General features: G+C 37.2%; 5 protein-coding genes and 1 long non-coding RNA gene across 9 annotated transcripts; all 6 read right to left on the reverse strand.

Annotated features, from left to right (window-relative positions):
- Nucleotides 1-1631: 1631 nt before the first annotated feature.
- On the reverse strand, nt 1632-93472 carry grik1a (glutamate receptor, ionotropic, kainate 1a). Of its 4 annotated transcripts, XM_088639594.1 has the most exons (18): nt 92555-93472; nt 58291-58458; nt 55077-55334; nt 42664-42845; nt 41711-41764; nt 41294-41467; nt 38261-38404; nt 34197-34304; nt 32957-33001; nt 26682-26795; nt 24673-24876; nt 23084-23307; nt 17466-17584; nt 13101-13318; nt 10147-10372; nt 8580-8830; nt 6868-7032; nt 2008-2111 (listed from the first exon to the last, which is right to left on the reverse strand). In XM_088639594.1, the coding sequence occupies exons 1-17, from the start codon at nt 92676-92678 to the stop codon at nt 6883-6885; spliced, it is 2763 nt and encodes a 920-aa protein (XP_088495720.1). In that variant the 5' UTR covers nt 92679-93472; the 3' UTR covers nt 2008-2111; nt 6868-6882. The 4 variants fall into 4 exon arrangements, with proteins under 4 accessions (XP_088495717.1, XP_088495721.1, XP_088495720.1 ...); XM_088639591.1 differs by lacking the exon at nt 6868-7032 and having other exon boundaries at nt 1632-2111; nt 92555-93468; XM_088639593.1 differs by lacking the exon at nt 2008-2111 and having other exon boundaries at nt 5996-7032.
- A 3206-nt stretch (nt 93473-96678) lies between these two features.
- LOC148658429 (uncharacterized) lies at nt 96679-101276 on the reverse strand. The gene is made up of 3 exons (XR_015940071.1): nt 101082-101276; nt 100776-100876; nt 96679-98902 (listed from the first exon to the last, which is right to left on the reverse strand). It is a non-coding gene; the product is annotated as an uncharacterized LOC148658429 (long non-coding RNA).
- A 3484-nt stretch (nt 101277-104760) lies between these two features.
- LOC148658430 (claudin-8-like) lies at nt 104761-108178 on the reverse strand. Its single transcript, XM_088639597.1, has one exon. The coding sequence runs from the start codon at nt 107979-107981 to the stop codon at nt 107322-107324; it is 660 nt and encodes a 219-aa protein (XP_088495723.1). The 5' UTR covers nt 107982-108178; the 3' UTR covers nt 104761-107321.
- Nucleotides 108179-110533: 2355 nt separating this feature from the next.
- On the reverse strand, nt 110534-112235 carry LOC148658431 (claudin-8-like). The gene has a single exon (XM_088639596.1). The coding sequence runs from the start codon at nt 112072-112074 to the stop codon at nt 111394-111396; it is 681 nt and encodes a 226-aa protein (XP_088495722.1). The 5' UTR covers nt 112075-112235; the 3' UTR covers nt 110534-111393.
- A 5184-nt stretch (nt 112236-117419) lies between these two features.
- On the reverse strand, nt 117420-119313 carry LOC148658432 (claudin-4-like). The gene has a single exon (XM_088639598.1). The coding sequence runs from the start codon at nt 119231-119233 to the stop codon at nt 118475-118477; it is 759 nt and encodes a 252-aa protein (XP_088495724.1). The 5' UTR covers nt 119234-119313; the 3' UTR covers nt 117420-118474.
- A 3296-nt stretch (nt 119314-122609) lies between these two features.
- Nucleotides 122610-124249, reverse strand: LOC148658433 (claudin-8-like). Its single transcript, XM_088639599.1, has one exon. The coding sequence runs from the start codon at nt 124138-124140 to the stop codon at nt 123463-123465; it is 678 nt and encodes a 225-aa protein (XP_088495725.1). The 5' UTR covers nt 124141-124249; the 3' UTR covers nt 122610-123462.
- Between the last annotated feature and the right edge of the window lie 7182 nt (nt 124250-131431).

The following is a 131431-nucleotide window of genomic DNA, read 5'->3' on the forward strand; positions in this document are numbered from 1 at the left end:
TTTTCCCTGTAATATATCACCATGGTTTTAGTGTATGCACTTACTCGCTGTGAACATAAACACATTCTCATCAAGATTAAACAATATTGAGCACCAGTAAATAGTTGTCTTTAAAAGTAGAAAGGAGTGGCAGTGAAGGATAAAGCCTGGGTAGAAATTTACTGAAGTGTTTTGGCCGTCACTAGGGGATTTCTACACTCTACTCTAGTATTTTTGCAAAGCTGAAACAGCATAATAGTGTGATGGTTAGTGTTGCTGACCTAAGGGTCTTGAGTGCAGAGTTTGATTCTGGAGTGAGACTGTAGGTTTGCGTGATTTCCCCACTTATGTTTTGAAAAGGAGCTAAAGTATTATCTCCTTCCCCAATTTCACACAGGTTAGGTTATCAGTGTCTAAATTGTCCTTGCGTGTGTGCCTGGCAATGGACTGGAGTCTTCTTCAAGTTGTAGTATGTCCTTTTACCCTGTGAGCCACTTTCTGATCATAGTTGATTGTGTGACAAGGAGGCAATGAAGGAAATTCCATTTTTCTCTTAGGCTTAAACCATGTCCAGTCTAAAAGCACATTCTTTTTCCTACTTTATCAAGTCTATATTCTAGTAGCGACTAACACTAGAGCTTATTCATTAGACATTATCTGGGCCTCCTATGTTTGTAGTGTAATGTAATTTAATTTATGTCATAAAGTACTCTATCTAAAAGTGCATTCTTCAAGAAACCAAAAACACACTTCTTGCCAATACAAATAAAACCCCATAACACTGATGCACGATTCCTCACAACAAAATTGATGGTACTTGAAGGAGTCTGTGCCGACTTCGAAAGAGAATCTGAAAACTTCTGCTGTAGCAGTCAGTTCTGGTGGGTCTGATGTGTCGGAGATGTAGGAACTGGTAGTGAGTTACCACTTGAGGATGTTCATTAGAGAATTGTGGGTTGGACAGAATGGATGAGATAAGCAAAGGAAATGTTAAGAATAACAGACTCATTAGGTTCATAATTGAATCGAGAGTGAAGTAATGAATGTCAGGTCCTGTCAGGTCCTTTTGTGTCATTTGAATGAATGAGAATGATTTTTTTGGGGTTCCAAGCAGAACCCTTCTATATAGCGATGGTGTTTTGAGGTCACATAGGAGTCCAGTACATTTGAGAGGGTGTCCACAGGCGCCACAGGTGGAAAAGCACAGGATGGGAAGAGAGAGTCAGGGACTGAAACTGCACCCGGTTGGGGGAGGGAACCCATTACCATTGCTGTCTGAACTACAACTGGGTTGGTGTTGGCGTCGAGTGCTAAAAATTGCTATAAATTTAGCAAGACAGATTTCCTTTTATTAATTTCAAATATTAAAACTATTAGCTTTTACTGGATATAAAGCAAACCTTTTATTTTTTTTAAAGAAAACACTACCAATTTCTACAAATTGGTAGAAAACAATGTAATATTTAAATGGCCTACATGAACTTTATGCAATGTTCAAAGCTTTAACATGCTATGGTGTTCTTAAAAACACTTGGGAGATAATATGGTGATATTTGTCTTTCAATGCCTTTCATAAATATTTTTCTAAGTTCTCAAAACAGGCTACATATGCACCTAAAAGTTGCTTTTTGAAAAAAAAGGAAAGAGAGCTGTGAAAAAAATGTAAACATCTTTATTTGAAAAGCAGGTACAGCACTGGAAAATGCAGGATTTATACATAATGAGATGATCAGGGTGTTATTCAAAACATTGTATTTTTCAGTTAATGTCACTCAAAACAAAAAACTTTTCTTTGTTGTTGTTAGAAGGTTAAAATGATGTATAATGTATCATCATAAAACCTGGATACTCATAGGCAGCATTATTTTTTTTAAAAAAGCATTAACAAGTTCATACAAAGATTATCTGAAGAACAAGAATGAAGTCCATGTCTTACAGTGCATCCTACATGACAGGAAACTGAGGGAGTCCATTGTCTATGTCATGGTTTCTTTCCTCAGAATACGTTTGGGATGGCACATTAGAATGCTCGAGATTCCTGCTCTTCCTTTGATCCTTGACCTTTTCTTTACACTTTTGTGACACTTAAGAGAGATGCCAAGTTCTTCCATTACAGCACTAAACGAAATACACTGTCAAAAAGGAACAGAAGGACTTCAATGAGAATCACCTTAGGGAAAGCCTTGTCTCATGTTAAGCTTCATGGCTAATGAAAACAGAATTTGGGAGGAAACAAAACAAGTTCTTCGGAAAAAAAAAACAAAAAAATATGGTGCAGCAGAGTACAAGTCTTTTGTTGTTGGTGGTATATTTTATCGTTCCTTCTCCTTGTTGCATTAAGTCCTGTTGATAGCCTTTAGAAAGCAGATATTTCTAGAAGAAGGTAGAACAGTCTAAGCCTCATGCTATTTTTATTCCTTGTTATCTGAAGTTACTCCTACAGATTTCTTAAAATTCTGTAATAAGCACATACAAAAGGCACTAGACAGAGTAATACAGTTCACTAGTTTTCCAAAAGAATAAAACCATTCATTAGTCCCTGTGCGTTAATTAGGGGAGAAAGCTAACATGCTAGTTACAAAGTGAGCTGAGCAACAAAGTTCTCAATTTGGAACAGACATGCAGTTGACTTTCTATAGGTCAGTAACATCCAATGCCTCATACATACAGTTTAACATAGGATATTGATTTAGAATTACTGCTCTAAAGTAGAGTTGTGAAGTATTTCGGCTCTCTGAAAATTTTGATACCATTTTTAAGTGATGGTGATATTGAATCATTACATCCTTATCTCAATTATTCTTTCATAGGCTTCTAAATTTTAACATCAAGCTGTGTAGGTATGCAGAATAGCTAACAATTCAGCTATCTATAACTTTTGTGTTTCCATTTAACAGAATTTTTGTAGTCCATGTACTGGAACATCTATTAACATTTTAAAGCTGCATGTTAAAAGGTGACAGATCCCTGTTTTATTTCCTATTTACCTTAAATTAAAATGAACCTGGTCAAAAACAGACCTCATATACAGTATATTGATTTTCATATTAATATATAATTTGGATATTGAATGTATATGATTATATATTACACATACATATTACAAAACATGTCCTATCGTGTAAATCAGAATCTACCTACATTCATATTGTTATAACTCCCTGTATCCACCGAAATGTTTAAATAAATGTGGTACAATAAAAGTTTTTGTAAATAGTACAATCACTAGAAAGGGGTTATTCAGTATCTGCAATTTCACACTTTTTCACTTATCAAGATAAATAATGTTGATTCCTTGAGAAAGAATGCAGTCTTTAATATATTTTTGAACTACAAAACATCATTTGTAGGATATTCAATTGATCAAAATAATCCAAATAATTTAAATCAGCAGGGGGTAGAAAATTAGTCAATTGGTTGCAGTTGAGAAGAAAAGGTTTATGAAGAGTTCATGGTTTTCTCACTATCTCAGATATCTATATCCAATAGATCTTATTGATAAAAAAATACAACTTTTGGTGACAGTTAAATTTTTCTTTTGCATTGCTATAGCACAATGATTCTCCTTAAATGCAATCCTTAAAAGCATGTTTAGACACAAAATTCAAATAAATACAATTTTTTGAAGAGTGTGTACTGTAATAAAGTTGTGTATTACTTTCAAAATCAAATTTAACTTTTTAAAATTTAAATATAAACATATTGTATCTCCTTATAATATGTTTAGGGCAGAAAAGTCGCACAGTGTGAAATCACACTGGGCTCTGGGTTCAATTCTTGGATTTAAAGGCAAACCGCCATTCAAGTTTCTCAGACCGGTTATTATATCTTGGTAACAAAATGAATTCATTGACAGTATAGAAAATTCCTACAAATTAAGCAAAAAATCATGAACTTTGTGAAAGTACTATAAGTCACCATCTTGTCACAAACCCCTGGTCTCACGACGGACAAGAGCGAGAGTCCACAAATTGTGATGTGACACTGCCCTTCCTGCTCACTAGTTACTGTAATGACTAATGTAATGTGATGTACAGTATGAATGAATGAATTAAGTACAGATTGTGCAGCAGACATTTCACTGCAGAAATGTTCCAACATGATCTACAGTACATGCAGGGTTAACAAGTAGTGTTTTTCTGCAAAACCATCTCATAGTCAAATATTTCTATTGGATTAAAAATGATGTATTCTCTAAAACAAGCCTGCTTGTTTTCAATGCAATAAGGCTGCATCACGTCACCAAAGTTTTGTTACTTCATTTTGAATCTGAGAATATTGAGCTGTGCATATCTGGAAATTTTGCCTAATTTACTATGTAAATTGGAGGTTTTAAGTTATGTTGTACATTTTACTTTGATTGGGGTTTGAATGCACTCATCAATGCTGACCATTTCTAACCCCAAAATATAAATTAGCATTGCAGTTCCCCTTTCATTTGTGCTATGAGGGTTTGAATGTTCTCCCCATGTTTGTGTGGGTTTTCTCGAGTGGATTAGATTTCCTCAGTCCAAAGACATATTGTCTGTGTTTGTGTCTGTGAGTGCTTCATATCCAAGGCGTATCCAGCCTTATGCCCATTGCTTGCCGGAATAGACTGGCTCCCCCATAACCCTATTAGATAAAGTGGTTAGAAAATTAATAGACAGTTAATGTGTTTATTACTTGCCACCATTTCACCATCTAAGTCCATTAAAGAGCTACCAACTCCCATACCTGTGAAGCTGAAGCAGTCAGTTTGATAGCTCTCTATTTCTCAAATTTATTAGCTAAGGGGCTGTAGGCCATCCTCAACTATGAAAACATACAGATGGAACAAAAAGACAGAACAGTAAGTCTTAGAGCTAAAACAAGGGTCATCAATAGATGAATGGGAGCCAGAGATACACAGTGATACAAATTACTCTGATCACAGCAAGGTCCTGTTATAATTTGATAGCTAAAGTAGGAAATAGGACTGAAGAAATTGCTGGACAGAAACAGTCCATTTCTGTTATCATGTTTGGAGTATGAAAATGTTAAAAACTGAATATAAGGTTAAATAACATATAGAGGTTTTATATTAGTTTAAGCACCTTGAGCAAAGTAACTAGCATGCATATGTACTGTACCTTTTTGTTCATTCTAATTGTTACAATTTATGGCTGAAATCTACCAGTAAGGGACAAATTTCCACAGTGATACAATTCTCAACAGCCAAACAACCTTGGTGTTTCCTGGATAGAGACATCTTTCAATCCTTAAGCCATGCACCATAAGCCAATTACACCCAATGCCAGTGATAGCACCAAAAAGTAATGAGTTAATGAGATTTACTTGAATCTCGGTAGGCAGGAAGTTATTATTTTTAGTAGGTTAAGCCAAAAACAAAACTGTCACTGAAGAAAGATTTATCATCTGCCTGGTGTTTTTTATTACTCCATCTCATTTAGTGAGGAGGACAGCAAACATCTGCTTCCTTTGAAGAGTGCACTAGGTCTGTCACATCTCTCCACCCTTCAGTTCACTGGAAACGAGGACTGTAAGTTTTTCTCACTAACCTTGTGCCTAATACTTATCAAAAGGTGCCCAATGACTTGCAGATGATGGAGAAGAGGCCTGTCTTATAAACACTTTGTCTGATTGACAGATGAAATGTTATATTGCCACACCTAACAGTGAGAGATGCAGTTTTTCATTTAATAAAAAAATAATCAAAAGAAAGATTTCAAATGATTGGTAGAAAAATTATATCTTGACTTATCCAAGTCTGGGACTGATTGTTAACACAACAGTAGATTTGGAAAACCGAGAGAAGACTGCAAGTCTGCCCTGTAATCTTATTGATAAAATATCGGAAAACACTTTACCATTAAAAACATTCGGTTTTGTACCCTTGAAGATGTCAGACCAAAAATTCTACAATTTAAGGTGCTTTGCGAAGTCCCTTAAGTTCAGCTGAATGTATAAATTCTATTTTAAAAATCCATTTTATAAAAAAAAATTACATCTGTTAAAAAACCTAGATAAATGATTGTGTAAAAAATGCACAGTTTAAACTATTGAAATGCTTCTGTGAAACAAAGAAAGATTCCAGTTTTTACAAGAGCCTTTCTTTTCTATATTAGAAAATATTACTAAAGAACGCAGCATTAAAAGCACTGAGCACTATTCTCAAATATTTAAGCTCCAGTCTTTTTCAGTTTCTGGAAAGGACAAAGAAAATGCTCTTTATAACCTGATTTCTATTTACATCTATTCTTTTTAGATTTTTGGGGCAATTTTCCATACCTGTAGCTGTTTCAAGGACAAGGACATTTATCAGACCAGCCTGGTTCCTGAGGCTATATGTTACTACACCCACCGTTGTACCAGTGCTTGACAAAAGGAATCCAGTTGTTTTCTATGAAGTTAAACCTTAGGGAACACAAAAGCTTTGCAGGGACAGCCATATCAACCAATCACAACCATCTTCAACATAGCTTACATTAGAACAGCTTTTAAAAATACAGCTTCTACCAGGAGAGGGACAAAACAATTTAAAAAAAACAACCAGACTGGAGCAAACTGGGTGAGAATAGACCCCAATGTGATGGATTGTATGAGCTCAGCATCTACAGTGTAGGTGCCATGACCCAAATAGTGGCCATATGATCTAATGGGATTCTAGGAGAAATCAAAATAATAGGTACAGTATCTCAGTCTGGGCAGAGACAGGCTTTGGTAACCAATCAGTGCCAATAGCAAATATTAGTGATAATGATTTTGTTTTTTTATCTCTTAAATTTACATTCTTCTTTTCAACGTATTTTAGGAATTCCACAATCTGAGCAGCTACAGTGCAGGTGTGCTCATTCCCATCTTTTTCCTTGACATAAGGAGTTACCCATCTGCAGCTGGCAGACACACCTCACACCACAACGACTAGACAGTGCGAATAGAGTGCTGAGGTCGCATCCCCAATTCTTCCCGGAGAAGCTTCCTGCACTCTAACTCCGTGGATAACGTGGTTCCAGAAGTGGAATTGGAGGGATGCGTTTGCTTGCATTGCATTCCATAAAAGAAACAAAAGGCCTTGCATGCAGAATAAACAACAGAAAAGGAGTCATAGCAAAATCACAGGAGGAAAAAAAAAATCAAAAAAGCATCGCATTCAATCGCATTATTATCACATCAGTCACAAATGTTCAAGCCGAAACAAAACGTGCATTTCTCATGAACAAAAGCATTGGAGATAATACAAAAGCAAAGGATACACATGCAAAATGACTCTGTGTAAAAGCTCAATGTCAAACTGAGTTTCTTTTCAAGCTCAGCCTTCTGCTTATTTCCCATGTGGTGTCTTTAGTCAACAGAGCAGACTGAGAAATTAAGGGAAAGTTGTTTTTTTCTCTTTTATCACTTCAAAATATGATCCAAGCTTCTGAAAATATTTGTGTAACTTCTCCTCATGTCTTTGTTGAAGAGGTATGCAGAGAACATTTGCATTTATTTCAATAGCATATTGAACTTGAGTTTGAAATATATACTGTATAGCTGGGGCTGACAGCTGCTGGTTTTCATTTCTGCTCTCTCTACCTGTCTTTGAAGTTCTAATTCACTTTTTTTATCATGCTTCAGCTCCCTAATTAATTAACGCATGTCTCACAATGACAAAATGAGACCAGATATTTTTGTTACATTGTCCTTAAAAATATGAAATGTAAAAAGGATATAGTCATTATAGTTCAAATGAGCAAATAATAAATAATTAATACTGTTCCAGAAAAAGAGTGCAGTTCACAGGACATAGAGCAATTAACCATTTTGAGCAAGGACCTTGTCTGTCAATGTACCACATGTTTGCTGTGCAGTGAGTTTGAGTTTTAAGTTTATCTCACTAATTTACTCACTCTGGAGGCACAAAAGACAAGCAAGTAATATTCATAGGAAATAAACACCAAAAGCTGGCAATCCTAAAGATGCTGACACAAGTTAAATATCTAAACACTATCTGATCCCAGGGAATCATTTCTTTAGAATCAAATTATCAATCTTAGCATGAAAATAAATGAGAACTTGACATTTACTGTACATGTCCTTGTCCATCCATAATATCAGTTACTCACCATACAGTACATCTGTGTTGACTTAACAACACAGACAAATGTACACTTTGCACATTTGTGTAAATGTTTATTAAAAAATCGTCAAAGTGGAAAACAGCATGCGTAAGACAGGCTACAAATGCTTGCATCTCATAATTTCAATAAAAGTGTCGTTGCAACATAGTTATAGAAGCCTAAAGTACTAGTATGTTATACTTTTAAAAGAAAACTATAAAATGGAGGTAATATGGTCAAAACTGAGGGGTCTGCCATCGGGGATGCAGTTTTTCACATCAGTGAAGTGAAAAAAAAAATGGTTTTGCTGGCCTAATAAAACAGTCTTAATTAAAAAGAAATAACATTCATAACAAAAATGTAATTGTGCTCTCCTGACTGTATATTATCATGCATACTCTGTGCAGCTTCAACAACTAGCTCTTTTTTTTTAGGTTTCATAAAGCCATCGGAAGCTGCACTTGCCACAGGCTGTGCACATCAATATCTGTTGTGCCATGCGCACTGCCCCACACTCACCTGTTCAATATCCGTGTTTTGCCTGGATTTATATATAAATTCTCCAATGGCTACAAAGACAGAAAGCACAAGTCCAGCTGCCAGCACAATAAAAATGCCTCCGATATTCTCCACCCCTAAAGCACTGGCTTCCTTGCTATCTTCCTCTGGGCAGCCATTGCCTCGCCACCACTTCTCCTTCATCATGTGCAGTTTGCCCTCCTCTTGCAGTTGAAGGATAGCAATAGTGACCTTGTCTCTGTAAGGGGAACCTAAGTATACAAGAGCACACAAAACAAAAAGCAAGTTAGGACCTATTCATAAACAGCAGCTTACACATAAGGGTGATCACACAAGGTTTCCAAATTTTGTAAAGAAAACTTGTCAATTATGTTTATAACTATGTGTCCGCACAATCGGGAACCGCCATTTGTGTCTGTACACGCCTACTCTCAGCAAAGACACCTGTACTGACACAGGAAGAAGGAGATAGCAGAAACAGGCTATTCATAGGGCAATTCACCTTTCCACACTCGACAACCTCTACAGTGACTTTTAGATGCCTACAGGAGACTTGGCCCCAGTTGGATGAGTGGCAGTTATTACTGTCACTACAAGCCTGCAGGTGCCCAAGACAATACAAGACTGGGAGCTGAGAGAGCCATTGCAAACAAATTCCCAGCCTAGGCATTAGGTCAGGTGTGTGCACTCACAGACCACAATGCCCTGACCCACACTTGAACTCATGACATATTGATCATGGAAACTGAAGAACATGCTTACACAGGACTAAAGGAAGAGGTGACCAGCAGGAACTTAAAATCAACCCAGTTGATTTTATTATTTGTATTGGAAACAGTGTACAAATGCTTACATGCTGATGCCATCAGCCAGCATCTAGAGTGCAGCAGCTCAAAATGAAACAAGTACACTTTAAAAGGGGTCCCGGAAAGTCACCGTCTATCCAATGTAGTCATTTACAATCATTACAGTTTACTATTGTTAGTAAGCTGATAGCTAACACAGCTGACATTTTTCATGTCCACCAAGTCATTTTACACATATACACTGGAAGTAAAATCAGGCCTTTGAGCCACTAAAAATTTGGATATAGATATATTATGAGAATCGTTGTCATGTTTTATACAGAATGACCAGTGATATTATTAGATGCATATTTTGAGCTTCTTGACACAAATGAAAAACACCACAGTGAAAGAGTAATTAAATCCAGTCCTTTGATTTAGTAACCACACAGGTGCACCTCAGCATTTCCCTTTATCCACTGCACAACTGCAAAGAACAGCTTTCTACTTTTAAGTCTTAATGATGAAACAGGCTAAGGCTGTCCAATTCACATCATTGTTCAATTCATTGGGACTGAAACCCAGGGTTACAGAGATGAAAGAATTAGTATAGAAATACAAGAGATTTTGCAAAACAAAAGCAGCTGTTGTTCAATTTGTTTTACAGGACAAAAGAAAGAAAAAGAAACAAGAGACAAAAAATGAGTGAAGACATCCATAATTAATTGAAACCCTTAAGGCCCAGAGGATTCTCTGAGTTTTTTTATTGTGCTGAGTCTTACCAATGGGAGTCCCCACACCATAGCCCTTGGAGTCAATCAAGCCCCCAATCTGTGTGAGGTTGCAGTTTCTCTGTGTGACATATTCAATGCTGGTAGACTCCATCAATAGTGCATAATCAGTGGTTAGGACTCTTTGAATGCCCTCATCATTGTTTTTTATCAGCGCTGTCTGCTTCCTGCTGCTCATGAATGCCCACATTTTTTCGTATGTGGAAATTTTAGATTTCTAAAGGGAAAAAAAAGAAAATATGGTTATCCCATGGTTGAAGTGCCTCCACAATTCATTTTCACAGAAAGACCACAACAAAGAAAACAGTTTCAAGTATTGTATTCAGAGAAGTGCAAACGCCATTGTAGAGATTTCGAGATTTTCTGGTTTATTTTAAATAGAAATCTGCCTTTTTAATAATGTATTATATTCAGTATAACCATACAGTGACATACAATATACTGTATATAAATATAATATATACATATATATTTCTCTACAATAAGGTTTTTCACGCACTGAATCTGAGTTCAGTAGAAGCAGAAGCATAAGGACAGTATTTGGACGTGTGAATGTGTGATGACCAGTTAAATATGTGCTGAATTTCTTATAAAAACATTAGAATCCAGACCCACTGTGTGCCTGCTTTGCCCGTAGCAAAATAGAAATCACATCACATATACTTTGTGGTACTCAATCAAAGTAAGATTGACAGCTGCACACAAGTCTCCTCCAGCTGATTCAATTTGTCATATACATCTGCAGCCTGTATATAGAGACGGGGGGGGGGGTAATCTTTGGCATGGTTCTTTAGCTATAAATCCCCTACAGCTTTCAACTTCGATTGCCTATAAACACAAAACGTTTAACAGGCCTACTGCAGAATCATCACACTGTGAGATAACTGACAAGATGTATGGCTGTTGTAACATTGCATCGACAAATTTCAGAAGAGTATTGCTTATGTCCGAGAAAAAATATTCAAACTGAGAGAAATTATAGCCCTTTTTACCATTAAGTTGTTAAAATCAACCAAAACACCTCCTAATTTTGAAATTGCTAGATTACTAGCTAAAAAATACAACTTTGCTACCTCTGCAAGGTTTAAAAAAATGCACACTGTGGGGAAAAAAGTTTATTGTGCATTGTAGTGTAAGTGGCAGTACAGTAACTGTACAAATAAACAACTGGCTGTTAGTACTAAAACAGAACATGTAGGAGGTACTGTATCGTGGATGCTCATTGTATGCGTTTTTTTTAATTTGAATATATAATTCATCCCCTTGTGTCTGCGAGTTTCTTTATGATGAAAGGTTTCTTTCTTCTTAGATTACTCACATAAGTTAATAATCACATTTGTACACACTGGTGGTGAAACCTTCCTGAACTATAACCAAGGAAAAAAGGAACAGTAAAAATTATTGATTTATCGATCCTCTAGGGAAATGCACCTGCAAACATGTTTTGCTATAATTTGGTACAAACCATCCATCCTTTTTCGAAACATTTCATCCAATTCAGGGTCACGGGGGAGCCGAAGCTTATAATGGCAACCAGGCGCAAAGCGGGATACATCTTGGATGGACGCCAATCCATCAAAGTGGTACAAACCACACTCATCAAAATATTCATGCTTCTGTAGCTATCACAGCTTCATGTGCTATGGGCATTCTGTCACCAATTAATATCAAGAATGTCCTAACAATTTCCAGGGAACTGTCATGTTTGCTCTCTTTCATAGCCTGCTTCAAACCTACTTCAAAAGCCATTGCTAAACATTGAATGTGTGTTAAAAACCCTTTCCCAAACACCATATTGTATATGACTCTTAACAACTGAATCTTTGCCATACAGTACCTTTACAAATCTACTTATTCTGTTTTCTATTCATTCAGTAGCATGCAGTAGAAACTTAACACTTCAGCATCCATGTTGAACTATAGGCACTAGCCTAAGGTAAAGTAAGTGGGAAATGTGATATCCGAGCAAGAAGACAAAACTATATGTTCAGTGTCCAATATTTACTATTTCCTAATCAGTGATCCTTATTTCACAACAGATCTCTCCTTGTCAAAGGAAAAAAAATCAATGTGGATTGTGATGTGAGAGTTGTCGCTCAAAGAGCTTTGAGAGGCCTAGAATATGTGTTCAAAACGATATGCGAATAGTTTTCACATCCAAAAGTAATTAATGTCTAGGAAGACAAAGAGGGAAGGCCTTGTCAAGATGTTTTGTAGTGTCTGCAACAAAGTATGAAGTTGTTTAAGGTCTCAGTTTGAGACTCAGATTGTTCTGCAGACATAGATAACTACTGTACATTATCATTACACTTGTCTCTTGTGGCTTTCCTGGGATCATGACTTGTGCCTGAAAGATTTGTTTTCACCATGATAATGGCCCTAAACACAAGGCCTCATTAAAACCAAATGACTTAAATGAGAAAGACAAACAACGGGCTTTAAAACCGGAGTGCTAGTCTCACCAGAATTTAAATTCATTGAACTGCTGTTGACAGAAACAGTAAAAAAACTGACTGCAACCCACATAATACAATTACAACTGCTTAAAAGATTGTGCCTTAGTGCTGAAAAAAAGAATAGCAACATAGAAGTATTTTTACGAGAAAGGTGTGTAGTCTAATGGTAGCAAAATAAGCCTTCTACTGCATTTTGTTCTGATAAGGTAAATAAAGATTCCTGTAAATCAATATTTCATGCTGATTCATTGTATTTCAACATGAGAGGCCAGTGAGTGTGTAGGTTTATAATTAAAGATAACATTAAGAAAATCACATTTATTGCATCGCTCTCACACAGTTTGTACATGGGATGTGGGGGTCTAACCACCCTATGCGTTACAATTCACCTTATATTATTTCGGTGTAAGATCTATTCATTGGTTCAATAGATCTCATGAATACTGAAACAAGACTGGAAAACTGGATGCAGCAGAATGTTACACCTACCTTAAAGAAGGTCATGGTTGATCCATCTCTTACAGCCCCATATTCAATTTTAGTTTGCTTTGCTAAATCATCAGCAGAATCAATGGGCGAGTCCATTCTTTCGACAGTCAGGAAGGCAGCCAAGTTAGCAGTATAGGATGATATTATTATTAAAGTAAAAAACCACCAGATTCCTCCAACTATTCTGGTGGAAAGAGCTTTGGGCATCAGTTCTGATCCTGTTACAACAGCATCAATAATATATTGTTAGGTATGGACAGCTTTGCTACAGTAAACACAACAAGGCACATTAAGCAAGCTAAAACAAGGCAGGTTCAGGTCTTTTCATTAAATCGAGTAAACAGAGGACTATTTATGAAGACATGTTTGAGACATGCGTGGAGGTGAATGAAATGAATGAAGATGTACATGATAATTGTGGCCGTACAATGTGGTTAACACTGAATTCACATTAAAACAAAGCATCTCTAAATTCTTCAGCGAGACCAGTGTTGAACTCCAATGTTAAATCCAAGATGTTTTTTTTTATTACCAACCAGAGAACTGCTCGTAGCAATTGAAAAAACTAAACAGTTTGTGCTGACTATTCCTTAGACTCTTAGTTTCATGTACTGCAGCTCTTGAAATGAAGCTGTCACATCAGCTACAGCTAGAGTTTTTTTACTGTTTAATGGGGTCAGCAGCAGTACTGAGTAATGCTTGTTTAGCAGACACAGGTGCTTAAAGTAGAGATTTGTCTTCACACACTGTTCAAACAGATTATTTATTCTAGTCAGCAGAAAGTGAACTTTATCACCTGTTATTTTGTTATGTTAAAACTTTTTTTTTTTAATAATGCTATTTGTACACTGTCTAGCATACTCAGCATTATTGCATCTTCCAGGAAGCTGAAATTCTGGGATGGGATAATGCTGATATTTGTGAGGCAAGATTCAGAAGTTGTTTAAACTTCTGCAACAATCATTTTCAACTGAATGGGAATCTTTATCAATACCTATTCTTGTGTGTTTAAATTTTTTTTGTGAGCCACCCCTCTAGCATCTCCCTTAACTTAACATTTAAAACCTCAAATTAATTTATCATTTGGGAATCTCCTAAAAACAAGTAGTGTTAATAACAATCAAATGTCTCGGCGATTCCCTTAAATTTAGGCTCAAGATAATTGTTTAAATACAGAGAGTACAATATTTGCCTTCTCAAATGCCCTGTCTATGTTAATACAAGAAAGTTGGGTAAACAAGTTGAAATCTAGGTCATGAATCCTAATCCAACATAATTAGAGAACCTGCTGTAGACTGCTTTTAACATTGCACTGCAACATTATACTGGAAATCCTTACTAACATATACAGTATATACATTATATATATTATGCATTACAATACATAGGATCAGGTAATGGGTTTATTCCTTGCTGAAAAGAAAAGAAAGGAAACAATGTTTCGGCTGTGGAGCCTTCTTCAGGTTTGAGAAAGAAAGGGTAGATGGCAAAGATTAAATAGCACAGGAGAACAAAAGCTGGAAAAGTGGAGGAGGAGGGAGAGGGGGGAGGTAGAGAGGCCACTCAGGAAGTGCAAAGTGGAGAGGGGTGGAGAAAGGTGTGAAGTCAAAACTTGCATGAGAATAGAGAAGATTACACGAAAATAAATCTATCATTGAGAGAAGGGGGAGGTGTGAACCTAGTTTCAGGATGAGTTTCGTTTCTGTTGTCTTTCTGCTGTGGAAGTTGAGAAACCCTTCTTTGAGAACAGAGACAGAGAGATCAGTGTGATCATGGCCATCTGAGGTGAAATGAGAAACTATGGGCTTGGAGAAATCTTTAATCTTCACAGCCCTAACATATTCTCTGAAGCAATCTCCTAGTCTCCTTCCGGTTTCCCCAACATATAGTAGATAGCTGGGCATTTTTTGCAAGAGATACAGTAAATGAGGTTGCTTTACTGTATGTATGATATTAGCTCTATTTATGAATTCATCTGTTACATACTGTAGGTGTAAAAATACCTAGTCTTTGGTCACATATCAAGCATCATTTTAGGAAGTTAAAATGCTGGCAGAATTATAGGAAGCTACCTTAAAGGTTGTATTCCAGGAATTTATTCCAGAAGGGAAATGTTACTGTAGTATAATAATATAGGTTAATTATTATAACAAAGAAGGCCTGCAAGTACATTGGAAATTGTCCAAAGAAATTTCTAAAAAATAAAATTCATTTAGAAAAACCCAGTATTTAAATTTGCTTTAAAGCTGTCAGATTGATAGCTTTTGATTTTAAAGAACCAAAATGCAGAGAACCCTAAAATTGTACTCACACTTTCAACATACACTTTCTTTCTTTAATTAGCAAAAATCTAAAACAGTATAATAATTATAACAAGGCCTGCAAGTAAATTGGAAATGGTCCAAATAAATTTCTAAAAACTAAATAAATTTACTAAAACATAGTATTTAAATTTGCTTTAAAGCTGTCAGACATATGAAAACAGGAGAAGCAGATTTCAGCTTTAACACAGAATTTACAGATCCAATAGTTCTAAAGGGTGGTGACTTAATTATTCGTGATTTGCACGTTTTTTTTGGTTCTATCCAGTATTTGTTAAGGGTGCGAAGTAATGTAGGAGGAATATGTTGACAAGAAACAGAGTAATTTATGAAGGTTTTGGTATGGATGAGGATGATTGAATTACAAAGTAATACTGAAATGAGGCATGAAATGAAAGACACTGTTGTACTTCTCTGCCTCGGCTAAGCTGCTTCTGATATATTCCCTATGGAGTCATATGGCTCCTATGGGCACCGTTGATGGCTGTACTTTTAATGTCACACTTTTAAGTAAAGTGTGCAGAATGGTACGTGCTAAAGGGACTAATCGCAGGCGGTGCACATTATACCTACAGTACATTACAAACCCAAGCTATACCATTCAAATCAAAATGTGTTCGCTAGCAACACTCTGGGTGAGAGACAGTACTTGCTGAAGCCTCCTAAGTGCCTTATGGCAGACATGACAGCCAATCCTGATCCAGACTTTGCTCACGGTCTGTAGAAGAGAGAAAGTCTGATCATCACATTTAATTTCCAACAAAAAAGGCTCCAAATTCAACACAAACAGAACAACTGCTAACACAAAGAAAAATGATATGAACAACACAGCTACAGTTGCATGGGTTAGCATTTTCTAGCTTTTCTAGTTTTTTTCCTCCTCTCCTTAATTAGTTTCTAAATAGATAAGACAGAGCACTTACGTTCACAATTACCATGACTTTGTACAGAGTTAAACATTTGTCAGCTCACAAATGTTTATCGTGCTTTGCAAAGACAAGCAGAATCTGGTTGGGGCTGACTGTCATGTACCCAAGGTAGTGGTAACTAGCAGACACTGCATCCCACAGAATGCTGTGGATGACGGTAAACTCCATGCGGTAGGACATTTACCAGAAACTATGGTTCACAATCAGCTCTCATCACTCACTCACACCTGGGGCAGCCACACGGACACACCTAGCAAATACTGTAAGACCTGATCCAGTCGGCTGGCAGTTGGCTACAATTGGATTTTGATTGAGGTTTCCGTTTATAATGCAAGCATGAGCCCACATTATAAAAATGGTGAATTGCATACATACCAAAGTGACCTAGAGAAGTGATTTTCAAAGCTTATGTGGTCTAGTTACAACAGTAGTGATGTCACTTGCATGCTTGTTACAGCACATCCTTTCGCAGAAAAGAAAAACTGTGCAGGGGTAGCTCTAATTCTCCTCCTTCGGTCTCAGCACATTTTATTTCTCGACATGCGTATTTGAAATTGTTTAATTTGACTGGGTGTCGGCTTGCTTTTCACATGCTCAGTTTCCCATAGCGCCTGCAGGTCACAAGAATGTCTTTGCAAAAGTCATAGCCATGGAGACGACGTCCCCCATGCTGCCTGAGAAGCAAGGGCGTCCAGTCGCATATCCCTGTGTCTGTGTTGCATTTATAACTGACAGCGAGAAAAGAAAAAGGAGGAGGGGGAAATTCAGTGTATGGATGATGTGTGTGTCATGTCTTTTCAACAGCCCTGTAATGCAATCACTCCTGACGATGGCTACAAGCGAACATCTATTACAGTACATCGCAGATCAGCTAATTGTGCATGCACCTGTGTTTCTGTTTTTTAGAGGTTTTCTTCTCACATTTTTTAAAAAGGGTCTTAACTAGGCATTGGAATAACTGGGTGCAGTGACCGCATGCTGATGCAGGTTAGGCATGTAAGAAGCATTGATCAGGTTTTACAGTAAGCAGTAAATTCACTGAAAATGGAGTTTACCAGCACAGAGGCCCCAGCAGACTATGGGATGTGTGCAATATTGACATGTGACCTATGTACCTTGCTGCATGAGAGCTCCAACTCCAAACCAGAAACTATTTAGTAATGTAAAATTGTTTTCCACCACGTCAGAGTCAGGGTTGCATGGGTGGGGGTTATACCACTCATAAGGTGTAAACCTGTGGTAGTGGACAAAAACAAGTCCAGAAATCATTACATCAAAAAGAAACAGTGCTTCCAGCAAAATTTCATGATAAAACCAACTGAAATCATGTATGAGTACAATGCATCAAAATAAGTCTGAGTTGGTAGCTATAACAGTATTTTGTAAAACAAAATGTTGCCTAAATAATGGACATCTTATTAAACCTTTGCTTTCTACCTTTGCTAGCTGTATTGTGGTGACTGAGGAAATATTCTGAAGCAATCAGTACTGACGTTTCATCGAAGCTGACTGTGTCATTTTAAATCCTTGAAATACTGTGCTGATCATTGCTTATAATCCTTTCTGGTATTCATTCTCAACACGTTTCTGATGTAAATATGAGAGGCCACATTTACTACCGCTTTGGAGAACAGCATATTTCACTTAGCAATCAAGATTCCTAAAAAGTAGGCCTATTTTGAAGCCATCTTAGGCTAGACAGATTTTGGACTGGAATAATATTATGTCCAACAATACAACAAACAACAACACTCACAAGCAATATGCAACTTACCTCCAGTTTCCCTATATCAGCTGTGCTTTAACAAAACTTAAAACTGAAGAAGTAGCTGTCACGGATGTATTTCACAAAGATTAATTTTAAAGTTTGCTGAACAGAGGAAGAGCTCCCACATGCTACATTTACAAATCTAATTTTTTTGTAACAATGTATTTAAAAAGTCCATTTTTTTATCAAGATGTCCTTCTTGTTTGAAAAACTCTTTTTATGATCCATCCATCTATTGTCTAAACATTTGTATGCATTACAGGGTCACGGGAGAGCCGCAGTGCTCACAGGAGCAATTATGGGTTCACCCTGGACCATATGCCAGTTCACCATAGGGCACACATAGACATACACCAGGGCAATTTTCCCAGAAAACAATTAACCTACCAGTATGTCTTTGGACTGTGGGAGGAAGCCGCAGCACCCGAAGGAAACCCACACAAACACAGGGAGAATGTACAAACGCCACACAGATAGCACCCCAGGTCCAGAATTGAGCCCCAGGACTGCGAGGCAGCAATGCTAACCACTGTACCTCTGTACTGTCTTCTCTGTTATTCAGAAACAGTTTAATTTCTAAAACTTTTACAATTCATTAGTATTTGATTTAAAAAAAACTAAAACAATGTAGATATAAAAGTAATGACTTTTGAAGTAAGAGTAAGGTTTTTATATTTTAATTAACTTTAATTATACACTGTATATCAAATATAAAGCAATCACCGTAAAAAAGTGCTTATTAAAAACACTCCACACTATTGAAGTCATTGTCAGTTTTACTGATGGCTCCATTTTCAATCACTGTCTAGCACTGGAAACTGAATTGTGATTATTCAATGCTGATTTGCCTGTAACACTAATTGAATGTTAACAATTAACATATGTGCAACTGGATGAACAAATGATCATTTGAAGAGTATTTGAATGTGGTCATTTTGACTGAAACATTGGTTTCTTAAGTAATTAAGTGATACTAAGTGCAAGTTATTAGGCTGATTAAATGGGTAGATGTTTTACAATCTTTAATGACCGTTTCTCATTTAAAAATATCAGACTAAATGAAAGTGTACACTAAATGTTTAGTTATTGTGCTGATTATATACATTGCTGAGATTCTTTGACTACATAGACATCACCAAATTTCATTATAGTATAGGTGTGAATTCGGTTCCTTACATATTATGCACAGTAAGGTAACTTTCAATATAAGAATGGACATTACACAACTACAATTACAGTACAGAAATAATGAATATTAATCAGTATTTTTTCTGTTCCAATCAAGAAAATGGGCTATGGTACCACTGCATAATTTCATCACTTTATATAGCATCTAAAGTAAGCCATATTTATCATCAATGATATTCTTTAAAAAAGATGATCATCACAAATGTGCAAGTCAGTACTGTACATACTATAGGTACTGTACCTCAAGTGTGGTTTACCACTAACAACTGTTCAGATACAGTATGAGGAAATAAGGTGTATTGATTGATCATCTTGGGCTTTTTAATGTTTTAAAATATTTAAGTAAATCAAATTGACCAGAGTGTAAAATGAGTGTAAAATGAACATGAATGTAACATCGCTTTTAGAAAATATATCAGCAATTCTGTCAATATTACTGTGAGGTTACTGCTAAACATTACAAATTCACATAGAGCACTTCTGTACTGTAATCCTAGAATAGCATCTAAATATAGATTAATATGCTTTTAAACCTACAATAGCTTTCAAAATGTTCAGCTGCTCACACTAAATAAGATTATACAGTACGTTTTAAATCAAGTTTGTGATTTTTTAAAATAGTGGATTTTCAGTTCTCCTTGCACATAATCAGCACTGAGATATTTAAATTCCTTAATCTAGCTTTTTTCCAGCTACATTTTTTTACAGTTTTTCTCTTAGGCACTGCTTTACCTGAAAATTTTCAGCTCTTTTCCAGAAATAATTGTATCATCTCAAACAAGCATGAAAACAATAATCGACACAAACGCACTATGGTGGTAGGTAATTGTGCCAATCATATCAACTAGCTGCATGAACTAGTTCAACTAAATGAAGAAAGCTTTACAGCAAGAAAAGAATCATTTCTCACATTGATTAATAACATGGGATTCTGGTTTTTGGATTTTTTAATGGCATAGTTCCCTTTAAATCTTAACTAATTCCTTCTGAGGATTTCCCTGCCCTAAGTGAAATGCATCCAGAACCATCAAAGTTGTAACTTGTTTGCCAGGAGAACTTTGTTGATCTAGTTGCAATAATCACAGTATCACCAAGGTAATTCATTGTGTCAGTAGAGGAATGAAGTGTGAGTTAAGGTTGACTGAGATCATCTTCATCTGCCAACCCTGAATTATCAGTGGAACAAACAGTGGCTTTATTGAGACATGATGTTAAGAGAACTAACACTGTTTTACGGTTAACAGATTTATGTGGTTTTAATTCTTCTTCTTCTTCTTTTTCACAGCCTTAGTCCCAGACTGTCCTGGGGTCAGCTGCTTTGGTTGCTCTTCTCCACTTGACTCTGTCGAGCACATCTTCCTCACTCACTTCACATACCTCCATATCTTTTCTCACACAATCTATCCATCTCTTTCTAGGCCTGCCTCTTCCTCTGTTACCTTCCACCTCAAATTCCATTACCCTCTTTGTTACTTCCTCAATGTCCCTCCTCATGATATGTCCATACCACCGTAATGTCCCTCCTCATGATATGTCCATACCACCGTAACCTCGCCTCTCGCATCTTCTCAACCACATCCACCACCCTACATCGTCTACGGATTTCTTCATTTCTGATCTTATCCTTCATTGAAATCTGCAGAATCCATCTCAACATCCTTATTTCAGTTCTTCTCATCAAGTTCTCTTCCCTCTTTCCAACTGCCAAGCATTCAGCTCTATATAGTAGTACAGGTCTAATCACAGTCTTGTACATTTTGCACTTTAACTTTCTAGGAATTTTCCTGTCACAGATTATTCCAGTTATTTCTCTCCACTTGTTCCATCCAGCTTTCACTCTTTGTTTTACTGCCTCCAGTGTTTCTCCTCCCTTTACCAGTTTTGATCCAAGGTATTTAAAGCCATCAACTTGTTTCAGTTTTCCTCCATTTGTCTCCTCAACATTGGTCATAGTATTATGTGGTTTTAGTTAATAAACAAAATTGTTTCAGGACAACATAAAAAGGAATTCAGTCAAAATAAATGCTCAAAACAGAAAATTCTACATCTAGAAATGTGCTACTGACAGCTGTTGATGGGATTATTTTAGTTTTGATAGCTGCAGACTGATTGTTATCACAGTTGTCTTATAATATCATAATTATACAGTACTTTCCATCTGAAGAATTTTCTTTCTGACAAATTTCTATGTAATATTTCTGTTTATTTAGATGACAGTCCATGATTTAAAGTATGTATATTTTTTTGTATTTTTCAAGACTAAAAATGGAAGGTAAAAATGGAAACCACACATTTACTGTACTGTATATGTGATCAATATTATTTGGAGTTAGACGACATGAGACAAAGCTTACAGTATATACAGTACTGTAGGTGCCTAGAAATGCTCTTGATTAGTCAGTGTTCTCTGTAGTGTCATGAATATGTGCTTTAGTCCAAAAATCTGTTGAAAGAAAAAAATACTTTGAAGAACTACTATGAACAGTGAAATATGAAAGGGTTTCAGAGGAAAAACTAAAGTTTTTTGCAGTTTTATGGAAACTTACACGATTTCCTCAGCCTAACAAATGGTATTATAGAATAAGTGGATACATGTATACTGTAGGAATGAATTTTGTATACCTTACTTGTATTGCAGTGGGGCATTTTATAAATAGGTAACTGGCCCAATAATAACATGTCACGGACGTCCAAAGGGACTAACCGTGGGGAGCAGGAGAGCGGAAAAAGACCCATATGTGTAGCGGCGAGATGGGAAAAAGGCCCGGGCTCATTAGTGCAAAGAGTTCAGGAATGCCGTCTAGAAACCTATGCCCTCAGGGAGCGGACGTGGGGCACCCTGGTGCTAGGCGGGTCTCAGGACATCCGAACGTCAATGCTGAGCGAGGACAGAGTGCAAGACCCGGAAATATATAGCCCAAGGGAAAGAGAGTGACCGGAAGGACAGCAGACCGGAAACTAGGGACAGGACAGAGAAGGAGCGCCCTCTGGCTGCGGAGGGCGTGACATAACAAAGCTGAAGAATGAGGAAACAAAGATAAATGCTCTCTATTTTTATAAATTGTCTACTTTATTTTATTTTGTTATTGTAAGAGGCAGATAAATAAGATTTGGTTCATAGTTTTTTCTTGTTGTGTTTTAATTATTTTTTGTGAATTTAAGAATTTGTTTTGACTAATAAGAAAAAAGAAAAAAAAGATTTGATTCACAGTATGATAGTGCTGAATGTGTCCTGTTCTTTCTCTCATTCCCTATACTCCCAGCAGTGCAGCATGAGACTGAAAATTGTTTAAATAAACGAGGGGCAACAAAAGCACTGAAAGTAACTCTCCTCCCTCAATATTCTTAAGGGTCTTTATTAATTTATTTGCTGTAAATAAAGTTAATTCCTTATAATAATCTGGGAGCTCATTAGACTATTAATACATATTAATAGTATTAATAGACTTTTGCATAAATATAATGTTATCTGAATATATATGAAGTTTGTCCTTATGTAGCAGTGCAGTTGGATAGAATGTTAATTCTCATTTCTGTAAACATTATGTTTCAGGTACAAATAAGATGTTGTGTTAGAAAGGGTTAACACATTAGGCACTACCCACAAATTGTTCCATTTAAGTCCAAGGGATTCAGTTGCCATTTGACTTCTCCAATGGTAATAACGAGGACTGGAAAGATTCAGGTAATGCAGGTGCTGATTCCTACCCATCCAGATGACCTGTCTCATCACAACAGAGGAAGACAGTAGAGCGCCCTCTGTTGGCTGTGCCATACCTTGCGATGACAAAGAGCACGCAGCTCACACCCAGGCAAGCCAGCAGGACGTACATCCAGATATCCGGGGACAGAGGGTTCAGGAAGGAGAAGACCCCTGGGTTGGTCCCGTTCGGCTTGCGATAGAGGATGCTGATGCCCAGTGTCATGAAGGGTTTCGAGAAATCAATCACCTTTTCCCTCACATAGGTTATGGTGAGAGGAGCCACTGCCAGATCTGCAATCTGTAGGAGCAAATAATTAATTGCTATGAAAATCAATGAATACAGGGATGTTAGTTCTCTGAACTGTCCTATATGAGTATTTCCACATACATTTACCCTAATTCTTTTAAAAACAATATCACACTCTTAGTCTTAGTTTCTTGCCAAGTCTTTACTTTTTAACTGTGTTTATTTACACTGAAGATGCAAAAGAAGCCCTGTATTGGACTCCTGATCAAGAGCTCCCATTGATTCAGTGTCACAGTGTTATTCCATTCAAGGTTTTAAAGGCTTTTTCTGTGTTCATTTAAAATATTAGATTACCATAATGACATCTCCGGCCATGGTTTCACTTACACAGTTACTGTACATACATTTAAGTGGGACAGAAACATAATTATCTGAAAAGCGATAATTATTTTAAAATGCCATAATGGGATAGCACGTTTTGCCTATTGAAGGCAAAACATAAACAAGTCCCACAAATTAAATTGAATCAAACCTGTTTAAATCCTACTCCCCCCAGTGAGAGATAAAAGTCATTTAGAATTAAATGGAGTATTAGACTATTAAACTGACAGTTTATCTTCACATTTCTTATTGTTTATGAGCTCTGCATAGAAATCCATATTCATAATCCTTCCAAAAATGTTTTACATTATTGTTGCTGATGTTTGTTGGCTTTTCTTTTCCCACTTGGCAATTTCATGTTAACTCCATCTTACCATGAAGAGGCCACTGCTAAAGCAAAGCCAAATATAATCTGGTTACTCTGTACTTTAAGTCTGTTTTCATTACCATCTCAATTGACATTACTTATCATAAAATGACGATTTTATTAGATAAGTACACACTACAAAGGCTCAATACCCCTTTTGTTGGCATGCAAAAATTGCATAATTTAAATTGCAGCTAATTAATTTCCTCCCTTTACTATGAAATTATAACCTGTTAAGAACTATCATTTATTATTAGGTGTTCTAAACCTTGATTTTACTGCAAAGTCATCACTGGGCATTGAAATAGGAAGAACAAGAGAAAACCTTATAACTAGGTGACTGAACTGGGTCTATGGGTTTAAAACTGTTAAAAACAATAATTAATTAATAAATAATTAATTAAAAACAAATGGATAGAAGCACAGAAGGATGATAAACGTGTGTTAGGGGAGAGATTGATTGGAGAGGCACATGAGCCGGATAAAGTACATGCAGGTGGTAGACATTTGAAAAGGAAGATGGACAATGCGATCAGTTTAAAAACAGTGCAAGAAACCTCTGTGGCTAATTTGGCTTCAGCTTCTGAACTCTCCGGTTGCTACTTATTTGTACAGCATTAAAAGCATGAGCATAAGAAATCAGTATGGTAAAAAATGGCACTACTTACATGGTCTATGAGTTCTCTGACCATTCCATTCCATTCGCCCTTGTCATTTTGTGCCCCATATTTGCCATCTGATACCAGTTTCACTTCGTAAGAAAAACCAAGAATATTTGACAGTTCCTTCAACAAGTCCAGGCAGTAACCTTCAAATCGGTCATTTCCATACAGAGGTTTATCAGACTTCTTATACATAACGTATGGGTCTTCCTGTAAAATAACCGGAAAAAAAAATAGAAAAGTCAGTGTAGTTGAAAGCCTTAATGTATTAGTGCTAAAATAATATACTGTATAGCCAAACTGTAACGAACAGTTCTTTCCGGACCCTATGCGGACGACACAATCCGAATAAGTGGGAAAAACTAGGTAAAGGTCATGCAGGGATACGGGGCTGAAAACAGGGGGGCGTGTCCAAAGTGCACTGGTGCATGGGGAAGGTGTGGCCGAGGCAAACAATCCAGAAGTAATCCATAGAGGGTATCCAAAAACACAAGAATAAGTCCATAGCCAGAAGATCCAGCCAAACAAGGAATTAAAACCATGAACCGGGTCGGAACCGGCGGACAGGGAACGGGAACAGAGATTAAAACCTTAACGGGACCAGGCGCTTCAAGGTCCCGGACTCGCACGGTGCAGAAACCAGATGCAGAGCCAGGATGAACGTCAGCGCCTGGCTTTTAAGGTAGGCTGGGAAAAGGGGTCAGGTGCACAGAATTAAGTCTAAAGTGAAAGGGCTGGAGCACCCTTAAGGAGGGGGGACTATAATCGTGACACAAACATCTTCACAACATCACAACACAACACAATAATGTCCTATTAAAAAGATCTTATTAACCCCTTTTCCCTCTTCCATAATGATACAAACATTAAAATATACTCACGTAGCCTCTCTAGTAAGAGACACATATAGTATTCTAAATATCACTTTCTCATCATTTCTACCAACAGCTTTTCTGCACATGCTGTAACTGACAAATACAGAAATCAAAGCTAATTAAAAATAGAACTGAACAGAATAGAACCTGTAATACAAAAATTTATTACATAACAAAGGTTACAAAGGAGAGCATGTCATTGTGCCCAATTTGCTTATTTAGTATTTAAGTGATCCAGGTTTCTCATCCAGTGTTTCCTGAAAGAAGCAAGGTTATTAGGTTCTATGACATACTGTAGTTGAGCAGCTTGATCCATGCTCCCACAACCCAATGTGTAAAATGTGCCTTCTATTCTCAGTTTTGCACCTCAACATCTTTTCCACGTTTGATCTCTGGTTTAAGGTCCCCTCATAATTGTCTCTGTTCAGTCCATGTAGAACGTTTCAATTTCCCATTTTATTTAAAGCAGAAATGTCTGTTTCTGATCATTTTGGGGTAAATCTATTAGTCACATTCTACAAAGGATCATATTTCCTCCACAAAGGGCCAGGTCTCTTTATCTCCTTTGTGTCACGATCGTCATCCCTCCTTTAGAGGGCACTCCCACCTTGTGTTATTTGTCATTACGCGCACCTGTCCCCTGTTCCCCTCTTATTATTTAAGTCTGGTGTCTCCATGGTTCTGGGCTCAGCTTTGGAAGACGGACAACCGGAAGCCCGCCTACCACCAGGTCCAGGAGTGGCCCTGGGGCATAGGCTTCAGCATGGCGTCCTGACCTCTGGGTTGTGGGCTCGAAGCGCCTAGCCCTGTTATGCTTTTAATCCTCCATGTTCCTGGTTCCAGTTCCCTCTTCCCTGGTTTTAAATTGTTGGTCTCAGATGGACCTCCTGGCTTTTTGGATTATGAACAGTGACCCCGCCACCCTCTTGGACCTCCTTTGGACTCGTTCAACTGCGCTCCCCCCATGCACCGGATCAATTCAGTCACCACCCCTGGTCTGTCATCCCTACCTTACCTCCCTGTGCCTTCCCTAACATCATTCTCCAGACACATCCGGATTATACAGTCTCGCATAGGGTCTTTAACACACTCCACGGGAGTCTGATTCGTCTCCCGTGATACGTTGGGAATGACACTTACCAGAATTGTAGTCACAATGAGCGTTCTGTTTGCCATGGAATCTGTAATATTAGTTGATTTCTCTTTATAGCTGTCCGTCATATTAAGGCCACTGTTTGAGTTCCAAACTCCAATCTGCAATGCAATACCAAGACTCAGCAGCTTAAAAGACTGGATGGGACTTGTTGCTTTTTCTATTTAAATCAACACATCAAATATAAAAATGAAAAGTCAGGCCGGTGGGGTTCACAGTGCAAATACAGTGCCTTGCGAAAGTATTCGGCCCCCTTGAACTTTTCAACCTTTTGCCACATTTCAGGCTTCAAACATAAAGATATAAATTTTTTATTTTATGTGAAGAATCACCAACAAGTGGGACACAATTGTGAAGTGGAACGAAATCTATTGGATTTTTGAAACTTTTTTAACTAATAAAAAAATGAAAAGTGGGGCGTGCAAAATTATTCGGCCCCTTTACTTTCAGTGCAGCAAACTCACTCCAGAAGTTCAGCGAGGATCTCTGAATGATCCAATGTTGTCCTAAATGACTGATGGTGATAAATAGAATCCACCTGTGTGTAATCAAGTCTCTGTATAAATGCACCTGCTCTGTGATAGTCTCAAGGTTCTGTTGAAAGCGCAGAGAGCATCATGAAGACCAAGGAACACACCAGGCAGGTCCGTAATACTGTTGTGGAGAAGTTTAAAGCCGTATTTGGATACAAAAAGATTTCCCAAGCTTCAAACATCCCAAGGAGCACTGTGCAAGCGATCATCTTGAAATGGAAGGAGTATCAGACCACTGCAAATCTACCAAGACCTGGCCGTCCCTCTAAACTTTCAGCTCAGACAAGGAGAAGACTGATCAGAGATGCAGCCAAGAGGCCCATGATCACTCTGGATGAACTGCAGAGAACTACAGCTGAGGTGGGAGAGTCTGTCCATAGGACAACAATCAGTCTTACACTGCACAAATCTGGCCTTTATGGAAGAGTGGCAAGAAGAAAGCCATTTCTCAAAGATATCCATAAAAAGTCTCGTCTAAAGTTTGCCACAAGCCACCTGGGAGACACCCCAAACATGTGGAAGAAGGTGCTCTGGTCAGATGAAACCAAAATCGAACTTTTTGGCCACAATGCAAAACGATATGTTTGGCGTAAAAGCAACACAGCTCATCACCCTCAACACACCATCCCCACTGTCAAACATGGTGGTGGCAGCATCATGGTTTGGGCCTGCTTTTCTTCAGCAGGGACAGGGAAGATGGTTAAAATTGAGGGGAAGATGGATGCAGCCAAATACAGGACCATTCTGGATGAAAACCTGTTGGAGTCTGCAAAAGACCTGAAACTGGGACGGAGATTTATCTTCCAACAAGACAATGATCCCAAACATACAGCAAAATCTACAAAGGAATGGTTCACAAATAAACGTATCCAGGTGTTTGAATGGCCAAGTCAAAGTCCAGACCTGAATCCAATCGAGAATCTGTGGAAAGAGCTGAAAACTGCTGTTCACAAACGCTCTCCATCCAACCTCACTGAGCTCGAGCTGTTTTGCAAGGAAGAATGGGCAAGAATTTCAGTCTCTCGATGTGCAAAACTGATAGAGACATACCCCAAGCGACTTGCAGCTGTAATCGCAGCAAAAGGTGGCTCTACAAAGTATTAACGCAAGGGGGCCGAATAATTTTGCACGCCCCACTTTTCATTTTTTTATTAGTTAAAAAAGTTTCAAAAATCCAATAGATTTCGTTCCACTTCACAATTGTGTCCCACTTGTTGGTGATTCTTCACATAAAATAAAAAATTTATATCTTTATGTTTGAAGCCTGAAATGTGGCAAAAGGCTGAAAAGTTCAAGGGGGCCGAATACTTTCGCAAGGCACTGTATGTATGCAAAATATATTATATATGTGGAATATATGTTTTCTCTCAGTGTTATGGAGAAGTGGTCCCCAAGACAATCCTGCAAGGTTTCACTCTAGCACCTCTCTTTATTGGTCTTAATTGGAACAGTTTAACAGCTCTTCAGATGCTAATAATTCAAAGAGACCTAAAATTATTCAAGAAAAGACTGGTGACGAGGGTCACTGAAGGACAGGAGAAATGCAAGGATGAAGGTCATTTCACTTACAAAGATGAAAAGCTGACAGAATATTTTCTGTAAAAACTGATGTTTTGGAAATGTGTCTGACACTTCTTTAGGAGAAAGAGAGATCGCTTAAAAGTTCAACTTGGGCACATGGCAGATTAGATGTGTTTGAAGTATCTACTTTTTTCTTTCCTTTCATTTTCTTAGAATTGGGAAACCCAGGCTGGATCTATCAGACGTCTGATTTAGTTTATGTATTTTCAATTGCTTCCATTTTATTTCAGGCAGAAGATTTGGCTGAGTGCACTGTGATAACTTGTAAATCAATGTATACAGTGATACAGTGTGCAATAAAGTGCAGATGTTTATTGATTGTCACCTTTCTAATATATTTCTTTTCTTAAAATTCAATATATTCATTAAAACCTATCAAACACATCTGAGTGACAACATACTACCCACAGATACTTAAATCACAGAGAGTAATACATAAAAAACCTATCACTTTTCACAGACAACATTTCCATTCTCTAGAGTCTAGACTAATAAAATAATTTAAAAGTGCCAAACTTAAAGTAAACAAGACAAACTCTAAAAAGGTCATTTATTTGCTATCGCATTGCTGTATATGCACATATAAAAACGATACGTTGAAAATGAACAACCCAACACAATGACACTCAAACTGCTTTACAGAATTTCTATTTTTTCCCCATTTCTTTTGTGTCAAAGTTTGAGTGTCAAAGGCTCAAAGAACAGAAAAAAGCAATCCTTTTATATTCTTTTCATACAAAAAAATTCCAAAAAGCTGTACATATTATTTATCCATCAATTAACTACTTTATCCAGTACAGGCTCACAGGGGAAACAAACATGCACACAATCACACCAGGGCCAATTTTCTCAGAAGCCAACTTTCATACCAGTATGTCTTTGGACTGTGGGAGGAAACCAGTACTGTACATCAAGGGGAAACCCACACAAACTTGGGGTGAACATACATACTCCACACAAACAACACTCCAGGAACTGAACAGTGCACCAATACTAACTACTGTGCCACTGTGCCACGCTGCTATAGATAAAAACCACTGAAGTGCACCATCCTAAGTGGCATACAGTAGCCATTGTGCATCAGCAGCAATGCTACAGAGCTGACTGTACAGAGCAGGGCATATTTCCTTAATCAACTGGATTAAGGTTTGTGCAAGTCAATTTAGAATTTAATTGGGACATGGGGGTTCACACCCCTACACTAAAGAACCAAGCAATAGGATCTTTAATAAGATGGAATTTCATAATTCATTCCAAAGGATGAAACCTCCTATAACTCTGTGTCACTAATTTGAAAATTCTGGTTCAGAGTGAAATGTGCCTCCTACTAGTCTAGTAATGTTATTTATGGTAGCAACCTGGTTTTCCTGAAAGGTCTCCCATTCCAGATTGACTAGCACATTTGCTGACCAAAAACCATAAAAAACAGTTTATGGTGAATTTACATTTAGGTAGCTTAAACAAACAAAGCAAACCAACCCTCATTTATAAATCTTCCTTTACGTGTTTAAAAGTAATGCTTCCTGTACTGACAATAAAAATTATAAGCCATTACTTGAGTGGAAACACCTTTATAGCTCCTTAATAAACAGTACACATGATATGATGAAATAACATGCATACAAAATATTTAGCAAAATACAAATTCCTGAAACATCCCAAGATTACTGTTACTGAGCTGCAGAAAGTCCTTCTCAGCACAGCTTTCAAGTCCTTATTGGTGTCTTCAATCATTTTCATCTGATTCTTCTCTAACGGGATTTCTGCTCTTAGCTTTAGACAGCAACTGTCTTGTTATAAACCATCCATTCTTCCACTTTTTAACTGTTTCTTCCATTTCAGGGATGCGTGGGAGCCAGAGCCTATCTTGGCAAGAAATACGCTGAAGGCAGGACTCACCCTGGACAGCAAGCCAGTCAATCACAGGGCAGATAAACTCAAACACTGACATGACACACATGCACAACAGGGCCAATCTTTTGACTGTGGGAGGAAACCCTTGTGAGCACAGGGATGTAATGTCATTTGGACAAACGGTTGTAAAAGAATTGTTGTTTCATTGTGCTGCGTAATATTTAAGAAGGCGTCACTGTAGAAAATGTTGAAGTATATGTTAAGTGTATAATTAAATATATTTAAAAAAAGCTTTATCACAGTACTAGAATACTAGAAATGCAATCAGAGCCAGGCTAAAAAGACATCAACACTAAATTCTAGCAATTACCCTAACAATAATTAAGCAACTTCACTAGCAGAATTGGAATGGCTGTTCCACAAGACAAAGCCATTACATGAGCCATTTAACGCACTGTCAATAGTTCACATCACATGATGTGATCTTTCATTTATTAACAAGGCTCTTAAAAAGAGATTCAGGTGGGTAGCTGCATCAGCGTAGGCTGCAAAGGAACAAGTAATAGGTTTATTACATGCTGAAAAGAGAAGAAAGAAAACACAATGCTTTGGCCGTGGAGGCTCCATGTCCGAAACGTTGTGTTTTCTTTCTTCTCTTTTCAGCATGGAACAAACCTATTACTTGTTCCTTAAAAAGAGATGTTATATATGGAGTCTACTCTTATGTAATAAATCTAAGATAACAATCTGTTTCAACCCCATTCAATAAAACTTTTGTAATTTGTCTTCACCAGTGTAGGAAAGTACAGCATATTAAAACAAAGTAAATGCACTTTGAAAACTGTTGAAGAGGTAGAGGTAAGCAAGAAATGTTTGTAACTGATGGAATAATTTTATTCTTAGCAGCACAAAGATTTGTGGAAGGTTGATTATCTAAGTATGCCAAGATTATTTCCTGAGTGTGGCCTTTGATGTACTTGTGTTCACAGCATAAAGAACTACTATGGATAAGGTCTTTCTTGGGTTACTATTCTCTATAATCTCTCCACACAACACAATAAACCTGGGCACAGCAGTGATTATTTATTGTTTCCTTTGAGAAACACATTCTTCAAATGCAAGACAGCCTGGATGTTTTATGGGCATCAGTTAAGGAAAATATATCTGTACTTTTCTTCTTAATGGCCCAGTACACGTCTCTGCAGATCTCTGGTCTTGACAGCTGTAATATACTTTACCCATTTTTCAGAGTTGACTGCAGATATGTCTGAAGCAAACTAAGATTTATTTAAACTACTAAACTCATAATTCACTCAGGAAAACCCCAAATAATGTCAATTTCCAGAAATATTTGGTGAGGATTGCAGGGGATGTTTGGTCACATATTCAAATAAAGAGTCATTTGTCTGCTTTTTTTAAAATAAAAACTTCCAAGGTACAAAAATAATGAATAATCCAGTCAGTATTCATGGGAGTTTGTGATATTAGCAATCACCATTCGGCAAACACAAAATAAAAGGAACTGCCTGAGGCACACCTGTGCTCCATGTGAAATTTACTCAGAATATGAGACTTTTTTAAAGATATACAGTACATAACATTACATTGTAAAACTTCAAAAATTAATACAATTAACCCCACTTCCTTCTTAGTATTGCTATGGTGTGCTACAGTATGTGCTTACTGCAATACATTCTGGAGCTTAATATTAGGAGCAAGAGATAAAAATGTCCTAACCCAAGAGACAAGCACATTCAATTTCACAGAAAGGACTATGGGTGCCATTTTCCATAAAAGAGCTCATTTTAGTATAGGACTTTCCATTCCAAGTTCAAATGACCTTAGTATCCACTGCTTATTTTAGGTCAGAGGTCTTTAATACTTACAGTAATTGCCCCCCTGAGTTAACTGACAATTATCTGATTAGATATTTTGTTTTCAGCTCTGCAATTGTAAGGTTGTAGAACTGAACAAATCAAAATATTGAAACCAATTTGGATTCATTTAGCCCTTTTCTATAGCTCTTTAAGATGTAAATGATTTAAAAAGACCTACTGTATACTCGACTGTGGTTTACGAAGACCTAGAATTGACACCCCAATTGCTGCATATTTAGAGTTTACCAGAAATTTTAAAAGCAGCCAGAGGAGCTTGTTAGAAATACCACAGTTTAATGTTGCCAATGGGGAAAGGGAAAAAGCAGAGGGAAAAGAAGAGGGCTCCTTTAGAAACTTGGGACTTGCAGGGAAAGCACACCACGATGGGTTTTGTGACAGATCTGTCACAATACAAACCTTTTTCCATACTTTATTTAGGCGGCTAGAACTCTCACCAGCAGGCTTGTGAAACAGAAAAAAATACAAGAACATGTTTCTGAATTAAGTTACTTACCAAACATGTCACATTTTCTGTAATTTTCATTCCAGCATTCCCTGGCTAATGAAGCTACCGTATAATTTATCTGATCTTGAAATAATTTGAGAGGCATGTAATTAAACCTGATCAATATGCCACTGTATAAAAACACAAATACTGCTATTGGTTTCAATGTCTCTCAGTGTATAAGTACATGTTTTTACTCTGTTGTTATGCTTAGTTGCTGATTTAGTTTGTTAGCCAAGTGTGGAAATTTCAGAAAACGTGGCAACTCACACCATTTGATGTATCAGCTGTTTAAATAACACAACTGTGACTTCTTTTTTCAATTCTCATATGTTCAGACATTTGATAAATGTTACTGTACATATACTGTAACATTAATATTTTTCAGCTTTTAAGTCCAGGGTATTCATTTTAAGAACTCAGCTTCCATTCAGAGCAGCAGGAGTGTGTCCTTGAGACTGCTGTCTGGAGTCACTTGCTGCTGGTTAAGAAATGCCTTTCCTTTAAAATCTTTGAAGCATATTTAATAGTTTCACATGCAGCTGCTAGAACACTTGGATATCAGGCAGACAGCTGTCTTGAATACACACCCCCGGTGCACTCAATTAATAACCGAAAAGTGAGTGCACTGGGATAATAACTTGGACATTGCCATATTGCCTCTGTTCAATAGGATGAACCAGTCTTGGCCAAAGCTGTAGGAATGCCTCAGAATGTGGAAAATCCTTGCTAAGTACTATATACTTCCTAACTGCTGTAAAATGACAGCAGACCAGACCTATTCCTTAGTGTGATGTGCTTTGGGAAAGAAGGTCTAGAAGTCTATACACATGCCTCTGGTACTTCATTAACAACACTTACAGTCGCTGGATTTCACTCTATTTTGCACACTAGGAGCAGTGCATTAGTAACCCATCTCATGCAGAGCTACATCAGCTACTGCTGGCTGGATGTTCTCACATTTCTTTGGACATCTTGTAGCACTAAGTGGATTCACTGTCATGGTGTGCTGCAGATGTAATTACTACTGGAGGCAGACTACAGTCACACTATTGGAGGTATTCTATTGATAGGGCAATTCTATAAGGCTACAAAATTCATAATGTAAGAAATGCATTTATCTCCAGTCTAATTTATACTGAAATTATTCACCTTTTCCGTTCCTTCCTCCTTAAGACTGATTATATCCAAGTCGAAATCTTTCCGCAGACCGTCTGTTTTATTTATGGTGATGTGTCCTGTCAAACCATCCCACTGTGCCTGAAAGCAAAAAAAAAAGAGATACACACTCATTCAGCTTATTTTAGTCCTTACCTTCTGTAACAATTTTCCAAAATTTGAGAATCTATCAGAATTGGTTTGCTTTCCGTATGGATTATGGTTAAACCCTATGGTTTGCTTTCCTTGAGCTGACTTAAAACAGTTATTTCTCTCCTTTATTTTAATGATAGTTTTAATAATTATTTTAAGCAAATATTTTAATGTATTTTAAATTGGTTTTTGTTTTCACGTCATCCTTTGAACTTGGTTTACTTTTTCCTCACCTTTTCTGGATCTAGATTAATAAGAAGTTATTATTTTTTTGTCTGCTTCTCAGCAAAATGGTTCCCCTATTTTCCTAAAAAATAATTGTAAAATAATTGTGGATACAGACATCTTGAGAGGAAAAGGAGTTACTGAAAGTTGAAAAAACTCTTTCATAAACTAGCTGTAGTTTGTCTGAAATATCGACAGCAAAACCTGTGCTCTGTGAAAATGTTTTGGCATTTAGTTTAAAACTGAAAATGAGATATTAATCTTTCTTCTACTTGCACAACCTGAAATGTACATTGTAGGATTTTTTTGTATACTCAATTAACATTCATTAAATCAGGCAGTCAGGTGATAAGTAAAGAAATTCTTACAAAGAAGATTGTTCACTATTACAGTATGAATAGAAAAACCTACGTCCCAACAAGTGCTGCTAAATGCTTTTAAAAGATAGTGAATGTATCATAAATGAATTGCTTTAGCTCCCTCCTCTCCCAGAAGAGAATGGAAGGAATGAAACAAAAATTACCTGACACCTAGAAGAAAAAGTGGATTTATTTTAGCTCATTACATCATCTTTCCAAAGCCATTTCCAGATTAGCTGTTGATAACTTCATTCATTGGTATGCTTCTTGAAGAATGAATTTAGAGGTTTCCTGACAATTTACAAGGAGAGATGCATCTGCAGACATGAAGTAACCTTTTTCCTGGGGCAGTCTGGGTCATTTTTGTAAAAACACTTTCCTCAGAAGAGGCTGGGTCTTTCAGAACTGGTCCAAAATAACGTTTTAGTTTTAATAAGCTTCAGGGTAAGCACTGGGAACCTAGCTAGTCATGAATTCATTACAACTTCCACTAATAAAGTCTTTTCTGTTAAATAACTAAGTCAGCTCTAATCTTCATTACTCAGTGGCGACAGGGATGAGCTCTGGTCCTGCCGCATTTTTTCCTTGAAAAATAGATTTTGCAGGAGAAAGAAGCTGAAACAAATTAATTCAGATTCCCTCACTGATGGATGGAACAGCTAAACACCCTTAATGAGACGTGTTTGCTAGGTCTGCTGTGACTGAATGACAAAGACTGCATCATAATAGGCTAGTGAGAATAATTCCCAAAGACCATATCATCCATTTCTTCTTACATCTGTCATTTACATTCAATCGCTTCCATGCACTGCTGATCATGGTCAATTACCAATATGGCTCTCCTACAAAAGTCAACACGAACTAGAAATCTTTATTACATTTTAATGCATAAGCTTTTCTTTTGTTATAATTACACTGTAGACACACTTTGGAATATTGTTTTTTTTCAGTTATCAAGACACATTAAATTTTATAATAGTTTTTTTCTTATATGATGCATCGTTTTTATTTACAGATAAAAAGCAATTAAAGTTAAATTAAGCTAAAAGAATTAGGTCTCTCTTTTAAATGTAAAATATATTATCATTTTTGAAAGTAAACAGTACATAAATCCTAGGAGACTTGTTCATATACTGTATGGCATATAGGTTTATTGAAATAGATTCCACATTTAATATTCTCAGGAAACAAAACATTCTTTAAAGCTTAAATTCATGTTTTTATCATGAATTCCTGAAAACAAGGCTTTTTCTTTGAATAACTAAACTGAAGAAGCCTATTTTAAAGAGAAATAGTCCTTACAGATAGTATGGCAGTTAGGGTAGTTCTTTATTCCTGCCAAACGCAAAACTTCCTTGCATTTAAATAGTGTCTTTCATGTCAGATGATCCCAAATCATGATATGCTTAAACGTAAAATGCAATCAACATGTTCCCAATGAGCTACTGATGTAAAAGGTACATCTATATACTGTACATCACAGCTTGTCTCCTTCATAATGTCTATTGACATATATGCATTTGCACTGAACAGAGAAAAGATTTTTTATCATACCGATGCAAACAAAAAGAAAAAGAAACAGATTGCCACTGTCACTCTCACTTTTGCTAATGGATTCATAAAGTACCCGCACTGAATCACAGAAAACCTTTTGAGAGCATCAGGATGTGAAATATACATTATTACCCCTGCTGAGCTAATAGAAGGGGTTTGAGTGACAGATTTTCAGTGAGGATCTACGTCAATGATTTTGCCAAACAATTGACTTGCAGCACATTAGAGGGTGAATAATTTCTCTGGGCTCAGGATTGGAAGGTTGTGGGTTGAAATCTCTGTTGGGACACCATTGTACTGTTCACTCAGATTGCTCTGGTAGAATGCTCAGCTGTATAAACGGGTACCAATGTTCGTTGCCTGGAATAAATGTAAGAGCTAAATTAATGATAATAATAATTTTAAAGTGTTTGCAGGGGGCTGTGTTAGAGTGCATTGGTTACAAAGGAAAAAGCGAAGGTTAATTCCAAGTAAAGAGGAGAACCACAATGTTTTGGCTGTCGAGCCTTCTTCAGGTATGAGAATTGAAGTGAAAGTATAATTTCAAACTGATAGATGTCTCTAATAGATGCTTGACTTAGATTTCATAGGGGCTGAGGAGGGCTTATTGGAGAAGGGAATCTAGAGGTTACCTGGTAAGTTAGGATAGAACAGGTAAGTGAAAGATACACACCTTGATAAAGTAATGTTGCGCTGTGAATTGGGATACATCTGCATTTACTTCTTTAAAATTGACCTTACTTTCCTGCAGTTTAATCTTGCTTAGTTGACATCATTTATTACAATATATACAAATAGGGTGGTATATTCATGAAAATATGTAGTAGAGGAGTAGGAGATGCAATATTGTGAATCTATGTACTGTACAGTATTGCATTCTTTGAGCACAAAATACACATTTTGCTATGTACTTTACTTCACTATTGTTATGGAGGAGGGTTTATAATTATTCCTTATCAAACATTTTCATTTTAAAGAATCTTACATTTCAAAAACTGTTTTAGCACTATAGCTATAAAAGAAGCTCTCAGTTTCAGAAATACAGTAACAACTAGGGGATTTGCAATAGGAATGAACATTTTCTGAGTATCAACCTTGTATTTTACAGTCCAGAGTCAAGGCATCTTCCCTTGCAATATTCTTTAAAAATTACAGCAGAGATTCTGAACAGAATATTTCAATTCATTATTATTGTGTGAACATATTGTATGGAAATCTGTAATACTTGAGGCTATGAAGGTGAACATTTGAATGGTGAACATTTCTAAAGTATTAAAGCACGGTTTAATATTAGCATAAAATGTTATAGTGTCAACAACCTAATTTTCTCAGTAATTTAATATCATTTTTTTAATTTGACAAACGATGCCTGCAGACTGAAAACGTTAATAGGATATTTGAGTTTTGATGCATTACTTCTCAAGTTTGAGTTGCCTTGCTGTGTCTAACCATATTTAACTTGAGGGAAACCCGTATTTAATATATTGGTTATTTCTATTTGTTTAAACATTTCTCCATTATTATCTCTGAGACACATTAACAAATCCTATCCTGTTCCTTTCTTATTGTGATATTAAAAAAACGTATGATTTTTTTAGAATCGCAATGTTCTTTTCTATTTCTCATCTTTTTGAAAAAACATGTTCAAGGACTTAAATGAGCATAGTGTCTCATTTTTCATTTAATAAAATACATAAGCAGCACCTTTAAATGAAATACACGTCCACCTGACAGGGAAGAGAACCTGTGAACAGAAGCTGCACTTACTTCTTTAAACATATTCATGAACCTTGGGCCGAATCGCCACGGTTTATGCCTGTGGCACTGCAAAGAGCTGACTGTCATCTGAGTGGCGCGCTGCGAAATTACTGCTACCATGTACACAGCGTCATACATCAGGGCAGCCTCTGTCTGGAAAGCACAAAAAGTGTTGCACACAATGACACAACTGGCACGCATGAGGAGGTTTAAAAGATTCTGAACAGAGAAAGACAACCCAAGGGACTAGTGCTGTTGCAGCTGCTGAGCAGCAAGACATTCCAGATTGCTTTATTCCTTGTTTTGCAAGCAAATCAGCACTTAATGATGAACATCATAAAATGCAAGCACCATGCTGGCCCTCATTTGATGCTAGGTAGCACTGAAGCAAAGGAGAATTTGGCAGGGCATGGCAAAATTATTCTCTTGATTAGGCTTTAAATCTTTCCATCCGCCCTTGTGTTTCTGAGTAGATTGGAATTTAAGTCTGCCATGATACAGAATAACTTTTCAATCTGCAAAACAATGTCAAGGTTATTAAATACAAGCTCAGCACAGATTAAGTGAAGTACTTTAAAAGGCAATATGATGTTTAGTGCATTGTGCCTCCATGCTATCCATCAGAACAAACAAGTACTCTCAGTTACAAAACCATAATAAGGTAAAATAAGAAAGCACTAGCTTATTGCATAAAAACGCTTATCATACATCTTCCTTACTAATGGCTTTAAAATGATATTAAACTAGTTTTCCGTTCAGGGAGGCCAAGAAATGAAGAAAAGTGGAGGGAATTGACCATCTTGTCATCTTCCCTTCAATGTCCCACTGTGTATGATGTACCGCTTACTAATGAAGAGTTTTTTTTAGGATGGGGGTAGGGTTTATGTGACTAGGACTCATATTTTTATCTCTCTGAAAAGACAACACTGTTTATCAGCTTGCCCCACAGCAGGAAATGTTCACATCTCTTGTCAGAAAATCGATTGCAAACGAGTATAGTTTTGAAACCGTAACCGCCTAATGATTATTTTCAGTGTGTCATGCAATTCTCCATTAAAGCCTTCCTTTTCCAAACAAGATTTGGTAATTATTCCACTTGTCTTACGCAAGGCTACAATTAACACATAACAGAGCACTTTGGAAAACTGACTTCTTTTTTACACTGGAGTTTTTGTTGTTTTTTATCTTAAGAATATACTCTGGGTAACTGACAAGGACGAGAGACAAACCACAGCTTTACCAAACAGATCTATTTGGTCAAATACCAACCTCTGAGGCCCGTTGACTGAGGGCAGCTATAAAAGTAGATCAATTCTACAGAAGTGTACATAATATTTCATAATGGGTCATGACCCCATAAAGATTACTTTGAGTAGTTCTCTGCTAACATGCTTACAGATGTGACACAACTGCATTTCAGAAGTCAAATATTTTATTTTTATTAGTAATGACAGTAATGAAATGTATTATTTCCAGAACATGAGGATGTTAGACTGGCAGATGTTTGAGGATTTAAGATTGATAATTTAAGGGAACTTCAACAAGTAGCAAAATGCATTAGTTGGAAATGATCAAAACCCATCAGTTCATTTTTGGATTTCACACACGTTTGCAGTGCAGTCAAAAGTTGTTCATGTTTGTCAAACGTCTTATCTGCAGTTCTCAAAGAGGCACATTATCTATCAAAACGCTGTTCAGTAGTTGTTTAAATCCTAATAAATGTAGGAGACTTATTATGCAGAGAAAATTCGGAGTAGCTTGCCTGGCTGTGGGAAGTTTTGGCAGCCTCACCAAAAGGATGAAGCTGCCCAGAGCCACCTTCTGTATTGCAAGTATTGAGCCAGGGAGCTGCTGCAAGGTGTAGATGGGGTGGTGGGAGGTTTAAAAGACACATTCACAATGGAAAGCACCAGACTTACTGCACTGTACACTCCATGGTTATCAAAATTATTCATGCTCCTAAGACTTTTTCACATTTTACTGCGTTACACTATAAAATTGGGAACCAGTTATTTTGCGCTTTATATCTATAATTAATTTATAGAATTTTGTTTTCACTTTGACACTTTATAGAGTGTTTTCTGTCACTCATAGGTAAAACCTCCCAATTAAATTCATTATGATTCCATATTGAAGCACAAAAAATGTAAAAAAGTCCAAGAGGGTTAAATACTTTTTATAGCCGCCATACACAGGTGAGTGGAAGAATTTCTATTATAAGTTGTTATAATTTCATTTATCCTCTTAATGCATTTAAAAAGAAAACTTGAATTTGGGTTATGCTTTTTCAAGTACCTTTGGGTATAATGTTGTTTCAGAAAATCTAAATGAACTTTCCATTGTAGAATTTTTGTTAATACTGTACAATTTTTTTAATCCCACAGATAATCCTTGGATTTCATGCCATATCGTGACTAGCAAAGCATTATGCATAATCTTGGCTGAATGATCAATGAACAACTTGGAAATACACTTTGTATACTGAAAGCAATCAAAGAGGGAGGAATCCATCTACATGTGTGAACCAATTTTTTGCATACAAGTGCACTTCTCTCAGGTGTTAACCGGTTGTGAGCCTAATAATCACATGGTGATCTCATTACACAACATAAATGGTGAGCCATTACAGGACTAAGTGTGCTTTTTGTGATATACAGCCAGAATATATTGTGTGTCAAATATGATACAACAGTAACCAACAGACAATTTCATCGGCATTGACAGTTCAGTGACCAGTCACTGAACAAGATTAATAGAGGTGTTCTGAAGCAGAACATACTCAAATCGATATTAAAATTAAAGTAATACATTAGTGCTATGCTCAGAAAGTCACTTTTTTAATGCCAGCTACCATCTTCTACACTTTATGAACAAATTTCAGATCCCCTTAACCAGCTCTGAATCTTGGCACATGTCATTGTTCAATGTCATTAGTTACTACGTGACACTTAAAGTTTTCCGGGGCTGTTGGGCACCTTTATTATTTTTTAACGGAATTCCTACATTCAGAACACAGGTTTTCATGTTCTGAATTCTACATACTGTCATCATCCCGTCCAGCAGTCCAGATTCAGGTTTGGGCGGTGCCTGAAGGCGCTCCATTGACCACTTCTCAATGACAGAAGCCACCCCTGGGTTGTCTATGTTGAGAAGTCGAAATCCAGTCATGTTCACTCCACTGTAGCGGTAGGGCTCCAGGTCCAAAGCAAACAGGTCCTAAGCAGTTATACAATTCGAAGTCAGTTTTCTAATATACACCTTTAATTTGTATAAATAAATTCTGTAAGGCAGTCTGGGAGTTAATTACTAGTATACTTACAGTACTTATTGATTACTTATTCAGTTGTAACTGATCAGCACAATCAGATCTGCATTCTTGCTTTTTTTAAATTAAAACAGCCTTTTATTTTAATTTATACAGTACATATGCCAAAGCATAGTCTTACAGGAACAGCTTACCAGGGTGGTGAAAAAGAAATGATAATATTCTGTCATCATCCCCATGGAAAGAATCTGTGAAGGCAAAACAGTCATGAATTGTAATACCTGTACCTGTAATACCTGTAGTAATACCTACTTGTATACACACACTCACACCAGTGCCAATTTTCCCAGAAGCCAATTAACCTACAAGCATGTCTTTGGGCTGTGGAAGGAAACTGGAGCACCCGGAGGAAACTCACACTAACATGGGAAGAACATACAAACTCCATGCTAACTAGTACCCCAGGAATTGAACCCAGGACACCAGCAAAAAAATCTACATCGTTTCTCTACTCAGTGAAATGAGTGTGCTTTTGTACCATTCCCTCTACGGATTGGATAATACTGCAGTCTGAAAAGAAGTATTTTTGATCCTGGTCCAGTAGGAATGTCACCCAGACAGATTTTCTCACTTTCTTCACTTGGCTCTTAATTAAACTAATAGCCCACTTAATTAGCTTCTAACTCTGTCTTTCACTGTTGTTTCACACCTGTAGATATTAAAGTATCTGCAAAAGGATATACAGCTCTTAATTAACAAGAAATCACCAGCCTTTAGAGAAATTAAAAACGTAAGGTTTCACTTGAAAATACATAATCAAAGTTTCTGAGAGATCTTAAAACATTCTCTACGTACTGAGTAGATACAGAATTACTTTGGGACCTAAGCTGAAAATATTGTGACTTTCAGAAATAACAAAAGGTGGTGAGAGAATAAAAAACATGCCATACTTTCCCCAGAAGAATATATTCAAATATACACAGTCAAAACCCCTGTGCAGCACTGGGTATCTTTTTTACACTTAAACGTGGTCTTGTTTTTTGCACATTGAGATCACTTTGAATATACCCAACACGTGACTATATATTTAAGCATTAAAAAATGTTGCAAAGATATCAGCCTTAACATTATGGTACTTTAAGCTCACCTGTTTAAGAATGTCTGCTGCTGTTTCATAGGAGCAGTCAAATATCACATAGAACTCTTTTCCTTTTTTCATTTCTTTCAGCAATGGCCTGGCATCCTTATTTCCTGTGGGAAGCTGCCGGATTTTAATTTTTATGTTGTACCTGGACGGTGCTTTGATCAGCTCCTGCAGGCGTATCAAACCTAAAAGAAAATAAAAATAAGCAATGAAATGAAGTGGAAAGAACATGAAAGTGCATTTAAAACTGATAATAAATGGCACTTCTGTACTCAAAGTATGGAGCTCTCCCATCCATGTAATTGAAGCAATATATTGGCTTCCTTCAAGAAAAAGCTGGATGAGATCATGAGATCAATAAGCTACTAACTACCAAACAGGCCAGATGCCTGTTATTCTTATTCTTTTGTTCTTATACCAGAACATCTCTTTGGACTAGAACACATTCTAGTTTCTATAGTGTTAAGCAGACTAGAGAGAGCACCTTCCTCCAGCCATGGATGGGAAACTGGTTAATCACAGGGATTACCCCCCCAGCACTGCTGTCCCAACATACAGTATACAGCTGGGTAGACTTAAAGACCACAACCTGCCAGCAATGAATACTACGACTTCACCACTGACTGGCTTGAGACATAAACATTATTATATTTATGCCTTTAGTACAAGAATTGTATTCAAGAGTTGTGACCTTGGATACAAATGTCGTATCCTTCACCTGAAAGCATGATAAATGTTAAGTCAACTTCAATTTAAGCTGGTTTAAATGTTTTTGTCAAATCAATATGGTTGTTGTTTTTGCCCTTGTTTTTCTAATGTTATTTCACTGTTTCTCAATGTCAATCAGCTACAGAAGTCAATCAGCTCACCGAGTCAACCCTATGACTAAAACCATTCTAGCTCAGCCTTAACTCCTTCCAGCCATTGACTGCTACTAAGGAGATGAGCAAAAATGACCAAGGACAGTAGAAATCTTTGGAACAATCCATTATTGGATAATATGGATTGTCAATATTAAATAATGAATCCATCCATTTTCTAACCACTTCATCCAAATTTACGGTCACGGGGGAGCCAGAGCATATCCCAGCAAGCAACAGGTCAAGACAGTATACACCTCGGACAAGACACAAGTCCATTGCAGTGCTTACACACAGAAACACATACCTAGAGCCAATCTTCCCAGAAGCCAATTAACTAACCATTGTGCCACCATACCATCCTTAATCATTATTATTTTAAATTATCACCAAAATCTAAAAAGCTAAAAATATAAGAAGTTGCAAGAGGGAACATGGAGTGACTGACAGAAAGGGTTTAAATTCTTATTTTATGCCGAGTTGAGCAACAGCAGCACCTCACCTGCCTTCAGTCAAGATTTGACACTTCGAGACCTGACTTCTGTTTCTGGGTAGCAGGACAACCCCCGTAAATATATAATTATAAGGTCTAAGGTATGTGAGAATTAATTAACTTTTAAAAGAGAAAAAAATACAGCTTCAATATATTTAATTATTCTTGTCAAGCACCCTTTCTTACATCATTTTTCAAATTAATTTAAAGCATTAAATAAGGATACATCCACGTCATTGTCTTCCACATTTAAAATGGTATGCTCCATTCACTAAATTGCAAATACCATGTAATATCGGAAAATAAACTACATTCTCGGCTCTCTAGCCTTCTCAAAAGAAAATGGGATTATCAGGCCTTCATCTTTTCCTCACAAACCTTTGAGAAAGACAGATGTTCTCAGTTTTGAGAGAAATGAAATTTCATTGGTGCTGATGAAGTCAAGGTCTAACTTCTGTGGAGTTTTAAACCTGGAAGTCAAAACCCTGCCGGACGAAGTGAAATTTAAAGTAGAAACAGAAGTATGTGTATCTGTATTTAAGATTAATAAAAAAAATATTTAATGTGTATACTGTACATATATTATTTTAGTTTCAAATCTTAAACTGTGCAATATTAACCATGTATTAGCTGCTGTAATTTATCCTGTTTCCTATTTTCTCATTGTTCACTCTGAAAGTGAGTCTGTAGAGTTCTGTGGAGCCACAGAACAAAATGTTCTGTAGGAGCCTCAAACTGAACCCAGGAACTAGTTGTTAAAACAGATAGCAATTTTAATACCAGAAAGAGTAGGATATTGAGAGAAAAGCTGACACACTTTTTCTAGAAAAAAATAAACAACACAGAAAGAAAATATAAAATTCAGATGATCAAAAACAAATTGAATGCTTAAGTTAAATAAGAAATAAAAGGTTAAATAAAATAAAAGAAGAATAAAAATAACAAATGACAAATTCAAGAAAAACAGTGGTTTGTTACCATGATCGTGAAGATTGTTTTAACAACAGTACACAATGTACAGTCACTCCTCTCATGTTTTGCATACATTATATAACCCCAGTTTTTCAATTCTTTCAATGTACTGATTTGATCTGTATAAAAGTCAGCATCCCTTGGCACAAACAAAATCCTGCTGAATGCCATTTACGGTATACCTCATTTAAGGGACTACAATGGGAATATATTCTCTATTGATGAATTAATCTCTGCTCTGCTTAAATGCAAAGTACCAATTAATTATTTTGACGAACACTATAACAGCATAACCCTTTTCTTTTCTAAATCACCAAAATCATCTGCTCTTATACAAAAATGACTTGAATTAGTCTGGACTGAGCACTACAAAACTATTCCTAATGCAGCTTTGCGTTAAGCTTGCAGTATACTTTGTGGAAATACAGCTTGTCATGTGTTGGTAGTTATTAGGCTCTAATCTATACATCTGAAGGCAACTTCTGCATTCTTCTGCACTGTGAAAGTGATTGGCAGGCTATCAGAACTCTCAGACTCTTATCATTCCTACTGTAATTTGCCAGCCTCCTGCAGCTATAAACACTTGTCTATGAATAGCTATGCATCTCATTTAAAATCACCACAAAGGGCAACTATGCAGAAATATCTTAAACTCAAAGGTAATTGTTCGGAAATAAGAAAGACACATCTGCGTGGTCAACCCTCAAGGCTTTCTGGCAAAACAGAAATAAGACACCAAACAGAGATGTTAAAAATAAAGGATATTTACATCTTCCTCTTAAAAGTAGTGCATTTTCCTCATTCATTAAACACACCGTCAGGATAATATTGTGCTGTCACATATTACTTTTGTTTTCCAAAGCCAATAAAAGTCAATATGCAAATGAAATTGTCCAGGTCTGATAATGTAGCTGATATTAAAAGCTGTGCAGTGATAATGGCTTATGGAATTCAAAATAATATAAGAGAAAGACAAAAGAAACCATACTTCTCTACTAAAGATCTTCCCCATCTACTATTCTAAGAAAAGATCCTGGAGAAAAGTCATGAATTAGAGTAAAAACTGCACTTTTAAAAGAAAGCGGGCATTGATAACTGATCACACCCATGCTGCCATGAATAACTCCGAAATGTCATAGTACTGTATAATCAATATAGAAGCCTTGAAAGTTCTGCTTCTGAAAATAGAAAACTGAGATGTAAATTTATTAAACTCTAACCAGTGGGTTCACAAACCTTAAGAGTCAACAAGCATTAGAGCTATTTAGGGCCTTTGAAACTAACCTAAGATATACTGTAAAGAAAAATTGTAAAATTAAAAACCCTCACACTGAGTAATAGAAAATTACAATACATAGTTGGCCAGGTAAAATCACCAAGATATTGGGCTGATAAAAAACAGGCGTTCATTTTACCATTTTATCGCAATTCAACAAAATTAAATTTGGAGAGACTTAATCTCTCATGCATACTAGGAATCCCTTTGCCTTAATCTTAAGGAAAAAGGTAGGGAAAAGATAGCAATTCATGTCCGAATAGTTCTGAATTTTAAAAAAGGACAAACTATCATATCACAAGTTAATAATGAAAGTCTGAGGAGGAAGATGAGCATCTTTTTAAGTCAACTTAATTGTTGTGCTATCAACTGGTAGCACATCACTAAAAATATGATTCAGTGTTTCCACCCCTGCAATCTTTGCTCAGCAACTCTGTCATCCCCATTCCACAACCAGTATCACTTTCTTATTTGGGAGGGATGGGCACCTAGCATGACCAAGGTGACCAAGCATGTTAAAGCCAAAGACATTTACTAATACGTGGCTTGTCTGAAATACAGGTTAAAGAAGTATCTTTGCTATGCAGCCATGTCACTTCAAATAAACAGCTGGAGAATTAACACAACATCAAAGAAATGTAAAAGCTCTATTAGCTGGCTAACCATACAGTACTTGCTGACAAGAGAGTTTGAAAGACCACGGGGCAAACACTTAACAGTAACATAAAATAGATCATTTATAGAAGTTCAGTTAGATTTTGGCCCAAAGAAAAGCGAAAACAGTTGGCGAAAAAAATATTTTCGAACAATAATTGAAACTATATTTTGCAGTACTGTGCAGTTCTTATTTTTGAACAAAATTGCAGTATACAGTTATTACAATCAGAATTGCTTAAAGGCATAAACAGTTATTAGCTGTCTTCTGATATTAATATACTGTATACATTTCTATGGTATTCCATTTCTGTCTACAGCACTTTGCAAATAATTCTGTCCATGAAAGTCGCTTGTTAAAACAGCTTTATTGACTGATTTTGAATTTATAGCTGGTGAAGAAGAGAGACAGGTCATTATGTTTGTATTCTTTATTTATTTATGTTAATCTAGTTTTTTGGACAATGAGCAAATGGCTAGATTGTTTTCTAAAATATGCTTTACTTTAAGCAAAAACAACATTAGGTCTTCAGAATTAACCTCAGAATCTTTCTTGTTGCTACTCTTTTATTAATTTTTATGTAGACTTCTGTTTTCCTGTACTCCATTCATGATTCAAAATGTATGAATAAAGGGACGTGCAGATGTACATCTAGTTAATTATTTAAGCTTAAACTGCCATGGGATAGTTTAATAGCCCAGAAATTATTCAGCAGCACATTTTAGAAATGCAAAGCCTAATGTGACAGTAAATATTAATCGGTTATGACAGAAAATTATGAAAACCTAAGTGGGATCTCAAATGTATACAGGACATGTCCACTAGAGGCATATGTAAACATGAAGCAAAATATTTATTAAAAAAATGATGTAATGTCTGTAGAAGACACCATGTGAAATGTTTATCCATCAACTGCACAAATAATCAAAACTGTTAACCTTTGCTTTTTCAAAAAGAAAACAGTCAATTTTTAGTATGAAACAATCCCTGTATCCCCTTGAAAGATTCCCTATGCAGTACCGTGTAAAGATGTTTCAGACTAGACTAGATCACAGTTTATAAAGAGTTAACTGGCAAACATCATGAGACAGATGAATATGTTTAGCAAAGGGTATGAAGGATGCCAAGTGTGTAACAGACAAATGCAGCCAGGAGACTCAGCTGAGACACCCGTTAGAAAGAGAACACATAGGAAAGGCTGTCAAGGACGAGGTGTGAGTTCTCCCTTTGGACAAGACAAACTGAGCTGGGTTTGCCAGGACCACTGATAAATCTGCACCTATTGGTATAATGTGATAGTCACTGACAAGGTGAAAGTGAATTTCCCTTGGACCTTGTCATAAAACTGCAAATTCCAAACATTCAGTCACATTTTAGAAATTCTTATACTGCCCATCTACATTTTGGATTACATTCGCAGAACTTCGATAGCATGGATTTCAGAAGTACAAAACAAGCATGCACAGTATGGTGATGGACTGTATCCCCGTCCAATTTGAATATCATTTAGCATGTGAGTGTGTATTACACACAATAGAAATGAAACCTCTTCAGCCACAGCAAAAGCAATGACTCACAGACACATAAAGACACAAAACTCACAGAATATAAAGGAAGTGTTGTTTAAATTGAAAATGAAACGTGTTAAGGCTTGAAAAGTATTGCCTTGAATGCATTTTAAGTGTTCCAGAGCACACAACAGAGCACACAGAAATTATTTGAGCTTCTACATTATGTATTTCTTTGTAACTCTTCACTCACTAAAATAAAATCAATGGCTTAGAAGAGACAGACTGCTCAGAATCCATGAATGCTATAAAAAGAGGATAATTAAAAAATAGTAACAGTGGTAGGTTACAGATCTCCAAGTAATGAAAAATCCAGACAAAATTGAAAGTGTGCCCATGATGGGGAACACTACAATAATGAAGAAACCGTGCATTGATTGGGAAAGCTCAGCTGGGAGTTTTGCAATTGAAATGGTTGAACTTGTAAATGACGTCTTTCGAACTCAATTTTCAAATGCCCCTACACAAGGTAATTATGGATTGACCTAGATTTTTCCACCAGCCAAGACAGATTTAAATCAATAGATATTAGACAGCCTTTGGGGACAAATGATCATGACAATTATTATCTGAATGTAATTTCAATTGCAAAACATGGCTTCTGAAAGTGCAGGAAAGCCGACTACCTCCGCTTTCCCCACTAAATGTGCAGTTGTCTCACATTCCTATGGTAATGCTCAATTATGTTAATACCATGATTTGCCATAGTGAATGCTAAGTGGAGCAATGTGGGACTGCATGATGAGAATACATGTTTACACATATACGGTACTGTATATGACAATAGTGTCTTGACATTCACAATTGCTCAGTGCGACCCATAAAGTGAATGGCCATCCCTCCTATACATCAGCCCAGGTTCCATCTAAATTTTGTTTTCCTTAAGTCAACAATGAGCAACCTGTTCTTTGTTTTTGGTCTTTTGCTGAACTGAACAATGTTGTGTGTAATCAAAAGTCACAAAGAGGTTTCCATGTGGTTCCAGAGGTGAATGGCAATTACTTTGAGTGCAAATAATAGTGTCCTGGTCTGATACTTTTTTCTACTTTATTATTATAGGAGCACATCCAATATTCTTAAAGAGTGCAGTGATTTAGTCCTGTTTTTGGTCCAATGATGAACTGGTGGAATCAAAGAACATGAATGTTAAAATTATTTTTTCCAAACAAGCCGTGGTTCTTAGATTATAGTAGTAAAGACCAATGAAAGTCCTTGCATAACCATAAAGAAGTACAATTAAATCAAATGGCTCAATGTAAGGTGAAAGCCACACTAAAAGAAAAAATTGCATATTTATTACTGTAAGCTTTCAGAAGGAAAAATATAAACAGTTTAGACAATGAGAGAATCAGCGGACACTAGGTAGGTAAAGTTCAATAACAATTTTAGCAATTTAAAGGTTAAGCATTCTAGACAGTAATATAATAATATGCCTTTGGAGATCAACACAGAAAACAATCTGACAAGAAAAGGTCACTTTATCAAATAATATAACACACCTCAACAGTGACTGAGTCAAGGGAAAGGGATTGATGAAATGAGATTATAGAATTTGGTGAAATGAGATTATTGAAAGATAAATGGAGAAGAAAATTGCTATCGTGTCCAGATTAATCCAACTTTTTTCCAATATCACAATCATAAGAGAGCACTAAAGGGGAAGGCAAAGAGGGTAAGAGGTGAATGAAATAGTAAATGTTCTTAATATAGGATTAGAGTTTCCCAATCCAAATCTTCATTTCTCCAGTATATGCTGGATTTAACCCAAGTTGAAATTTTGACTATTTAATTGACCCATAGATTTTCAGATCCGCCAGATCTCAGATTCCGGATTTTCAACTTTTCTACAGTATAAATATTTGTAACTTCAGAATTGCAAATTCTGTTAAGGAAAAAATGCAATTACATACCAATGACATTATTAGTTCAATCAAGCAATTTAGAGCCCAGATGGGATGAAAACTAGCAGATACATAATAAATAATAAATAAAAGTGAGAGACACAGATCTTATGCAGAAGGTGACAGAAACATGTTGCGCCATCACAAGTGAACATTACGTGGAAATACGGTTAAATAAATGGTTAAGAGTACTTCATTCCAATAAAGCAGCTGGGCCTGAGGATTGTTTTCCAATTAATCTGTAAAATGAAGCAGTTTCTACCAGTCAATTGCTTGTATTAAGACATATTCAGATGTGGCTATATGAAGCTGACCACAAGCTACTGCGTATCCTAGTAAAGGAAAGTAGCAAACCTTTGAACCTGTGGTGTCAAGATAGATATTGACTGCACTGCCATTTGTCACCTCACCCTTTTGTGCATCAACAAACATTTCCTACATTGCATCACACAGAGTAGTGATTTCGGCTAACCACTTCTCAGTAAAACAAAGGTCCCTGGTGATCACTGTTTGTTATTAATTTTTCAAATAGGCTTAAGTTAATTACAAGCAATTACACTCAAGTATGATGTCTTAGTACTGCTTTGCCATGCTCAGAAAGGTGGTGTTATTTACATCAGTCGATACATTAATTGCCTTTTCTCTGATGCTTTTGCCTTCATTATGGACTTATCTCTAAATTAGATTTTTGTTTGCCTTAAGTGCACTGCCAACAGCAATCAACAAAACTCAGCTTTTTGGAAGTGCTACAGGCTTAGCAATGCCCTCCTTCTCTGCTCATTAAAAGAAAACACTGTGGTTGCATTAACAGGATGAGAAATAGTAACGTTTCTTAACTTTGAGACTGGTGGTTTGTGATTGCTTCTGTCTGCTCCATTGCAACACAAATCTCAAAGGAAAAAAACATAGATATTACATCACATCACTTTCAATAAACTCTTATCTAATTCAGGGTCATGTCAGCCTGGAGCCTAGGCTGAGAAGCGTTTGATGCAAGGCAGGATACAGCCTGGACAGGATGCCAGTCTATCACAGTGCACACACAGACATGTATACCCTCACACCAGAGCCAATTTTTACAGAAGCCAGTTAACCTACCAGCATGACTTGAGACTGTGGGAGGAAACTGGAGCACCCAGAGGAAACCCATACAGACATGGGAAGAACATGCCAACTCCATGCAGATAGAACACCAGGAATTAAACCCAGGACACCTACACTGAAAGGCAGCTATGCTAGCCACTGTCTTGGTTAGTAAGCCAACATAAATATAATTTAATTTTATAATTATTTTGTGCAAACCAAATTGTTACACACTGTATATCAATTTAAACATCATATCTGTCAGAAAACCCTTTCGCACAATGTAGATGTAAGCAATGGAGATTCTATGTGTATTGATTACACTAACCGCAGTGTGTCTTTAAAAGACATAAAGCAGCCCTCTTGTGTCACCCAATCACTACCACTCAGCTTTACAGCGATTAAATGTGAAGTTTTAAAATCAATGAAACACTGAGTATCTATTTCCCCTGCAGTGCAGTTTGGAATACAGTATTTTAATGACTTGTCATGGGTATAGTATATTCTTGGGGAGACAGACACTATGCAAATGGTTAATTTTTGATGATGGGAACTGGTAACACAAAGGGCCTGAGGGACTGTATTGCAGAAAATAAAGGCTTCTAGACCCTGTTTGGCATGAGCTGGCCTACTGACTTCAACCTGAACAGCACTGTTTCACCACCAACCCCAAAAGCCTATAAACATGGGTTCCTCTGCACAAGTTCAGGGAGGTGAGATGTTTAGTGCCAAGAGCAGCTGGTGCTTGCTGCCAGCTGCCTGTTAAGCTGTTTGATTCTCTTCTTTTCTCTGTTTACTTAAGCCATTGTCATGCCAATATGAAAGAAATACCAGTGTTGCTTTTTAAAACCTTCAGATTCATGCATTAAAAGAAAAACTAGTAAACTAAGTACGGATGGTAGTTACTGGAGTTTGATTATAACGTCACAGTTGAAGGTGTTAGTTAAGGTGTCAGTTAATTGTCAAACATTGAATCACTGCTGTCTGTGTGCATCCCCTGCAGTGAACATCACGTCCACCTCCATTGTCAGTTTCACACATACAGTACTGCATCCTAGGTTCCCCAGATCTTGTACTTAAGCAGCAATAGATTATTTCAATAAATCCACCTTTGCCACACGTGCAGTAGTCTGACACTAAAGCATTTCATCCTCTATTTTTTCCTCTTCAAAGTTTATTTCAATCACAGGAAAAGGTGCTTTGTATCTTATTGATTTTCACCTGTTATTCAGCAGGTCACAGACATCCTGAAAGTCAATACATATAGATCAATTTGAAGGATTACTTTATTGTGTCTTATTTTGACTTTATTGCTTATTTCACCATGAGTCACTGAATCATTTTTCATCATAGTTATCCCACATCAATGAATATGAATTTGTGTTTAAGAAACTTCTGTTGCTAAGTATGACAGTGGAAGCTCCTAACCCACTGATCATTTCAAATGTAAAATGAAAAAAAAAAGTTGTTTTTTATAAGAACTCCAGTTATTAGTTTTCAGATTCACAAGGACAAATTTAATTTCTTTCACAGCACATCCAGTGAATGTAGAGCACGTAGAAACAGTAATCAAAATAAATGCTAATTCATTTTTCTCAAAGGCTTAAGGCCCACTTGCTGTGATGTCATCAGTTCCTCTTTGTATTTGGACTGCAGAGGAGTGAATAGCTAAGAACAAAAGGGCTGTGCAGATGAAGACAAAATATAATTACCGTGGCAAAAAATAATCAGGTCCTCAAACAAATTCTCAGTACAAAGAATGGAGCTCTATGAGAAATACACAGAATCCACATGTAAATGAAATAAATCAGGTTACACAAGGCTATGTTTTTGAAAAAATGAAAAAAAACAGCCTGCATAGCCAACAATATGCAGAGGGAGGGGGGTTCATTTTTTTTCTTTCTTGGTGTAAAATAGGCATTGAGAATACACTTTGTCTTTCAGTTCAGACAACATCCCCAGCTGAAGGATGTTCTTTGACTTGGAAGTAAAATGGGGAGACGGGAAGGTCTAAGAAATTGATATGAACTGAAAATTGAACCGCTGGTGTCTAATTTCCTCTTTTAAGTCTGTGTATTGACCAAATCATTCCAGCCATTAAATGCAGTTCAAAACTTCATTAGGTTCTGTGCTGATTCATGACACATATGTAACTGCCATCAACACAACTTAATTAAATGAGCATTTCTGTCTTATCTTATTTCTACAACAGCGACTGCTAGGAACCATTCAGACTTATTGAAAAATTATGCTGTACAGTAATGATATACTGGGGGAAATTTGATAATATTTATTCCCCTGGGGTGTTCAAAATATATTTCAACTCCTTTCAACACAAAAGTTGAAACACAGAAGGTCTTGTCTACTTATCAACCTATTACCCCAGACCTATAACCAATGAATATTTGCCTCCATAAAGTGAAACAACACAGTATTAAATAGATAACTCATACAAAAAATATAAAAAAATGACATACATCCCACAATACAGGATCTATAAAGGTGAAAACAATTAACAGCAGAGAAGTGGGTTTAATTTTAATTTTTCTAAATCTACATATTAATTTTCTTGATTTAGGATATATTAACCAATGCTCTTTGTTCAAGCAGTGGAAAAAGCATGATTACTCTCATTAGCGTTCACAGAAAAAATCAGAACAGTTAACAGTACTTTAGATGTTTTCACTATACTAAGAAGAAAATATGACAAGGACAAACTGCAGTGTCTATATGTATATAACAATACACAAACATCAAATGTGTGACAGTGTGTAGTGGGCACCAGTAAAAACTCAACACCCCGCGTGAGGGGACGGAGGCGCCAGTGTGAGGTTATCAGGGATCAAAAACAATACAAAAAGAGTGGCAAAAAGGCAACAAAAAGGCAAAAAGAAAAAGTGCTGCATTACCCCCAGGGTGGGTTTACCCTATTTAATGGGGTTCAGCCTGGGAAAAAAAGAGCCGCTAGACGGGGTCCAGTCTGGTGAGAAGGCGCGTAAGGTAAAAACAAAACAAGAACTGAGTGCGTAACAAAAATGCATGTGTATGCCTGCCCCAGTGTAAGTGCGTGATGAAACAGGCAAAAAGAAAAAGAAAACCTTAAATCGGTTGCAATCCCCCGGGGGCTGTCGGAAAAAACTCCCCCCCTTCCTGCTGTCCCCTTGCTCATCCAGTCGGAGGGTGTCCAGTGTGCCTTTATAAGACCCGCCCAGCTGGGGCTCATCAGCTGGAAGCCAAAACAGCTGGGACTACAGAGGCAAGGCGTCGCCCATCTACCAGAGCTCCGCCTCCACACTGGACACGCCCCCACGTAATGCCACAAATGAATCAAGAGAACAACAAAGACAGTTAAAACATTATTAATATTATGAACATCACGTTAGGAGTAAAATAAAATAATAAGCTCATAGGAACAATATTTGTGTGAACCAGCTTTTGACTGTACAAGTTAAATGAATTTATAAATTCATAGAGACATTTTAAGCTCTCTACATTTGACTGGTGGTTGTGCTCCCTGCAAATGAGGGTAGGAGAATCCATAGTGTTTGACAGGAAAGGAGGGGTTACTCATTTTGACAGCATCACCATTTAACACAACTAGTACCTACCAGTACTGTCTTCATAGACCACCGTGACCGTTTTCCATTTGTAATACTGCACCATGTCCAAAATGGCGCGGCTGATGGAAGCGTAGTCTGGGTAGAGGTTGATGTAAAACGAGTCTTTGTTGTCCACTGAGGGGTGCTTCCACCGGGTCTGGATGTGGGGAACTTCCAGCGCGTTACAAATGGACTGCACGGCACTGACCGAGGAGCTGTGAGAAGGGCCGAAAACTGCAGCCACGCCAAGTGCGAGCTGGTCACAGGCTGGAGAGAAGCAGAACGGTGTTATTTTTAAACAATGTGTTTTAGGTTTTCACGAGGCTGGTTTCAAACAAATGGCACAGTACAAAAATACAAGAACAACATGAATCCCTTTCGTCTCACCCTCCTCTCCCTTTTCAAGCTATCCCATCCCATCTGCCTTTCCCCCTCACCCTCTCCTCCCCTCTGGGCAAACAGTACCCTTCCAGTAGTAGTAAAGGAAGCATACTATATATAGACTGTATATAAAATGGTACTGTACAAATGATAAAGAGGCTTTATGAAAAAAAACTAGAAAAGACAGTTCTGGGCTTAGGAAGTAGAAGCAGGATGGTAAAGCTCTGTGGCAGTCATTCCTGGTCCTGGAGAGCCATACGTTTTACAGGTCTTGTTGAGTATTACAACCCCTCAATGGCTGAGTCAACGCCATTAAGTTTTCTTTAATGGCATCCAGGAAATTACTTAAGTTCATATTTACCTTGTGTCATAATTGTGTTTTTATTTTCAAAAGTTTAAAATTATAAACACAGCTTTAAAGGCAGGTAACCATCACAAAATTAAAAGGTTGGTAATTCAGATAAATTCAGTAAATATTAAATTAAAATAGGCTGACAGTTGCATGGCAGTTACCATTACTGCTTCCACATCTTCAGTCCTGGGTTCAACACTACTCTGGGCACTTTCTGTATGGAGACTGCATGTGTGAGTAGGAGTATTGGTTTTATCTGGGTGGTCTCCCACAGCCCAAAGCCCAGTGAAGGCTGGGTTAAATAGTGTCTAAATGTCCCTATGTGCATGTCTCTGCCCTGTGATGGACTTCAGAGTGTAGATCCAAGGTTATCTTTACCAAGGATTGGCATCTTTCTGATAATGAATGGAAGAAAAGAAAATCAGAAGACTATGAGAGTATCAGGATTATGGAGAAATATTATGGCTTTAGCTAAGAATCATCTCTGCTGCTGGAACAGTAAATTTGCTTTTCTATTCGTTTTTTTACTGCAATTCTATAAAAACGTTAGCTTTTTACTTTACTCCTGAAAAAAAGTGTTATTTTAGGGAATATATGAATCTTCAGTCCCTTATACTGTATGTCATGAGCTGTGCAATTATGAAAATCCTAATGTGTTGGGGGGTAATCAATCATTTTGATAATCTTAAATTTATCATCATCAAGATAAAGCTCTCACTCTGGTACACTAAAGAGCTCAAGAGGGTATAACTGTTTAAATTAGGTTATAAAACAGTGGATCATTTGTAAAATATCCGTATGTCAATTCAATCTGTATGAAAGTTTTTCAAATTTTGGGGAACTTTCACAGCAGAAAACATTTCTAGAAGAGTTACCATGTATCATTCAAAGTAGAAGATAATCAACATTTTATACCGAAAATAGTTTCTGTGCAGGACTGGAAAACACTAGAAAATCAGTGACTAGACTAGTATTTCTTGCGTGCTAATATTAGTCAGCCTGCTAAATGATGTTAGTCATTCATTCAGTGGACAAGTCCTGCGATAGACTAGTGTCCTCTCCAGGGTGTATGCCACTTTGCACCCATTGTTTGCCAGGATATGAGCAACCCTGTATTTGCTAAAGAGGTTAGAAATGGCCAAATCTGTATCCATCCATCTACCTTTGTAGTTTGGAGATTTGCAGCCAAAGAGGAGCCTAACCCAGCACATACACAGTGCAAAGCAGGTCTATACCCTGAAGTTGATGCCAGTCCATCCCAAAGCCCACAAATAACAGGAAGCACTTTAGAGATGCAGTTAACCAGGACAACCATGTCATTGAACTGTAAGAAGATATATGTGTTTTATTAAAACCTAGACTATAAAAATAAAAATACAGATACTTTGCAAATGCCCCCTCATCAAAATTTGTCAGACTTCTGGAGTGGAGGAGTTCTAGTTTATAATTTATACATTTATACACGATTCTGCAAGTGTTCTGTAAAAGTATATGGCCAGTTAAGTCTCAAACTTATTTAAAATTACATAAAGGTGTCATCTGCAGTATGATTAATACACAACAATGAAATCAGAGAAGCGCATTTACAAAACTGCTCAGGCTTTTGAAACAATTTAATTTTGTGAGTGTGGTATAATGTATTTGTTTAAATCCTGAAGTTTGAAAAAATAAACTTTCAGTAGGGTTGAAAATCATTACATTTCAGGCTAAGCCCAGTACGTCATCATCAGTTTGCCTGGATTCATTGTTCACTGTCATTTGTGCAATATAGGCTCTTATAATAAAAAATACTAATCTAATTTCTAGGAAAAACACATATGCTGAAGTTTAGCAAAAACACAGATTTGATGTCTCACTAATACGAATAACTCATAATTCTCTGCACCATGGTTAGGTCAGAGAACAAGATTCTCAACACTAAGTTCACTCAACATGTTGAGAATTAACTACCTGTAAATTCTGATATAAAAAACAATATTAATAACAACAGTAATACAAAGGACTTACAGAGTAAAACTAAATATTCTTGAAATACCAAAATGAGGCTTCTTCAGATCACATGCAACTAAAAAAAGCAACCTTAGGTTTGGTTGTTAGGTTTTGGATAACCATACAAGGGTTTTAAGATTTTGCATTTGAAAGCTTTTTCATAAAATAAATTTCTTATTGTAGTTGTCCTCAATCTCTAACATAAATATTAGTTTATTGTGATAAACTTACTGTAAATCTTTTAGATATAATGGCCCTTTCTTTGAAATTTCAAAATTGCTACTTTGCAATGTCAAACATTCATGTTTTTCATTGCTTCCATAAAATCCATAGTTTTCAAGACAAATAATTATGCATGAAATCACACAATGCATACAGCACTATTTAACAAACATGGGACAAGTGTACATTACATTCAGCAAAATGGGGTGATCTCTGTCTACATACAGGAATATAAATGAAATCAATATTTTCCAAATATTTACTCAGTAAAAGACTTACCTCTTCTGGAGGCTTCAAAACTATCAAAGAGGTTTATTCTCTGAATGTCATAGGTAAGTGTGGTGTTTGGCATTAAGGTCCTATTTCGGTTTATATTGGTGACAGCAAATTTGAAGGCTAATTCTTCTACGCTTATAGGCTCATTCTCCAGGGTTTCAAAAATCCCCCCTGTGAAAAGAGAAATAAAGACTCTTTGAGGATCCAAGGTTTAATCAATACAAAAATTCCACACTTTCTAAGGTTTTCACACATATTAAAACTGGCTTCTCTCTTTTCTAATTAGTTTTAGGGAACAGCAATAGAAAAATGTGCTGTTGCAAAAGGGTAGAAACATTATTATATCAGGCTATTGTCACTGCGATTGTTCATGATGACATATAGAAGAAGTAAACCTACTGTAACCCTAACACAAATATGTAAAAGGTTATGTTTGAGACATTTTACATGGATACTTTTTTGCTGAAGGAGCAAGCACAGTAGGTTTCTTATTCAACATTCTTATTCGACAGGCCGCAACTAAACACATGATCACACAAAGTATTCCCTGCCCATCAGTCTGTCAGACAAGGTCAAAAGTAGCCAAATCTGTTGGAGACAAAGGAAGTAAATTGAAAAGGGCAGCTTTCTGCTTCCACCTGGCGAGGTATTCTAATGACTATTTAAGTGTGAAAGTCAAAAAGCTCTGAAAAGTTGGAATGATTTAACAATCTTTTGCACAACTTTACAGTCTACTGACCACCACAAATAGATTAAGAAGAAATCCTGTGCTTTTAAGGTTTATGTACATATGTATTTCAAATTTTATTGTGAAGTACAAAATGAAAATAAAAAGATCCAATTTACAGTATATAGAATAATTTAGAATAATATTTAATTTGTGAGAAAAGCAAAAAAGGGGAAAAAATCCAAGCTGCATTATTTTGCTCATTTTGATCACAACTTTTCAGATATTCCAATATATGTAATAATACTGTATATAGTTATTATTATTAGAGAAGAGCATTCACAATTTTTAAAAAGCAGCCGCAGTGCTTTCAAGCAGAATGCTTTAGTTTTTTGAATACCTGCAGTAGTAACTTGGTGCTACACTGCAGAGAAAGCAGGCTGTGTAGGTGCTTCAGTGCCTGCACACAGCAGCTAATGGAATACGGAGTCCTGCAGAGGCTGTGAACCTGCCAATGTGTATCAGTTTACCGAGCACTCTTTTCAACTCTGCTTAAGATTTAACTCTGAGTACTGAGGTCTGAAGAATGGAAGTAATAACTCTATAACAGGAGTAGTCATTGCATGTGAGAACCACAACCCAGCAGGTTTCACAGGTCACCTTTAAATCACCAATTTCTAACCACTGGAACAATTCAATTTTGTCCATCATGGGAGCTGGAGATTTCATTTTCATTTATGTAATTTACAGGCCACTTAAAATGAAAACATTAACAAACCACAGTTCTCATGGCCCACCGTGGGCCATTCATGAGTTAATTGCACAAATTAACTTCCTAAATTGATCAAACACACACGTTTCAAGACTTTATAGTAGTGTATTTTTCCAGAACTGGCACTGGTCACCACTTCTCCCTAATAATGTTTCAGAATCTTCAACTCCCCCCATAGTATTGATGATTTCAGTGGGTAAGCAATCTGAGACTTTGTTTTGGCTTTGACCCACCTGGCAAAGACAACTTGGCTATCAGTACAAGGTTACTGCACTTCTCTTACATCCCACAATAGAAGCTACTGCAATGGTGGTGGTTAAGGAAAAGAAAAGGGGGTAGAAAAAGGCAGTTCCCACTCAACCATCTGCTAACAGCTTTATCCAATTCAGAGTCGAGGAGGAGCCTATCCCGGCAAGCCACGAGCCCAAGGCACGGCACACCCTGAATGGGATGCAAGTCCATTGCAGTGCACACACAGATGCAGACATGTAGACACTCACACCAGGGCCAGTTTTCCAAGAAGCCAATTAACCTACCAGTATGTCTTTAGACTGCTGGAGAAAAATGGAGCACCTGGAGGAAACCCACACTAACACAAGGAGAACATACAAACTCCATGCAGATAGCACCCCGGTCCAGAATTGAACCCATGGCCCCAGTGCTGTGAGGCAGCAATGCTGACCACTGCAGCATCATGCAGCCGAAAGGGTGCTTAGTAGCCATATTTATACAGTAGTTAAATGGGAATGTATTCCAAGGGGTTGTCCTCTTGCCAGAGCTTTCAGTTAGAGATCAATTTTATAGCACACACACACAACCATATTTTAAAGCTGTTTTTGAATTTTGATCATTTGAAGCATCTACCTCTTACATGTAATAAAATCATCATGTTTTCAAAAATAGATGTACTCCAACTCAAAGTGCTAAATTCGGAATGGCAAGTGAGCTGCAAATACTTTGCAGCAAATATGTGGCATTGGCATACAGTAGGAATTCATAGAGTTTTTGTGAAACCACTGTAATGTATATATCCAAATTTGCATAACTGACTTTCATACCGAAGTCTACTTATGTGTACATCTCAAGGAACTAGGTCTCAAAGAAGAAAGAGCCTCTTCTTATTTAATTGGGCTTTAAAACAAGCAGGTTTGTTTGATTGGCTCACTGTATTCCATAAAGTATGGTGTTTGTTTATCTAGGATAGTTGAAGACACTAGAACACATACTGTACAGTAATATAAGAGATCTGTTGAGACCACTTCTGTTTTTTCTGATGTATTTAAAGGAAATTATCTTGTTTAGCAGTGGAGACCTATAATTCCTTCTTGTCAAACAAGCATACTTTTTCAATTCAATATACTGTAACCTGTATAATACAGGATACAACCTATTAAACTAATTAAATTCATGTTAGTTAGCAATTTACAAATAGATGAGAGGTTACCTTTTGACAAAGGGAACAATCAAGAACTAGATTATTAATTTTTATTACTAGACTAGGGCTATCAGCAAGTGGTGTAAAATCAGTATTCTTACACAGTGTACCTGATCTGACAGCACTTACAGTGGATCAGTGGACATGCAGCACAGCCGTCAAAACTATGTAAGTAATAGCAGCATTATTGATAAAAAAGATTTCAGATTTAGATGTCCTGCAACCAGAAAAGTTTGACATTCCTGCCCTAGATTGCCAGTTGTCATAAAGTCGAAGAACTTACCTCCAATGACTATAGACACAACTGTCAACTAAAGAGGTGTAAATGTAGAGTCAATACAGTTATTCCTAATGCCATCTGTCCTTGACTGTCTCATTATAACGTTATCCACAGGGGACAGGAAAAGTTTACCATGAGAGATCCAAAGATAATGTCTAATGTTGTCTAATGTTGTGGTCAATGATTATTTAAAGCTTCACCTGCTGTAGAAAACATTGTACCTGCATTCATCTAATGATTAACTATCAGGGGTATCAACACCTCATAGATGTATGATATTGTAACACAAAATGGTAACTCTTGCATTGTTGTCGAGCCTAGCAAGAGATAAGGTGATCAAAAGAAAGCTTTGAAAATGCATCTTTACTTGGTAGCATAAGATTCTGCTACATTCCTGCATCAGTCCTGTAAAAAATTAAATTGTGTAAGGAAAAGAATTCTGAAGGAAAATAAATGAAATTTCAAAACCTAAAACTGACTGAATTTCAAGTCCAGGAGCCTGGGAAGTTGAGCTAATGGAAGCAAAACATATGGTAGATTTAGATCCTCAAAACTGAACTTTTCAATGCTTTAACTATTTTGTAGTAATATACTAATATACTAAGAAGACCGTTTCCATTACTCTGTATGTCATTTAACAGACTGAGCAAATAGAATGAATTGCAGTTTGTCAGAGACACGTTCACCTGGAAAATGAAGTGTGTTATCATCAATCATTTAAAAATTTTCCCCTCAGAATCAGCTAATCATCCACTGAAAATCCAATTTAAAAATGCTCATGCCAAGTCAACTCTGGTTTTGTTTAATGTGTTTCATAGCCCTGACAATCACTACTGTCTCTCAAGTTTCACTACAACATTCATGCAAATCTCTGACCTTTGAAAGGACCATTGAATGTTAAACAACATAATTTAATGAAATAAATAAGCACATTTCACAACATCTTAACAACTTAATGAAGGACATGTAAAATCCAATCCATTTCAGAGTGAAGCCAGTAACTGAAGTCTCAGAAGAATGTTTATGTATTTAAAAATTGGTAATGAACAATAACAATTTAATCTGTTTTTCTAAGGTCAGTTTGGGCTACTTCTTGGTGATAGTCATGGTCAATGACCTGCCATGGCATTTACAGTCTACTCAACTTCAATTTTAGACACAATGTTAATATGAAACATTTCAAAACTAGTCACAGCCTTTTCACTCAACATGTATGGAAATATGAAGCAAATCCTAATCTGTGCCCGCTACTCACTACCATTTTCTAGTGCTGAATTAATTATCAAAAAGATGGTTTAGTGAAGAATTTAAGAAAATCAATCTTAAAATTATACAAGCAAGAGAATTAAACCTGTGGTAGAAGAAAATGGTCTGGGATAAACATACTGATGACTGCAGCTGTTTCTTTTAGAAAGGAACAGGCAGTATAACAGAAGGCAAACCTGGTGCACACTAAGAATATGCAGAAACAGCCTGCCTCAGAGGTGACCATATCATTCCAGGAGACTAATAGGATTAGAGCACAACTGCAGAGATAGCAATACTGTGATTTAGCATTTTGCTGTTGCCAAATTCATTGCTCATGGTATCACTCTGTGATTTGCCACAGCCCTTAGGGGAGAAGAAGAAACATTGACAAATGGTAATAAAAAATGAACCCAGACAGAGTCTGTCAGAAATTAATTTGGAGATAAAATATCTTTTTCAGATGGTGCAGGCTTTGGTGTGGATAGATCGGGATGTTGTAGATAATTCTGAGAAGCAACTGGCTATAACTCATGAAAGAGGACAGATTTTCCCTATACATACAGCAAAACACGGGTCCTATTGGGTTTTCATTACACATGAGTTCCATATCGCCTAATTTAACTAATCAAATCAATTTTAACATCTTATATGGTCTGAAAGAAGTCATTATTCAAAGAGACATGCAAAGGATTGCAGCTTTTATGACTTGACTTGAGGGGAAGCACTTTATTGTTTCAAGGCTGCAATCAAGAAGAGGTTTTAAACAAAGCAAAAGAAAATATTTACTTCAGAGGACAAAACTGATAGTAGACAATTAGGAGAGAAGGCTCAAAACTTAAATTAAAGAGTAGGCAAAACAGCACATTTAAATATGACATTAATTTGAAATAAAGATGTGGCATTTGTGTTTTTAAATGACAAAAAATTTGCAACAGCAATTTAAGGGGGGAGTTTCTAAAATTATAAATTATTGCTATAACAATAAAAATGTACCCAGAGAATAAGCATTCAATTTAACAAAATACCCCAAATATTAAAAACAAATCTAAAAGTACTGTAAAAGAAATGTTACAGACTGACATCCCTCTGCCACTGTGATTAAATAAAAGTTTTACTTTTAAGAGTGAAACTTTTTAATACAGGCAGAATAAAAGTTACACACAAATATAATGAACAAACCGTTATCACTTCAAATTGATAAACTTTCCAACTTCCCACCAAAGTAAGACAGGCTCAAAACGGATTTAAAATTTAAATGTTTCAACACTTTTTTTCAGTATTTGTGTGTACTACATATGCAAGCAATTAACTTAAATAAATAAATGTGTTGCTGTCTTTCTGTTAATATTTTTAAATAAAGTTGATGCAGCAGTACTGGTTACCTTCCAAAGAAATGTGTTCTATTTCTGAACTTCTAATGTAACAGCATTTTGAACATGACCCTTATTCTTACCTTGACCCTATAACCTTATTGTCTTTATGTGGTCTTATTCTGGGCTGGTATCAGAAACTTATAGTGATCTCTGGGCTCTGGGCTTGTGACTGCGAGATTGTGGGTTCATGGCCTAATTTGGTCCAGGGTACTCTATCTTGAATGCTCCAGTCCACCCAGCTGAACAACTAGGTACCAGCTTATCTGAGAAGTACCCAGCAATGGACATGAATCCCATCCTGTCTTCTTTATGATCAGGGAACAGGGAGAAGCTCTGGGCCAATGAGCCTCTGGACTCAAGTATGGACTGTGCACGAGTTCAAGGGCAGAGCTTACCTCAAATTTTGAAAATCAAATGCAGATCTTATTCTAGGGCCGAGTTAAATGAAGGAAGGCTTTTATATCACCGAGTGATATAAAACCAATGAAACAATTTGCCAAGGCAATGGACTGAGAACACAAGGGGAGAAAAACAGATGATGTCTAGGATCGGAAAACTGTGAAATAGAGATGAACAGCAGAGAGAGAGTGATGGTCCGGTGAGCCGCATGGTGCTCTAGCAGTCCAGAAGTGATTGTCAGCGTGAGGAAGAGTAGAAGACAGTTTTAGCCCTGAGTGTTAAAGTCACTGGCCTCTTCAAGGAAGCTCTCTATCAAAACTCATAAAATACATCACTGCAACATATTCAGACAAACCGAAAGTACGTGAAAACATGTGCTGCATTTTCCAAAACCCAGACTTCAATCTATTAAACAATCTATTATTATTAAAGAAAGGAAGACAAAAATGTGCATCTGTTAAACTGCTGAAACCCTTGATAGACAAACAGATCACTAAGTAGTTGTTCATTCAAAATGTATCTAACTCTGTTATTAATTTGTCATGCATTGTAAGTTATATTTTATTAATAGGACAGATTATGGACAGGCAAGTTAAAAAGCAAAAATATAATTATGTTATGTTAGTTTATGCTCATTGTTTTCTTTTTAGCTTAGTTCCATTTCCTTTAAGTCTACCTTAAACATTCAAAGTCAGCAAAATGGACTTAATATAAAATGGAATTCTATCATTTCATGGAACAGTTATCTCCTAATAGGCATTTCATCTTCAATGGAACTAAAAGAAAGTGGGTATCTGCATTCTGTTGAAATTACAGGAACTCAGTGAAGACTAATTCTGCTGCACACCTGATTGAAAATTGCAGATTTGGAACAATAAACTTGCAAATTGTACTAGATCACCAGTCTTCTATAAACATGTTCTTTGTGGAATTGCTTGAGAAATTGTCATTGATTTTGTAAACAGAAAAATGCTCTCCTTGGGACGTGACTGTGAATGACCTTTTAGTTAGTTGTTAAGTGCAGACTCCACACTAAAACTGAGAAGCCTTTGTCTCGTTTCGCAAACTACTCACAAGAAGGCTATTAAATGTAGTCCTTAATTCTGGCTACCGAGTGAATGCTTGAATGAGCACCTGCTGCTCCTTATTAAATTCTTTATTTCTATTCATTGATGTGTGTGTGCAGGGCAGCCATAGCAACTCACCTTAGAAACATACTGAATTACCTTTCAGTTTTTGGTTTATTAAAATTAGACTGGTGGTTATTTTCCAAACCTCCCAATTAAGGTATTCTCTTGGTCTACCTATTTGACATTCTGTTGGTCATTCTCTGTTATCTCAGATTTTGATTTCTATTATGCGTTTCATCGTAAAAAGGACAAGTTTGAGAATAATCCTATGCATTCTCTTATAACTGGACTTGAAAACAATCCACAACACACAGCAGGATCAATGGTCAGTGTCTCAGCAAGAGAGGAAGGCCAACATACAAAAATCCAGGTAAGCAACCAGTATTGTATGCGAGCCTCAAAACCCTTTAATTAAAAGGCTCACTAGGAGTTTTACCAAAACAATAATCCCTGAGCCTGTTTTACAGAATCTACTCATTCATAGAAGTGTATCATGTTGAAATAGATAGGTGAGGAGCCACATTATCTCATTATAAAAAAAGTAGTACAGTACATTGTACATTACTACTAGACAGCACAAGTAAACTTGGAAGCACAAAACTGGACATTTTTTTTGTTGGCTATCTGTACTACTTCAATTTAATATGGATACTGCCATTTTGTAAACTATTTAAACCTGACCTGAAAAGCTCGCTCCATACAGTACACAGTTCTGTATGGCATACTACTGACTTCATTTTATTTTTGTTTTCTTCTTACATTGTAAATGTTAACATTCTCATGTATCATTGCACCTCAAAAATGAATAAAAATCTATTAAGGGTTTGGCATTCCCCATTTGATCTACAGAATAGAAAATAGTTTTCCTAAGCTTAATTACAATATCTAGTTAAATACTTACTATTAAAGATGAAATCTTAAATTCACTAAGTTTCTTGCTAAACAGATTACTATACAACATTGATTTGAACATTTAATGTAAGACAAATGCTAAGTAGTTGATTTTACTGCCCAATTACATGTGGCTTTCTGTGTAGATTCACAGATGTGAAATAGTGACATTATGAATACAATGTTAAGGTGTCTCAATAATGTTTTTTCCCATACAATCACATGATCTGGTATCTTTCATTTTCCGAATTGTGATCCAAATCACAATCATTTAATCAATTATTGACTTAACAGCTCTTCAAAGTTCACTATGAAACTTGCAAGACTACAGTAATACAGGACTAATAAGGAATAAGGACCACTGCTCTATATCTTCAGGAGATTGACCCACAGTTGTTCAAATCAGGGCTAACTGACTTGTGATTTTTTCCAATCTTTTCTTTGCAAAATCTTGCCACAATAAATTACTCAATTATTTAACTAATGAATAGCAGGATCCATAAAACAATTAAGGTGCTGGTTGGATCACAGTAGAAAAGTGAAAGGCCACTCGCTCTGTAACCTTGGTCCAAATTACATACATCAACAGCAGCTACACTTTTAATTACAAGCTTAATCTCATCAGACAGAAGCTAAGCAGGACTGGGCTTGGAAAGTATAGTATGTTATTAGGAGAATACTAGTATAAATCAGGTTGGCGTTAGAACCAGTATGATGGGCCAGAAATCGATGACAGAGGACAATGTGCTTGAGGGGTTCCATCCTTTGAATGACACATTAAGGTTTTGGCCATCCATTGTTATAAAAGCACCTAAAGGGAAAATATTGGGAGGATTAGGGATATTCATCCAAGTGACCTGGCTACCTTGTAATATAGGCTTCCTCAGATGGTCATTTCCACCACCTGGAGCGTGTAGTTTAAGACCCTATGTGGGACAGTATAATCCGGAAGTGACTGGAGAAGGACATCAGGGAAGACATGGCGAGGAATGGACGGGATGACGGACAGGGGGGCGAAGTCCAAAAGGGAAAACAGGGTGGAGTCCAGGGTCCAGGTACTGGAAGATCCATCCAAGACAACAACAGTTTAAAACAGGAACTAGGGAATGGGGACGTGGAACCAGGAATAGGAACACGGAAGTTAAAAACCATAACGAGACCAGGCGCGCCGAGCCCCGGACTCAGATGGTCAGGACGCCGTGTTGCCTGTGCCCTCGGGCCACTCCTGGACCCGCTGGTAGGCGGGCTTCCAGGTGTCCGTCTTCCAATGCTGAGCCCTGAACACCAGAGACGCCAGTTTTAAATAATAAGAGGTGGAACAGGCAACAGGTTCGCGTAATGACAAATAATACAAGGTGGGAATGCCCTCTAAAGGAGGGATGACAATTGTGACACTTATCTGCTATACAGTGATCTATTTGAGCAGAATGACTGCTGCCCATCACCCAGGTAATAGATGTAATGCAGCCCAAATGTTAAGCATTTTGGGATCCTTTTGGATGAAAAGTGCTATGCAAATCAAAGGCCATTGATTGATGTTTCAATATACAGCAAAAGATTTATCTGTACTGTTTTGAGAAAAATGCCAGAAAAAAACCTTAACACAAATGTGTATGTAGAGGTTAAATCAGAAGATTAACTACAACAGAGAATAAAACTTAATCCCATGAAGAATGCAACGTTCATCAATATTAACCACCTGTCTCGCATGCTTGAAGCTACTTTTTCTTTTGTGCATAAACATTGTTAAAATCAGAACACATTCATGAACAATTTTATAATATATTGCTCTTATCAAGGAGCAGAAAAAGAAAAACAAAAGTGAACTTGCTGACTCCAAGTCTCAATGTGCTGGGTAAGATTTTTTTGTATCTTAATCTTAGCCTGAAGAAAACAATCTATTATATATTTAATAAATACGAAATAGTGTATTTGCCTGTTTTATATTTTTCTGTAACAGTGAGCTTGATTCCATTTCTTTCATGAAGAAAAACTTATTTAACTTTCTGGTTTCCAACACATGCTGCTTGTGAAAAGCAAATCTGAACTGTTCTCATGCAAATCCTGTCTAATATTTTTCTCATTAGAAACAATACATTGCATGCCAGTAATAACAACATGTTAATATCACCAAAGAAATTAGTCTTTGTAAATCACAAAATCAAGATGCTTTTTTTTCCAAACCAAAAAAAAAAAGACAAAGAAAATGTTAAAGCATCCAATGAGCAACAAGAAAATGGATATCGGCCCATCTTGATGGCCTTTTCCCCGTACAGAGTCTGTGAGGAATAGCCCCTGTGACGCGGCTGTCTGTTCCCTGTTCATTCCTCCTTGCCCCCCACTAAGCTATGCTAAGCTTGGTTTGTCACTGTAAAACATTCTGTTGAGAAGGAAATTACTGGACTCAATTAGCTTTAAGCCTACAGTACTTTTCAACACTGAGATTCACAACTACTCAAATATTAATATAAGCCACATGAACATGTATTAATAGAATTCATATCACATGGGTTTTATAATAATATAACCCACGATATATTAATATGAATCCATATTTTAACATGTTAATTGAAGTTGAGTTAAATCTCCCTCACTTTGGTACACATGCTTGTGGCTTGTTGACATAGAAAATTGAATTATGTCAGACTGAGAACCAGAAACTCACTACTTTAAAAAAATGACATTTTTTGGCACACCTAATCAGTTAGTAACTTGAGTTTCCAACTCATTTTCCACTCTTCTCTTACATGTTTTTCAGTATAGCACAAAAGACTACAGAACAAATCTCTGTAGTCCAATTATGTTCAGACACTAGAGGGATTTTCAACATTAATTGTCATAACATATTTGGCTGTGAAACTTGTTTGTGAATTGTACATTAATATAATGCTTTTCAGACTGGAAAGCATCGTCTGTTCAAGATGTTCCTTCAAAGCTTGCCTTTTTTTGCTATCTTCAAGGTTATTTTAAGAGATTGTTGGATGACAGCTGATAATTAATGATTCTTGTACAGATGGTTTAAAATCTGTGCCTTTTGTACCAACTATTAATCTGTCCACCTGGCTCTTCACTTTTCTTAGTAAACCTAAATTCTTTGAAATTTATAAGACAATTCAGTGACAGTTAGGGACTGGTTAATGCCTGGGGAAAAGGGAAAGTCATACGAATAGCCCTTGAACACACTACATTTCACTATTTATGCCTGACATTTGTAATTCTAAGCAAAGATAAGTCTTGTAAGGTGTTACTGGCAATTTTTTTAAATGAACAAAGCAATGTTTTGAACAGGCAACCTAACTGAAATGAATTATCAAAATTTCCAAGGAAACCTTTAAAGCACACATTGGTGAGAAGATTTGAGGTTCACCTGAATACTTGCAGCATGTCTTACCAGTTTGTATTGATACATAACTGTTGAACATTTGAACATAAAACAATATGCAATAAACCACAAACCCGAAAATAAAGTTTCAAACTCAAGGCGATATGCTTTCCCTGTTAGTCCACAATTAAAATCTGATCTGATCACTATCTAAAATCACAATTAAAATCACACATCCGAAGAAGGCTCCACAGCTAAAACGTTCTGTTTCCTTTCTTCTCTTCTCAGCATGGAATAAACTTTTATTTGTTCCTTTGAAGTCCACAATTATGTCAGTCCAGACCTCCACCAGCATTTTGGCTTTTTCTATCAGCCAAGAGTGGAAACTAAGCTAACCCTATATCAACCTCTAACCCTAACCCTAGGGACTTGCATCTCACAACCTGCCATTAGTCCCACACACCACTGATCAGTGTTTGATCAGTGTTAATCACTAGAAAGTGATTTCTTTTACTTTCAAAGTTCAACCTAAAGACAGAACTGACACACAGTATAGCGTATAAACAACATATTATGACAGTTAATGCTTTGGTACAAAAAATAGCCAAATTATCTTGAATTAACAACAGATTTATACGGTTAACAAAAAGCAACTGTGAATCATAATATATAATATGGAAGGTGAAAAATGCTTGTGCACTATTTTTCTTGTTATGATAATACAAACATTTATCCTATTGATCTGTGTTTCAAAATAAAAAGTTCAATATTTGACATACAGTATTTACCTCTACATTTTTTGGGGTTTGTGTTTCTCCCCCACACCTAATTTTTTAGTGATGAGGCTGGGTCTGTTTGACAAGATAACTGTGAGGTGAAGGCTCAGGGACAGAAGCAAGAGGATCTGAGGGGAATCTCCTCTCCTCTATTACTCAATTATCTATCTTCCTATTTAAACCTTAAAGGGGAACTGCAGTCCCAATTTAATATTTTACAACTTACTTCTATACTAAATCTCAGTAACAAAATCAATCCGTTGATCGCCTCGAAATCAAAAGCAAGACTCCTATTTGGTTAAGCGAACCTGCTGGTCCACAATGTAGTAAGTAAGTAAGCACATCACGGGAAGTTTTGTTGCCTCGTTCTGAATCACTGCACGTACCTGGATCCCTTGACCCCTATGAGGAGCTTCTCACAGTGGGAGTCAGAAGGGACCCCAAGCCACACTGTTCTCAGCAGCTCGAATCTACTAATTTTCTAAACCTACTCTCCTAGTTCCCCTGCAGGTCAACCCCAGTCCTGAGACAGCACCTGCCAGAGTGACTCTCAGTGAGTCAAGAAAACTCTCTTTCTACATTCTCTACTCCTGGGGTAGCCCCTCTCAAAGTTAATCTTTGAGTCAAGGGGTTCTTTCTCTTTCTTTTTTTCCCCTTTAGGGATTTGCTCACAAATCCTGCAGCACTTCTCACATGACTCTCAGCCAGTCAGGGGTGGTTATATTTTCATGTCATGGCCACTGAGCCAACCAGCCCATAAGGACCACTCGGGTTCCCAGGACAGTCCAAGTGCTATATTTCTGTACTTAATAAACCTTGCTTCTCCCCGTGAACTCAGTGTTTTCACATGTAGTTTTTTTTTTTATTATCCTGGGCTTCCTACTTTTGCCTATTTCACCTAGAAGCTAGTTCACTGGCTGTTAACGTTGGCTAATTTCGCAGCACTGTGAACCAACCACAAAAGGCAAACAGGCCCTACATTTATCCTCACCATTTATCCCATTCAGAACACTGTAGCAAAGATCCTTGAATACAATTAATTAATCTCTGCAGATCAAGTACTAGTTTTTGGTAAATAAACACTCAGAGAATTAATTCTTTCACATATACTGTAACCATTAGTGGTTCAAGAGTCTCTTAAACTGCCCAACACTTTTGTAAAAGACCTCCAGCAAACTCCACTCTATCCATCTTTCTGTAAAAAACCTGTAACTTTGCCTATAGTCCGAGTTTCTTCACCGAATACTCTACCTACTGTATATGGGAAGGTAAACATTATACTACAGCCAACACATTAGATGAACTGAAATCACATGGATTTTGAAATCCTAAGCAAGCACAAGAATAATTATCAAATAATAATTGCAAATGTCCCAAGGAGTCCTATTCAAATGTTTTGGATATTCTCCAGAAGCCTATAGGGGACATAGTGAGATGTAATTAGCATGCACTTGTTTCCTTCATAATGAAGAAATTGCCCCCCTACCCTGCCATTTTGTCACAATATAGCTGAGCATTTCTCATGATACACCAGTTACAGTAAGTAGCCACAGGCAATGCAGTTATAATACTGAACCACATTTCTCTGCATTGCATTTATGGAGGAACTTCCAGAAAAGTTCTGATTTTGTGTTTTTTGTTTGTGAAGAGACAAACAAAACTTCAGACTTGAAGGTGGTTTCTGGAAACCTTAAAGTTATGTAATTGACGTATCAGGAAAAAAGTGGATTTTCCTTTTTGTTTAAAGGTTTATGTGATTAATTAGACTACCCATTTAAAAGGTTACCTGAAAACAGTTCATAAGCAAAGCAATTTCAAGCACATATACTGTCCTTTATGCCTATTTGAAGACATTACTGAATTGCTTACATCTTTCTTTTGTGGGACTATTTGCAGAATGTCTCAAGTAATGTCCACGTCTGTTCTCATGTCCATAGTATTGAATTATAATTACTGAATCTTGAACCATTCAATTATTTCTACCAAACTAACAACCTTCCCTCATCTCCATTTAGAAAATAAATTTGAAACCACACTTGTCGCACATTATTTATATGTACTGCCAGACCATAACTCTCTCCATTACAAATGAATTCTAATCATTATTTAATATGCCCTCTTACAGCAGCGAAACCTATAAATCATTAATGATGTTTCACATATTGCATTTCTGAAACCTTTATTATTAATCTAATTTCAGCTGTCAAAATGGAGATTTTGTGGAGAAGAACAGATCTCTGTATTTTTATGGGAAAAGAACAAGGCTTGTGAAATTACAGTGAAAACAGAGACGTTTAAAACAACCTGATTACATGTAGGGTAACATGTTAGGAGGAGATGAAAGCTGAGAATCTGGCAAAAGTAAGGCTGCTACACAATTCCCTAAAACAGGGATGACTGCCTTAATTCCACCTAAATCAGAGGCCACTTTCTTCTGGGAATCATCACTAAAAAGGTGTATTCAAGCCACAAAAAAAATCAAAAGTCAAAGTTGATGTTAGTTCAACATTTTCTGTGATATTTTAATTTAGAGGTCTCATCATCTCAAAAACTGTTAAAAAGAAGGAGAGGAAATAAAAGACCACATAACATATTCCAGTTTGGCCCATTATTGCACCATCTGGTGTGGCAATAGTTGGGTCACTTTGGCACCCAACTGAACTCAGTTTCAGTCTAAGAGCTTGCTTGGACAGCACAGTTCACAAGGTGATTGAGGACTGTGCAGTGCAGGCAACATGTGGCCTTTCTAACTCTTTCCAAGTGGGCAGGGTGCCCAATGATCAACACAAGCACATAACTTCCTGAGATGAGGTAACTCATCATGCCAGACTAATCTTCTGCCTCTCATACAAAAGTCTGCCTGCATCAGTAAAAGAATGTGTTATGGATTTTGTTTGGTTTTGGTGCACCGACTTCTATGGCTGAACTATGTCACGATCACCACACTCAATTTACTCATTGTGTGATTTGAAATGCAATCCCAAATAAAAAATTGCATGCATCAAGGGCAGGTGAATTAATCTACCACACTACCTAGTCAGCCGCCTAATTCATTAATTGCTTTTGTGAGCTTGAAATCTTTTAAATATTTTATGCCCGTGACCACACACTATGGAAATTGATAATATCAATTTTTCATGGTTCATAGTTTGCAGCTTAATTAACCAGTATATCCCATTTCAATGGAGACCTAGTGGAATGTGAAGAAGAGCAGAATACCTTGTGTTTCTTGAGCTGAATCTACACAGTCCACCAAACTTTCACTGAATTTGTATATGAAAAGTGTACTAGTGACTGAAGGTTATATAGTATTTTTGTGCTGGGCTCTTTTTTTATTAGTGTGTGTATTATCTTTGCAGACTAAATAAAATTGGACTTGAAATCTTGAGACAATTCAAAACCTTCTGAAGCATACCTGCTACTTTAAAGTTCACATATACATACTTCTCCAAAGATAATTACTGGATATCAATCTTATTATTAAAATATTGTTGATAATTTCTTTATTTAGTATTATAGATAGACCATAACAGTAATAAATGTTAGCTGGGAAATATACATTTTTAAATTAATTACAGGGATGTGAACCATTTTGGTCTTTACCAAAACTGGTATACAGTAGATACTTCAGTCTTTAGCAGAAGAACTGCATAGCCTTCTACTTTCTTCGTTTTTCATCTTCTGGCGCTTCTAATCATACAGTACTTATTTTAAATCAATTTATTATAATTTATACAGTACCAACTCACAATATTGACTTGATTAAAAAACCTAGCTAAACACTAGAGGGGATATCTCATCACTTTATTATACCAAAGGTAGTGCTGTTTGAATATGGAAAGGATAAAGCAAAAAACTTTATTTTCCAGTCTCCTGATTGAAGCAACTGAAGTGTCCCACTGGTCTGATTTATTATTTTGTTCTGTCAGAAATCCATGATACTGTATCACATAGCCATTCTGTGAAGAACGCAGAAACCACAAATATGGGTAGCATGTGTCATTTTTATGATTTAATAAATGATAACATCAATTGTCAGCAGAGAAAGAAATCAGTTTTCTAGATACTCATTTGCGTATCAAACAAGGAAAGGAAGTCTTCACAGCAAGACAAAGCCAGGAGCACTCTCATTCCTGTTAATCTAGCATCTTTCCCTCATCATAACAGAAAAACTTTTCCAAAACTGGCATAAAAAACAGATCCATTTGTCTATCTTGTACATACATCCAACACTAAGCATTGCTGAAATGATACAGTCCTCTCACAGACATTATTCACTGGTACTCTTCTCTTGCTAAATGATCTATTCTGCCACCCAAGCAGAAACACAGTGAGCTGATGTAGGTGAATTAAAGTATCCTGCAAGTACCTTAACTACCATGGGACACTGCTTGATAGAGTTCAATACCTTTCTCTGTCAGATATGCATTATTCATGGCATCATTCCTGGTTCATTTATTGCACTGGTCCTGCATATACATGATCATTGCAAAGCCCTTTACGTTTTTCAAATGATTTCAATTTGAATGTACAAGTACTGAACTTGATGTTTCTTCTGTTAAACTGCAACACGTTAATCCAGATCCATGAATTGTTGTGTTGCACACCAGTACCATAAAAAAGACATATACTCCCACTGTTCAAAACCCCTGAAACGGTGTCCATTTTTCTTATTTAGCTGACATTGCTTTCTTCTGGTGTATATGTTTTCAAAGGCAGTTAAATTCTAATTTGTTTTTGTTTTATGCATCAAACCAAAACATTATGAACCCTGAATTACCTGTTGCTCTGTGAGCCATGTGATTCACCAGGTTTTAAAAAATGTCCTGCACAAACCAATCTCAATCTCCCAGTAACATCCCCTTCAACTAAGATTGTGAGAAGGGAAATGGTAATGTAATGGACCTGCACATTTTACTGGTTCCAAAAATGTTACTACAGGTACACAGGACCTGGGGGGGGTGTTCCACAAAGCATGTTTAACTAATTTCCTCAATTCAATTCAATTCAACTTTATTGTCATTAAACTTACACAGGTGCATAGTATAATGAAAAGTGTTTCTCATTAGTCACTCGGGTGCAGTATATAAATAGGACAGAAGATGAAACAATAGACAGTTACACAATAGCAATAATAGTAACATGTAATAACATAACATAAATAACATGTAATCAAGTAATCGAAAACTGTGCAAAATTCCGCAGAGAAAATTTAACAGGACAAAAACAGTGCAAGGTAATTCTTGGAACAGTGCAAAAAAAGAGTGTGGTTAAAAGTAGTACGGTTAATTAATATTAAATATTATTATGCCTGTTACAATTTTACTGGGCTATCGAGGGGACAGTACTATTTTGGCTTACATGTGTGTGTGGTGGTTTTGGAGTACAGTGGTTGTGGTTGTGTCAAATTATCCAGATAAATTTAACATGATAACCGAGTTCAGATTAACTCCTTTTTAATGAAGACGAACTCAGTTTCAAGTTATCCATTTAAAGTAACTCAGGGTTAAACTATCTGACTAACATTCATGCCACACTTCAGTAGGAAAGGAGAGTCGAGCATCGAATCCTTCATCTGCACCAGCAAAACCACAGTGAAAAAACATACTTCTTAATCCAGTGGCTCCTAAAGGAAAACTATGAGGATAAAAAAATTTGTAATAGCATAAAGCTATACTGTAGCCACTGCAAAAGCCAGGGAAGACAAAAATGTCTGGATGTTTTAGACAAGACTTTTATTTTTTAACTGTACATTGATGCTGTGAATTGATTTTCTGTTAAAAAATGAGCCTTGTTTGGCCCTCTGGGGGCTTTAGTGAGGATGTCTGTGCAGTCCAGAAAAACTATTATATTAGGAAATGCTGCAAGAAATGTGTAGAACAGATGCTACATGTACAGTGGGTAGAATTAATATGAGAGTATGACCCCTATTTGATTGTACTCACTACTGTACAGTATGGCAAGGAAATGTAATGAATGCACACAAAATTTGTTTAAATGCAAACACCATTTTCCTTATTGCATGACACACTGTAGTTTTAATGAGGAACTGCAAGTTGCCAACACAGTTGTCATCAACTTTGTCAGTACCAGTCACAAGGAATTTGCGTCTCTTTTAACACTCATCCATGACAAGCTGTATTAACAATGTAAGGGCTTAAGAGAATAAAGTGTAAAGTATACTCTGCTGAACAGGTATCTTTCAAATAAAAATGATCAGCGAACTGTAAAGTGCGGACAACGTTTATTCTCTCCACAAAGTTCTAATGTCAAATACATTCCTGAAGAAAGGTGACCTTGTTTTTTGCAGTGCAAACTGAGTTCAGCTTTATCTCTTTTCTTAAACTGCTCCGGCACAGATTAAGTTTAACTCAAGAATAGACAATATGTTACTATAGATACTTAACTGGATGTAATTCAATCCTGCTTCATAAAATGGAAAATCTGTCAATATGTTTAAAAAGTAGTCTTGCTTTGTGAAACAGCCCCCTGGCTTAAGTTGGTCTGAAAACATAAGAAGGTTATAAACAAGTAACCATTCAGCCCACCTAATGCTTTTGATTACTATTTAATCTGAGGATGTTGACCAGCCATTTCTTAAAAAGAAACTGGGTATCAGCTTTAAGTACATAGTTTGGTAACTTACTCCATTCCCGCACAACCCTTTGTGTATAGAAATGCCTCTTGTATATCTCAGTTATTTGGAGTGGGCTCTAATATTTTTCCATTCCAGGATCAGCAGATTGTTCCCTGTTCTAACAAGGAACAATGATGGTAATGTCTCATCTACCACAGAGCAACAAAATACTGCCTGCCAAAAAGAAAGTCTATTAATTTGACTGGGGGTGTCTAATATTTTGGCCAGTGAGTGGCCAATTTAGACAGGAATGGTTGAGCTTTTATAAAGGTCAGAACTCCAGAGAAAATCCTATATCCCAAGGTCAAGTTTTTGAATGGATGGAGGAGTGAGGTCACAGTCAGGTACCAGTCCTGCTTTAATTGAAAATAATTGTTTCTAAGACATGATTTAAATAAAGGCTTAGAGCATGAGCTATTAATGCATTACTAACAGTACCCATAGAAAATTACACTGAATCTGACGACTAAATCAAAGTACTCCTGCCAATTTCTAATTCCAAACGTTTTATCAGTAGCAGCTTTCTGAGATGTCTTGTGTCACAGACTTAGTTTTGTAGGTCAAGTGTTTGACCTAATATTAGATCTTTATTCTAAACTCAAAAGAAAAGGGGAGTAATATACATGTATGTGTTATTGCTTTTGCTACAAATCAGAACGGCACCCAAACATCTCACCAAGACGAGCAGAACTAAATAGTGGTAAAACATAGTTCTGACATAAAGAAATACTGTTGTAAGAATATGTTTTAATCTTGTCCTTTAAGAATTTCAGTGCCTTCTGGTATTTTAATTGATCTGGAAACAACTCCTGCAATTTGCAACTCCTGTTCTTTAGAGACTTTGCAGTAAAACGTGATTTAGTGATTTGTTTGCAGAAAGCTGTATGTTTAACTTGGGGTTGATAGAGCAGGGATCAGAGGCCCAATATAAATAAGCTGTCTCAGAAGCAATGAGCATACATACAGTTTATCTACCATGGCAGAAATGGTCTGACTTCCAATTAAATGAATAAAAAATAACAACACTGCAGCATTTTGTTATTTTGGCAACATTTCTATAGTGTAATAACAGACATTTTTTTTCATGGGCTAGCTATGTCCATATAATTAATTAACCATGGGTAGTTTACCCTTAGGGATAATGGTTACTTTTTCTATTTTCTACCAAATCTGGCAGATTTCTTCTATATATTCTAACATTTTCTATTTTAACAGAACTTTAACAGATTGTGAATAACCTGTAATTGAATTCTAATAAAGATAAACTACATCTATTAACTAATGTCAGACTGTTCTCATCTAAAAATGATTTATCAATGCATACGTGTACTGTATCTGCATAAATGAGTGTTAGAAAAGCTTGTCTTTTATGCTTATAAAAAGCATCACTTGCTGTGTTAACTAACGTATTACCTAATAAATAAGTGCCCTTATCATTTGCAGCATAAGTGCATTAACATTCATTTCTGAAATGTGCTCTAATAATGAAAATTACAATACAGCAACACTGTTACAGAATTCCACTGTGAATATATAAACAACTTTGTACTCATACGTGCAAAGACTTTTCAAAACAGTTCATGGAAGTTTGATAATAATAGCATTTGGTCTCTGTAGACTTAGTTGGTTTCATACTGTACTCCATAGACTTTCACAGCAAATGGAATGACTATAATCTCATATGCACTCAAAAATAACAACAACATCCATGCAAATTTTATCAATTATATTTAAATCTACTGGAAGTATCAGCTCCCTATAAATGCTTGCACTCATTATTTTCTCCCACAGTTTTATTACTACATTTAATATCCTTGGTCTTAGATGAGGAATTGATCAGAACAGTTCAGCATGTCTGGCCTTCCATAAATTTCACTGACAGTACTTGGAGGTTGGTTTTTAAAAATTAAAACACATGTGGTTGGAAGGAACAGTTAGTAGAGCACTTACTGTATTTCACATTTGTATTTAGAAACATTAAAGGAACTAAAATGTCTAATTATGAATTTGCCATCATAATTAAACATATTAAGTCAGAATATGCTGTTATAAACAACAATATAAACAACAGTTATAAAGAATAGTAAAGTACAAGTTTTACTTGTCAAAGCTATGAACAACAGAAAAGCATACTAAAAGCATAATATGTGGACACATTCTGTGTATATGTAATGTTTTAAAAGAAGAACATTATGCAAATACATCTGTCACAAAAACTTCACATTGAGTAGCATCAATTGTACTTTTGACATCTGTGCTGTACCAGCGCTCAATCATTCAGGCAGGAGCAGGAGAAATGCTAAGGAAAGCTTACAGTATGCTCCAGATGTCCTCCACAGCAATTATCAGCAGTAAAGGGCTATGATGTTTAAAAAGACAGAAGTAACTTCAGAGGTTCAAAATTAGCATTTAACTAACCAGGGTAAGAAATCTCTGAAAATGAACACCACAAAAAGGAAATTACAAGAGACTAACAAAGGGTTTCAATCAAGTAAAGTAAAAAAAATGCCTATATTCACACCTGTAAATCTGGGTGATGTGAAAGCATCAATAATTTGCAATCAGTCTGGAATCTGTATTATGCAAGAGAAGCATACTTAAAACATAAAATCAAGCATGCCTACGCAAACTAAAAAAAGACAATGATAGTTCGTGGCCTTGCTTAAATGAAATATTACTCGAATTAAACTTTTTTAACCGTTAGAGCTTAACAGTTAGCATTACTGCCTTGCAACACTGGGGGAATGAGCTCAATTCCGAACCTGGGGCTCTATCTGTGGAGAGTTTGTACAGTATGTTCTCCCCATGTTTGTGTGGGTTATCTCTGGTGCTTCAGTTTCCTCCCACATTTCAAAGACAGGCTGACAGATCAACTGGCCTCTGGGAAATTTAGCCGTAGGTGCAAGCGTGTGTGTGTTTGCGTCTGTGCCTGTCTCCCTTGAGATGAACTAGCATCCCATCCAGGGTGTATCCTGCCTTGTGCCCATTGCTTGGAGACACAGGCTCCGGCTCGCCTGTGGCCCTGAATTGGATGAAGCGGTTAGAAAATGGATGGGTGGTTTTAAACAAGAGGAGGTGAGCCTGCTCATCTGGTAGCTAAGTGAATCTAAACTTTTATCCTGCCATTTCTTGAAGGAGCCTAGAACTTCGGCCTGTAAGCCTGTTCCACATTCCCACAACTCTTTGTGTAAATACGCATTTCCCATTGTCCATCCTATATGAATTCCCCTTTTAGTTTCCACTTGTGACCCCATGTTACTGTTAAGCTCTCTGATGTAACCTGATATAACCATCCCCTGGGATGGTATTATCTGTACTTCTCAGCATTCATTTTAAATACCTGTAAATGTTAATAACGTTATTTTTAAGAAGTAGAACTTAGATATGAAGAGATGTACTAAAATGTGAAGGCTTAAACCTGACAGAAAACTGACATTTCAATCAATGGTATTCATTTTGCAAACAACAGCAAGAGGCAAGAGAAAGGTCAGTCTTCACGGAAATGCAAGGAAGTTGATAAAATCAAATTCTCGTTTATAGAAATTATATGACTCCAGTTTTTTAGTGTTACTGAGTAGTTCAGAAGTCTGGTAAGCTCATAATGAATGTAATAGAGGGACCAAACAGAGTATTCAGTTTGACTCACCTAGCCGACGGAATGGCATCCTAGGAGAGGAGATAGTCCGCTGCCCACTCCCCTCTTGTTATTGCAAAAAAATGAGCTAGGGAGCTGCTGCAATATTGCAGATGGGTTGGGATGAGCAGTGAAAGTGAGATACATGAAGGGAAGTCCCAGGTGTAAGACTTGGATACATAAGCCAGCAGAAAGGGGAGAGATTAGTATTTAACTTTCCTCCCCAACTTCTGTTATAAACTCCAGTTATTGATGTCATAGCTCAGAAGATAAATCACTGTTAGCCACGGTTATCCTGTTAGTACACAAGACGTATTATCTTTGTATAATCGTAAATTAAATATTTTCTTTTAATACAGCTCATACATAGTATAACATCATGATTAATATGAACCTTTAAAGTGCAATGGCAATCCTATTTGAAAATCAATGTAATATTTTTCACATTATTTTAATAAATCTGTTCTGAAAAGGTATGCTCTCAGATTTGAACGATTTGAAGTTATTTTGTTTTCCTCCCAGCTCTGCAGCCACATTATATGGCAGACCAGATACATATTGCAATTTTAAACCACAGGTGTTACGAGTATCTAATCTGGAAAAACATCTCCCTGCAGAGGGCATGATAAATCTAACACTTAAAATTGGCAAATTAAATGTTATGCCACTTGCAAACTCACTTGCTTTTGAGGCTGATTCCTTGGATCCTTCAAGAAACATCCTTAGATCACTGACGGACTAACAAGCAATCAACAATTGCCTGATGTGCGCAATAATAGTGGGTCACATACTGTAATTTCAGAATACCCCTGCCTATAAGGTCCCTCTATCAGGTAGCGAATTTCAAATGAAGGGGTGAATACTTTTGCAGGGCCCTATACAGTACATGTTGTTAACATAGTCATCATCTTGAGCCTTTATTGATCTGCTGCAAGATGAAGTCCTTCCCAAGATTTATCCAAGAACTTGGATACCACTTCCATATACCTTCATCGGTCACTTTGGACTCTTATTATTCAGTCCAGTCTTCCCTTGGTCCACCAATAATGTGCAATTACCACTGCAGAGTCTCAAACGTCCAGTGCTAAACAATTGATTGAGATACAGTAGCATTCCACAGAGACATGATGAGAAACCAGAAGTAGCCAGAGTAATCCATGGATTACTTTTATCACAGACTCCAAGATGCGACAGGCAGGGAAGTATTCAACAATAAACACAGCAATGAAAATGGCACTGACACTAATGAAAGATAAGAAAATGTATTTCTGAACAGCTGAAAAAAGATGAATAGCTTTATATAATTATTTATAATGAAGTAAATGTTTTTTAAGAAATATACAGTGATAAAGTCAGTTGAGTAATTCTGTAATATTTCTCTATTTCAATATATTGTCTGCGTTGACTTCAATTCTAAGAGGCATTACTACCACATAAAATGAGCCCTGGATCTTACAGCATTTTCTACCTCATAATAAGATATATTATGCAGTAATTACAATTTAACTTTTACAGAATAATGAACTAGGTTCGTTTTCATATCTTATGATCTTTAAATACATGTGATTGGGACTATTTGTAGCTGTTTATCTGAAGTCACTAAAAAAAGAGTAAACTATTATGTCCATCTATCTGTTTTCTAACAAGTTAATCCAATACAGGAGTGCGTGCAGCCGGAGCCTATCCCAGCAGGATACACCCTGGATGAGATGGCTGTCCATCATAGGGCAGACAGAGACAGGCACACACTCACTACCAAGGCCAAACTCCCCAGAAGCCAATTCACCTACCAGTAGATCTTTATTAACATAATCACTACAAATAAAAACTAATATATAGTCACTACCTGCTCAGGAAAAGCCTTAGTCCTTTACATATTGCCTCTGGTCTCTCATCCATTTCAGGTCCACTTTACAGGGGCCAGAGCAGGGAATTGTGCTGGTGACATATCATTAAGTAGCATTAGGTGCTTCCTGTTAAAAGCAATTCCTTTCTAGTGCTGGGAACTGATGTTAAATAATCTGTTGCACTTTCAGGTTACTTGAGCAAAATCATAACTAGTTACAGTTACTAACTACTCTGAGAAATTTTAACAAAAAATAGAAGAATGTGTCAGTTTCAAGGAGAGGAGGGTGAAATACTAAGATAGCACAGGCAAACTCCAGATTCTCCCACCACAGCAAATGTGCCAGCAAGTCCAAGAGCCTTATCCACATAACCCAAAGCAAAAGAAAGGAAGACCTAGAGGAAGAAGTAATGTTATCACAATGACTGACTACACATTATGAGCACTGAATATTTCAAATATTTCAAATTTCCCTATGTGTCATTCAGCCTATAAGTACTATGCTACATAAACAGCATCAAGGCAGCACTACAAACACTTCCTTCAAAAGCTTTTTTCATAAATGAAAGGTGACATAACAGTGGCATTTCATCACATAGAAAAAACAGTCTAAAAAGCAATGGTTACATTCACCATTTGCCGGCAGTTCTAATCAAATTACATTTCACTTCAACTAGTTGCTCTCCTATTCATAAAAAAAACTTTTGGCATTCATTTGTAGTATTGTGAGATTCTTCTTTGTTCGTTGGGGTCTTTGTCGATTTGAAAGTTGTCCAATGCACAGTAAGGCTCACAGGGTACTCCAATGTTAAGTGGTTTATTGAAATGCAGTTTACAAAGTGAAAAGGGAAAAAAGGCAAACGTACAATTAAAGTGGGTTATTTTGCATTATCTGCCTAAAATACACAGATGTATTTACAAACAGTTATTCCAGTTATTTTCATTATACTTTACACTATTCTTTCCAGTTTAATTTATAAGTTAGATTTAATTGTTCTAAGAATCAGAAAACGGGGTTCAGCATTTATTATAACATTAAAGTGCCAACACAGCATTCCAAGTGTGCTGACAAAACTTTCACTGTTAGATGCAAGATCATGCTGGTGGCTACTAGTTATCAAGAGGCTCCTTGATCAAGCCCTGGATCTACCACTGTCTTACTGTTTCTTACCCTGGCTTTGATTACAGGCCTGCGGAGAAGCAAAAGTGAGGATCTATTTTAAGTGACCATGCAAGCACATTGATGCTTTGCAGATGCTTTGTTCAATCTCTAAATCACTAAATCACTACAGATGAAAGCATCTGACAGGGGACTTATTTTTAGATGCTTTCATTATTACATTCAAAAAGTCTAGGCATATATTAATTCACGGTCGCTATACCTTATAATGACTACTGTGCTGCAATAATTCTGATTTAATCTGGCCCTAAAACGTAAAAGCTTTTTTGGTTTACTCAAGCTTAATTATTTCAATATAACACGCTTTGCTAGGAGTTTTGTCATGCTGTGATCATTGTATGCTTTTATGCAAATTTGGCCTCTCAAAACCTGTGTGTAAAAACAAAAAAGATTTTTTAAATTTATTGTTTTCAAAGAAACAGACAAACACAAAAGCTTTTGAGTTCCAATTGGACAACATAGTTTTTGTTTCCTGAATACATCTGGGTAAATCTGATGGATTTTGGGCTGCTGATCACATAAATAACCATGGAATTTCATCATTACGCAGTGTTTTTGTTATTTCAAGTCATAACTTAGGCCTATTAAAATGTTGCTGCCAATGTATGCTGGAAAGTTTTCCAGACATTCCTGGGTATGCTATGCCATTGCACCCAGTGCAGGTCACAAAACACTGGAGTGGGAATGCATCTTGTGGTGATCTGAAAGTAGTGGCGCTGCTACTAGGAATGCAGCTCGGATACACCAAGTACTGTTGTTTCATTTGTGAGTGGAATAGTCATGCTAACGATTCTCATGACACTAAAAAGGACTGGCCACTCCACAAGCATTTGGTTTCAGGCCAGGAGAGTGTGGCACATAAACCACTTGTTGATCCGACAAAGATATTTTTACCATCTCTCCACATCAAGCTTGGACTCATGCAAAATTTTGTGAAGGCAATGAACAAGAATGTGGAGGATTTCAATATTTCCACTGTGTTTTTAAGAATAAGTGATGCCAAGATTAAGGAAGACATTTTCGTTGGTCCATAAATCAAATAGGTCATCAGTGACAGACAGTTTGAAGAACTTGTAGTGGGGCCCGAGAAAGTCATATGGAAGTCATTCAAGGATGTTGTTGAAAACTTTCTTGGCAACTACAGAGCGCCAAACAATGTCCAATGTCACTAAAGATTCATTTTCTTCATTCACATTTGGACTTCTTCCCTTGGTGCAGTCAGTGATGAGCGTGGTGAAAGGTCTCACTAGGACATTGCGACACTGAAAACAGGTATCGGTGCAACTGGAATCCATCGATGCTGGCCAATTATTGTTGCATACTGATCAGAGAAGCATCAGATACTGAGTACAAATGAAAATCATCCACAAAACATTTTTAGCTCAGCTGAACTCGTGCAAGGGCTCAGCACCATTATGCGATTAAACGCATTATATTGTATCAGCATTAATTTCTTTTTTCTCAATAATCCTACGTGATACAAACAGTCTAAAATTATACAGTATTTGTCTTCAACTTCAAGAGGTCTATCATAATCACCAAAAAATTCTGGGGAAACAACACCTTTGAAAAAAATTGTAGTCCAGTGTTACTATAAAGATTAAGTTACATCTTTTAGCTATGCAGATGTCCGTCTGTAATGTGCTACACTTGAAGGATTTGTTGCTGATTTTCTTTGCCTTACATCATTCTAAAAACATCAGAAACTGGTCCCACATTTAATCCATATTACTCCTGCTAGAAAGAAATCAAAGTTTACTGGCTTTTAAATTAATGAAACAAAAATCTGGAGGGCTAATCACTTAGAACCAGATAGCTAATGAATGCTGCTGAACAAGATGTTTTTAACAATATAAGCATTTTAGGAGCTTAAATCATCAGCATCACTCCTGCTTTCACTGAAAATACAACATAGCACACATTCAACCTTTTTGCTGTATTTACTATTCTAGAAGAAGAGAATCCAATGTTCTTCCCTCCACCCCACCTGAAGTTTATACCAAAGCTCACAGTTTGAGCAAGCTTTTCCCAACCTTTTCTTTCAAATTAGTTTAACTGTAAAGATTCAGCTCTGTGCTTAATGCAGCTGTCTTTTGGTAACAGTCTCTCAGTTGGCCAAGTGGGCATACTGTCAGCTCTAAGATATAACTAGGGTTCAGGGACAAATCTAGTGATGCCAGCAGAATCTGTGGGGCACCTCTGCTAAACCCTGAACTGGATTCTGCTTGATGAGTTCAGTCTACCGTGGTGATTTTAGTCAACAATTCATAATGTGGTTTACAGTCCTCTGAGATTATCACATCTATTACTGGAGTACCTTATCTCAGAATTGAACAAAAGCCTCATTAAACTCTTCCTTCTGCACGACGATCCCCTTTCAAACAATAAAGCATCTTTGCAAAGCTACCACATACAGTACTCATGTTGTATATTATGGTGCAATTTGAACAAAGGGGTCCAAGGACAAGCTGAGGTTACAGAATTCAATGTCTGAATGAAGAAAACAAGCAGCCCTACACAATACTAAATACTGCTAGGACTTAAAAGGCCTACAGTTACTGCTTAAAAGATGACAAAAGGATCAATAAATTAAGTCAATATGCTATTAGCAACCAGATGAGTAAGGCCAGAAGAATAGTCTCCTGTTTGTAATATTTTCTTGTGTTCTCCAAGACTAGAGTTCCAAATTTTTTAACACTCTTCTGTGCTAGAGTGAAATGAAATATTTAAGGAATTTTGAAACACAGCACTGTTTCAAGGGTTTGTAAGAAGCAATGGAAATATATATTTTTCGGTTAAAGCACTTAAGAGGAGGAGCAGCAAGGTGGAGCAAGATCTGCATTAGCAATCCCCCTGCCCAAAAAACAAACCAAGCCAGAAATTTCAGTTAGTAAAGATCAACAGCTTTCATCACAGAACAAGCAGATAAAACTTTGGTAATTCTTTTAATAAGATTTTTATCATATGGTAATTCACCAGTTCCCTCAGTTCTCCTCACTGACGTACAGCATTTAATTCTTGATTTCAGTTCTGCGCAATACTGTAGGTCCTTTCAACATGCTGCTCACTGTCCTGGGTTTCTCCCCCACTCAAGATCACCTTCAGCCTCCACCCACAATGAAGCATTGTAGCATCTTTTCCAAATAATGCTGGAAAGGATATGGTTCAGCTATATTATAACAAGTGCTTTATAAATATTTTGATATTGTTAATTTAATAAAGTAATTTTATTATATGAGACACTGATTTATAGCATTGTAGCAAGGTCACGTATTATGTATGGTTTTTGGAAGATGTTCTTTGGGAACATTAAATATACGTTATTAAGTTGTCACTGTGCAGTAAGGTGGCACAGTGGTTAGCATTGCTGCCTCTCAGCTCTGGGGCCCTGGGTGCAATTTCTGGGGTGCTCTTTACATGCATTTCTTCCAGGCACTCTGGTTTCCTCCCACAATCCAAAGGCATGGACATAGGTTAATGACTTCTGTAAATTGACCCTGGTGTGAGTGTGAGCAGTTTGTGTCTATGTGAGCCCGGCGATACACTGGCACCTCGTCAAGGGTGTATCCTGCCTTGCTGGGATAGGCTCCAGCTTCCCCCAAGACCCTTCTGGATAAAACGGTTTAGGATAATTAAAAACACTTCCTAAGTAAATGTCCAAATATAAATACAAGTAATTGTATATATACTGTAACTGCATATAAATGCAAACTCTTTCACAAACTTTAGACTGAAGACTTATCTGTTTAGTCAGGCTTAATTAATTAGTCTACCTCTTCCCCTTTTTCCACATTTTTTATCTTCATCTTAATTTCTGTTAAACGATATTTTGATTTTTGGGGGGCTGTTTAGTTTTATCCTGTAAAGTGCCCCAGACACTACGTACATACAGCACCACGTATCAGAAATGCTATAGCACTGTGCTTCTGGCATGGCAATTTTTTATGTGATGAAAGACAGCAAGTGTTAGCCACAGCACAGTAAATATGGTCTTCCTATCTTACTACAGATATTAATCTTTTTGTTTTTTGGTTTGTTTTTTGTATTCTTAAGTTTACAGCTTTATAGTTTTGGAAGGAATTAAAACAAGAAGCCTAGACTTTTAGGGAAGACTTCTAGCACATCACTACATGTGTACAAGAATTTAAAAACATCAGTACAAATAAGAAGTTAAAATGGCACCAATTTTACTAACACATATCACTCTCCTGGAAAGAATTGATAGGCACTCTTCCACAGCCAAAAAAAAAGTGTTATCCAAAATTGCCTTTTATAAATATAGTATTATAAAAGTCTTAGAATGACTTTTAGTGTTAGAATTTAAATGCTATTTACTATGTTTCCTGTAGCCATGCTGGAAAACAAGTACTTTCATTAAAGTTCAGATAGTCAGGCTACAAGAGATGTGTCATCCAAAGTGTCTTACTTGTGAGGGATCTAAATTTCATGTCAAGCAGAGCCAAAATTGGTCAGGCAGATAATAGTGCTGGTGTTCTGTGTTACACAAATCCATAAGAAAAAGTGTGCTTAGGCTCCAAGTCTGTCCTTGGGCCACGGTCACCAGAATGATTTATTTTTAACAACTAAAGTGGAAAAAGGTTACTTTATTCAGTTACACATGGGTTACAATTCCCCTTACTCTCTGCCAAATCAGAGATAAGGAGAGATTTTCAAAACTAATATTACATCACAGTCAAGACTTTATTTTCTGCACAGGAATATACTGAAAATTACTCAAAACCCTTATCTACACGACTCTAATGAAGAAGAGCTAGTTCAGTACATCTGCCTAACAAGCAGCAAGTTAAAACTGACCACAATGTATCCCTTTCATATTGTGTGTTACAGAACTTTAAAGCAACTAATTAAAGCTTTGATGCTTTAATTAAAAGGAATATCCCTTGCTGTAATTAATATTTCATGAATATTGCAGGGTATACCAATACAGAAGTTATGCAATAGGGTTAAGGTGTGGTCTTACTTAATTCTACACTTTTCTAACTGAGTCAGGAACAGGGGAATATTGTACTGTACTTTAATATGAATAATGAACTCAAGTTAATCTTTTGTCCAGCAATGTGATAATCACAATTCAACAGGTAATTACTTTGGTGGGCAAATATCAAAATTAAATGGATTGCAAGGTTAAGATAAAAAGGCAAAGTTAATATTAAGACAGTTAAAAGCATAACACTTAAAAAAGTGATGTTATGTTGTATAATTGTATAATGCATTAGTAAGGCCTGATTTTGAGTACAATTTTGATCACCACATGATAAAGTTTTTACAGCTCTGAAATTAGTGCAGAGAAGACAACAGGATACGTTCTCAGACTAAGGGGAATGTCCTAAGATGAGAGGCTGAAAGAATTGAACCTGTTCAGTTTGGAATGGAGAAGATGATGAGGGGACCTGTTACAAGAATTTAACATCCTCAAAGGCTCTGACAATGTGAACCCAGTGGACTTCTTCAGAGTGAACACTGAAACATGACAAAGGTGACAAATGGAAACTATGTAGAAGTGCATTAAGAACCAAGAAGAAAGAGGAACTTCTTTATCCAAAGTAATGTGGGAATGTGAAACAAGCTACCAAGCCAGGTTGTTGAAGCCATAACATGGCTTCTTTAATTAAACTGAAGAATGAGATCCTGGATCAATTAACTACTTAAATAAAATCAAGATGGACTGGATAGTCTCTTCTGATTTGTATTAATTATCATTGTCTTAAGGCACCATATTAGTTGTGAGTTATTTCTTTTTGACTGCTTTTCAGAAATATAAAAAAATACTTCAGGCTGCGTTTAAAAGCTCTCTTGGAAAATGCTGTCTTGATTAAAGCTCTATAAATGTATTAAAATGCAGGTGTTAATTAAATTTAAAACAAATAGGATGAGAATTTTGCCAATAGATTTTGATGTAGGTTTCTCTGACCAAATCTGGGGTGAATCCTAAATGCATTTGCATATATATTCAACAATTGATTAGGAGGTGTCTAAACAATATGAAATGTATTACTTGGAGACTTCATATCCTACAGCCACAATTACAATCTGAGTATCCTGGTACTGTGTCCTCCAGCCACGTCTTTTACCAAAGAGGTTATTTACAATGTCTGTGAAATTAGGGCTCATTAGTATGTAAGGGTAGTGTGGCTTTGCTGAAGCTGAGCAAAGTGCCAACTTATACAATGAAAGACTTGTCTCACAGCAGATGATCCTTATTTTCACCCTAAACACTCACCCATCATTACGTTCTGGACTTTTGCCGGATGTATAGGATTTTTACTTTTTTGTCCAGATGAGACTGAGACCAGCATACTCATTCAACTTATGATCAGAAATATTTCTGAGACTCACACCACCAGAAAAACATCTTTCCCCACAGTCGAAAGCACCACCCAACTGTGTTGCTGCTATTGAGACCACTTTATGAGATCTCAGTTTCATTTATTGGATATTAAAAGCATTATTGTTTTTTAATCAATATAAATGTTTCCTAGCTAACTTACTTTTTAATCGGTGAATGGCATACTGTACATGAAAATACAGGATATCAGCCAACCCAGGTCTCACGATGTTAAGGACCAAGTAACTAAGATGCAAACTTTAAAAAGCATCTCTTGGGAACAGAGTGAAGTGACAGCAATTCACCTGTCACTAACCAAACAACAGATCACGAAATATCAATACTGTCCCAGTGGGAATTTAGAAAAGTACTAATAAAGACTGTCCTAGATAGAAAATAAATATTTTAACCAGCTTGGAATCTTAGTGTCAGTCTAGATTAGAGAGGAAAGGACTATGTGCAGCCTACATCGGGAGCTGTCTGTAAAAATAATCAGACTGTCAGTGTTTGGATGGGATTTCGGGTTCTGCTTAAGTGCAATCTTTGAGGAAGGGAGTCAAATCAAGCCTTTCTGAGTAAAGAAGATTAGTGTTGGTTGTTTAAACTGCTTGGGGGAAAGATTTACCATTATTACCAGCAAGGATGATGGAAATGGTCAGTAATCAAAAATCAGTGGCGGCAATGTCCTCACTGAGAAAATGGAAAATGTTAATTGAAGTCCAAGCCATATGGGGCAGCTTATGAGTGAGTATTCAATAGAAGTCATAAGGAAACAAAGATTAGAAGACACTAAAGAGGGGAGGAGGGTGGTGGTGGAAAGATTACAAAATTAAGGACAGATAAGGACATAACAGTCCAAAGAGAATGAAAGACAATGGCTAAATACAGAGCTATAGGAAGCACGATGTTTCAATATCTATCGGTTGTGTTTTTGTGTTTTTATTTCACCTTCTTTAAAACCTTCACTTCAGATTTTTTCAATCACTAACAAGGAAGAGCATTAAAAAGCATTTTAGAGCCCCAACAACAGCTCTGTGTCATAAATGGATACACATTTTGCAACAAAATACACACAGCTACAAAACTCCTTCACAAGCAAGAATTCAATGCTCAAGAAATGCTTTGTTAAAAAGGAGTTAAAGGCCTGCAGTTTAGAAGATAGTGAAGAATTAAAATTTGACCAATTACAAAAGTACAAATTCCACAAATAAATTCTGTTATACACACTTTGTGTTAACATACAGTATGTGTGCATTCTTGTGGAGTTCAATGAAGTCAAACAGGTAGGAATAGAAATGTGTTCTTCGATACAGACTAATAGAAACTCTAAGTTGGTATTTTAAATAAAAAAGGAACTTTTTAGTGTTTTCTAGGCAGACAAACTGTGGTTTCACACAAACGTGCTTTATCCATTCAATATCCTAACATTTGACTTACAGTTTTTTTTTTCAATTTATTTTGAAGGCTATGGAGTGAATAATCGTGTAATACTGACAATGAATAACTATTATAATAAATCTAAGGCTTTGATCTATGCTCTATAATGAAATTAAATTTGAAAGCTTTAATACGTTACCTATTAATCCGTTATCGATGACACTACCAAACATTATCAAGATATGTACTGTATATGGGATAGCATGTTTTATAGAATTGTACACTGATACGCTGATTAATCTTTATATAAAATAGAAAACTGAAATTATCCCTCATTTTGTATAATGTTCTAAAATGAACAACTTTTTATAGGCAACTAAAATGTAGTATTTTGCACTGAATACGTGGGGTCAGGTCTGTATATTATTTAGAAAATGTCTATATTATAATAAGTTCAATATTTGTCTAATTTTAATAATTTTTTTATCCTTTGTTTTTTATAGGAGTAATAACATGCAACCGAGATAGAAAAATACATATTTCTTGAGCCATGCAAAACGGTATTTTTTTCACGAGAATAAACTGACACCATACAAGTAACGTTTTAACAAGGCTATAGATGCACTTTGAAATGTTAAAACATGTATAAGATGTAATTTAATTATAATTATTCTACAATATATGAATATTTTTAATTATTTACCTCTGTAACACAATTTGTCACCAGGAATGTAATCTGTTTTATCCTTGCCTGAAGACGGATTTTAACTGCTGTGAGTTTTTCAAGCAATAGCAAAAAAAAAGAGTTGGTCTATTTAAGAAGCTGCTATCAACAATGCAAATTGTTGCAAATTGACAATATAACTATTAAACAACAAAACTGCTTTAAAAAAGAAGAAAGAGCCGATTTATACACAATGAAACAATTGCAACAGTAAAACCTGTGCGACTTACCGATTCTGAGGACCTGCTGCGAACTCAAATAAAACTCTGCCATTAAGTAAACCAGCGAAAATAACAGTCCCTTTCTCGTCTCCATTGTAAACAAGCTGGAGTCGAAATTAGCTTTAATCTCCATTTCCTTTAAATTAAAGCGGATACTTTCGTCAGTCCTTGTTATAGTACTCCTTTAAAATTGGGCATCCTTCCCCCATCATTCTTTCTACTTTCGCGTTCTGCTCTGAAAAAAACTCACTCGCTATAGATGATAAGCTCACAGTGAGCTCCGCTTCTCCATTCTTTACCCCATCAGTGCTAACAAATGAACATTTTGTATCTTCAAGACGTCCCAGAAATGCATGTATTTTGTTTAGGTCTTTCGGTACATATCGGAGTTACAACACCGAACTGCAATGTCCTACCCTTGCATACACTTTAAGAAGAACACAATCTGCAGAGTCTACAGTCTGCAGATTAACCTCAAATCTGGCAGCATTCACCCTTAACAACTTCTTTACGATGGAACACCGAGGAATGATTAAATCTTCGTTCGAGTCCTGATGAAAAAGCAGATCTAATCTCCATAATAGCCAGTGACGCTCTCTCGGAAGATTAAGTACCTCTTCAGTTCGGCTTTTTTGCGCTGTTAGAAACCATGTTCTTTTTTCTTTTAGGTTCGCTGTAAAATTGCTTTGTTTTAATTAGGCATGCGGATAATATCCAGAAATGCTTTCGGATTATTCCTGCAATCCCATCGGTACTGTAACATTTGGAAAAAAGCACCGCATTGTTCAGCTACCACCTGTCAAGCGAATTCTCTGACAACTGTGCCATCGAAATTTCAGCGCTTTTGCAAATCGCGTGTTACTTGCTTGGAAGCGCTATGTGAAAATCTTTTCAAATAAAACAGGCCATCTGCCTTTTTAAATGTGGTCTCTGTGTAAAGCTTTGAAAATTATAAGAACTGTAAATGACACTGGCCTTTATACTCCCTATGTGTCCTTCATAGGCGATTCGTCATCTTTGTAACGCTTTTACATTGAACAAGCTGAAAAACGTTATTAGTCTAATAAACGAAACTGTATTAATAGCAATATAAATTATGTTTATGCTCTTCGTGTAGGGGTAAACCCATAGGCCACAGTAAGTCTTTGGGCTTTTTCTTTACAAAAAATAAATTTTAGATGTGGCCTGCTAGAAATGCGTTCCTGTGAGGATGCTTGGTGATTTACCACTATATTGGTGTAATAGGCGATAATAAAACCTACTAGATCTTTATATAATGAGCTTATGTGTTTTTATTGGATAAATCTTTGTAAGAATTCTCATTTAATTGCTTTGTGTACTTTCCCTAGAAATACATTTTTTTCGGGTACAAAGTGGTTGATCAAATCTGTTTCAGCTGAGAGGTAGACTGAGTGTAGTGTTAGATGTATTCAAAACACATCTCTACAGAAAAGTGACATCCCGCCAAGAGCGCTCTTTTGGTACAACACTACTAACAACGTCGTTAGGAGAGAAAAAGCTTTCCGTGGCTTTTATGAAAGCTAAAAGCAACTCTTGATATTTATCATGTCCAGCTGTGACTGACTGGATGCTTTTAAAGGCACGAAATACACTATAATATTAAACTATTGTTGAATGTTGCCTGCCTGGTCAACTTTGGGGACAATGGAGAAAAGATTAACAAAATTGTTCAACTAAAGATTTGGTCTTTTTCGTCATTGACAGTTAATGAAATCAACAGATCTTTGTTGCCATCTGCCGGGTAGAACAGACATGCATAACAAATCAATTGTAGTTAAAAGAAATAAAATATAGTAATATAGAATCTTAATCGTCACCTTCGTTAAGAAGCACAGTGAGTCACGCTGGCATTGTCCTCTTACAGGAAAGCCCTTTAAGAAACTCCTTTTCTGTAACGTCCTGAAGAGCCACAGGTTTCTCGGATTCTAAACCGTTATCTCAGCCGATAATTGTCTTATTAACTCAATAATTTCAATTTTAACGTACGTCTAAGACCAGGCCCACGAGCAGGAAGATACAATTTAGCTTGTAAACTGAAATATTACAGACGACTTCACAAACGATGGATGACATCATTTTATGGTTGTTTTTTTTTAAGCATCGACATACAGTACAATGTATCTTCACAATAATCTGTCCAGTTAGCAGTTTAAAGGTGTAGTTTCTCACAATGGCATACAGTGTAGTGTCTCATTTTGTATTATTATTATTACATGATAATTGGGGAGAACCAGGACCAGACACTTCGGGGCAGGACTGGTTTTCCACCTCACCCTTAAACCCACAGGTTTCGGGCCAGTTATTATGTACAGTTCCAGGTGAAGGTCACCTTCTTCAAATCTCCCACACTAACACACCCATGCGGTTTGCATTCTGCCCCGAACAACAGTTCTGGAAGAAATAAACACTGACCTGATATAAAATGTATAGTACCTCACCGATAAGAGGGGCTCTTATCGATAAGGGGCTCTGTTCATCGCTTGCTTCAGACCTGGGAAAGTGGTAATAAATAATAATATTATTTCTGTGCTATAAAACATCTTCAAGACCAAAGTGAGACTTTGAGGCTTAAATAAACCCTTTCACTGACATCGATTAAATTGGGATGTTAAGACAAATGGTTTCTGAAATTCACAACAGACAGCAGTGTCCATTGAAATTCGACTAGTATGAGTATGTCCCGTCCAGGGAATATATCTATGACAGAGGCGGGAAGTGTTATTTGTAATTTAAAAACGGTGGTACACGTATGAGGATATATCCAAGAGCACTCTAAACCCCTTTAACAGATTAAAAACCCATACAAAACTAAATATATTATACTGTATACAACATTATACATTATATTAATGCACATTATATTCGGCATCTATTCGGAAATATCACTTTAGGCTGTATAATTAGATCGATGTTGCAATTGTTGCTAATTAAGCGTCCAGAACTGGGCTGAAGGGAGTCCTTGTTTAAACGTTTGAATTAGTCTTTGATTGTCCTTTTCATTGTCTGCACACGACCAATCCTAATGGCGAGTCCACGGACTACAGATTAACGCAACGAGCAGGAAACGTTTCGCATTTAATAATGCAGGATGAATCATTTTAAGTATCGCTTGATTAAAAAAAAAACTCGCCATACAACACCTATCACTACAATCCCTTCTCCGAATTCAGGTGAGCTTCAATAGCTCTTTAAAAAGGTCGTTCTACTGATCAGGTGATTTCAATTAAATAATTGAAAGAGAGCGAGAAGGAACACAAAGTATTTTGAGTATTTTAAAGTCATAACTTTGAAAATCATTACGACGAATCAAATGGAAAAATAATCTACAGTTAAAGCACATAACAGTATGTGTGTTATTGTTTAATCGCCAGTTGTTGTTACACTGTATCCACAATTGTACAGTATGTTAATTTTTTTAATGGGTTATGATGTAAAACCAGCTTCATTATAACAATAACTTAGTTACTTTGTATTACTTAAAATAAATTATAAGAATTTTATGTACATCATACTAGATAACAATAGGTATATTGTTCAATAAAAAAAATGCACAATATTCAGCTTCAGAGGGCTTTTTATGTTTACCATTTCACACGACGACATCAAGGGGCTAAACAGAACAAACTGTAGATGGAGTATTCTAATTCTATAAATTAATTTCTATGTTTTTGTGAGTACAAGGATTTGGGCAGGGGCGGTGGGCCGGGGTGGCAGCTGGATCAATTGTTTCACATATCTTGGGTCCAGGGTCTGATTGTCGGTTGGGAATCAAGTTTGCTTCTTTTTGCCGAGCCACCTATGAAACCTGCATTATCAATCTCAGGCTATTCCATACTGTAGTGTTTGATCAAAGTATCATTTTTTGAATAACTTGTTTACCAATGTGTAATGTTTTATCTTAAATATCTATTTTTCTTTTGTCACGTACAAAAGTGCAAACAAATATTGAAGCGATACATAACTAAATCAAAGGTGTCTTTAAAATTACTGGAAAACAACAGGTTTTTAACAGTGTCCACAAGGTGGAGACATACTTTTACAATTACGATTCCACAATTTAGCGAAATACTCTTGTATTTTATCGATGCTAAAACGCGGATAATTGCGTTTATATATCATAATAATATGAAAATTAAATAAAATATTTCACATTCTTTTATTGATCAATTTCACACACTCTGTTAAAAGGTTAACACATTGAGGAAGTGTTGGGGGAAATGAGCAATGCTATATGCCTTTAAATTTTTTTAATATTAAGCCTTATAAATGTATAAAAAAACTCAAAATAACCTTTCAGCCAATCACTAAAAGTACGTTGCATGCATACAAATTGAGAACATTTTTTCGTTCGTTTGCCATTTTTTTGTCAAGAAATTTACTGTATCTGCTCACCTCACAGACAACCGGATTTAGTTCCTGCTGTTAAGAATGACCTGTCAGCCCTTGCAGAAATTTTGTACCATAATTCTCTGCAATTTGCAGTTGCACTTTTTTCTTTCACTGTCTTCCTCTTATCCATTAAGGCAGTGATTTGTAATAGTTTCTTCGGGGTTGAAAGGGCTTACCCAAGTATATTTTAGAATGCTTTCAGAAGATTTTTAGTATGTTCTATTGCTGTAGATAATGCACATTTTGATAATTATATCTCCACTTTGCCCTCAACCCTGGTTTGAAGAGCTACACTGCACATGGAGAAGCTAGCAAAGACTAATGCAGAATCACTCTTCAAACCCATTTTTCTTTATATCATGTGTAAGCATATTCATTAATACATCAGGAAAATATATTTTTAATAAAGTGAAATACTGAACAAACAGACAAAAGGAAAAAAAATCTATAGGGGATATCTATTCCTATTACAAACATATACTGGTGACAACATATTTTGAAATATGCAGTTGTTTTCTGGAAATCATTTTACCCTTAGCCAGGACATGAAATAAATGTAAATGTTTGACAGTAGAGATGGGCCTTGTCCAATGTTCATTCTCTAGAGATGTGCTTGAAAGTCACAGTTTGTGCCCTTGGAAACTAAAATGACGTGTGCAAGCAAGACAGCTGGTAAGTCAGGTAAAATCTTGAAATGTTAAACCTGATGAAGAATGCAAAGCACTCTCTGTTAAGGGCCCTTTGATACACTGAAACTTACATGGATCTGAGCCACTTCACACTGCAAGCTAGCATACTGTAGCAATGTAGCACTTAAGTGCTGCTGTGGGAATCCAATCGTTTAACCAAAGCAAACAGAATACAGTACTTCTCATTTTATTTTATTTGCACAAAGTGTTCTAGTATATACAAGCGATCAGACCTCCATGACTGCTACAACACAGCCAAGCACACAGGCCAGCTAAAACAATGGGATCACACACTAGATACTCCCATAGAAAATGTAACACGTATGTAGTTCACACATTCTGTGTACCAGAGACACTGGGGTTACTAACAAGAAGAGGAGTACACATGGAACTTGTAATAGAAGAAATCATTTACTTTATTCTCCTTTTGTTTGGATCATAACTTTTTAATCACGCAACTCTTGAATAAAAAAAAAGTCTTCTGCAAAATTTGGTGATAATGGAAAAGGGTTCAGCAGATTTTCTCACTACCAACTTAAAGTACGCTAGAAAATTTGTCTCTATAAAAACCTTACCTGACCAATAGGTGGCACTCTTCCCTCTGGTGAAGGAGTAAACTGCATAATAGGCATTTCCAGCCCTGGACCTGGACAGCCTCTGCACAGCAGGTTTTACAGATCACCATTAAATCAGCAATTTGTTGATATCAACTGTAGTTATATAAGATAAGATCACTTTATTGGCCGTATACAATGTCTTGTATTAGGAATTTGTCTTTTCGCATACCCTAACTTGCTCTCCATGAGACACACAGACAGGAAGAGAAGCTTGGGGTCAGAGCGCAGGGTCAGCCATTTATATGGCACCCCTGGAGCAGTTGGGGTTAAGGGCCTTGCTCAGGGTCCCACTGGATTAGGATTCCTCTACTGGCCGCGGGACACAAGCCGGCAAAACTTCCAGCCATGGGTGCAGATCCTTAGCCACAGAACCACTGCACCGCCCACCAGTGCAGTGTGTATAGTAGTCAATCACATGGCAAATTATATATGATTTGAAACGTGATGTCAATCAGGACATAATTGGGAACAGATGGATGGGGTAGAACAGGCAAAGAATTCGCTTGCTGAAATCCATCCTGAAAATCTTATTAGAATTTTATTCTACAGTATGTGCCATGCAATGGACTGGTGTGCCCTTCCAGGGTGTATCCCACCTTGTTCCTGTTGCTTGCTGGGATAAGCTCCAGGTCCCCCATGACCTTGAATTGGATTAATGGTTAGAAAATGGATGGATTTTATTATACAGTATGTGTAAGCTATTGGTTAGCTCTTTGATTTCTTCCCTTCTTAGATATTAGTGCCTATGCCCCCTTCATGAATTCCTCTTTCATTCATTTTCCAGATCAACTGAAAATAACAGTCTTGTCTCTGAAAAACAGATTTGTTATGCTGAGGCCACTCTTATTTTGCTGATCAGGTACACTGAATTGAGATCCTGTACCTTTATCAGTACTGTATATGGCAATTGAGAGTTTAATTATGTCAAAGTTTAAAATATTTTCATGTCATATCTTACAAGTTGTCGGATCATTGAGAAAATGTTCTTTATGCTGTACTTTGATACTTATTTAGAAGTATCTATGACTGAATAGTTGGAGTGTCCAATCTTGGTCCTGATGGGCCAGAATCCCAGCGGGTTTTTCCGAGTCAATTACTGACTTAATTGGACCAATTTACCATAGGGTTTGCCATAAGTTCTTCAGCTGCTTCTGTTTTAAAGAACTTTTAAAAACTGCAGACACTGGCTCTCCAGGGCCAGGATTGGACACCCCTTTTCTGTTGTATTCTCAGTTTCTTTCATATGATACAAGAGTGCTACCTGGACAATTTAAATCTTGGATCCTATGTAGAAGGTACTGGCTCTGGTTCAGACATAACAGCCCCTGTAGGGAACTGACTATGCAATGGAGAAACAATGAGCCGTTTTTTTAACATCTGAATTAAAGACTCTCATGAAATACAAAAAAAAAAAGTTCACAAGGCATGGAGGCAGCACAAGAAAAATACTTGCACATGACTAGAACACATGGAAAGAAACTATGCTGAACAACCAGCACACCAGCCTAATTTATTCTTTCTACAGGAACATAAAACCTTATTGCAAGATGGAGTAAATGTACTTGTTTGTAGGTGTAACTATGAAACCATAAGACTATGCATATATGTGGTTTGAAACTGTGCAATTTCACTTGCCTGTCTCTTCTGAGTCAAATCGTTTTTTATATTCTTTGCCATTGTATATTAGTAATCTCCCATTCCCCATCTTGGCCCATGGTTTTCACATGAAAATAAGAACTTGTTCGACCAAGAGGGTGGCAGGGTTATGTGGTTTATGTGCCTTACAGCTCTTGACTCCTGGATTTGTTTTCAGCCTAGGGTGCGTTCTACATGGAGTTTGCATGTTCTCCCTTTGGCTATATGTTTTTTTTTTCTTTTTTCAGGTGTTCCAGTCCCTCCCACTATCAACAAAGACTGAATCCCCTTTTGTTTCCACCTGGTCTTATAAGTCTCTTAATTAGCCCAGGGGAGTGGCTATTTCCTTACAGAGCCTATTTTGACACCTCCTATCCTTCATACGGAATCCCCATTCCTCTGAGTGCCAACCACTTATCCACACCAGCTGTGTCTCATTCTGGAGCTTTTCTCAATTAACAGTTGGCCATCTTGGCTCAAGGCCACACCAGTTGGCCTGTGTTTTGAGCCAAGATGGTAGCTTCTGCAAAAAGCCACCTCTCACTATGGATGAGTGGTTTAACCAAGAGTCTAAGATATTTTAGAGAACTGGAATAAGAGCGCCCATTGAAATTTGAGTCTCAGAAAATTTCCAAATTCCTATCCTGAACCTGATGTTTTTTCAGTTACTTTGTTGTATTGTGTATTAACTTCTTCAAAAGTGTCCATGAAAAGACATGAATTGACAATTTGTCCAGCAAACTTTCATATTATACCTATATAACATTACTCATTTTATGAGTTCAATCATTTTTCATTATTTGTAAAAATATATAAAAACATGCATGAAGGAGCAAGAACGAGGTAGCAGCCCTTCATAGAGATGTTCAAGTACTGTACCTTCATGTCTTGCTCAGTCTTGGTATAGAGGTTTGTCTGTCATCTTCTGTCTGTAACATCAATTGTTGTAAAGCAGCAGCTGAGATTTCCTAGAAAGTGATCTGCATTACCAGCTATAAACATGAACTTCGGGTAATAAAAGTATTCTCCCCAGTTTTAGTGCTGTCTCTTCTTTTTAAACACCACTGGATAGTTACAGTCTCTCCCAAGGGATTTATTGATTCACCTTATTCATCCCATGTTTCTCTATGATCTTTCAAGAGCTGGCTTGACAAGTTTCTTCTGATCAATAAGCTTGTAACTTACCTGTCTGGAAAGAGGAAAAAAATCATTGCTTCTTGTTTGAGTTGATGTGTTAAGATTCACTCTTCTTTGTGCCAGTGAAAAGGTTTACATTTGTTTATCTACTTTTTATGCTCACTATGCTCGTGTCTTAAAATATCAATTATTATATCAGTACTTTAGACTGGCAAGAAAAATTATTTACTTGATGAGTCAAGCCTTGTACTGGGAAGGTTAGCAGACTGTGCCTCCCACAGTGACGCACAGGGTAGCGATCAAATACATTAGTCAAGCTTTATTTCAAGGTTGACTTGAAGGAGAAAAGATTTTCAGTTGGAACTGGTCTGTGCACTTCACATTTTTTAGAGATGGCATTTTTTTTGTAGTGCAAAAACATTTTTTTTAATGAAGGTACATTCAGCTGTACTGAGACTTTGCGACATAAGAACAGTTATAACCAAGAGGACATTCATTCCATCTAGTCCATTTGGTAGAAAATGAATGAGGCTGTTATTTATAATTGTAAATATGATGGAGGTATTAGAAACACATCAATCTTTTTATTTCTAAAGTACCTTACTATTGGAAAATTCTACCTTAATCACGATTCAATTTATGTTTTGGCAAAAGTCTTGAGTGCTATTTAATGATTTAATGAAAGCCTAATGGTTCAGAAGTTTTGACAAACATTAACAAGTTGTTTTGGCTTCATGGCTGCTGGTCTTTTTCATATGTATCAACTTTACCAAGAGTCACCTTTCTGCCTGTTTTGGAATGGAGCTGGCATTCTGGGAATTTCAGACAAGCCAGTACTGACTCTGTGTTGCCCCCTGTGACATCCCTTTAGACGGTTTGGCTGCAAATTAATATTTCTTATTTTTTTAGCCAAATTGTTCTGGTATGATTCATACTAAATTGAACTTATGCCTCAATAATAATATGCTTTAAAGTGCAGATTAAACTGATCTGATTTTTCATGTTACTTTACTTATAGCTTCTCATATTACTTATACATATTCTTTGTTTTAATATCATATTTTGTTGTATATAATTCCTCTAGAGACATCCATCCATTCATTTTCTAATTATTTTACCCAGTACAAGGTTGAATATGAGCCAGAGTCTATCCCAGCAAGTAAAGGGCACAAGGGTCAATTTAATCAGAAGCCAATTGTCTTTGGGCTGTGGGAGGAAACCGGAGCATCCAGAAGAAATCCATCCAAACAAGGGGAGAAAATACAACTCCATGTGGATAGCACCCCAGGAATTGAACAGAAGGCCCCAGAACTGTGAGCAGCAATTAGAACCACTGCCCCACTGTGCCACCCTCTGGGGCCATTAGATGACTGAAATTACCCTTAAACATGTTTTCCGAGGTATTGTTTTTGACCACATTGTACATATTACTGCAATGCATCCATATTTGATCTCTATGATCACTTTACCCTACAGACGTGTTCACAATCACTGAAAAAACAAACTGACTTTCAATTATTATATTGAGTTAGATGTTTTGTTCAGTGAAAATCAATGAAAGCTTATCAGCCAGTCCATGGAGCTGTTAGACTGCTTCCATTTGTCTTTGATTTGAGTTTTCAAATGACTATGCTGAAACTGTTTAACAACAGACTCAAAAAATGCAATCTAGATATAGACAGTAACTCATGCAGAACACAAACTTCATTTAGCAAAAATCAACCAAGTAAAGCAAAAAGATATTTGTCTTAAGATAATGTACTGTAGCGTGCACAAAACAAATGACAATTGATAATGTTAGGATGAATATTAATTTGAAAAAAAATCTGTTTGTGTTTAGGACATTTGCTGTCAAGGGTAAGCAATTTCAATGCACCTGATGCACCACTTACTGTAGCTGATCTTAGATACCTTTTTAAAACATTGACACAAGCTGCTACACATCAGTGTGAAATACAGGAACAAAAGACCAGTCATAACTGCATTAAACCTGTGTGATACTGTATTTTAATGCACTCCAACTGGTTTTAGTGTTGTCTTTTAAATCCAAGGAACTGAACAAGGAACTAAACAGAATGCTATGCATAATTTAAGAATGATAATAAGTGTATTATGGGCAGAAAACGCAGGGAGAATTGGCTCGGCTGTGATTGTATACATGTCCGTGTCTGGCCACCAATGGACTGGCATCCCTTACAGGGTGTACCCTAACTTGTGCTTTGGCTCCACCACAAAAAGCTGTTAAAAAATGGATTGATCGTTGGAATAAATCTGATTTTTTGTTTGTTGGTGAAACACAATTATGGTATTTCCCTTTACAGAAGAGAGCATTTCTGTTGAAATGAACAAACCGATTAAATCAAATTTGCATTTAAACCAGGAACAGGGAACAAATGGTCCCACAGAAAATACCGTAATACCACAGAAAACATGTTACAGGATAATTCTGGCCATGTAATGCCCCAAGAGGAATTACATACAACAAAATATGCTATTATATACAAGAATTAAATACAATACATACTGCACAAGGAAGCAATGTAATGTGTGCTTATTATAATATCTTTTGGCCTTTAAAGGTTCCAAAGCATATGCAAACACTAAAGAGGAGCTCTGTTTGAACATTGTAAGAGAAAGAACCAGAAATGAAGTGGCCTGCCCATGTGAAAACAGAAGAAATACCAGAGAAAACATGTTACAGGATGCGTGTATTAAATTAGATTATGTAAATTGACCCATCGATTTCCTGTCAGTGAAGAATCTGAGTTGTACAGGTCTGTTGAGTTCTGTCTTAGTTAGGTTAAAAATGAAGACCTTTAAAGTGCTGGGAAAAATCCTCAGGCCTTTGGATTGTCCATTCCAAGCAGTTTCTGGTATCCTTCCAGATCCCTCGGGCTCTGCCTAGGAGCTCTGCCAGTGGCAGCTCGGTTTGGAGCTTCCAGTGGCATCTGATGTCACTGTCAGCCCAGTCTACATGGTGCCTGGGAAAGCTGTTCTGTCTTCTTCCAGGTGCTTCCCCAGAGGACTGCCTTCCAGGAGACTGCTCCAAAAGTGCTTGCCTGGTCTTGAATCAGCTAGCTCCTGGCTCCCTCCGGTCAGAGCACCGCAGTTTCCTACCCAACCTGGGACGTCAGACTCCCCTGGGCTCAGATGCCTAATAGATTAAGCACAGCTCTGGACTTTGGTGGCTCATCCTTCACCCCGTCCTACACCAATTTTTCTTGCAGTTCCCCCTTCCTGTGCTCCAGTCTGAAAGTCCGCCTGCCTGCAACCTGGGCTGCCGTCATTCCTCTGTGGCCCCCTTTTCCACAGGAACCTGGCTCCAGGAGTCCACTCCGACATTAATGAGAGCAGCACCTCAGTGCCCCTTGCTCCCATATTCTAGTTGGTGGACTTAAGCGGACATTTTTGCCCTAGGCTGGTGCTGTGTTGTGTCTCCCGAGGTTCAGTGAGTTGGCCACTCCCCCAGGACTGTCGCGCCCTAGTTCTTGGGTCTGATACTATGATGATACTACACCCTGATGGGAACAGCAGCCCATCATAAGGCCAAGCACCAATTGAATCCAATTAAGCTGACCAACATGTCTTGGGAAGGATGGAGGAAATCCATTTACACTCAAGGAGGACAATGCAAACCCTGCTCAAAAGGCACCCCAGTCCAGAATCAAACCTACAACAAACAAGCTATGAGGCAGAATAAGAATAAGAATAAGAATAAGAATAAGAATAAGAATAAGAATAAGAATCTTTATTTACAGATTATGAAATGCTTTACAGAAAGGTACAAACAGGTCACTACACATGTAATATCAGTTATGAAAAACTTTAAAAATATACAAACATTATAGACAAAACAGATTGACTGCTTTATCTAGTACAGGGTCGTGGGAGAGTCAGAATCTTTCCTGGTAAATAATGGGCACAAGGCAGAGATACCAGTCCATCATAGGACAGTCACACAGACATACACACACTCATAACAGGGCCAATCTTCCCAGAAGCCAATTAACCTGTTTGGACTGTGGGGACAAACCTGAGTTCCTGGCAAAAACCCAGGAGAAATCTGGCAACATATACAAACTCCACACAGAGAGCACCCCGATGAATTGAACCCAGGGCTCCAGTGCAGTGAAAAGTTTAAAATGGAGTTTAAAATACACCAAGACTCTGAGAAGTGTACTTCTTGCATGGTATTTATTATCTCCAGTACCAGTGCAAGCACTGTGGTTAATGAATGATAATTCAAAAATGAGTGGGTATAAAAATCAGACATGATAATGGAGAGCCACTGAATATTTAAAATGGAATATTAGTAAATCTGAGCCAGAAAGGATTTATGTGCAGAAATATAGATATAGATCACATTTGGATGTCTGAAATTAAAAATATTTTCAAGGGCAGGCTGGTCAGTTCAGCATAAAATGATGCCTTGAGGGAGCACTTTCCTAGAATTTGAAAGTTAGTGCCAAACTACATCATTTTCACAATCTACTGAACTTGAATTGTAGAGGGCTTCCAGAAATATTTGCTTTGGACCCTTTATGATGTCAGATTAATGGTATGATCCTAAAACACTGTTTTGTGTTTTACTGTATGGACCTGGATTTAAGTTTTCCAATCCAGTGTATTCTATAACTCAAAATGTAATTTGCACAATTCAAGGGTTTAGCAATGCTCATAATTGTTAAATTCAGGCTGCACCTTGACTTTTTGTATTACATATTCTGCATGCAAAAATGTAGACTCCAAATTTAGTTCCATCTTTCCTGTTCTGAGGAAACATTATTTTGGCATAAGGCTACTTATAAAACCACATCAATTACTGGAAGAATGTACCAGATTGTACAGTATAAACAAATGGAAAATAACATATAAGAAATTATTTGTTTTCTTTTTCAAATCTGGCCTTGACCTTTAAAAGCACATTTGTTTGTTTTTTATTGAGTTGTGTTGACAGTCAATACATGTTGTATTAACGTTATCAAAAATTATAGCTTACATTACTTCAGGAACAATGCCTTTTCTATTAAAAGCCCTTTTTAATTTCTATTTAATATCTCTTTGACATATTATTTAAGTAACAATTATAAAAAGTAAAAGGTACTGATTTGGCTACAAGCAGTATAGGCTATATTTATCATATCATGAACAGATAACAGATAGAACATAAAGACAAGTTCTGGTGTCACAAATGGTGTCAAATATGATTTAAATCAAGGAAAGAATGTTAATAGCATAATATAAAATGCAATGTAAACAGATCCTATATACAGAACACTTAGGCACTAAAATCCCAAGGAGAAGTAATCGGGTGTGAAACGCTCAGAATACGTGTTTTGAAAATAGCACTCAATGTTAACACAGCATATAAACAGATAATAATAGTGTGGTAAATTAAACATATCTCTGACCAACATTTGCAAACACCACTTATTCTCATTATTTAATGAAACAGAAGAATCCCAAGCAATTTTTCATCCAAAATATAAATTCAGTATTTAAAAATGTCAAGAAAGGTGCCATATAAAACACCAAGCGAATATATTATGAATATGTGTGTAAAAAACATAACTATAAAGAATTTGAATAAAACAGATCAGATAGAGAAAAGGAGTTTCTTTTACAAAATAAAAAGATCAGATAGAGAAAGGGAGTTTTAATACCACTTATTATATGAAAAAATAGAAGTCCCGTATAAAGTAAATTATATATGATTTATTACCATTTAATTATTTGTAAAAAGTGATTATATTAGTGGTCTTACCCTAATATACAGTAGCCTTAAGACTAATTTAACCATCAGAAAGCTCAACTTACTTTCTTGCAACAGTTTTTGCCTGAATTTGATGAAAATTCACATGAAAGACGAATACAAGTAAATCTGTCAAAGTTAATGAATTGCACCAGACAATGAGACGTAAGTATTTCCTTCTTTATATGAACAAAGCAATGTTGAGGAAATGGCAGTCCCAGTCTTTACTGAGTTTTAAGTAAGCACTTTAGAAATGACCACAGTAAACTCATCTCATTCAAGTCAGTACACTTCACATTAACCCTCCTACTGTACTTCACCTTCCTCTTCTTATTATGTCTCAGGCTAAACTTCACACTGATGGGCTTTGTGGTGAGTAAGGTCCCACTTTCAACTTCACAACAAGTAGATACACAAGGGTTTTAAGGAGAATAGAGATCTTTTTAAGAAGACTTCAGTTCCTCGTTCTTGTCAGCTGTATTGAAAAGAAGAAGTGAGCTGCTCTTTGTCCCATTTTCAGCTCACACATATTCCCCCTACACTGCCGGCAGACCCTGCTGCAAAACAGCTGGTTGGTATGCAGTTAGTCTAGGGTTTGGTGGGTAAAAAGATCCTTGTGACGCTTTACTGTGGGGAATGTTACAACATACAAACATTATCCCGCTAGCAAACATGACACCTGAAGACACCCACCCTATGTACAGGGCTTCTCCCAGCTCTCGTCTCTGAGCATCCAGGAGCAGGGGATTGTAGAAGTCCCTGATGATCACGTGGGCGGTCCAAGACACCGGGATAAGGACACAAAGGCAGGCGACAATTAAAATGCAACCAGCAATGGTAAGGATGATCCCTTTTGTGTGGTCATTGTCCTGAATGCAGACAGTACATTGCATCCCCATGGTGGCTATCAGCAGGCCCAAGACCCCCAGAGCAATCGAGCAGCACATCAGTCCCCGGGCGGCCTGGAGGTCCGGAGGCAGGATCAGCAGGGAGTCGTAGACTTTGCACTGCATCCTGATGTTGGCCTGATGGAAGCAGTTCATCCACAGCCCTTCCCAGCGGGTCTCGAACACGATGATGTTCTCCCCGATAAAAGCCGTGACTCTCCACATCGGCATTCCCGTGGCGGCAGAGGCTCCAAAAAGGCCGATGAGGCCCAGGCATAAGGCAACGATCTGCAACAGCCGCTGATCCATCTTTCACTCCTGGCCAAGGTGCTCTGACAGACCCTGACAGAAACACGCCGATAAAATCTTCTGTACTTGCCTGTGGGAAAACAAAATTGCCTGCACCTGACTGGCCAAGTGATGTGTGGGCATCATGGTCTGCTGCTCCCAAGTTTTCACATTCCCTGAAAGCTGAACTGGTCTGGCAGCTTTCACGGATCAAGGGTATGGGAAGGATTTATGGAGTTATTGGAAAACAAGCAATTCCTTTATAGAAATTATTTTCCCATTGTAAACTGTCTGTATTTAATATGAATGGAATGTGTACCTTAATATGTAGAATGTAAAAAATAGATATACAGTATATATTATTAAACATATATACAATACTTATTAATGTATCATTTCAGTGTGTATACTTATCAATACAACTGAAAAACAAGTTAAAGTCATTTTATATTTTCATATTAAAGTTTGTATATCTCTTTCATTTTGGCTTCCAATTGAAAGTCTAATATAGGTGGTGTTGAAGTTAATGGATAAACAAAACTTAATTTATTTAAAGAATAATGTCCCTCATGATGTAATGACTCGTCAGGTTTTTGACAGTATTAAAACCTCACAGCATATGTGTATCAAAAATTACAGCCCTCAGCAAGGTGACTAATAACATGTTGTGATGTAATCTGCAGCATCATATGTGTAATATGAGTAGCAGACATCCAAAACAGTCATCTCCTACGTGGAAATGTAGTGGTAATAACAGTGAAAATGTTCAGCACAACATGTGCCAGCACATCAATTCAGGCATGAAAAAATCAAACATTTGAAATTCCCAAAGCAGAACAGCCACATGACAAAATGAGAATTTATGGAAAGGAGACCAAATTTTCTGGAGTTTTGAAACAAGATTTTCTGTGGAGACTTTGTGGACCATGAGTGATAAAAATTGCACAGCTTGGATGTTTTCCCAGTGGGGAATGTTTAATAAATCCTGGCTATTGACAAGGATGTGTGGAGTAAAAAGAATTAGTTGATTTTCACAAGCTTTTTACATATCAAAGTAAAACACATTTTCCAGGTTTTTTGGAAGAGCCTGCAGTTTCGACTGAATAATTATTGAAATACTTTATTGAAAATGTATTATTTTTAATTTTCGAATCTTTTGATTTCTTGACAGAATTGTATTATTTCAATTATTTTTTTAGTTTGAATTGTTTAAGAGTGTGCTTGCTCCTTTGAAGTGTCGAGGTTCAAGGACCACAGAAAATATTACTCCAAAACTCTCGTGTTTTATGTTGAATCTGAAGCCTGATTGTTCTATTACCTTGACACAAAAGTAAATCTTACTGTCATTTTTTTTTATTTGTAGAAGTCTTCCACTATCACAGAGGTGCTTTTAGCAGATAGAAAACAAATGAAAAAAAGTGTTCAATAGCTGACATGTTTAACCAAGCTACGTTTTTCTTTGCACCATTATGGTAATTTCAGAAATATAACATCAAAGAGTGACTAGGCACCAGAAACGAATTTTAAAAATCAAATTAGTCAGAATTATTTAAGAATTATTTTCTATGAATGCATTTTGCTGCCCAGTGGATCTCATGAACCCTTTCCCCAATAATATTGCAAATCCTTATTGTGTTGTTACCGCTTCCATTTTAATTCATTTCAAAAATATTTAATTAACTGCAGGCAAATTAAATGAGAAAAAGACATGTTTGTAAAGAGTATAAGAATCCTTTATCATACAATGGGAGGGCCTTGTGTTGCCAAAACACTGAAGTTTTCTGAACAAACTAGTTGTCATGCAGTGTCTCATATCTGCAAAGGCCTATTAAAAACAGACATCAGTTGAATCCAAAGCATTAATTTGCTGCTAGTGCAAGCTACCCCCAGGAGGAAATGATGATACCTTTCTCATTTGTTCCAATTATAGACACACTCGGAGAAAGGTTATCAGAATTCTCTATTCAAAATTGCCTGGAATTAATTACTAGACTGCAGACATGCTAACAACATTATGCCAGCTTTATTAACAGCATGTTTCTAATGTTTTGCATTATCTTGGTAACAGCAGTAGCCTTACAGTACAGTGGTAGACACTCCTCTGGAAATTACAGTTCAATCTTAATCACTTTTCATTGTTTGTGACATAGTTGTCCTCAGGAAAGAGAATCTTTAGCTCTTAAAATTACAACTTGACTTTGTTATTTGTAAAGAAATCGCTGATGAATTTACAATGGAAATAAGAACAAGGTATAGAGATACAGTATATAGGTTTGTGTTCTTTAAAGAATAGCAACATATCATTTAGTGCTCAGTACTGTACCACAATCCAGAGTAGTAAATGGGTACAGAGTTACCGAAGACTCAATATAGACCTGTTTTCCACAGATCCAGTGTGGACTCCAGAAGTACTGAAAGGAACCGGGACTGAAAAGCAAAAGGTAGCTTAGATGAAGTAACTTTAACAACATTTATAGCAGCTCAAGTGACAGTAGCAGGCTGCTTTTCTCAGATACACAAAGTCATGTGCCACCATAATGTAGAAGTAATCAATTAATCAAAAATACCTCAGAGGCCTGAAATGTGATTACTTTATTGGTTTAATAAAACTGAAGACTTTCAACAGATTACAAAAAACAACTTAAAATGTTTAAGTTAAACATTAAATCATCTTGAACTTCATGTGCTACATAAAAAGAGCAAAACAAGAAGCATAAAATTATATTAGTATATTTTTAATTTCAATTTGAGTTAAACTTAACTGCTAAAGACACCACAAAGGATAAATAAAGGTAAAAAGAGATCAAGGTGTTTTTAATAAGTAATAAGTACAAAACAATAAGCATATAGGTGCAATGTTAAATTTACTTTTGCTCCATTTCTATAATTGAGTGAATTTCACAAAAATACAAAACTCAAAATTGGTATGAAAACACTATAAAAATTAAGAAGGGGTGGTAATGCATAGGTAACAGAGGGTAATCTAACCTGCAGAAATTATACATATGCTACAAATGTAAAGTTAGCTTAGATAAAAACACTTTCACTTCAGTACTAATAACTGGTATTTCTGTAATATTAAGTGTTTTCTTCACTTATAATATCAGGTGTCTGATTGCACTCACATGTGATTTTAGCATTCAGTAAACAGATGGTTGACAACACAAGAGGCTCATGTTCACATTCTTCCAGAGCTTGGCCGTTTACACCCGTTCATCAGGTGCTGACAAGTAAACCCCATGATGTTGTCAGAAACAAAGGAAGCCTTATTGTTAGTAAGAACAAAGGTCTTTTACCATATTTCATCCGAAAATAAAATCCCATGCAGAGAGCATGTCCAGTTTTGTTTTAACCCTTTAAGACACATCAGCAGTGAACAAGCTCTGCACCCTTTCATTGATATTGAGTTTTAGAACAGCCATGTTCATTTTCTTCAAACATAATCACTTCTGCTGCGCACACTTGAGGGGAGGCGCTGCAATACATGGGGGTGGTACCCTACATGCTGTGCATTTCTGGAATATAGTAACCTTTGTGAATTTTTGTCTTCAGGTACACTGCGACACGCAAAAATGCACCCACCAGCAAAGAGAAAAGCAGACGTCACCCACCCGATGTAGAGGGCTTCTCCCAGCTCTCGTCTCTGAGCGTCCAGAAGCAGGGGGTTGTAGAAATCCCTGATGATTACGTTGCCAGTCCAGGACACAGGGATAAGAACACAAATAGAGGCCATAATTATAAGACAGCCGCTTATAATGAGGATGATGCTTTTGGCACGGTCGTTATCCCGGATGCAGGATGTGCATTGCATCCCCATGGTGGCTATCATCAAGCCCAAGAAGGCCAGGGCAAGAGAACAGCACATCAGTCCCCGGGCGGCCTGGAGGTCCGGAGGCAGGATCAGCAGGGAGTCATAGACTTTGCACTGCATCCTGATGTTGGCCTGATGGAAGCAGTTCATCCACAGGCCTTCCCAACGGGTCTCCATCACAATGATGTTCTCCCCGATGAAAGCCGTCACTCTCCACATAGGCATCCCCGTGGCGGCCGCAGCGCCTATCAGGCCGATGGTACTCAGAATCATGGCGACAATTTCCAGCACCGCTAGAGCCATCTCTGGATGCAAAGCACAGCCTGGTCCGTGTTAGAACAGGTTCTGCAGGTGCTTCAGACTTGAGAGAAGGAGACCGTTGTTCGCATTTAACAGGTGAGGTGATGTGTGGAACAGAAGCTCTGCCTCCTGAGAGCTTTCACAGTTCAGCTATAACTGATTCACCTGAACCGGTTTAGCAGCCTGAATTGAGCCTATAGTGGAAAGAGGAGGGATTTGTGGGGTGTGTTTTTGAATTAAATCCCCTGAGGACCTGTGTTTTTCCTTGTGCTGTATGCTACACAGTTTCAGTGATCCTTCTAGGTGCTTGTTTGCCATGATACCATTGCCGTGGTCATTTTTTTCTATTATCCTGGATAAAGAGTCATAAATCTCAAATAATAAAAATAATATTTTAAGTATAATTGTACATTTAGATTTAGTTTAGATTTACAGATATATTAGCATGCATTTTGTTCTTTTTTCAATGCATGCTTACAGTTAGAGGCTAAGTTGGATACATGAAAATAAAAGTTATATTTGCAGTTCAAGAAAAGAAGTGTTAGTCGTTTGTGTTATTTCTTGTGATTCTCCAGCATTTTTATACATGACAAAAATGCATCTTAAAAATAACATATAATATTTGGTTTATACTGTAGTTGATGTATAAAGAGACCTTTTACGAAAAAATGAGATATGAAAAGCCAGGTTGCACAGAGTAATTTAAAGACCAAGGAAGTAGGCATGATGCTATTTATAGATATGAAAATTAATTCCAAACACAAGGAAAGCTATTATACTGTAAATGTTGGCGTCAGATTCAGTGTTCCTGTGAGTGTAATAAATAAGTGTTTTTCCAGTCACAAAGTAGAAGCAGGACTGTGAGGACAACTTAAAGAGATTAAAAGATTCCAATGGGTCAATTATAGAATATAATAATAATAATTATTATAATTACTTACACTTATATGGCGCTTTTCTGGACATTCCACTCAAAGCGCTTCCACCACCACCAATGTGCAGCATCCACCTCATCACACATCAGAATATCAATGCTCACCACACATCAGAATTTCAAAGGGCTTAGGAAATTGAAGAGAATCAACAGCCTATTGCCCAGGGAAAACAGAAAATACAAGCCTCAGTTGATACAAGGCCCTTGAATTTTAAGAGCTCATTTGGAGATGTCTGAAGAGTGGTTAGTTACTGTGAAATGCTTGAAATAAAAGGCCTGATCATTGGACATGAAAGAAGAAAACCTGTTACTAGCAAGTGTTCCTTTCTGGGATGCCAGGATGATTTCCAGTCAAAATCCAAACAATGCACCTTGCTAACATATGGATTGTGTCAAACAGGCCATGTGTCTGAACTGAATGGTGATCCTTAGCAGTTGAGGTATTCCTGTTCCTTTCTGATTACTTCAGAAATAAGTAGCGCTGGACTTCTACTCGTTTGTATTTGTTCCTGAAGATCTTTTGTTTTTGGATAGCTGCTGGCTTTCACCACAAAGCTGAAAGCATGCCTGCCCTGCTTGCTTCCATTAAATCTTCTCCTCTTGATCTAGTAATAGTACCAGCTACCTGCAGAAGCCTGTGGCTAAAATACCTCTTTCCCTTTATAATGCTGATCCCTGACTAGACCTAAAAGCCGTCTAGGCGTGGTTTGAGTGTGACTTTTGCAAACTAGCTGGAACTGGTGATCTCTTCTACACTCATGGGCAAAGCAACAAGTGCAAAACAAGTATCCTGTTTGGTTTTATAAGTTACGTTTCTCAAAACTTAGGTGACAACAGTAACAAATATAATTCACGGGTGTCAAATTCTGGTTCTGAGAGCCACTGTGTCTGCTTGTTTTCTATTAATAAGTATTAACTGCCTGATTCCACTAATACAAACTTATAAGAACTGCACCAGAAAAGCAGTTATTCTCTCCAGGATTAGTATAAGAGGTAAATACCTCTCCCCTAAGTCTTATTTTCTCCAGCTTTGTTTCTCCCTGAGAGCTGTCCATGTCTGACAATTGAAAACCACAACCACATCAGATTGTGCAGGTATTTTAAATTTTGAATCATCATCAAGATCCATTCCAAATCATCACTGACCAGTTTTGAAACAAAACAATGTTGTTAAAGTTGAGGATAAACTTAGCCTTTTATAAAACTATTTTACTATTTCCTTTTGATCAGAAAGCCAGTTTCATTAAATGAAAGCCCGTTACAGTATCATTTCACATTTTGACACAAGTGTATTTTTATTAAATGAATGGTAAAATAAAAACTGCAATTCACTTAGTCTTAAGCAAAAACAAATGGGCAAGGTAACTTAAGATATATTGAAGTAAATATCCCCCACTTACTGTACAAAAAGAATGAAATTTAGCATTGAAAATGTTTGAAATGGAAATAACTTTGAAACAAAATACATTTATTATTTACTGTAATGTACTCCCAATTGTGATTTTCTTACTCGTAGAGCAAAAATTCAGCCCCAGAACTGGATCTGTGTGCAGAAATTCAGAATTCAGATTACTTTTAATCATTTTGTTCCTTAACAGAAGATGAAGTTGGACTACAACAAAAGAAAACTGGCCTGTTTTATATTATGAAAAATGAAGCAAAGAAATGACGCAGTCAAGTAACAAAGAACACATTCAGAATTCCCTCTGATGCCCACTGAACACGTAAGACCAGTTTAGAAAATTGTTTCACTGACACTGTTATGCGACATCTTGTCACAGAAAGGCAGGTGATCAACAACCAATGACGTTGTACAAGGTACAAGGCTTGCTATTTATCACAAACACAGAAACAATTTCTGTTTGCCTTCCTTTTCCACTCCCAAAGTGAAGCAGCTTGTTAAGTTCTCTGACAAGGAAGAAGGAACTGGCACCTCATATCATAGAAGAATAAACAGCTGTCATAGTTTGACCAATTTTTAGGCTTGCTATTTTTCTAGCACATGTTGATTTTGATGCCTCTGTTCTGTAGTCATTCACTCATTTGTTTGAAGCACAACAATGTACATTTTCTGTAACACAGCACTATGTGAAAGGCCATCACTTGGAATCTGAATAAATCAGTGGTCATCCTCACCTCTGTCAGTTTGCTACATAGTCTTCAGTTAGCACTTGTGTGGCCCATCTGGTGATATTACCCCACTAGTAGATATACTGTATAGCCATGTCAAAAACTTAGCCAGTACATCCTCCTACCCACATTGGAGTTATCTATCCATTTTCTAACTGCATCATCCAATTTAGAGTTGTCCTGGCAAGCAACAGTGCAAGCTGAGATACTACTGGATTGGACACCAATCCATAGCAGGGAACAAGGACACAAGGACACAAGCCGGAACATCCAGAGGAAACCCATGTGAACACAGGGAAAACATACAAACTCCCGACAGATAGCACCCCAAGTCTGCAATTGAATCCAGGACCCCAGGCTGCAAGGCAGAAATGTTACCCATTGGAGCTTATTTCAAACAAAAAGAAATTTCTGGGGGGAATGAAAGAGAGTTACAGTCTGGAAAGCTTTCACAGGCTCAGGGCAGATGCACAAATTCGGTACCGTGTCTCAGAAATTTCCAGTGTGCTATCTTTCTAATATGGGTCTGACCTCCAGCCTACCCCAGCTCCCCACCAAACCCATATGTTTAGGAGTGGAACTAGCACACTCTGCTCATCACTTCACATCCACTTGCTAACTAACTCACCCACACATGCACTGCAATTATGTTCCTCCAATACAACAATGAACACAATGCCTAATTATTACCCTACTTACAGTCCTAAGGCTTTGATGTGCTTCAATATTTCAATCAAAAACTTAGTAATAATAATCAAAATAATGTTATATAGTGTATAAAAAGTGGGGTGTTCCTCAAAGCTATCATGAAAGCTCTTTTGGATGCATTTTTGAAAATAATGTGAGCACATTCTGAAAAATGTCATAGCACGCAGATGCAGATGCAGATTAATGGCACAGAGCCAGCTGAAACACTATTTTACTATTTTGAGGCTTTTTGCTCTCCTTTGAGATTGTTTGACAAGAACGTACTGGGTTTCCCAATAGGCTGACAGAAGATGGACTTCAGGTGAACATCAGGGACAGTCTTGTAGACACGGAACAGAGCAGGAGTATCTTGAATATTAATAAATCAGTACATGGTAGTAGGTAGACCATTTTCTGTAAAGTATTTTCCTAAAGTGTTGTGACGCATCAACAAATACAAAGCCTAGAAGAAGTCCTGCTAGTCACACTCTGTTGCGAGCCAGTTATTATTAACTCTGTGCAGCTCTCTAAGAGAGTCCAATGGCTTATGAGTCCAAGAAGGGTGAGGCAACAGAGGTGTCAGTTGTTCCAGGTGAGGTCGAATCTGGGTTGAGAGATCAGCGAGGCAAACAAATCCGAAAAAAGGAGGGAGACAAAAGGGTTGTCGAGAGGTCCAAAGCTAAATGGATCTTCGTCTCGGTGGTCAGAGGTAGAGGACAATGCAAGCTCAGGGGGCGGATAGATTCCTATTACCCAGCGAGGATTACGAGTGAACGGAGGGTTTAAATAGTGAAGGAAGAGGAGATTGGATAATGAAGATGAATTGATGCCGGCTGTGCTCGTAACACACTCAGAGAGGACAAAATGCGTTTCAGATTCCTGCTGTTTTTCTTCTTTCTCTTCCATTTTGCAGGCCTTATGAATTCCAATAACATATTTTTTTTATTACTCCAAGCATCTAATTAAGGGGCTGTTAAGAGCGCTATGACTGAGTCGCTGGGGGTGTCACACTACACAACTGATGGTAACGTGCGTGTGCGCTGCGACTCTCTACACTCGCTGTAACACCAGCTTTACAAAACATCTGCCTGCAAATTCATTCTGAAGAATTAAACCTGAAAATATAGGTCCAATCTAGGATTTATAATAAATATGACTGTATATTGTTTCTGTCAGTTCCACTAACTTAACATTAGTCTTGTGGTTCACTGTCTTTCAAAGTCATTGTAATCAAGACAGGAGTAAATACCACAGAACTTGTCATGGCAGAGTTTTTCTTTTCAAAGTGTGAGTTAGTTAAAGGCTTTCCTGTATAACGCCTTTGATACAGTCATCAAAAAGGCAAATTCTGAACAAAAGATATGTTTTGAGCTCATATTGCAGGTATAGTCTTTAAACACAATCCAGGAAACAAAACTCAGCTATCTCTCGTACAATCAAGCCTGTAAGCAAATTTACATAACAGGTGTGACTGTCAAGTCTCAGTGCAATGTGGTAAATTTCCATTTGCGTAATGAAACAGACAAGATGTCCACAGGCAACACTCCAGTCCAGAAATGGGGCTGAGCATTGGTAGTTGAATTTATGGACAAAGCAATTCACAGAGAAATATTTAATTTGTTTTTATGGTACAGATTTCCTTATACAACATAATAACATTGAACCCAGAGGCCATTGCATACCTTTAAAATCATGATTATGTTTTGGTTTTGAATTATTATTTTAAATAACCTGTACACATTCATGTACAACAAACAAGTCTATTGGAATTGGACAATTGAACAGTTTTTTCATAATGGTTATTTTTTAAATAAATTGCTGCATAAAATTCTAATTCCTCATTTGAATGAGGAAAGGTTATTCTACTAATGCTCACCTGGAATTCTCTATGTCTACCCTTGTTCAACAAAATATATATATATAATAAACTTTTGTCTGAGTGCTGTCTTTATTTTACAGCAGAATTTACAATTAACACATAAGATGATGAAAATGTGTAGTTACATACAGTAGAATAAATTGTATCTGATTTAGTAAAAGTATGAAAAGAGGATACTCTAAGTGATTATGACGAGAAACATATTTACTTCAATTTTTTTTAGTAAACACAGATACGACTATCAAGAATGACATTTATTACAAAAGAAATCACAGATTTGTCCAGAATAATAATTATTGTACATGGTTAAACAAGAAGTGGAAACAGATAAATCATTTGAAATACCATATACATATTATATATGCACTGTTTACACATTCTTTAATATAGACTATTTACAACCAAGGTAAACAAAGTTAAACCATAATGTGAATTTAAGTTAGATAATAACTTGTGAGGTGAGATCTTTTTACTCAGAATTCATGTTATTACATGAGTGCTGTCTGACATGTATAAATCAATAAAACACTTACAGTACTTTGACCAATTCAAGGAATGCATTCATTAAAAAGCAAGCGAAAGAGATATCAAATGAACTACGAAGAAAAAATGACTACAGCTGCAAAAGTCAGTGTACAAATAGAATATATCCTTTCCCTTACTTCTCAAAAACCAGCACAGGAAGATTTACTTCCAAAAATGTTTCAAAACTGGAACTCAATCCCTTCTGCTGGTCAGTTTGGCTTTTGGTAATTGAAGCATTTCATATTTTCTCAGATGTACTGCCCTCTTTTGCTGTATATAACTGAACCCTGTGGTGGCAAAGAGTAAGCTGGCTGGTAAGTATAAGCTGGCTGATAGGTATAAGCTGGTTGGTAGGTGTAAGCTGGCTGGTAGGTGTAAGGTTGTTTGTAGTTGGGAGGAAGGGAGCTTCCATTGTACATATACTTTTCATCTTCTTGTGCTCGAGGTGCGTGGCGGCACAGCAGTATTACCCCAGCAACAAACAGAATGGCAGACGTCACCCACCCGATGTAGAGGGCTTCTCCCAGCTCTCGTCTCTGAGCGTCCAGAAGCAGGGGATTGTAGAAATCCCTGATGATTACGTTGCCAGTCCAGGACACAGGGATGAGTGTGGTGATACAAGCCAGAAGAAAAAGACATCCACCTACAATCAGAGTGATGTGTTTGGCACGGCCATTTTCTTTAAAAGCCGCTGTGCATCGCATCCCCACGATAGACACTAATAGGGCGAAACTGGTCAGAGCAATCGAGCAGCACATCAGTCCCCGGGCAGCCTGGAGGTCCGGAGGCAGGATCAGCAGGGAGTCGTACACTTTGCACTGCATCCTGATATTGGCCTGACGGAAGCAGTTCATCCACAGCCCTTCCCAACGGGTCTCCATCACGATGATGTTCTCCCCGATGAAAGCCGTCACTCTCCACATCGGGAGACCTGTGACAGCGGCCACACCAATCAGTCCGATGAAGCCCAAACATATGGCAACGATTTCCAGTGCCCCCTTCGCCATTGTCTCAAATCCTTCTCTAGACTCGGCTCTTCGGAAGTCTTACAACTAAGCCTTGAAATGGGAGAGATGACTTGCTGGTGAAGTATTTTCACACCCCAGCGAAACTTTAAATGATGTGACCTTACAGGTTTAGCTACATTACTGTGCCCTTTTAAGGAAACCAGAGATTCTTGACTTTCTTGAATCAAACAAGAAAACATTTAATCATCTCTTCAATACTCAACAAATCAATAACCATGATTGATCTGAACCTGTTGCTTATTCATTTTTCTAGTTCTTTTTAAATATGTAGATTATTCCGGTTAAACTTGTAAGATTTTATCCTGTTGGTTTTTAACTGTCTCCTCTCTGTTGGATCCTTTTTTGACAGAAAGAGAACAGCAGCCTGAATTTATCATGTATTTTGGAGGAAGTTTGCCATTGATGCCCTTTTTCAAAATTAAATACCAAATGTATGAAAATTCAAATGCCAGCAGCCATGTATGTTCAACTCATGAGTGGCAACTTACTGAAGCTAAGCAGGAGGAGTCTGGTCAGTACCTGGCTGGGAGACCTCTGGGGAAAAACTAAGACTGCTCCATGAAAAGGTATTTGATGGACCAGTAGAGGGTGCTCACCCTGTGGTTTGTGTGGCTCCTAATAATATAGGACCCATATTTGGGGGTATTCCAAAATGCCCATTTATCAAGTATTTTGATGCCCAATGCCCAATGGAAATTAGTCCCATTTTGGGACTATATATTTTGGTGACACTGTACCATACTGTCCTTCAGCTGAGACGTAAAACTAAGGTCCCGACTCTCTGTGGTCATTAAAAATCCCAGGGTGTTTCTCAAAAAGAGTATGGGTGTTACCCCAAATTTCCCCTTGGCCTTTACCAATCACAGGCTCCTAATAATCCCCATCTATGACTCCCCATAACTGATAGTTGGTGTGTGGTGAGTGTACTAGTGCACCATCCATGTGGGTGCTGTACATTGGTGGTGGTGAAGGGGTGTCCCCATTAAAGTGCTTTGAGTGAAGTGTCCAGAAACCTCTATATGAGTGTAGGATTATTATTATTATTATTATTATTATTATTATTATTATTATTATTAATTATTAATTATTAATTATTATTATTATTATTATTATTATTATTATTATTATTATTATTATTATTATTATTGACCAAAGGAGCTGCTCATGTTTACATCATTTCTTATTACCAATCCAGCTCTACTGGATATTTTAATTAATTACAATAACATCATTAATGGAAAATGCCAGATGAATACAGTGAATATACAGTAGGTCAGTGTTGTCAAATGAATGTCTTTGTCATTGGCTTTTTCAAAGATACAATACATAAATCTAGAGTTTTTCATCACAGACTAAAGCAATGCCCAAACAAAGACAGTGCATAATGAAATAGTTACCTTAGGCTAATCTAAAAACTTCCATGTGAAATAAAGACTACCAGACCTGCAGAAGAGTTGGATCAAGTCCAGCAACATTTTGGAAAGACCCACTTTCCTTAATGTTGGTCCTGGAAACTTCCAGCAAAGGTACAGCCAGCAATACTGACAATGATGTAAAAATTACAGCAGGATAGATTTCTACAGATCTAATGCATTTCAATCCCACTACAGTATTCTCACTATGGATTATCACAAAGTTTTGAATTTCCATGTCCAGACCGTGTGTGATATTCCCACACAAAAAACCCTTAATTCTTTTGTGTACGGGTGTACCGTTATCGACAAAGTGTAATGCAATTCTGCCTGTTTATACTTCTGGACCCAATCTCAGGATAAAGTACATCAGGGTTTAACTGCTGCATTCCATTTTGCAAGACAAGCATGGTGTATAAGCATACTGTAAATACATTTTTTGAGAAATATGGCAAATGTGGGCATTTTGGATTTGAGTCCAAAAAATGCAAATGTGTGGTTTTGTAAAAGGATAAAAAATGCTAAAGGAGCTCATACTGCTTTGTATAAACATTTTTTAATTGTGCAAATCATGAACTTTTTGAAGACTATTTAAAAGCAGTCTGTTCACTCATAAGAGGCCTTCAACAATGAGTTGTGATTTGGCAAAAGCCTCTTTAAACTACTACTACTTTAAAACACACAGTGATATACAGTACAATCCAGTGTTAGTACTAGCTAGAAGGTGTTTAAGGAGATTAATGTGAATTAAAGTTTAAAGTGAGAATGTTTTCAGTCTAAAGCTTAGAATTAGATTAGAAATGTGACCCACCCACAAGCTGACTTAGAAACCAACTACATTTCAGCAAAATGTGAGAAAAACCAAAGGTCTTCCTCCAAAACAGAAAATTCAGTTTTGAGAAATTTAAAGCTTTACTCAAAAACACAAAAGCTTAAATTTATCTCAGAATTGACATGTTCTGCCATTTGTTGTTTCCATTTTGGATGGTCACTCTCAATCAAAGGAGTCTAAGAGACATTAAAATACTTTTTTTGACTGCTGTAAATATAACCAAACAGAGTAGAATTAAAAATATTCTAAGCTAGTCTTTGTTACTGACAAAAAAATTAAAATGGTTGGTGTGATCACTGGTAAGTCAGTTCACCTGAACTAAGATACTTCAGACTTTTACCTGCACTCAACTGAGTGCAGATTAAAATACATGAAGAAACAAATTAAACACACTTGTGAGTCAGTCTAATAAAACAATGGGAGAGATATACCAAATGGACATTTCCTACCAATTATTTAGATCTAAGCTGCAGACAGAATGTATTCTATCGGAACCTAAGAATGTATGAATGGCTACCAACAATCTGGGTGAACCAGTCCATTTGAACTTAATAGCTAATTAATCCAAGGATCTTGTGTAGCTTTTTCATGAAGGAAGCCAGGGTATCAGCTTCAACAACATAGCTAAGTAGCTTGTTCCAGACTCTCACAACTCTTCAGGTACAGAAGTGTCTCCTGTTCTCAGTTCTAAATACACTTTTATGTAGCCTCCATTCGCATCCTTTATGTTTAATCTACTATAGGTGTACAAATCTATACAATGTGTTTAAATAATAATGATCACATTAATGTAAATATTGGTTTAATTATGAAATGATTCAGCCATTAGATAGCTTACAAATATACAGTCACATATTTGATTCCTAATATTTTGAATGTTAAGCTCAAGAGCCCGACACCATTATAGTAGATTGAAAACAGTATGGACACAAAAACCATGTGCCTTGAAGAATAAATTGATTAACAATTACAGTATATACAAAACTGCAGGTATGTCTAACCATAAGCAAACATCTTTTTTCATTCTGTCTCTACACCCAGGCAAAGCACATCTATAGACAGGATCACAGAAGTGTAGGTTGCAGAATCAAGAAAAGAGAATACATCACACTCGCATTATTTGCTATTTAATCAGATACAAACAATACTTTTGTAAGGAAAAGTTTGTTACAAATATGGTGTGTCATGTCAAACAGGATATGTCACAATATAGAACTGTGCAGGTTTACAAAGGCAGATGCAATAATAATAGAAAATGCTATTAAAAACAATATGAAGAAAAATATATATACAGTAAATGTCAAATGTTATCATTTCAAAAATAGATACAAGCACATTTGCATTGAAAAGTCCTTTGTAATAGCAACATCTTTATGTTCTGGGTTTCTGAGTGAAAAAAAAATACAGACACCCATAATCTGGATTTATGCAGTGCTCATTGTTCTAGTCATTAAATGCTTGTCATACATGTTCTATTTCACTACTGAAGTGAATTTACTAGTCCTTTATACCACTTCATATCACTATTTAATTTCCTCATTAATTTTTAATTATACCTGTTTTAAGCTCCTTTGTGCATTACATTTGAATTTTTTAAAGAGGTCTTAAATATGAATTGATATTACAGTAACCTCAACCGAAAAAACAAACCTTGCATGAAAACCATTAGTTTTCTGTAAATGTTGCACACTGCTTTTTACTTTGAGGTCAGGAAATCGCTATACTGTATATAACTTAAATATAAGTGGATTAGAAATAAGAAGCAATGCTATACAAAACTGGATCACAGAATTTCTCTTTAGTGGTAAAATTACATATTATTGCATACAAGCAGTTTTCTTTAAACTCCAGATAAGCCATTTTTGGAGCGCTTACACACAAACTGGTTATTTCCATGCAAATTGAAGTACCACAGTTACTCGGTTGATTTTGATCAGATTGTCCATATTGTCTTTTGTGAGTTATCACACATACTGACTTTTGCTGTAAACGCTGGAGGGTTGCCTCTGCACTGCCGGCTGAGGCATACTGTGTACCGAGCCCTTGGTATAGTAATATTCATCCTCTTTTTGCTTTCGGGGCACATAGCAGCACAGCAGTATTACCCCAGCAGCAAACAGAATGGCAGACGTCACCCACCCGATGTACAGGGCTTCTCCCAGCTCTCGTCTCTGAGCGTCCAGAAGCAGGGGATTGTAGAAATCCCTGATGATTACGTTGCCAGTCCAGGACACAGGGATGAGTGTGGTGATACAAGCCAGAAGAAACAGGCATCCGCCTACAATCAGGATGATATTTTTTGTGTGCATGTCATCCTTGAGGCATCTCGTTCCCTGTATGCCAACAGCAGAGATGATCAGTGCGAAGAAGGCCAGGGCAAGAGAGCAGCACATCAGTCCGCGGGCGGCCTGGAGGTCTGGAGGCAGGATCAGCAGGGAGTCGTACACTTTGCACTGCATCCTGATGTTGGCCTGTCGGAAGCAGTTCATCCACAGCCCTTCCCAACGGGTCTCCATCACGATGATGTTCTCCCCGATGAAAGCCGTCACTCTCCACATCGGCATGCCCGTGGCGGCGGCCACACCAATCAGTCCGATGAAGCCCAAGCACATAGCAACAATTTCCAGCACCCCGCTCCCCATCTTTCTAAGAGGTGCTGCAAAACAGTACTGCTTGAAATGCTCTGCAGAGTCCCTGGAGGTGAAGACCCACAGCTCCTTGCTGGTTCCGCTTGTGAATGAGAGAAATTCACGGGGTGAGAGTTTTAACACCTCACAATAACGCCAACAATGCGATCCTGCTGGTTTGGCGAGATTGCCCAGTGCTGATTTCACAACAAGGAAACTGGCATCTGTCAGTTACTTAAAAATCTCCAAGGATGGGGGTCTTGTCATATATGGATATGACATCTTGTACCAACATGTACCAATTATAAGACATTCTTACTGCTTTACAGTAAATCTGTATTAAAACCTGTTCAAATGAAACAGCTTACCTTTTTTATACATGTAAGCCTAATTCTTCGGCTTAAGTGTGAGCTTTGTCAATCCCAAAACGTAGCCTCAAAATTAGGGAAGGAGAAAAAGGTACATAGAAAAATGTAGACATCAATTTAAAATGTAGATGATGGTAAATGTATTTTATTTCCAAGGGAACAGTTCACACAGCAAGATGTGAGATAAATCATAATACATTTTATGCAAACTAAACAAGTTTAATTACACATGTAGTTTATCTAGTTGTGGTTCTCTCTTACACACTACTTTCTAAGAATAAAGTGTTCTATAAGGGCAAAAGTGTATTTTTATTAAACCAGCATGTGCTCTGCTCAGTCAGGGATAATGCAAGAATTAACAGGATATATTAATTTACTTAATTACAGATGGCTCACCCTTCACCCTAAAATATAGCTGACAAATAGATGGTCAATTACAGTATATACAGCAGGAAATACATGAGCAAGGCAAATGAGATGGACATTTCTTAAGGTTTGCAGGGGTGGTGCAGCAGACACAGAAAAAGAATAATGGTGGCAAAGAAAACATGTACTTTATTGCAGATTTCATGAGCACAATTTAATACAATGTGAGAGCAAGAGGAAGATGGCATGGCTGTGAAGCAGTGGTAAAGAACCAAGGAATGAAAGTACTGTAATGTGTGTGAAAACTGTGCCCAGTACAGACCTGAAGGTCTTCGCTGGTTTGTCCCTGTGAGAGATGTGACAACCCAGAGCCCATCCCAGAGACACAAGACTGTTTCACTTAAAATCTAACCAAAGCATCTGCAGCAAACCAGGGGAGATCATGCTAACTCTGCACAGAAGGCACCCCAGTCTAGAATGGCACCTAGGACCCAAGACCTATGAGGCAACCTTGCTAACCAATCTGCCTTGAGGTATTTACATTACCTGTTTGACACTATACTCAAAGGATGCGGTATTCATTTGATATTTAATTAAACAGCATCCATCATTGGATTTTAGATTTGTAGTCTCTGGTTTTCTGGTTTTGTGCCCTCCCAATCTGGAATCATCTACAAGCCTAAATTAGTGAGCCAAGTAATTTAACCTAATTTAACAAGAGTGAAGAACCGTGTCTCCCATGAGGCATCCATTTGTCTGATCCATTTATGATTTGTCAAACTTCAAGCTCTATTGTGGCTTACAGGAGAAAAAACGCTGATTTAAGGAGTATCTCTCTGATGAGATACGATTATGATGATGATTGCTGGCACCAAGCAATTCCCAGGCATCACTGTTGAGCTGCTGACTGAGGATACTGGTTGAGTCAAGCCCCACGATTGATAGAATCTCAATCAACACAGCTCGGATTCAAACCTGTGACACTTACACCATGAATCTCAACCTTTGTTCCAAGAGAGAATCTTTACTAGTTTAGCCACTCCAAAGAGTTCAGCAGGGTGTTTTTTAAGTCGCGGCTTGCTGAACCCTGTTCCTCCCCTTTTTTTTGGCTTCATATGAAGGGAGAAGCGGTGTTACGCATTCCTACACGCACACCCTTTAACAATCGCTCACGCCGCAAATAATACACCTATCACCGTTTACTCCCCTCGCTATTTTAGCTCTGCTCTTTTCTCATTTCCCTGCTCACTATTGCGGATACTCATCGAGCTCCCAAGTGCGCATTATTCTCTTGCTTAAATTTCGGTATTTGATCTCCTTGCCTGCTCCTCGTTTTCGACTTCGTCTTGTGATTTGGATTGTTGCTTCCTCGTTGTCTCTCCATGCCGACCTACCCGCCTGCTTCCTGGTATTTGTTTTTGCTTGGCGATTCGACTTAGTGTTTTTCTCTGTCTCCAGAGTCCTGCACAGGATCCATTCACCCTATCAGCCCCATTCTGACAAATGGCAAATCGTTGGCCCCCTGCCCAGGTCCTGCCATGAGAACAGCAAGCTTTGCATGGATGAGTTATATTGATGGCAGGGGCACCTCGGCAAGCAATGGTGAAGGTCAATAATGGACAAATGAAAAAATAAATCACAGGTGACATGAGCTCATTCACTGAAAATAAAAGCAAAGCACATACACAATTTTCATGAAGACTAACCATCCATAGATATAGGATTTGATGTAATGTAATAAATTAAGGAAGCTCCAAAAGATTCTGGAATTTACAGGAAGCTATAATCTTACCTAAGGTCTCAATATGTTAATAGAAAACAGCAATGAAAACAGGCAAATTAAATGAATGTCACATTAGCACTGTTATGAGACTGTATATATATAATATAAATATAAATACATTGACTTGAGAACTGAATTGATCCGTGAAAATATTTTTTTTGCTCCTAAAAACTCACACTAACTCGATGACTTGTCAACCAGGAGCAATAGATAAGTTCCATTCACAGATTGATCAGACAGGATAATCACCAGTCTTCCGCTTTACATCCTTCCACTGTGCCACTGAAGTTTCTAGAAGGTCCCATGTTTCCATGGTCTCATATATGAAACAGGAAGTAAACAAGCCCGGTTAATTAAGTATTGTATCTAAAACAAAGTAATGGTTGTACCCTGTTAAGCAAAAGTTTGGGATATTTAGTTTTTATACTATGTTATAGTCTGGGCTACCATTTTTGGTTGTGTCTAAAGTGTAAAAAAAACAACAAAAGGCTGCATTTGCTATATTCTTTTATACCCTGAGAAACCAGCAAATAATGAACAACTGAGCCTCATCATTGGAACAGTGCAGAGTAAACTGTAAACTTTAGGACACAGGGTTATGGTGAGTAGAAGATTCTAATAAATGGCCCAAAATATAGGCTGTGTATATCCTTCTCACATATTCTGTTGCAGCAGAAACACAATTCCATGGTGATCTTTGACTAAAATTTTAGCAATTGTTCTAATCAAGAGTTTAACCTGATAAATAAAAATAAAAATACATTTTGCAGTACATAAAGAAGAGTTTGTGGATTTGTACAAAGAAGCATATGATGTTAACGGCAGAGAATGTTTGGTTGGTAAATGTGGTGGATTAGCACCTATAACATTTCATATTGGCTGCTATAAAGACTGTGGTCAATGTGAATTAAAGATGCAAGTTCAGTTCTTATATGTTTGAGAGAGCTGTATTAAAAATGTTACAATAGCAATATTTTGGTGAGTATGACATACACTATATAGTAGTTCAGGTGGGTAGCTGCGTCAGCATGTATAGGCTGCAAAGGAACAAGTAAAAAAAGAAGAAAGAGAACACAACGTTTCGGCTGTGGAGCCTTCTTCAGGAGACAGCTTCAGAGAACATGTCAGGGCTGTGAAGATTAAAGATCTCTCCAAGCCCATTGTTTCTCATTTCACCTCTGACGGCCACGACCACTCTAATCTCTCCGTCTGTGTTCTCAAAGACGGTTTTCCAAACTCATACATCAGAAAGACCACCGAAACTAAAATTATTCTGCAGCTAGGATCACACATTCTCCCTTCCCTTAACGCCAGACTACTGTTCTTTTAAATTTTCTCTATTCATTGGAAGTTTCATTTCACATCCCCCAGACCAATGTCGACCTTAACCGCTTTTACCGCAGGATTCGTCACAGAGCACATTTTGCCGACAATTCCTCTTCACAGGCAGCTGATAACAACCCGGTTATTGATGTCATTAACAACATTAATCCCAAACAGAGCTGTTGGACTCCCCCCTCTGGCCGTTTTCCACCAGTTGATTATTTCATCAACCAATGCACTAATCAAGCTCCCAAGGCACTCTCTATACCCAGTAAACATAGGTCTAACCTCACCATAGGAGAAAATCAGGCGCTCCAGTCTCTCCGCAACAGGGATGATATCGTCATCAAACCAGCGGACAAAGGAGGTGCTGTTGTGGTGTGGCGTAAGGATCTATATATCTTTGAAGCCTCTAGACAACTAACTGACACTTCTGCCTACCTCCCTCTCCAACAGGACCCTACCACTGACTACCAAAAGGAAGTGGTATCCACCATTTCTTTTCTTATCAGCAGTAATGAGCTCCCCCAGGAGGCAAACCGGCTCATCATGGAACATCCACAGGTATCTCAATTTTACCTCCTCCCCAAAATCCACGAACCGGACACCCCTGGACGCCCCATCATATCAGCATGTAACTGTCCAACTACTTACATTTCAGCCTTTCTCGACAGCCTCATGAGAGCGCTGGTTGAAGATCTTCCCTCATACATCAAAGACACCAACCACGTGCTCCAACTTTTTAAAGATTTCCAATTTCAGGGTACCGAATGCTACATTTTTACCATGGACATCACATCTCTGTACACCGTCATTCCCCATAATGACGGCCTTACAGCCCTCAAGCACACGCTGGACAAACGCACAGTGCTTCATCCACCCACCCACACCCTGGTACGCCTTGCAGAATTGGTCCTCACACTGAACGCATTCTCTTTCAATAATCTTTTTTACCAACAGGTCAGTGGAGTTGCCATGGGCACCAGAATGGGACCCAGCTATGCCAATATTTTTGTCGGCTGGGTAGAAGAACGCTTCTTCGCTTCCTACACTGGCTATGTCCCTGACCTCTACAAATGATATATTGATGACTGCGTCGGTGCCACCACATGCTCCAACGATCAGCTTTTCTTCCTGCACCATTTCACCAACTTCCACCCGTCCATCAAATATACGGTTAACATATCTTCCACTACTCTTCTGTTTCTAGACATCAACCTCTCTATCAACTACCCCCGACTGTTTATTACAAACCCACGGATTCACACAGCTACCTCCTGTACAGCTCATTTCACCCCAACCACACTAAAAACTCTCTTCTTTTTTCACAGTTCCTTAGGTTACGACGATTATGCACCGACGACATCAACTTCGAGAACCAAGCCCTCGAAATGTACTCATTTTTCATCAACAGAGGATACCCCAGCAGTGTGATTGACAGGGCCCTTCCCCGAGCCAAAAACACCCCCCGGACCATCAACCCGATCAGGAACTCCCGCTGTAACAACCGCATTCCTATGGTGCTTCCTTACCACCCTAACACACTTCCTATCCCCAGGACCATTAACCACAACTTTTCCATCCTACAGGATGATCCCTCCATTGGGGCCTTCTTTTCTGATCGCCCTATCATCTCATATCGCAGACCACCTAATCTGCGTAACCTCCTTGTTCACAGCTCCCTTGACCATCCAACAACCATCCACACCAGGCACTTTCCCTTGCAACAGAGCTCGCTGTATCACCTGCAAGTACACAGCCACCACCACACTCATTCAAGGCCCCTCAGGATAATTCCGGATCACCCAGACAGCATCTTGTACCTCCAGCAACCTTATTTACTGTATCTCTTGCAGTAAATGCCCAGCCATCTACATTGGAGAAACAGGAAGGAGACTCGGACACCGCTTCAGAGAACACGTCAGGGCTGTGAAGATTAAAGATCTCTCCAAGCCCATTGTTTCTCATTTCACCTCTGACGGCCACGACCACTCTAATCTCTCCGTCTGTGTTCTCAAAGACGGTTTTCCGAACTCATACATCAGAAAGACCACCGAAACTAAAATTATTCTGCAGCTAGGATCACACATCCTCCCTTCCCTTAACGCCAGACTACTGTTCTTTTAAATTTTCTCTATTCATTGGAAGTTTCATTTCACACCTCTTTGCACCCATTCTGACTTCACATCTCTTGATTGGCCCCTCTTTCTGTCCCCTGCTCCCGCCTCTCACTCCTCCTCCCTCCCAACCTTTGTTCTCCCGCTACTTTACCTTTGCCTACTGCCCTGTCTCTCTCACACCTGAAGAAGGCTCCACGGCCGAAACGTTGTGTTCTCTTTCTTCTTTTTTTCAGCATGGAATAAACCTATTACTTGTTCCTATACAGTATATAGTATGTAAATCCTAATTGTGTCAGAGAAATCCCCACATTTTTCTGCAGTAGCGTAGATGGAAATGTACATCAACAATAAAAAAGGTCAATAATGTTTTTAATGATGTGTATTTGCAAATGAAATCCTTATGTGAGCAACCTACAGTATGAAATCCTGAGTGCAATTAAAGACTTTGTGAGGCTGGTTTGTAACCAGGCTGTTGTTATGGCCAGTAGAGTTACAAAAGTGTTGCTTTTCAAGCAGAATGCTAAGAGCTGGGCGGACTGAGGTCAGCCTGAGAATCCTAAGCCTGTTGAGTAGCAGGTTCCCTGTGGAAGTAAAAGTGGTCACTAAAAATGGGGTGTCTGTACTCTTGCTGGCTTTGTCATTGTGTTTGCATTTCCAAACCAGAGGGCGTGTCAATATGACTTCAGACATTCACTGTGTACAATGTATTTCTCTGTCAGTGACATTAACAGGAATGAAAAAGGTGTTAAAATACCATGCCAGTTAGAGTGCTGCTCGGACCTTTTACTAGATGTTACATTATTATGACAGTGCTCTCACAACAATTTAAAATGTGCTGTTTAAGACAGTTTTGATATAAATTTGAGCCTAAGGTTCCAGCTCATTTAATGTGTTTTCTACAAAATGAATAACTGAATACAACTAGAAAAGTGGCTTGTCTCCAGTCTTTCAAGCATTTGAAATATATCTAATATTTTATGAGCTGAACAGTTTTACAAAGACTAAGCACAGTTATTCCTACTTTACTATTCTATTATGAAGTTTGCTCCCATTTGTCAGCAAGAAATTCTTAACATGAATTCATCTTTCATGAATGATGAAATGTGAAAATGTGTTACGCTCTGATTCAATATGTGATCTATCCGTCACAAACCACAAGCAATCTAGAAACACTGCAGGCCTTTTAGTCATTTCTCCTGCCATCATAAGGCTATGATGTGACTATTATGGCCTGACTCAACAAAAGAACCAACAAAAGTGTTGGCTTTTGCAATGGTTAAAGATCAACCAAAAGAATGTGATTCTGGCTTGTTCGAAATGACAAAACATGAACAGCATCAATTCAC

Source organism: Lepisosteus platostomus, chromosome 7, assembly GCF_059453375.1.
Source record: "Lepisosteus platostomus isolate fLepPlt1 chromosome 7, fLepPlt1.hap1, whole genome shotgun sequence".
Taxonomy (NCBI): domain Eukaryota; kingdom Metazoa; phylum Chordata; class Actinopteri; order Semionotiformes; family Lepisosteidae; genus Lepisosteus; species Lepisosteus platostomus.

What these genes read in the sequence shown, in the direction of transcription:
- LOC148658430 (XM_088639597.1), bottom strand. Translation starts at nt 107,981, where the DNA reads ATGGATCAGCGGCTGTTGCAGATCGTTGCCTTATGCCTGGGCCTCATC.
- grik1a (XM_088639591.1), bottom strand. Translation starts at nt 92,678, where the DNA reads ATGGAGATTAAAGCTAATTTCGACTCCAGCTTGTTTACAATGGAGACG. An exon ending in TTTTGAAGCCTCCAGAAGAG is followed by an intron (nt 55,335 to 58,290) that starts GTAAGTCTTTTA and finishes GCTTCTCTCCAG; the next exon opens with CCTGTGACCAGCTCGCACTT. An exon ending in ATTTCTTTTTCACCACCCTG is followed by an intron (nt 41,468 to 41,710) that starts GTAAGCTGTTCC and finishes ATAACTGCTTAG; the next exon opens with GACCTGTTTGCTTTGGACCT.
- LOC148658431 (XM_088639596.1), bottom strand. Translation starts at nt 112,074, where the DNA reads ATGGCTCTAGCGGTGCTGGAAATTGTCGCCATGATTCTGAGTACCATC.
- LOC148658433 (XM_088639599.1), bottom strand. Translation starts at nt 124,140, where the DNA reads ATGGGGAGCGGGGTGCTGGAAATTGTTGCTATGTGCTTGGGCTTCATC.
- LOC148658432 (XM_088639598.1), bottom strand. Translation starts at nt 119,233, where the DNA reads ATGGCGAAGGGGGCACTGGAAATCGTTGCCATATGTTTGGGCTTCATC.